This window comes from Podarcis erhardii, assembly GCF_964252035.2.
Source record: "Podarcis erhardii genome assembly, chromosome: 5".
NCBI lineage: Eukaryota > Metazoa > Chordata > Lepidosauria > Squamata > Lacertidae > Podarcis > Podarcis erhardii.
Genome location: NC_138509.1, coordinates 82,883,763 through 83,027,941, shown reverse-complemented (window position 1 = coordinate 83,027,941; position 144,179 = coordinate 82,883,763). Strand labels below are relative to the sequence as shown.

Below are 144,179 nucleotides of genomic sequence, written 5' to 3'. Positions count from 1 at the left end.
GCCCAGGCTTGCACCCCAGGAAGGTCACTTCAGTGCTGCTAACACAGTGGTTTGACTTCACTCCCAGAGGCGTCCTCCATTGTCTCCTGATACAGATGGATGCCAATGATGACAACCACTGAGTCTTGTCTCTCCCTTTGGAAACTAGATGGCCCATTGGCCTGACAGTGCCTCTGAGTCCTGCCTGATGCCCGAACTAGTAAAAGCCTTGGGGTCATCAGTGCAATCCAACCCAACCTGGAGTGAACAGGGAATGTCTCTGGCCCAAAGCAGTCCAAGCTTTGGCTGAATCTGTTGCACAGCCCTAATTCATATGACCCTCTACTAGTGAGCTCAAGGCCTTCCTTCTGTTCTGACTCCACAGTACATATCCTGGTCTCTACCTCCTTGCTCAGCCCTGAACACAGTTTTGTGTTTAGAGAGAGAAGAAAAGACACTGTTCAGTCTTTTTTCTTTTTTCTTTTTGGATTGACACAAGGGTAGCATTGCTGTAGCTTTGGGTCTGACTTTGCTCTGAATCTGGCACTGCCTGCTGTGGACTTGTTTTTGTATCCTTCTAATACTTCCGGCAATGGTAAACAAGCAGAATATTGCAAAACACTGTAAGACTCTGATTGTAATTTCTTCAAAAGGAAAACTGACCCCATAAAGTAAAGCTACACTGACTTCCCACAGCTCAGGGAAGTGGGGACTACATCACACAGTTTTCACAGGGGCATAAAGAGATGCCGTAATGTCTGAGGCCACCAAACCTAGTGTGGCTGTTGAAAAGCTACTTTTCAATATTTGATTGCTTTAGTCATTATTTACAAGACCCATGTTTAGACTCTGATAGTTCGCTACTCCACCATCCAGCATCTCGCGTTTCTTCATAATCCTTCAGGACTGGCAGAAAGTGTTTAAGTAGCCTGTGTGCAGCTGTTGCCAATGACAGATGTTCCCACAAGAATGGAGAGTAACACAGACTGCTGGTCTAACATCCCCAAAGGGACTGAAGGACACAAAAAAAAAAAAAAAAAAAAAATCACTGGTGGAACAAGTTCCAGAGTATAAAACTAGGCTACGAATGGAAAGACTCGCTTAATGCAATTCCATCTCTTCAATTTGCAAGGGCTTCTTTTGCCGCTAAGGAAAATGGGGTGAACAAAATTGACAGCCTCCAAAGCATATTCTGACATTGTAAGGATGGAAGGAACTGTCCATTTCTTGTTGCTTATTGCGCCCTATGTTCCCTCCAAATACCTTTGCATTGCTTGACATTTTTTATTTTTTTTAAAGTATTCATTGAAACCCTCAGTTCCACATTTCGCCACAGACAAATTGCATGGAGAATTTCAGAATGCCATTTTGACAGGACCCACAGAATTTCATAGATTAATTTTAAAGAGTAGGCAAAATCCCACTCTGGAGGTGTCAAAACCTGCTCGTAATTTTAAAAGCACCATACGCACTATATATTTAAAGCGGTATCATTCCGCATGAAACAGTGGTGGCTCCCTGCCCCCAAAGAACCCTAGGAACTATGCTTTGTTAGGGATGTTGAATTGGTAGGAGGCCTGTGTTCCCTTCACAGAACTACAATTCCCAGAGTGCCCTGTGAGGATGGATTGACTGTGAAACCTACCTGGAAATTGTAGTTCTGTGAAAGGAGAAGGGGTCTCCTAACAACTCTCAGCACACATAACAGACTACAGTTTTAAATTTAGATACTGTTTTAAATGTATAGTGTCTAGTGGGTCCTTCATGAGCAAGATTATCTGCCATGGGAGTGGGAAAAATACAGCAGGTTGTTGGATAGAAGTATAATGTGTGTGTACTTCAGACTTTCCCTACTGCTTTCCCCTAAATACCAAGTAATAGAAAAGTGCCCCAAACTGACCTTTTCAAAGTGCAGTAGATCTCACCACTTCATCTTCCTGAGGGTTTCATACATGCCAAGCAGATTGCTGTTCAATTTACAGTTTCCTATTAACATTAAGCAGTGTATGTGCTTGCAAACAATGTTGTACGACTTTGCTGTGCTGCTTCCTATGTCCACCCAGCTTTGCAGAGGGTGATAGTATATTATATGGTAAAAAAATAAATAAATGCATTATTTATTCAATGAGTGGTGGGGGAAGACACTCCATTCCTTGCTTAAGCCATTAGCTGAATTTAATTGTGCAGGGGACAAACTCTGGATGTAGTGCTGTGCGTGCAGGTTTTGCCTCAGCTTCCAGTTTCTTCAGTTCATTTGTGTCTGTTCTTCCCTTTGTATCAGTGATGTGCATGCCCACATGAAGAATTGCAGGATAAAAAATCCTGGTATTATTACAGTCTTGATGTGATCACACATATATACTTGCATCAAGATCCTCTTGTGTGTAATTCTGCACAGGTGTGCAGCAGCAGGCAATATGTTCACATTGGTAAGCGTAGGATGAAAAAAAACATTTATGCAGTCATACACCCCACGACTTCCAGATCCTGTATGGGGCACATCTAGTTCTAACTGGCTCAAGATAAAGGAGGGTGGATTTTGGTTGTATATTAGGATAAATGTCTTGATGGTGATACAAATTTGACAATGGAAATAATTACCTAGAGGGGTGGTAGGCTTTCCTTTGTTGGAGGCCTTCAAGAAGGAGCATAGGAAGCTGCCTTATACTGAGTTAGCCATTGGTCCATGCTAACTTGAAGGGATTTCAAGCAAAGAGCCTTTCTGAAGATGCTGGGAATTGAACCTGCAAAGCTGTCACTCTGCCACTGAGCTGTGCCTCTTCCCATAAGGGGTTCATTCATAGTTGCCTAGTAACATCAGGCAGATGGACAGTCATCTGTTGGAGATGCACTTGTTTTAGATTATTGTGTTTAGCGTGGCTCAGGAAGTTGGACTGGATTGCCTAAAAGACCCCCTGCAATTCTGCAATTACTGTCTTGTTGTGTTTTATTAGTGCATGCACACACATTGGAAACATAGGGGGTTGAGATTCCAATGAACTGGACTTGATGACAGTCTGTACAGGTTCCCATTCCAGAATCAGTTTTAGAAATCCTAATTAACCCACAGTTTAGGAGGTGTGGAATGCACAGTAGAGTATACTCCTAGACTGTTTTTTGTTGTTGTTGTTGTTTTTTAATGAATCAGGGGAGATCTCATCCCTGATTAATGCTATTATTGGAAAGCTATGAAGATAGAAGGCCCAGATTTCTAAGGCGCTGAACATATTGGGTGGAAGGTTTCTATAAAAGAAGTCTATGCCGATGCTTAGAAGCTGCTCATGTGGAACAAATCCCATTTCTAGAAGGGCAAGATAAACAAAGTTCCGGGAACATTGTGTATGTTCCCAATTTCCTTCTTAAATTAACAACCAGCTGAACAGTAATAAGAGGATGAGAATCTTGACTTGTATGTAATTTAGCAGGAAGCAGAATCACTCTCATGACACCACTTCACCTAAGAATGACATCAAGATCAGAATATATTGTCCTCATAACTCACATTGTGCCTTCCTTCACTTTACTGACAATAATTTGTTTCATTTGAAGTTATTCTGAGAAACTCGTTACCTTGCAATCATAGAGTGTGTTGCTACTTATACTAGAGAGAAGCAGGGGGTGGAGAGAGAGAGATGGAGAGAGAGAGAGAGAGAGATGGAGAGAGAGAGAGATTTTCATTGCTCTGGTTTCTGAAAATTTGCCAGAAAAAAAACTACTATGTGTGGTCGACAACTTCACAAGCATATTTGTAAAGAAAAGGAACAGTAGTAGATAACCCATTAAAACATTCTCAAGATCATTAAACTATGTATGCACATGTTATAGTTTTAGTCACTGTACGCAAACTCCTCCCTCCGTCTCTTACTCAGTGTCTCCATAGTGCCTGGCTTACAATTCCATATCCCAACTGACATGGGAGGGGATGCCCTGCCCCTGCGACTCCCTGAAGTGTCAACCAAAAGCTGTGATCCCCTTTGGTGTCGACCTCACCACCCACACAGGGCCTGTTGCTATTACAAGGCAGGGTCTGGGTCGTACCACAGCTCTTTACTGAGATAGTGCTCCACATTGCAATCAGCACAACACTGTTGCTGATATCTCACTGAACAAGCAAACAGATGCAAACAATAAACATGAACATACTCTCGCAGAAAGCAGACCAGATATGGGCCAGAATGGTGCCAAGCGGCCCAATCTTGCTTAGTTCTATGTGGGTCTGCTCCCAAGCAATATGTGAGAAGAGGCCTGAGGGACAGATCCCACACAAAAGAGCTGTCCAGCAGTTCCAGGAGTAAGGGACTTGTGCTACCAGTTCAAAAGATCTCTAGGCTTAGAGAATGTCCATGGAAGCTCTTTCAGCTTCAGCTTCCAGGCAGCACCTGAGGGTTTAAGTATCCATCCAGGCTTTTCCCACTTCCTGGAATACTATTGGGGCAAGAAGACCTAATAATGTTGCCATGTGGGTTACAGTGTAATCATAGAGTAATGACCTACTTGGGGATGAATTTATAAAACAATCTGGACTAACACAGATGAAACGGTGATTGCCATAAAGAAACCATGCAATGATCTGAAGAACGTTTTATCCCAGAGTAGAGACGTGGCTCACTGAAGGTTAATGCATTGAAACATTTGCATAAGAAAATGAAGTTAATAATTTTGAGGCTCATTAATAATGTAATCTTGCATTTAAAGTAAGGATACTTCCTTATTGATTAGGCTGAATGATCCATTTACTGGAAGTTACTAAAGCCATTTTAGCTCTACTAATGTTTTCCAATCATTCTAAACCTGCTGTCCATTAACTACTGGTTCTTTAAGAATCAGATGATTCCCCACCACCACGTTTTGCTTATTGCACTGAATGATTTTACCAAAAGCAACAACATCTCCACCCAAGTAGTTTCTTTAAATAAAACAGTTATACCGGGAACCTAGCAAACGTGACTACATTTGTTAATAGTTCAATGACATTCTGTCCATCTGATATTTGTCTTCCAAGCTCATCCCTGCTGTGAAGCTGCTTCCCTTTCCTGCAGAACAAGTCCCACCTCTCTACATGTTTCAACTTGCCCTAAGACCATTCCAGCTGTGTTTCCTTCCATCTGCTTCTGCTGTGATGGCAGTTCACCCAAGATGACAATTCGGCCTTTCTAAAAGCATCGTTTCCTGCCTGTGATTGATAGGTGGGCCTGCACCTGCTTTCACAGGGTGCAGTGAGCTGACAGCATTTGTAATACCAAGGAGCAGTTTTGACCTGTTTTGTCAATGGGAGTCCAAAAATAGTCATTGGACATCAGACAGATTGCCTGGCTTGGGTTAACCACTGAGGTACATTTAATGAAAATATGGAGCTAGCAGGATGAATTGCTTGAAAACTAATCTTTCAGATAGCTAGTTCAATGACAGTTGATGTGCTTCACGGATGCCATAATCCATATGTCCTCTGTTCTGACCACTTGCATAAAGGTCAAATTCAGCTATTTGTCATATCATTTCCCCCTCTTAAAAAACCAAGGATACTGAAGAAGTGTGGATTTCTTCAGAGCAACATAGAATGTCACTCGGGTGAGATGTGAGCTTCTTAGAGCTCACAAAGGAAAAGCCATATTTCATAATAAAAGGTGATTTTCCTGGCTACTGTATGTGATCTTAGCCTACAGTGTTATAGAGGTTTCAGGTAAGAGAAATTGAGAGCTTTCAGATAGAAAGGTGTGAGTCTGTTCCATGCAAATTGCAATCCACCTAATTTATTTCAGTTCAGTTAAAATTAAGCCCACTTCACTATTTAAGGAATAAGCAGGGTAGCTTACAGTGAGATATCATTATACACACACACACGAAGATTGCACATTCAAATTAAAACCAAGAAACAACAAGAATTAAAGCAGCAAGCAGTGAGAACTTCAGCAGAAACAGGTATTGCTCTCCCTGCATCATCTTTCCTGAGGCCACTGTTTTATTTTCATTGTGAGAATGAAAGTAGACAATTAAGTTATATGGAAGAAAGTAAAGATGAACTGAGCTCACTGAGTCCATTGGAGAAAGGACTTATGGTAACATGCTCCATGGACACCTAAGCCATTATTCATTGAAGATTCCGCCTGCTGCAGTCTTCATAACCCTGCATTTTTTATCCATACCATGAAGCTATTTAACATCACCCACCAGCCCCATCTTTCTCCTTATTGCAGTGCTGCATTGTGAGGAAAGACTTCCCATTCCCCTTCAAGTTAACAGATAAATTTGTGGGAGGGAGAGAAGGGTGCACCTCTAGAAATGGCCCCAAATCTCACCCTGTTACCAAGAAGCCTGTTACCCCAATGGTCCCTTGTTGGTTGGGTCTTCTCAATCACCAATTTCAGGGCTAAAGCCTCTTTCCCTCCCAATGCAAGTTAATTGGGAGATTACTATGGTCATTAACTTGCATGTTGTGGGATGGGGGGAAATGCCCCCATTGCAATCCTGGACTTGGTGTAAAGGTTTTATGTGTGAGTGAGAGGGAGTGTCTTCTGTGTGTATGTTTGTGTGTGGTCTGCATATGTGTCCTGGGAAGGCATTCTGTGTTTGTATGGATTTGTGTGTACGTGTCCTCTTTATTTGTGGTGAATGTGTGCAAGAAGAAGCGCATAGTAGCCACTTTGGCCATGAGCACCGCTGGCATGCAGCTTTTGAAGCAGAGCCCAACCGTGAATCCTCAGGCTGAAAAAACTTGCCCAACCCTTATTTACACAATCTTAGCCTAGGTTATGGTTCTTGATCACTCTAGAGTGTGGTGGTGAAGATGTTGGCTGGAATTCAGTGTGCAATGGAACACACAGTCTGATCTTATCTATGCTTACCCAAAAGTCCCTCTGCATCTAAGGGAGCTTCTTCCATTTGAGTTTGAGCCTTAGATGTGCTTAACTTTGCCTGGCTCATGCCCATTGTTTTTATCTTGCAGTACACAAAAACAAAACAAAACTGTGTCCTTTATTAACTGTAGTCAGCAATGTAGATAATTAGAATCCCTTTTTAAAAAAAACCAACACTTTGGAGCAGATTTTAAAATCCTTAGTAGGGTCAAATTAAACGGAAGAGTCTTTTCTGATTCTTGCCAACGTAATGAAGCAATAACCATTTTCTGTTTTATTATGGGTGGCGTAAGGTGCTATATTTAGCAGAGAACCACAAAATAGATGCTATTCCTATTTTAATCACCCTTTTGGCTTTGAAGGAGCCCAAACATTTCTAATCAAGTTTGATTTATACATTCTATATCTCTATATATTGTACCCTGGGGTGAGAGAGTTGTCACTGCCAAGTTCCAATATATTGCAGTCTCCCCAATCCCTGAGCCCAAGTTATTAACCCATACAAATGTGGCTTTAAATGGAAATTCTGGCAAAAGTTCTGCCATCTCAGCAACTTCTCTCTCTGTAACAAAACTGTTGATTCAGGAGGCTACAGTCTTGCTCTCCGCTCATAATGAGTGTGTCTACAAGGCCTGGATTTGTGTTCGCTGTGGGTAAATAAATAAAATAAAGCAGTTACTTATTTGTACCTTCAGTGGATTGTATAAACCCGAAAAGCTGTGTGGAAACCCAAGACACAAGCCACCCCAATTTAAGCACCTTGAAGTATTGTCCATTTCAATGATAGGGTTAAGTAAAATTGATGTGACTCACCCATGCTTAACTTCAGATAAATTACCATAGGCCCTCCATAGTTTATGCAACATGAAGTCTGGCAAAACAAGTTTATGTAGAAAAAGTGGCATCCCCAAGTGCTAAGTTCCTCCTATAAAAGGGAGTCTTAACATTGATTTGTATAAAAGTATCATAGCATAAATGGGTTGTGACAGCTACTCAAGGCACTGAAGGTCAGCATCATTGGCAGTTGGTGGGAATAAGCCCTTGTCCTATCACAGTAGAACTTACTTTTCTTGTTAATCCCACTGATTTTAATTGACCTTCACAATGTCAAACTCTCTTTGATTTGTGTTCAGTGTGATTACCCTGTTTTTCTTTTTCTTTCCAACACATTGGCAGATTGAGAAGGCATAATAAACCAACAGTAAGTGGACAGGCTCACATGGAAAGGACTTCGGCTCTCTAGCCTGAGGTAATATATGTTCATGACTAATAGAGACTGGAGGCAATCAAAGTGCGGGTGTTTCATTTGACCAGGGAGAGGACATTGTTACATAAGGAGACCAAACTAATGGTTTATTCTGGACCCTGTCACAACAAGAGCCCTGTTGGTGCTTCCATAGTAGCACAGCCAATTAAAGTTAATGTGTAGGCAGCAATGACAACAAATAACATTAACAACAGTGTTTTGTCTGGTCAAGAACCTGGCTGAAAATAATAATGAAGGTGTATTCAAGATAATGTATTGGGATCAGAATAGAGGCTACATTCAAATAGCTCCAGTTCTGGGAATAAGATGTCAGTACTTCCAGGCAATATTAACAAGATGTGCAATGTGTTGCAACCTACATGCTTCTTTTTCTGACCTACACAGTTAACAGAAATAGATAGTCATGCAACTCAAACACCAACTGACTGGTGAAAGGCTGTAGCCCAGTGATAGAGCTTCTACTTTCATGCAGAAGGTTCAAAGTTAAATCCCAGGTAGGGCTTGGAATTTCCCCTGCCTGAAATCCTGGAAATCCAATGTCAGTCAATACTAATCAGGATGGGCCACTATAAGGCAGCATCATATGTTCTTTATTTATAGTCAGCCCCAAAGAGGCATGAAATTATTTGAGAATATCCAGGCAAGAGAACAAATTAAACAGCAATAACAAGCAATCGGCAGAAGTGGCTGATAAACCCGACTATTAGAGGGCAGGAAATTAAGCAACATTAAAGCCCCCCCCCCCTTAACCAACATCTTTACTAATCTTTAAAAGGTTAAGAGAATATAGGAACAAGAGAAGAACCCTGCTAGATGAGGTGAAAAGTCAATCTTGTGCAGCATCCTTTTCTTACATTCTGCTGCAACTGGATGCCTATGAGAAGTTCTCAAGCTGAACATGAGTGCAATCATCGTCTCCCACTTGTGTTCCCCATCATAGTTGTCAACTTTTCCCCTTTTTAAAGGGGAATTCCCTTATTCCGAATAGGTTTCCTCAAAAGAAAAGGGAAAAGTTGACAGCTATGTTCCCCATACAGCCTCTGAGACTGGAGTAATATATAGCCATCATGACTAGAAGCCATGATTGAAGAGAGTAGATGGCAGGGTGGAATTCTAGACCCTGAGTATCCAAACCAAACAGCCCCCTCTTTTTCATACTTGTGAACAACACTTCAGGTGGTAGTATGACAGAGAGCAGAGCATCTGTGGGTAGACAGGATTATTTGGGAGCAGGAGATCCCTCACTTAATCCTTCAGTCCCAGACTATTTAGGACTTTATGGTGATAACCAGCATTTTGACTTTGCTTCAGCAGCACACTAATGCAGGTAAACTATTAAGTGATCCACTTGCACCAGGTAACAAGCCTATAACAGCAATGTGACCACAGAATTTGGCATCAAAGATGTAAGCACTACACAGCTCCATACAAGGCCAGGTAAGCCAACTTGGAACCCTCCAGATGGTTTTGGACTACAACGTCCATCGGCCCCTGGCAACATGGCCAATGACAAAGGACAATGGGTGTTGTAGTTCAGTAAAATCTGGAGGGAACCACAATGACTTCCCCTGGTATTAGGGTTAACTAGACTGTGAATTGTATAGAAGAACATTCAATATGCCACTTCATTCCTATGTGAAATGGTGAAATTTGGGGAACTCTTTCTACCATGTGATGATTTATGTGAATATATAGGTTAGCTCTTAGAACATTCTTATGAGTTTTGGAGGGGTAGGCTGTTGAGTGATGTGAGCTAGAAAGGAGAATTGAAAGAGCAACCAGGCTGTTTGAATCCAAGGCTGCAGCTGTCGAAGAAGCAAGGCCTTCTTGGGGTTTTAATGCTGAGAGTCCCTCCATCGTATGCTCAGGTTGCATATACATATGTGTAAATAAACCATATATCATAAAGACACCATAGTCTCTGTTGTGCCTCATTCCGAAGGAAATACAAACCCCAGTAAGTGCCTGCAATCTTGCACCACTCAAAGATTGCAATAATATTGTTGTATTTATGTATTTGGCCACTATACTGAAATTTTACAACTGTGAGCTGTGCAATCCGTATACAACAGACAGCAGAAAGTGACTTATGAACATTTGTGATTCCTGAAATTCACTTACTTATTGATTTCTTCTTTTTTAATAAATAAATAAATCTGCGCATCTTTGTAGCTGCACATAGGTATCTGCAGCGAAAAAGAAATCTGCAGTACTAAGCTCTGGAGATCTCAGTTAATCTAGATTTTAATTACTGCCATTATTGATGATCTGAAATACAGATGGGAAGAGTGATATTCAAAGGTAATGCTCAATTGGAAGCAATAGGTCAGAGTTATAATGATAAAAAGAAGCTTCGAAAATTAAAGCAATAGATCAGACACCTCCCTCCCCCCCCCCAAATAGTCCTGCTAATTGAACTGTAGTTGAAAGAAGGAATGATAAACTAGCACAGAATAATGAGGATATGGTGAACAGATTATTCTTGTCTCCTACATTGGGTACTTCACACAAAACTGTGACTCTTGATTTGTCATATGACCAGAGGAAGAGTGGGATTTTATTTTTTAAAAAGAAGACCTTATTGTTGAGGCTTTCTTCTGGGAAGAGATGATGTATATGTTTTACATGTCTAAGGTGTTAGGTTCAATCCCTTCCATTAAAGAATGGTCAGTTGGCTTTAGAAGACTTCTTCCCAAGACTTGGAAAGAGCAGCTGCCAAAGTCACCCTGAGTGAGGAGGTGATGCAGGAGATTTGGGGGGGGGGGCAAGGCAGGGTGGGGGTGGCATCCCAGGATGATTTTTGGGGCAAGCCTCCTCTGACCTGGATCCAATCCTCTCTCAGGTAGTAGCACTCACTGGAAGAATCTAGTCACTGTCCAGTGAACCCCCTCTCAAGCCACCATTGCTTACGACTGACACCTTATTTATACCTTACATTTTTAGGTCTACACATTTTCTCAGCTGTATACCTAACAACCAATGTAAGGTGTAGAAAAAACAAGTGCCCAGAAATAGGTATGCAATGCAGGCATGCAGGTCGGAGTGCAGGAATTTGTTGCAGATCGCTGACAAGTATGTGGTCAGTAGCAAACCCATCTTGCTTGGTATGCACTGAATATGAAATATCTCTAGCAGTCCCATTGATTTTAATGGGACTGAAACATGAGGCGATAGACCCATTGAAATCAATGGACTTGGTTGACTTTGGTGGCTATCACCCATAGTTAAACTTATTTGGATCAGGGTGTCTGATAGGGAGGCTTCCTAAATAAATTTGCTCTACCTGTTGGTTTGGAGCAGGCATAGGCAAACTCGGCTCTCCAGATGTTTTGGGACTACAATTCCCATCATCCCTGACCACTGGTCCTGTTAGCTAGGGATGATGGGAGTTGTAGTCCTGGAGGGCCAAGTTTGCCTATGCCTGGTTTGAAGTATCTGCTGAAAGAATACATGACATAGCAAGTGTAAATTCACTGAGTTTGTGTGTGTGTGGAGGGAGTCGCTGCACCACTATGGATGTGTTTTTATTTTATTCCAGTAGACATAATTGTATTTCTTTTGTCAAAGTTGCTGGCAACGGTGATTATCCAAAGTGACTGTGGAAACGTGTCTGCTGACATGGAACTTGATAGATTGGTGGAAGCAATAATCCAGGAGGCAGATTATTTATTGGGTTTGAAGGGTAAAGGACTGAGCCACGCTGATAAAAACAAATGTGGATTGTATTCACTGCTTCACTAACTGCATCATCTTGATTGAAGGCAGAGCTCTGAAGGAATCTAAAGGAGATGAGCATGGGCAAAAATAAAGGAAGTCACTGTTGCAGTTTCGCCGCCTGCAAGGATGCTGTGCAAACTTCGGAAAGTGTTCTTCTGTCTGGAATCCATGTAAATAAAAGAAAATGTTTGTATAAATTCTCAGAGTGATTGATGCATGATTCAGCACTGTGTTTTTGTTTGCTTTGGTTTTAAATCAATGCTAGACCAAAAGAACCTCCCAGACTCCACAGCCCCATTCTCTGCAAAAGTTGGGAGGCACTTTTGACATTTTCCAGGGCTGGTTAGTTCTTCAAAGCTTTCTCCTCCAAAGACGTTTCACTGCAGCACCAAACAGTTTAGACAGGCCTCCACAATATTAATTTCTCTTTTTCACAAACCAATATCTATTGATGTTTTACTTACGTTTTCAGTTTTGTTGTTTATGGATTTTATTATATTCTATATGCTGTATAACACCTTGATATAGCCTATGAAAGAGCAGTTTATCACACACACACACACACACACACACACACACACGCACAGAGAGAGAGAGAGAGAGAGAGAGAGAGAGAGAGAGTTCTTTTCTCCTAAAAAAAGTTTAGGGGTACAGTGGTACCTTGGGTTACATACGCTTCAGGTTACACACTCCGCTAACCCAGAAATAGTGCTTCAGGTTAAGAACTTTGCTTCAGGATAAAAACAAAAACCGGGCTCCAGCGGTGTGGCAGCAGCAGGAGGCCCCATTAGCTAAAGTGGTGCTTCAGGTTAAGAACAGTTTCAGGTTAAGAACGGACCTCTGGAATGAATTAAGTACTTAGCCTGAGGTACCACTCTACTCTCATTTTGACTCAAGAAAATCACCATTTTATAGTTTAAACCAGGAAAAATAAATACAGTAAATGGACAAAAGTACAAAGAATCACAAAATGTTTAGGGGTATGCGTATCCCTGTGCCCCCCCCCCCGAGAAAAGCATTTTGTGTGTGTGTGTGTGTGTGTGTGTGTGTGTGTAAATGCTCTACAGACCTTACCTACTCCTCAAACATCATCAGATTGAACATCTTTGCTCTTCCAGTATATGTTTTCAAAAGTTTGCCTGTGTTAGTTTACATGCTTTCCTTTACTTTTTTTTTTTTTTATTAAGGATTTTCTTGTTTTACAGAAGTGTAGTGCCTCGTATTTTTTTTTTTTTCCTTCTTCTTCCATGTAACATTTTTACAAATCCGTTTCATTTGTTGAGGCATTAGGGGAAGAAGAAAACAGAAAGAAAAAAGAAAGGGGGGGTGGGGAGAGGGAGGATGGATGGGGGTGGGAACACAAGTGAACAACACAAGCAACGCTGACACCAAACTACATACATTAAGTTTACATGCTTTCCAAAATTCAGTAGATTTGGGTAAGCAGCTGACTCAAGATCATAAAATGGATAAAATCAATGCTACAAACAAGCCTTTTGGTAAATTATGAATAAACATTGACTCATTAGCACAGCTGGAAGCCACCATCTTCAGTCCTAACATTAGTATTGCAAATGTTTAAATAGTAGGTCATTATCATTCATATAGCATGAAACTTGCACGGAAAGTAGCTTAAATCATTATCTCATTAATCCTCAAAACAGACCAGTGAGTCAGGTCACTAAATAATTCTCCCCCACCTATTCAAAGAAATGAACCGGAAAGGCAGTAACCTGCAGAAAGACTCTCACAGTGATGAAAATTCATCTCCTAAATTCTGGGCTTCCACGTCACCCATTGCTTCACATCAGTTCTTATGAATATAAATAAATATTTGTCCTCTCCTCTCCAGGGCAATTTTATTCTTCACAATTTCATTGGAGAAATTAAACCACATATTTGCTTTGTTGAAATTCTGAATACCTGGGCACATGGGATCAAATGTCATTCACAGTGATGAGGGATTGGACCAGGATCGCTGCTATTATGATTTTGGGTGGCCCTCGTGGCATGTGAATTATGTTCCCAAGCAGTGTGGGGAAGGCAGCTCCCCTTAAAGCAGGGCTGGGGAACTTCAGGCCCATGGGCCCAAATGCCACCCTCTGTTCCTCTTTGCCTGGCCCTCAGGATATTTCACAAACCACACCTTCTCCCTCCAAGCTCCTTGCCCCTACAGCTTTTTGGCTGAAATGTCCCCAGAATGTGACAATTCCTCTTGCTTGGGTGCAGAGATGTGAGCATGTGTAAAAACCCGACTTTTCTGTGGGTGTAATGAAGCATGCCTGTTGTTTTTGTCCTTGGAGTTTTCTTGGTAGGGATACTGGAATGGCTTGCCGGTTCCTGCTCCAGGTGGATCACATTTAGTCAAAATGAAGCAAATAAGTGCTCGCGAAGTGTTTAAAATATAGATCAGCCAGACAGCAACTGGAGAATAAGAAGGTGAGGTTTATTGCCAGGCAATAAGGACCCAGTTGGAATATTTTCCAAAGAACTGGGACCCCGATTGACAGAAATCCAGAGGTCTTTATACCTGAGCAGAACACAGCAAATCTTTGATCATGAGACAATCATGAGGGATTCACAATATTGTCAGCGAGAATCAGCCAATCAGCAAGCGGTTGTCACGCTACTTGACCCCCGGTCAAACCTTGGTCAGCACCGGATTCTAGTTCTGCTTTCCGATGCTTGTAGTGACGCTCTGTCTAACCTTTCCCCCAATTATGACTGGACAGGGAGCTTGGACATTCTGTGGTTTTGCTCTTCCTGTTCTGTAGATTAATTTAGCCTGTATCTGAGGGGAATTTGTATCAGAATCTCTGATTCATGTCTTTCCCCCTTGTCCGGGGTGCACAGATGTTTAGGGGAAAGGTCGGTTCCTAACTTTTTGCCGTTTCAAGCAGTTTGCAGCACAGCTTCCCTTTTGATTCAAAATGGATTATAAAGTACTGTAATCCTTGATTTGTATAAGCATATTTGGATATATATTGAATATATTGGTTTCTGATAACTGATTATGTGGATAGCATAGGGGTAGCCCTTCTCCCTTAGCTTCTCTGAGTCATTCAAGCCCCTTCGCAATGACAAGATAGTGATCCATGAAGGAGGAGATGAGAAGAGAAGACTCCCTGGAAAAGACCCTGATGTTGGGAAAGATGGAGGGCACAAGGAAAAGGGGACGAGAGAGGACGAGATGGCTGGACAGTGTTCTCAAAGCTACTAACGTGAGTTTGACCAAACTGCGGGAGGCAGTGGAAGACAGGAGTGCCTGGTGTGCTCTGGTCCATGGGGTCATGAAGAGTCAGACACGACTAAACTAAACAACAACAACAACAAATGAAGCGTACACTACAATGCTAAAAGTCAAATCCATTGTTCTATCAACTTTTGCCTCTGGCCTCATCCACCACTAGCAAATGTCTTCAGAATCAATGTGGCCCTTGGGAGGAAAAAAATATTTTCTGTCCATGCCCTAGAAGCAGGGCAGCAATTCCACTAGCTCAAAAATGGAAGCAACAGGACATATCAATGATACAAGAATGGCAGTTGAAGATGATTGAATATGCTGAACTGGCAAAGCTGACAGGGAAACTCCGAAACCAGTGTGATCAAAGTTTTCAAAAATACTGGGGCAAATTTATATAATACATGAAAGCCAATTGTACACAATTGACAACACTGGCAGAACTTGTATAATAAGACTTGTCGTGTTTAGATATATACCTCTTTACATATTAAGTAGACTTGTAAGATTTAGATATATATCTTTTTACTTATTTCAAAAATAGATGAGATATAAAGTAAGGAGGAGGATATATAAATGCTATGATAGAAAAAAGTATTTAAGGTAACCATGAGGTGGGAGGGAAGGAAGTCGATATTTTATTTGAACATTGTGAAAAATGTGATTGCATTCTATCAATATAAAATGGAAACTTAACAAATATTACTTTAAAATACAGTGGTGCCTCGCAAGACGAAATTAATCCGTTCCGCGATTCTCTTTGTCTAGCGGTTTTTTCGTCTTGCAAAGCAAGCCCATTGACGGCTTAGCGGATTAGTGCTATTAGCGGCTTAGCGGCTTTTAACGGCTTAGCGGCTTAGCGGACCAGCTGATAAGCGGCTTAGCGGCTTAGAAAAAGGGGGGCGGAGGGAAAAAAACCCGCAGGAACTCGCAAGACATTTTCGTCTTGCGAAGCAAGTCCATAGGGAAATTCATTTTGTGAACCACCTCCAAAACGGAAAACCCTTTCGTCTAGCGGGTTTTCTGTCTTGCGAGGCGTTCGTCTTGTGGGGCACCACTGTAAATAGAAGTAGGGCAGCAGGTCCTCCTATTTTGTCCTGGCTATTTCTTTGTTTTGTGTGATGGTAACAGAAGAAAGAGCATAGTTTGCAGCCTTCTTATGTTGGCAATCCAGACTCCATTGTCTCCCCCACTCCCTCCAGTCTGCTCTGGGTCTCGACTTAGTGTCATTCTGGGGAGATAAGGAGCAGGTAAAAAGGTGAAACCATGGAAAATGTATGACCTTCCCACAAAAGCAAGCACACCATCACACAACATGCTTGTGGAATCCATTGTACCAACATGTGAATGCAGCTGCTGACTTATACGTCTTTAAAAAGAAATTACGGTTGACCACCATATTAGGCCTGCAAACCTCAGCAGAGCAGCTGGATCTAGGTAGGGTTCCTACCACATCTGCATACCAAGTTTGTAGAAACACCTTTTGGGTACCTCAGAGCCCCACATGTACCTGAAGGGTAGGAAGACCATATGAGACTGCCTGAAAGGAAGACCAGTTCTGGGGTGCTTCATGAAGCAAGTAAGTCTTCTCCTCTGGTCTTCTTGTGTGTGAGTTGCTTCTCCCAGGAAAGATGGCTTTGCTGGCTTAGGGACTAGTAAATTCCAAGACTGCTCCACAGATGAACATAGGAGGGGGAAATGAGTCTTTGTATAAGTGAGGTGGAGGCAAGCAAGAGGTAATCTTTTACAGCAAATGTATTGCAGAAGGTGACAGCAGCTGTCTCTTTGTGTACCTTTTTATTCACCAGAATGAGTTCCATGCTACACTTCTTATCAGTATTCAGATGAATGCTGTTTGGTGGACAGGAAAGTTTCTTGCTGTCTTTTCACAGCCAGTGCTTACAAACAGGTAACAACCCTCGATATTAACAGGCTGGGGTTTTCTTAGTGGAGCAAGAGATAAGGATGCCAGCACCATATGTTTCCAGTGCACTTAAGCTATTATTAAGTTGAATCATTCCTCCAGTTGTTGAATTAAGCAACAAATACTTGGTGGGGTTTTTGTTTTTGTTTTGTTTTGTAAACCCTGATGTCATTTCAGTGGGGGGGGGGAGTGGTTTGTGTAGGAAAGATTTAAAGCTCTATTCTTGGACATATCCAATATACTTTTTTAAATAAAAAAAACCTATCATTTTTATTAGAATTTATTATGGTTATTATATGCCTTATGTTCATATTCATCACACCTTGCTAGGGATGGATGAGAAATTCAGTTCAGTTTGTATTTGAAGGCTCACTTGCCTAAATCACATTTTTGAAACAATATGTGAACCAAAGCACAGCCATCCTTTGAAATTTCTCCTTCTCCAAATTTTACAACTGACCAATCAATGTGTGGAAAATTGCAAATATGATTGGACAGTGAGCATAAAAATGCCTATATTAGCGAAAATAGCAGACAAAATTACATTGGGGTGAATTGCCTTGCAAAAATGTGCATACACAATCGTTTGTATTAGGATAAATTTGCATGAAAATGCTGCTGCAGTTTCTGAAGGACTATATATATATATATATATCTCATAAACTTAGTGCAAATGTCGAGAACTGAAGTTAAGAATGGAAAAACGAGAATCTGAAAATGATAGATTTGCCCATCCCAGCACAGTGCATTGTTCATCATTGTGAACCATTCTTAGCTACTTCAAGACATGGTGATGCTGACCAACACAGATGCTTTAAAAGAGTTTATACAAATTCATGTACGATGAGGCTCTCAGTGACAACAACTAGTAGTCAAGATGGCGGTTATATGCTGCCTCCAGGGTGGGGGGCAACATGCTTCTGAATACCACTTGCCAGGAGCAACAGCAGAATAAGGCTATTTCCCTCGTGTTCTGCTCTACACAAGATCCCCCCAACCACAATGTTTTGTTTTGAAGTGTCGTTCCAGCTCAGTCTCGGTTATATGTTGTCTTGTGATGCCATCTGTAGAAAAGTGGCAAAATGATTAGCTCTCTCTGTGTGTCTGCTGCTTTACTAGCTAATGTGCCTGCATTTAAAGAAATGCTTATCAGCTGAATCACTCTCCCCCAAAACAAAAATCCTGTTGACTGTTAACATGCAACGTACTGTGTCTGCCTGCCTGCCTGCCTGCCTTCCAGCCTTGTCCTACAGACCTTCACAGCTTTTGCAATTCAGTCCATCAGGCACCCTAATGAACTGCTGCTCTCACAGAACTGAATCCACTGCAGCCAATGCAGCCGCTGCCATTAATCTTAATGGATCTGGATTGCACCCATGGAGAAGGCAGACAACGTTATATGAATCTGCTGTCCTGTAAAGCTTAGTGACTTCTATTTTATTATCATCATTATTATTTCGTACTTCAGTGGCAACTATATGTAGTCCAGCGATATATTGCAGAGCTGTAATGACTAAAATAGTGACGGATAATATCAATTTCAGAGCAGCATTGCTACTGCCGTCTCCCAGAGCTGCACTAGGCGTTCTCAAAAAGGATTTCCCACTTGTGCAGTGATTATACTAATAATGATGAAATTGTTTTGAAAGTATTTCTAAAAGAAGACTGCTCTCCCAGCTGAAAGTAGCTGCTGGAGCCAATACACTTCATTCTCAAGTCGCCGAGCCAGCATTGGGCTCTAAGAAAGCATGCCTATGATTTTACGGGAAATTCCACAAAAGCAGATATAATTTTCACAATGGAAAATTATATGTGTTGTCAACTTAGCATAAGCTACTCTTGCATTCAGAGTGCTGGCTTATGCTGTTAATCATGATGTCTGAGGTGTTTGATCATTGCTCATTCGACAAATTCATGGAGGATAAGACGATCAATAGCTACTAGCTATGTAAAGCCATGGAGAGGGTGCGCGTGGCGTTGTGATCTAAACCACTGAGCCTCTTGGGCTTGCCAATCGAAAGGTTGGTGGTTCGAATCCCCACAACAGGGTCAGCTCCTGTTGCTCTGTCCCAGCTCCTGCCTGCCTAGGAGTTTGAAAGCACACTGGTGCAAGTAGATAATTAGGTAACGCTGTGGTGGGAAGCTAAACGGCATTTCTGTGCACTCTGGTTTCCGTCATGGTGTCCCGTTGCGCAAGAAGCGGTTTAGTCCTGCTGGCTGCATGACCCAGAAAGCTGACTGTGGACAAACACTGGCTCCCTCTGCCTGAAAAGCAAGATGAGCACCGCAACCCCACAGTCACCTTTGACTGGACTTAACCGTCCAGGAGTCCTTTACCTTTACTAGCCATGATGGTTATGTTCTACCCTCCACAGATGGCTGTTGCACTCAGGTGCTGCCTGCAGGTTTCCCACAGACTTGGCCACTGTTGGAACACAATGGTGGACTAGATGGGCCTTTGGCTAGCAAGACTTGGATTGTGTTCTTATGCTCCCTTTTAAGAGCTGCCCACTAAGCTACTTCCCACAGTGTTGGGCTGCTACTTATCATTCTATCCCATTATATGTTCCTTGAGAAACTACTTATCATGGTGCTGCTTTGTCACCTATCCTTGTTTCCCAAGCATTAGTAACCTCAGGGATGGATTACCGCACTGCACTCCGTGTCACACTTCCCTTGAGGATGGTCTGGAGGCTGCAGCTAGTACAGAACACAGCAACTAGGCTGCTTTGGGGGTGAAGCAAACTACTTGGAGAATATAACACCAAGGTTTGCATTGACTGCCAATCTGCTACCAAAGGCTTCAGTGCTATCGTGTAGGGTCCTATTCAGCTCAGGACCATGTTGCTTAAGAGCCTACTGTATCACTGATGCTTTCTATAGAAGAGTTTCTCCTTAATGTCCTAAAAAATACCAGAAGCCCACCTCCACAAGCCCTCAGAGCAGGGCTTTCAGTGTGGTTGTGTAGCCTTATTAGACTATACCGATGGTAGGGTGAGCGTTGCTCCCAGAATAGGGAGGAAGGAGTCAAATGACACCAAGGTTGATTCAGAGAAAGAGTTTATTCTGCTCTCCGGATAGCAGAAGGCACTTGCGTGGTCAGTTCACAGCAAGTCCAAAGAAATGAGAAATTTCATGCAGTATATATATCCTCCAGGCACCCTCTCCCCCCTTCCCCAGGAATCCAACCACGTCAGCTCATACACGCAAGTTGACATACATGACCATAAATAGATATTCCTGTTCTGGTACTCTTGACCATAAAAGGTTGTTCCTGTTCCTATACTTTTATCTTGGGGCAGGAGGTCACCAACTCTGAGAACACTCCTGGCACCGTTCCCAGGTCTCTTGTCAGACTTGACAAGGTCTGTGTGTTTTTTTGTGGTCAGGATGTAAGATAAGACCCAGACGTGGAGCAGGAACTGGCAAGGCCATCCATTGCCGTCATGGACTGATAAAGGAGAGGGCTTTGAGCACTTGTTTATACAGCTGGCTTTCTGTTTATACATTGATTCAAGAGCTCAAGTTAATGCATTTTAGAAATGCTCCCTTCGAGGAGGAAAAATCTGGATTTTGGGTCCCATTTCAGACTGACTGCACAGAAACCCATTCCTTCAGTTGCCCCTGCTCTAGGGATCAGCTTCCCTGTTGAGATATAACAGGTGCCCACTAATCTATACTTTGGCCCATAGCCCTGAACTGCTTCTTACGCTTGCTCTCCATTCTTTGTTGCTCAGCATACTATGTGCCATGTTACTGTCAGTTTGCATTACTTAGAACAGAAAGTATTGATCTGATCCTATTCGACTTAATTCAAGAGGGTTCCAGAAGCTTCTGTGTGTGAAAGAAGCAAGCAGAAGGTTCATGATGTTTGGGTTATTCCTTCAGAGAAGCTGAGTACAGTTAGCTTAAACTGGTTCTGTTATCTCTTCAGTCCAAGTCATGCTGACTCTAAAAGTAAGGCCAGAAAGGTTTCACTTTCTCTTTCTATCTTTTCCTTCTGGGGTGGTGTTCTGTATATAGTGCTAAAGTTTAGACTTATAAGTTATTGTAAGTTTAAGTTACGTCTACTGCAACTGGATTTCTTATGGATAGTGCCAATCCTGAATGTATTGGATTTGTGACCATTATGCTCATTTGCCTTCAACAGCAGTAAAGCTCTGCTGGGTGAAATATTAATTGCCTCTGGTCTATTTTTTGGGAATCCTGCAATGTGTTTAAGTTTTTACTTTGCTAAAACGACTAAACAACAACAACTATACATTGGAGTTCTGCTCTGGATCAATATTGAGTAGAATTCCATGACAGTTACTTGGTTGCCTCAAAAGTTGATCCCATGTGTCAAAGTATTCCATGGACATAGATCACAAAGCCCTTGCTGTTTTTTCTTTCTTTTTTTTTAAGAGTCTCAAAACTTGGGAATATATTGCAAATTGTAGGCAAGGTGCAGTGTTTGTGAGGTGTGTGTGTCATTTTGCTCCTTTCCTTCGGTCAGCTTTAAACCACAACATTTTGCAACGGGAAATAGAGAGGGATTCGCAGAATTAAAAAAAAGGAAGCGCACTAGTAATAAACCTGCAGTTCTCTGTGGAACTCTGACCCTCAACAGCAAATAAGATCAATATGTTATTACTCTTGCCAGGTCAGCGTACCTGGCCCTTTGGAAAGAGGATACAGCTCTTTGAATTGTTTTGTCCTCCCATATTGAATTGTTCTGTCTTCCCATATATGTCAAAATAGATCAGGGACATCCTTTGGGATAAAGGCCACAGATATTTATTTCCGAGGCACTTTCTGGATGTGTGAGACACAATGTCTTTGTGTAGGTTCAAAGATTTTTATTTGTGGCTTTTTCCTTTTCCTTGTGTGTGTGTGTTGTTGTTGTTTTTTTGTTACCTCGTTTTGGTTTCCTGGTTTGTCTCCTTTACTTTCATTTCTCATTTTGCTGTTAATGTGCTTGAGCAACCGGGGACCATGAAACAAATGCTGCTGGAGCCTGTATCTTCATCTCCATCTTCTTTCTTAAATCACCAGCAGAGTAAAAATAAAATAAAATAAGGATCCCATGAGCAATTATTTCGCAAACATTCAATATGATTGGAGCATAAGGGTGCAGTCTGGACATATCTAATACTTGAGAGGCTATAACTGGTTGGATATTCTAAGTGTGCCCAGCTGAACACATGTATAATTTTCCCTGTGATGGAGAAACTTGCACTCTTTGCGTGTTCAGACCCAGAAACCTGCCCCCTAAATAAATTCACACAAGACTCAAATTTTTGGTTTCGGTTTTTGGCAGAATTTAAGCCACAACTTTATTGATTACAGAAAGTGACTGGTTGCATAGGCTCTGGTTCGACTAGCTCCCTGCCATGCAGGTAGTGCTGACCCAGGGTTCCAGCATAGGACAGCCAAGTGTGAACACTGGGATAAGTGGAAAGCCAGGAATGGGCTAACTTTGCCACCCAAATGTCCCCCTGTACTTGGGCACGGGCACAACCCCTTCTCAGGGGTTGACCAAACCATCGAGTCCCTGGATTCCTTTAACGGAATACCCTTCACATAGGGATGGTGAGAGCGTTCTTCCATCCCTATCACCTGAACCAGAGCTTATCTGCAACCTTACAAGTTGTGACGATTTGCTATGTGGCAGGCAAAACCCAAATGGCAACAGCCAATCAGCCAAGTGGGGAAAATTCCTGTTGTGCCCCTATCCCAACGACAGACAACACACGACGGCATAGCAAGGTCAAGCACAAACCTCTAAAAGTAGGGAGAGGTGGGTGGGTGTTCCAAATGCATGCACCAAAAGAGGAAGCTCTGGGTCACTTGCATGGGCATAAATAGGTCCCTCGAACTGTTTAGACTGTGTCCCATTGGCCAGATTGCATCCAGCTTTGAGGGACCTACCAATTGGGTGTTGTGACTGTCCAAACGTACCCACCCACAACACAGGGTGTTGGTTGTCCAGGTCTCACCGCAACACGTGCCCTCCTTAAGGGAGGACCCGATCTCTCCCTCCTCTCTTTAAACCCATGCAAGTTTCTCCCAAATGCTCAAAGAGGACTTAAGGAAAATGTAAGAAGTCTGTGGTGTATTGTGGAAGTGGACGAAGCTGCCATCCCTGGATGAGGCCTACAGGTGAACCAAACTGTGTGCTGCTGACAGGAAATGTGAAGGTAAGAAAGTATTGGAGGTTTTCAGATTGCTAGCCATGGAGCTAAGGGAGCAATATAGTCTGATACATGATAGGAGCGGGATGGGAGATAAATTTCAGTTCATTCCCTATTTAAAGGTAAAGACACCTAATTCATACTTCTTTCTATGCAAACTGAAACACAGCCATTCTTCAAAATACGCACTTTTTCACTGTTGCTGGCAGTTTTTCTCTTAAAAAAGTTTTTTCCCATGGTTACTTCCCAACTTAAAACAAACAAACCTGGAGATGATTGGGATTTAACTTGGAATCTTCTGTGTGCAACTCATGTGCACTGCTTCTGAACTGTGGCCATTGCTGAAGAACCTGCTGAATCAAGGCAATGGCCCTTCTGGTAAAAAGGTAAAGGTAAAGGATCCCTGGATGGTTACGTCCAGTCAAAGGCGACCATGGGGTTGTGGCGCTCATCTTGCTTTCAGGCTGAGGGAGCCAGCGTTTGTCCACAGGCAGCTTTCTGGGTCATATGGCCAGCATGAGTAAACCACTTCTGGCACAACGGGACACCGTGATGGAAACCAGAGCACACGGAAACACTGTTTATCTTCCTGCTGCTGTGGTACCTATTGATCTACTTGCACTGGTGTGCTTCTGAGCTGCTAGGTTGGCAGGAGCTGGGACAGAGCAACGGGAGCTCCCTCCGTCACAGGGATTTGAACCTCCGACCTTCCAATCGGCAAGCCCGAGAGGCTGAGTGGTTTAGACCACAGTGCCCATTTGGTACAGCATCGTGTTCTCATGGTGGCCAACCAGATGCCTGTGGGAATCCAGCAAACAGGACCCAAAAACTGGAGCACTCTCCAAACATATGGTTTCTAACAATGGGTATTCAGAAACATTACTGCCTCTGACTGTGGCAGCACAGTGTAATAGCCACTGATAGCCTTATTTGTCTAGTTTTCTCTTAAAGCCATCTAAGTTAATGGCTATCCCTGTCTCTTGTGGGAGAGAGTTCCAAAGTTTAACTAGGCACTGCATGAAGAAGTCTTTTATCTGCCAGTTAACTTAAACACTGGGGTTTGGTAAGAGGCCCTTACACATCCAAGCAATCATTTGGGCATTTGGTTTTGAGGGATGAGTCTGACCACATGATTTGACCAGAAAGATTTTGTGTGATTTCTTAACCATACATTTAATGGTTGATGTCTGAAGCCTCCCTCTTCTGATATAAAACACAAACACTCCACCCACTAGCATTGGCTAGCTGAGCCTAACTGATTGAGCTAATGTCCCCAAAAGGACCAGGGGACATTTATTCTAATTTTTAGTACTTCATGAGCAATATTGAACATATGCTTATACTTCTTGCATAAGAATTAATGGAACTTCAATGTACTTAACTGCGTCTGCTGTTGTTAACAATTCTCATGCAAGCAGCAGTAACTCTTGTAATGCTTTGCCATTGACGTCAATATGGTCAAAATCACCCTTCAGCGCCAGATTCTTATATTCTATAGCAAATTCTGATTTCTGCATCTGTTGTGGTGATGGAGAAAATGATTTAATGCCACTGTTCTTGTTTGATGCTGAGAAAGCATTGATCCCTCTCCAGTACTCAGAATTTACTTCTGGACAATACCCCACTTGTAGTGATATATCATTTACGAAAGCTGCTCTAATAATGTATTACTGCAAAAGAATGAGCTGTCTGAAAGTAATGGGTCCAGACTATATTAAAGCAGCACCAGCATTCACAGCTCCATACCTATGGGACTGTCAGAATTTTCTATTATAAATCCCTATTTTCCACAGTTTATAACTTAGCTTATGGGGGAAGGGGGGAAAATCTTCACTGAAATTGGACTTTTGCAATCTCAGCAGAACAAATTGGTCTGCATTTAGGGTAAAAAAAAATAATCAGAAGAACAACCACCAACAATTGATTTGGCTTAAGCTAAGGAGACTGCCTGGAAAGTAAAAACATTCTGGAATGATGTTCTTTCTATCTTTTCCATAACTAGTGAGAAACTAAGAATGATGTTTTGGCATTGTGTCGATTTCCATTGAGAACTGGCTAAAGCATGTAATGGGAGTCACAAAATCCCAGAGGACAATGTCAATTTTAATTTTAATTCCTCAGGGAATTATATTTTGAAATGAAGTTTAAAACACAGGAATTATGAGAGGAGAACATACATAACCATACGGCAAGATCACTAAACCCACTAGGGATGGACCTACACACATGAGGGAAAGCACTAAAAATAAGTCAGAAATTAAATCATTATATCAAAAGGGGGGGGGGGAACACTATGGAAAATCGTAAAGAAATAGTTTTTGCTCTCTAGTGCCATCTGGTGTTGCATGTTTATAATGTATTCAAAACGCTGTTGTTGTTTTTACTAAAGTAGCTGAGTCCTAGTAAAACAAAGAAATAAAAATGGTGCTCTTAGTCTATGAGTACTTTGTTTTTTTAAAAAGCACATTTACCCAAACATCTGGATGCCATTACAGCCAGCAAACCATATTTCCTGAAAGTCATAGAATTGTAGAGTTGGAAGGAACCCCAAGAGTCACCTAGTCAAACGCCCTACAATGTAGGAATCTCACGCCTCCAACTTCACTTACGGTGCTCATGACAAGAAACACATCCCTGGTGCTGCCATCACAGAAGGTGTAAAGCCCAATTGTTCCCTTTGCTACCACCAGCCAGCACACCATCTTTCCCCCTTAATTAAGTTCTTAGTCTAAGTCTGATTTTGCATTAGCATAGTGGTGTTTGCAAACAGCAGCAAATGGATCTGCTGGCATCCAACATTATAATGTAGTGTAGGCTCAGCTCCAGGTTGGCAGTATTCCCATGGAATCCCAAATCCTTTGTTTTCTCTCTTTAGATACCTAAGTGCTGATTTCAACAAAGAGAGGAGGAGAGAAAATGAAAGGTACTAAATGTTTCGCTTCCCAAAAGTCTTATGCAGCAGGCTCCTGGAGGGTTGGTTAAAGTTAGCGGTGGCAAGGCAGTGCTTACCAAATACACATTTTGAGCCCGGGATCTGCCACTTCCAAACAACATGAGCTTGGGAATAAATTTGTATAGACTTTGCTTTCCCTCTGTTGCTATTCTTCCTGGAATGCATTTTCAAGCCACGGAATTTTTGCATAGCTGGTCTTTCCTATTTTGCAGCCCTGCAGAACCTCTAGCCACCTACATGAGGATGAAGGGTTCTCAGAGTAACTTTCTGGGCTTCAGAATAACTGGCAATTCAGCCCTGTATCCTTGAAGGAGTGACACCACCCTGCTTCTTCAGCCCAGACACTGAGATCCAGTTCTGAGGACCTTCTAGCGGTTCTCTCACTGCGAGAAGTGAGGTTACAGAGAACCAGCCAGAGGACCTCTTCAGTAGTCACACCCGCCCTGTGGAACGCCCTCCCATCAAATGTCAAGGAAATAAACAACTGACTTTTAGAAGACATCTGAAGGCAGCCCCGTATAAGGAAGTTTTTTATATTTGATGTTTTACTGTGGTTTTATGAATTGTTGGAAGCCACCCAGAGTGGCCGGGGCAACCCAGGTGGCATATAATTTTGTTGTTGTTATAGCTCTGTTTTGAATAATGTATGTGTCAGAGCTGCCCGAGGTCCCAGCTCACAAAGGACCAACGCCAGTTCGTTGTTATATACAAAAGTCTTTATTGAAGTTCAGTTTCGATTTCAAAGCCACGGCGTGCAGCTCTACGTCTCAAACTCTAGACCGCCGAAGCTCCGTCTGAATCTCCTCCCCCCAGACACCAGTTTAAGACTCTAGCCCTGCTCCACCTCTTCCTTTGCTCTTTCCTCCTCTGGGTCCGCCTGTCCGCTGGAGTCTTGCCCTTTCTGGACTCTTCTGACGCTGAGTCCCCTGAGTCTTCCCCCTGCCTCCGGCGTGCTTTAGGACCTGGTTCCCAATCCGGGTTTTCTGCTGTCCTGCGCGCCTGTACATTCAAACTTGGCGCCCGCGCCCAGCCGGCAACCTTCCTCCTGACCGTTACACTGCTCCTGTCACTGCTTCCCCCTTCGGGGGGGCTAGCTGGACCTGACCTCCCCTCCGTTCCCTCACTCTCCAACAGAGGCGTGGTCAGCCCTGACTCATCTTCTCTCCCTGCAGGAGGAGACGCTGGCCCTGATGCATGGGACTCTTCCCCCCCACTACGCTCTGGTGGGGGAACTGGTCCTGATCTTCCGCTGCTGCTGCTTTGGGAGTCCCCGCTGGCCCCTTGCTTCTGGTGCGTCCTCCCTGGGACCCCCCTTGCCCTGGCCATCGGCGCCCCCCTCTGGGAATCTTCTGAATCGCTGGAGAAACTCATGGAATCTCTCGGGCCACTGTCATACTCCCCTACGCTGCCCTCAGATTCTTCCCCTTCGCTCTCCGTTTCCTCTCTCCCCTGTGCCTCTGCTCCTGAACCCCTGAAAGTATGTCAATGAACAATTATGCTATGGGGTTCCACACTAAAAAGATGAATAGTAGCAGACAAGGTTCTCTGAAGGACAGTCTGCCCGTCACTGTCTTCTCCTGTGCTGTAATATACCACAGGGAAGAGTCAAATGGAACAATGATGATATTCCAAGAGGCCTGGGCAGTTCATTACTTGAAATGGGCTATGTGGCCTAGAACACACTCGGAAGCCTTTGCATTGCACTGGAGTTCTGCAGCTGACTTTCTTGGCAAACAAATCAACTATCTGTTCCCTGAGAGCAGAAAGTTTTAAAGACTTTATATGATGGGAATAAAGTGTTCCACAGCCTCAGAACAGCAAGTTTGCTGAATATACGTATACAATGTCAGGAAGCTCAGGACATTATAATAAGTTCTACTCATTTGTTTGCAATAGCATTTCTGTCGACAAATGACAAACACCCAATAGCTGTGCTTCCTGGAGACAACTGAATGTATTTTGTTGTTGTTGCTGTCCTGATTGGCTTTGCCACTGGGACAAATGGGCCTTTTATTTATTTATTTTATATATTTAAATTGTTGGTATGCTTCGTTTTAAATTGTTTTCATATTTATTCATTTATTATAATCTTGTAAACCTCTTCAAGAGTCTACGTACTGAGAAGGGTGGTCCGAAAAGAAAAATAATAATAATTGAATGGGGAAAAAATAGATAAATAAAAGAAATCTGTAATTCATGCATAACTGAACTTCATGACTTCAGGTTTCCCAACTGGTTTGGCACATAAGATCGTCTTGTTCCTTCACAGTTGCCAAGAGGAAGCACAAAGAGTATGACTCATCACGTCACAGCCCATCTCTGAAGACTTTGCCTCATCAGCTTTGCCTCATCAACATTGCTGTAGCAATGTTGTGCCACACGATGGCAGTGTTTCAGAAGGTTGCTTGCCTATACAGAACTGCATGGTAACAAAATGCCAGAGGGCAAAGGTCAGTGGACTCCACGGAAATGGACACTCAAGCAAGTGAACTATGAAATAGTGTTGGAAGTGTTCTGCAGTAATGTTATGTAAGGCTAATTTGCTTGGAGAATAATTTGCTGCGTTTGGCCTGTGCAGTTCGCATCCTGTAAAGAAAGATGGAGAGCATTCTGGTGATGTTGCTTATGCACTTGGGCCGATTTTTTTCCTTCTGTTTTAAAACCGAGCAAAGCAAATCTGGAAATGCAAGCAGATTCTACAGTTCGATTCATAGCACTCTCCAGTGTCTCATTATGGAATCTATATTAGAGGCAGGAGCAGAGGCACAACTCCCCTGGCCTCTCATATCTGCTTCCCTGCCATCTTATCCCACATATGTGGCGTGTGAGGAGGGTGCCAGACACACTTCTGCTGGCATTGCCAAGTGCCTCTGGGAGAAGGGACCTGCCACTGCAGGCAGAACTGGGAAGCCTGTTGCCCTCTAGTTGTTGTCATTGGACTCTTACCTCCCATCAACCCTAGCCAGCCTGGCCATGTAGTCCAGCAATGTCTGGAGAGCTGCAGGTTCTCCAACCTTGCATTAAGACATTGCTTGGCAATGGAAGTAACGATCCAGGGCAGGCCAGAGATGCTGAGTGCAAACCTGGGAGTTGCTAAAACACCGGTAACCACAACCACCACCACCACCATCATCATTTATTATTTATACCCCGCCCATCTGGCTGGGTTTCCCCAGCCACTCCGGGCAGCTTCCAACAAAACAATAACCTATTAAACATTAAAAGCTTCCCTAAACAGGGCTGCCTTCAGATGTCTTCTAAATGTTTGGTAGTTATTTTTCTCTCTGACATCTGGTGGGAGGGCATTCCACAGGGCGGGTGCCACTACCGAGAAGGCTCTCTGCCTGGTTCCCTGTAACTTGGCTTCTCGCAGCGAGGGAACCGCCAGAAGGCCCTCAGCGCTGGACCTCAGTGTCCAGGCAGAAAGATGGAGGTGGAGACGCTCCTTCAGGTACACTGGACCGAGGCCGTTTAGGGCTTTAAAGGTCAGCACCAGCACTTTGAAGTGGGCTCGGAAACGTACTGAGAGCCAGTGTAGGTCTTTCAAGAGTGGTGTTATATGGTCTCAGTGGCCACTCTCAGTCACAAGTCTAGCTGCCGCATTCTGGATTAGTTGTAGTTTCTGGGTCACGTTCAAAGGTAGCCCCACATAGAGTGCATTGCAGTAGTCCAAGCGAGAGATAACTAGAGACAGTCTGTGGGCAGGTAGGGTCTCAGCCTGCATTCCAGGTGGAGCTGTTAAACAGCTGCCCTGGACACAGAACTGATCTGCACCTCCATGGACAGCTGTGAGTCCAGAATGACTCCCAGGCTGCCCCCTGATCCTTCAGGGGCACAGTTACCCCATTCAGGACCAGGGAGTCCTCCACACCAGCCCCCCCATGTCCCCCCAAAACAGTACTTCTGTCTTGTCAGGATTCATCCTCAATCTGTTAGCCGCCATCCATTCTCCAACCGCCTCCAGACACTCACACAGGACCTTCACCGCCTTCACTGGTTCTGATTTGAAAGAGAGGTAGTTCATCATTGAGTTTCTGCCATGCAGAGCAGTGCTAGCCACTCTCCAGGGGCAGAGTTTGTCCCATGCAACCCCCCATCCTGCTCCCAGCCTCTGCTGCCAAACAACACATCCTGGTGATAACAAGGCTGTCTTTAGTCACCACTCAGCATCTGCACTGGGCAGTTAATGCAGACAGGATTAACTCACCCTCAGCCGAATAACAATAGGTTGTCCTTATTCTCCTGCAGTTCCTGTGTTGTCTGAAGCCATTGTAAATGGTATCTACAAGTAAACAGTCGATACATTAAACAAGTCCTTTGGCTGTAGCTCTCCCACAATTGTGGTTCAAGCACATCCGCACGTTTTCCAGACCAGCCAATACAATCCAAAACACATTTTGATTGCATTGGTTGGTCCGGTGAATGTGTTTGACTACACCAGGGAGAACTATAACTTTGCTGGACTACAGCTCCAATCAACCCCAGCCAGCATGCATAGTGGTCAGTAATGATGTTTTTTTTTTGGTGTTCCAGCAATATCTGGAGAGGCTGACTGCAAAGTATTTTTGTTTCCTTTGCGTACTTATGCTGGAGCATCTTGGTATGATAAGAATGCAAAAAAATTGCATCCAGAATTATATTATTATAATTCCCACTTAAATTATCTATGCATAAACAAATTTATCTGTCTATTTACCTGTATTTAACCTCAGCTGATCATGCCGCCTTGATCCTTCAAAAGGGCAGTGAAGCATTTCTTCAGAGAGGCTCATTACCATTCTCCACCTGTCTTACAGTAAACAGGTCTCTCTAATCAGCAGTCGCTCAATATATCGTCAGGACGCAATCTGCTGTGGAAGATGTGATGGAACCAGTAGAGATCAATAGCAAAAAAAGTTTTTACAAATTCAGTCTGGCAAGGTTACCATGAATAATATTAAGGCGTGATAAGATCAAACTAGATAAAGCATGACAAGTGAAAGAGGAAGGCGTTTAATGGGAGGAAAAATACTTGTGCCCCAATCCACCTCTAGCCATGTGCAATTTACGTGGAAATAATTTTGCCCGACTGTGGATGGCAATGGACAATGGAATGCATATTGGTATGTGCATCTCATTCTGCAGTGTAGAAAGTTGACATTATTGCAGATATTAATATTGTACAGTTTGAAGTGACTCGGGACTCAGCTATGCAGCTGCAAATAAAATGTTTTAAGTGTGTTTTAAGTGCAATATACAATACGACACTAGATGGCAATGGTGAGCTTTATGGAAAATTCAATGTATTTCTTAAAATGCTTTAAAAGAAAGCATTTTCAGAGCGGTTTTTATATGTCTAGATTCCACTTCGCTGCATGAAAACTGACTCCTTTTGGAAAGGAAGCATTGTCAAGGACCTTAAGTTTAATTCTTTTTTTTTTTACTTGCAGAACTTTCTTTTAAAACATAACAAAAAACAGTAAATGATACATCCAACATAAGCTCAGCATCTTAGAAAATATGAAATAATCCAAACATACTTAGAAGCAGAGCTCTGTCCCTCCCCACAGCATGCATTCTGCCTTAGGCTGTTTTCCTGGAGAACTTCATTTACATCTTTACTCCACTATAGCCTGGGAACAAAGAGCCGAAGGCATCTCCCTTCGAAATAGCAATTTGTAATTCAATACCTTAATCACCTAAGTTTACTCACTCATGTGTTAGCTGCTAGAGAAAACAACAGTTAGCTAATTATCAACCCATTAAGGAGCTCAGAAAATTACCATGGAAAACCCCAATGTTAGGAATACACATTTGGCCATTTTCCACTTTAAACCTTCATTAATACACAGGCATTTTCCATATCTGTGTGAATTAAACCAATTACCATTAAAAGACACACAGATTCAAATACAGTTCTGATTAATGTTGGCACTGCTCTCTGTAATGCCATAGAATCATAGAATCATAGAGTTGGAAGAGACCACAAGGGCCATTGAGTCCAACCCCCTGCCATGCAGGAAACACCATCAGAGCACTCCTGACATATGGTTGTCAAGCCTCTGCTTAAAGACCTCCAAAGAAGGAGACTCCACCACACTCCTTGGCAGCAAATTCCACTGTCGAACAGCTCTTACTGTCAGGAAGTTCTTCCTAATGTTTAGGTGGAATCTTCTTTCTTGTAGTTTGGAACCATTGCTCCGTGTCCGCTTCTCTGGAGCAGCAGAAAACTACTCTCCCTGGTTGCACGAGGGATTGTGGTTGTTTGCACATTTACACGCAACAGGTGTATAACAATAACAATAACAACAACAATAATAACAATTTATTATTTATACCCCGCCCATCTGGCTGAGTTTCCTCAGCCACGCTGGGCGGCTTCCAATCGAGTGTTAAAAACAATACAGCATCAAATATTAAAAACTTCCCTAAACCGGGCTGCCTTAAGATGTCTTTTAAAGATAAGATAGCTGCTTATTTCCTTCGTTCCACGGGACGGGTGCCACTACCGAGAAGGCCTTCTGCCTGGTTCCCTGTAACCTTACTTCTCTCAATGAGGGAACCGCCAGAAGGCCCTCGGTGCTAGATCTCAGTGTCCTGGCTGAACAATGGAGGTGGAGACGCTCCTTCAGGTATATAGGACCAAAGCCATTTAGGGCTTTAAAGGTCAGCACCAACACTTTGAATTGTGCTCAGAAACGTACTGGGAGCCAATGCAGATCTCTCAGGACCGGTGTTATGTGTTCCTGGCGGCCACTCCCAGTCACCAGTCTAGCTGCCACATTCTGGATTAATAGTAGTTTCCAGGTCACCTTCAAAGGTAGCCCCACGTAGAGCGCATTGCAGTAGTCCAAGCGGGAGATAATATGTGTACCTGCATATGCAACAGTTGTGCTGCATGAACACTTTTGCAGAAACTCTTGCAAATGTGCGAGAGATAGCTTCTACCTGTGCTTAGTGTAATTGGAACCCTGTGTACAATACTTGCTGCCTCACCTCAAAATGGATATTGCAAAGTCAGAAAAGGGCAGCTGAAGTGATCAGGGCAATAGGGTAAGAAATGAAGAAAGTGTGCAGCATTGGGACTTTTTTGTTAGAGAAAGGGTGAGTAAGAGGTGTCATGATAGGAGTTTATAGAACTATCCATGGCATGGATGAAGGAATGGGTTTCCCAAACCCAAAACTGACAGAGCAGGCAGTTTGAAAATGCACCCAAATCCCTATTTTTCCTTAGCTAAAATCCATTAACTTGAGCTCTAAGTCAATGTATAAACAAAAACCCGGCTGTGCTCAGAGCCCTCTCCTTTATCAGTTTGTGACGGCAAGGGATGACCCTGACAGTACCAGTAGAACAGAGAAGACACGTCTTATCTTATGTCCTTATCTTATGTCCTGACCACAAAGGAAGCACAGACCTAAGTCCGGGAACAACGCTAGAGCATGTTCTCGGAGATGATTACCTCTTCCTCCAAGATAAGAGTAGGAAGAGGAAGATCCTTTTTATGGTCAGAAGTTTAGGCAGGAATACCCTTTTATGGTTAAGAGTGCCGGAGCAGGAACATCTGTGAGTCAACCTGCGTGTACAAGCTGATGTGGCTGGACTCCTGGGGAAGGGGGGAAAGGGTGCCTGGAGGATATATATCTCTGATTTCTTTGGACTTGCTGTGGACTCACCATGCAAGTGCCTTCTGCTATCCGGAGAACAGAATAAACTCTTTCTTTGAACCAACCTCAGTGTCATTTGACTTCCTTCCTCCTGTCCCGGAGCAACGCAGACTCAATCGGTGAACTCCAATAAGGCTACATGGAGAAAGTAAATAAAGAAAAGTTTCCTTCCTCTCTCGCAACACGAGAACTCCAATAAAGCTAAAGATTGGAAGACTCAGGGCAAATGAAAGTGTTGTAAACAAAATCTGCCCTTACTGCCTTATGGGGGACACGAGAGCCCTTACAGAGTCCTTTGTAGGTTCTCCATCGGTAGGAGAAAATAACAGAGGCCAACCAGAGAATATTGAGAAGCAAAGCAGCTAGTAAGCCTGATCTTTATTAAACTGTTGCAACAGGGTCCTCACTCACCATATGCAGGAGAGAGGAGGAGGACCCAGAACAAAGGTGTACAAGCCCGTATACAGACTTTTGGAATTGCCCACCCTCAAACTCCAGACCACCCCCAGAAATATCATACATACATCACAGAATGGATGTAGTAGCCCAGGACTACTCCCCCCAATACATCATACATACATCACAGGCGGTGTTCTAAGCAGAATCCTGAGTGTGTTGTTTATCTCCTGTCTGCCAAGTTACCTGCTTACATTATCTGGGTTTTGGCCACTCTTTTGTTATTATAACTACTTAATTCCTGAATCCAGGTGACAGGCTCATCCCATTCACACCTTAAATATGCCATTAAGGCAGGATTTGTGAGCACAGAGCCAATGGGGAGGTTTTTTTTTTATTATTTCCTCTCTTCTTGCAGAGAAACATTTGGTCAGTTTGGGAGAGTCAAAATGGTTTCAGGACTGTCTTCCTGTACTGTTTCAGACATGTGCTTTATGTATTTATGTACGTGTTTGCCTATTTAATTTATATATTTGAGACCTTAAATTCTTATAACAAAAGAAAGCACTTCTTTATACAGTGCAGTATACTGTATTGGCCTGAATATAAGTTTCACTTTTTTTCCAAATTCTGACTGTGAAAAGTTAAAGTGTGGCTTAAATTCACAACCTTGCAAGAATTGGCTTCTACAATATTGCTGCTGAAACAGACATACAGTAAAACGGAATAGGTGTGAGTGCCTGCGGAATTTTAAGGGAGCAGCTTATATTCGGGTATTGTCTTCCCCTCCCCTCCCAAATTTTGAAGGTGTGGCTTATATTCAGGTGCGGCTTATATTCGGGCCAATATGGTAATTTGTTCCAGAGCTATTAAGGAATGAAGTTCAAGTCATTCACAGCAAAGAGATGATATTATTTTGGAAAGCCCTGGTGGACAACAGGTGATACTGATTTGACCACACGGGGGGCACTGTGGTCTTAACCACTGAGCCTCTCGGGTTTGCTGATCAGAAGGTCGTGGTTTGAATCCCTGTGAAAGAGTGAGTGCCCGTTGCTTTGTCCCAGCTCCTGCCAACCTAGCAGTTTGAAAGCACACCAGTGCAAGTAGATAAATAGGTACCACTGCGGCAGGAAGGTAACCGTCCAGGGGTCCTTTATCATACCTTTTTACCTATCTTTTGAAGCAGCTAATTTTTCTCGTGTTTCCTCCTTCCTCCTAGCCCAGATGATATAAAAATCACAACATTGACAATGTCAGTTTCGCAGGTGGGCAGAGTCCTGTTGTCTTCATGCCCAGCTTGCAGGCTTCCCACAAGCAACTGGTTGGCCATTGTGAGAACAAGATACTGGACTAAATGAACCATTGGCTTGCATGATCCAGAAGGCTCTTCTGATGATGATTATTTATGTCAAGACAGGGCAGCTGTTGGGAAGAACTGGGCAGACACTACTTCACTGAACCTGACATTTCCCTTAGATTGAACAAGTCTTTCTCTATCCGTCTCGGGGATAGGGAAATTTTTCAGCCCAAGGGCCACACTTCCTTCCAGGGGTCACATTCCAGTGTTGGGCATTTCCAGAGACCAAAGTGGGCAGAGCAAGAAATGTTTGTACACTACTTTCTATATGCATGCTTGTCTCTTTCCTCTATCCAGGCAAGCAAGAAGCAATTCTAGACTTCAAGGACACAGTCCAGCTAGCAAAAAAAGCACGCAAGGAGACTGCAAAGCAATACAGGTGTGCGTTGTTAAGTATAGCAATTTAATTCGCTGAAATTGTAAATGCTTGTGTGCATTACTATGTGCTTAAATCTGATTGGTTGGTAACTGAATTCTAGAGAGTTCTCTAGTAGTTCTCATATGACTTGGCTAATGTTGGTCACATGGGAGGTATCGGGTGAGGAAGAGATTCCATTTTATGTAAAGCAAGATGACTGTGTTTTGAAATCCACTGTGAACACTGCTAATTTGAATCGAGTGTTGGAATGTTTCTTCTGTGCTTTGAAAGAAAGTGAGCCAAGCTGCAGGAGGTGAGAGTGGGACTCTCTCATAGGAGCTGCAAGACATGGCCTAATTGAGATACAGAAGGCTGAAAGTGCTGAGCTCTGGAAAGAAAGGAAAATACAGTTGTTTGGAAATTAGAAGATACTGTAAGCCCTTGCTTGGATAATAATACTAATACTAATACTAATACTAATACTAATACTAATACTAATACTACTACTACTACTAATAATAATAATAATAATAATATTTATATCCCGCCCTCCCCAGCCGAAGCCGGGCTCAGAGCGGCTAACAACAGTAAAATAATACAACATTCTAAAATCATTTCATTATAATATCAGGATAAGCATGTGAATTTTATGTTCTAATTCATCTATAAGTTTCTGCAAGTAAAGTTTTTGGACATTGGACATTGGCTTAATTTCCAAAGAAGTGTGTCAGTCAGATATATGATTTGAACTTCTTAGCTGCGATTTTGCTACTCTTACTTCAACATGTGTGTGACTAGGGAAGTGTTCCAAGGACCAGGTAGGGAGGCCTGAAGGGATCTGTCAATATAGATTTATCAATCAATCTAAATATACACAGGCACATATAGTCATGCGAATTGACAGTTACATGTCGTTAGCATTTGTGATGTGCCTCCTCAATCAGCTGATCTAACCCCCCCAAATGTTTGCATGCCATTAAGTTTATTTCTCCGTCTGCTACATAAACAGTGCTGCAGTCACATGAAATCAGGTTTGCATTAGGGTTGTTTAGTTATTTAGTGCATGGAGGAGATAGCAGTCTGTCTCATTACTAGGGATGCATGGCCAGTGCATTCAGCCGAAGAGCTGTCAGTATTTTCTTTATGGGGCTGATTTATACTGTCAGAATCTCAAGTGTTTAAAAATGTGTGTTTCTCTGCTGCTTCCCAAGGCAGGTGATAGCATCCAGGCTTATTGCAGATTTGTCATCCTGGAGGTTTATGGAGTGAAAACGTATCTCTTTATTGGAGAGCAGCATTTGCTAAATATCTTTTTTTTTAAAAAAGTGCATCAAGTAAAATTGCAGCTGTAAAACATCCCTGGCAAAAAGGGGGGCTCAAATGAAATGGTCACTGTCAGATGCTTTTCAAAGTGGTTAATCTGCATTCTTTCTTCTTCACATTGTAATGTACTCCACCGAGATTTAAGATATTATTTTTTCATAACAGCTTGTTCATTTCTGATTTGTCAGCTGCAAAAGTGTGCAGTGGTAGCTCATAAAACCTTCCTGACTAACCAGGACATTGGTAGAATTACACCTTGCTCCGCAAGAGCTAAGCTCAGGTGGAGACAGCGGACATGGGCTATACGACTGAAACCTGCTTACAATACATGCAGGGAAGTCTATTTCCAATTAGGGCTGATTCTAGGTGATGATTTTTTAGTACAGAAATGGTGTAGGTGAAATGGTGGGGAGAAATTTGGTTCTGTTTGCATTTCCCAAAAGGATACATGAACTGAAACTCAGACATTTTTTGAAATGCACACTTTTCTAAATTTTGCAGTGCAGTTCTCCAGATAAGTAATGTATACAAAAATGCATATACCGGGATAAAGTGTGCATAATAAATGTACCTATTAGTGAAGATAAGCTACACAGGGTAAATTTGGATTGCAAAAAAATGTGTATGTCAGGCAAAACTGCAAAAGAAAAATGGGTATACTAGGATAAATTCACATTAAAATGCTGCTGAGTTTTCATTCTCAGTGGTTACTAGCCATGCTGGCTAAGTTCTGCCTACCCTGTCAGAGCCATTATACCTCCGAATTCCAGTTGCTGGAAGCTGCAGGAGGGGAGACTGCTGTTGCCCTCAGGTCTTGTTTAGCAGTGTGGTGTAGTGGTTAAGAGCGGTAGTCTCGTAATCTGGTGAACCGGGTTCGCGTCTCCGCTTCTCCACATGCAGCTGCTGGGTGACCTTGTGCCAGCCACACTTCTTTGAGGTCTCTCAGCCCCACTCACCTCACAGAGTGTTTGTTGTGGGGAAGGAAGGGAAAGGAGAATGTTAGCCGCTTTGAGACTCCTTAAAGGGAGTGAAAGGCGGGATATCAAATCCAAACTCTTCTTCTTGTTGTTGTTTATGAGCTTCCCTTAGGCGTCTGGTTTGCCACTGTGAGAACAAGATGCTGTTCTCTGATTGGACGGGCCTTTGCTCAGATCCAACAGAACTCTTCTAATGTTCTTACATTTCTTGAATTAAATATATACAGATCCTGCCCCTGTGGAAGCTCAATAGTTACTGGAACATTGTGGTTTTCCCTAGCGTCCTAAGGTGCTTTGCCTGACTAGGAACTTACAAATTCACTGCAAAAGTTCACTCCAGCCCAGTTTGCTGGTGACACAATGGATCATGCAACAACTGTAACTGAATAGTAGGGACCCATACTGCCATTTTGAGTTTGAGACCCAGGGCAGCGTATTCTCGCCCAGCAGCATTTTTTTCTTCCTGTAATGTTTCCCCAGTTGACACGGGAAAATGGAAAGCTGCACATCCATTGGTAAGGAGATCTCAGGTGCTCTGACATCTGGATTCTTTAGTCCTTTAAAAGAAAAAGGCTTCTGATCAAGTATATGTTATACTTCATTTGTTTGGTACTAAATAGCCATTCATTTCCTCTTTGACCTTCATCTCAATTCTCACAGTCATGTGGTGATCTCTTGGGCGACTCCATGTCTTCCCATGTGGTTTTCATGTCATCGGGGAAGATCTCTTTGGCCAATCCTTCCAGCACATGCTTTATTTATATACTCGACTCATTTTAACATAAAACTCTGCCCAGAGTACCATGTCATTAAATGGAAATCAAACATGGAGACTAACACACAATGAAATAAATTTATGCAGTTGAGCAGAGCTGTTATCAGCTGCAGAACATGGGGATGAAAATTCAGGGCCCAGCCCAAAGACTAACTCATGGATTCAAGGGAGTTTCAATCTGGAAAAAGCTTGGGATCTCTTTTGATGTCAGCTCTGAACTTGCTGAAAAGAAAAGTAGGAGGGAAAAGATGAGATGACTTTAAAAAAATATTCTGAATATAGTTTGTCAGTGTGTGTAAACAGTTTCATAAAATATTAACATCCTGATGTCAAAAATATCCTTCCCACCCCCAGCTGGGGAAAATAATGACACTGACCACCAGATACAGTGAGAAGACAGTGGTGGGGAGGGGCATCAAATGAACTGGGATGAGCCCAGTTGAACCAGAAATCATAGTTGGAGATAAATTGCATCCTAAGCTACTCCTTCCAAGGGGCCCTTGCCACAGGATTGTCCCCTGGGTGGATCTAATGATTTATTATGTGTTTCGTACTGATTTATAAATGAAATTTTATGTTCATTCATAATTTCTTAATGTTGGTGATACAGATTTTTTTAAAAAAACAGATAAATAAAACAGCAAGTTGTCCCTGATGTATTTGTTTGACAATCTTGCTGGATCATTGACTGGATTGCCATCAAGATTCTTAAGTATCCGAGACCTGGGATTAAGAAGAATCCGAGACCTGGGAGAAGAAGCGGTGGAAGAGGACTGGAAGAAGTTTAAGATTTATCTGCAGAAATACTGAAAAGTTTATGAATGCTAAAATGATGTTGGATATAAAAATAATATGGCATTAGTGATACAGTGTTAAAAAGTATGCAAAAACGTAATAGAAAAGGGGCGAAAGATTAAAGTTATATTATGTCAAAAGTAAACAATATGTTAAAGGTGTTTAAATATAAGGAGGAAAGATCGGAGACATAATAGAAGTGATTTTAATAATTAGAAACGAGTTTTGAAAGAGGGTAAGGATTTGCTGTATCTGATTGGACAAAGAGGAACACAAAAAAGGGAGGCGTGAGGAAGTCAAGAAAGTAAATTTTGTAAACATGAATTTAAAAATTGGAGTTTTTACTTTTAATTTGTTTTTTATTTTGATGTATGTCTGTGATTGGTTATGTTGTTATGTATTTCTTTGACCTTTCTTCTTTTTTTCTGTAAAAATAAATAAATATACTTTTTTTAAAAAAAAAATCTTAAGTAAAGAAATATATCCTTGTCCTCAAGGGCTCAGGAATGAAAGCTTCAAATCTGTTCTCCTCACCCCCATCTTTTATATTTCCTCTGCCTTGCCAGTGTATTAAGTCCACTGGACTGTTTCAGCTCATCGCAATGTGTGCAGAAGTTTCCACTTTCGCTCTTTCATTATAGGCTTTGACAGTTGCTTTATACCCTCTTTTGAGTGTTCCTGCTTTACTTCCCTTTACAGCTTGGTTCGAAGCGAGTGTAAATATACCGTCTGATCAGACAGAGAGAGCTTCACTGACATCCTACAGCTTCAAGGTTATAAAATAAAGTAGCAGCACAGATTTGAAGCCTGCGACATGTTTTTTTCAAGCGGGGGGAGGAGAACAGGGGGAAAGAATTGTCCCCTACAACGAAGAGTTATTTGAATGTGCAATAACTGTTCCCCAGAACATTTGTTCTAAATACTTTTACAATGGTGTGCTTACTGAAGCTTCCAGCTCAATACTTCAATTACAGAAACAATATAAGAGAATGACGCCTTGAGTATATTCTGATCTATGCTATTATGCTCCAAAGGGTGCTATTATTGTTAGCTTGCTTGGAGAGATCAGTAATCATGGAAACAGATGAATATCCTTAGCCACTCTTTCCTCATTACAGCAAAGCAATTGTTGACTGAGCCTGGTAAGGAGGATAGATTTGTTCAGGAACCTTTGGACTCTTGCTGACCCAGGTTCAGATGGGAAAGGAAAAACAATACCAGTGATAGAAGTGGCTCTTGTTTATTGTAAATAGGTGCTGCTGCACTGCAATCTGAAGAAGAGAAATCGAAATAATGGGATGCTGCTGTTCCCCCTTTGGAAATACGATGGAAGAGGTGCAGACATCTCTTTTATTGCTACCAAGAAATGAAAAATGAAATTGTATTTAGCTCTGGAGTGAAATGATGAGAGACTCCTTATAGTCATATGTGGGTGTCCTGCTGGTGCTTATAACCTAAATGTGAGTAGGGAGAGAAGGGATGGGTGTATTATTATTATTAATTCACTTAATGCCAAAATACGGTTATAAACAGTTTGCAAAATATAAAAACCACTTACACAAATATTAAAATGAACGCCATCTTTAAAAATACAATAAGATGATCTCATTAAAATGTCATTGACGTTTGAAGTTAAATTGCTTTACAGAAGCTGAACTTAACACAGTATCCTTCTTAGAGGAGCTCATGTTACATAGGGTAAAATCATACTGAATTAAAGAAAACAAGAAAGCTATGTTTATTACAGGAAATATATGCTCGATGGCAAAGATCCTAGATCTACCTAAGTAAGGTGGCGATGCCTTCAGCCATGCTTGCTCTTGCATCTGGGGAAGAGAGGTACAAAAGGTGTCTCCTTCCACCAAGGCAAGGATGAAGGTCAACTCAGGTTAGTTCAGAAAAAGAGACTTTGAGAAACTTGGATGCTCCTCTCTCCATCTACTCTTTCTCATGCAGACACATCAGTGTCTAGTGCAAGCTGACTACACACCAGTACTTCCCCAAAATGTAAACATCCATAATAAAACATGCAATAAAAATAATCCAATTAAAACAGGTTGAGAGAGCAGTGAAATGTCAGACCAAAGCAGCTGTGACGTTAACATATGAGAGTGCTGGAGATGAAATAGTTAAACAGGTTACCCAATCAGGACCCAGGGGGTGGAGTCAGAGGGATTATAAAACCAGCCCTGGGAGGGGCAAAGGGAGGAGTTCATTGAGAGTTGGGTGGTTGGTTGGAGTGGGAGTGAATTGGGATAGAGTTTGTGGGTAGGTTGAGTTAGTGTAGCGAAATAAGCTGAGTCAAGAATAGTTAAGGGCTAGGAAGACAAGTCCCTGGGAAAGACCCTGATGTTGGGAAAGGTTGAGGGCACAAGGAGAAGGGGACGATAGAGGACGAGATGGTTGGACAGTGTTCTCGAAGCTACAAACATGAGTCTGACCAAACTGCGTGAGGCAGTGGAAGACAGGAGTGCCTGGCGTGCTCTGGTCCATGGGGTCACGAAGAGTCAGACACGACTAAATGACTAAACAACAACAACAGGAAGACAAGTAAATATCTGAGAGGTGGTTTAGTGAGTGAGAGCAGGTAGCGGAAGTTATAGGTCTGGATAGACACCCCATGATTGTAATTGACCGATACCATTTATTTATTGCAGCTTAACAAGCATGTGGTTTCATAAACAAAAGTTTATGTTCCAATTTAACCCTGACTGGACTCAGTATTGTACCAGGTAGGGCCTGGGTGGTGGCACAGAGATCAATATACGGTGAAACTTCCGGGGACCCTGTGTGATCGCCACAGCGGCTTCTCATATTTCGGCCAAATTCTGCCCCCTATGTCCAATCAGCCTCCAAATCGGGGCGGGTGAAGTCTTGATGACCAGAGGATGCTTGTCACTTAAGACCTATTGATGAGGAGGGGAGGGATGATGATAAGAGGAGCTCAGTGCTCTTGTTCCCCCTGCTTGCACGTTTACACATGAGTGGAACGCCTCTGCCCTCCTCTTTGTCATATTGCCTCTCTCAGACCCTGCATCCCCCCCCCAAAAAAAAGTTCCCCTGACCCTGTGGAATGGTGTGGGGTTGCACTGTGGAGGAATAGCAGCTTTCTGAAAGCATATAAAAGGAAGTGCCTTTTGCACTCATGCAAGACACCATCATATCTGAGATGATAATAATAATACAAAACAGTGTATTGCACTAACTAAATATGGATAGGATGAGGCAGAGGAGGGAAGTCTAATCCCCAGTTCCACATTTTAGTTGGGAGCAAGCCACAATTCTGAGCTGCTTTTTTGTTTGTTTTTTAAGAAACAATTTTCTTTTGGGAACAATATTCAAATGTTCACTGACACATGAACAGCAACCGATAGACAGCAAAGGCTATCAGTTTGCCTCCATCCATCAAATTGATCTGGAAAGCATGAAGAATTTTCACTCTGGAGTGGTGTACATTTCTCAGCATATAACAACATTGGTCAGGGTCTAGTCAAACAGCTGAACGAGACTGTCACCCTCACACTTGTCTGAAAGGCAGGAGGGAGGAAAACAACATTTGCTCCGGCGAGTAGAATACTTCACCGTGGTGCTGTTATTGCGGTGCCAGTCATTTCCACTGCCACCCCCCCCTTTTTTTCAAAAGTGCAATGCAATCACCATTTAACTTATCTCAAAGGACCGTTTTAGGCTGACAGTCCTGCGCTTCCATACTGAAAGCGTGAGAGTAAAAAAATAACATTCCATTCCGTGTAATGGCGTTCCAGGGACATGCCAGATGGACAGCACAAGAGACAGAGGGCCGGAACAGGTCACTGAATGGGCAAAAGGTCCAATGGAAGAATGTATGGAGCAGAGGCACACAGGGACGCTCAACTCATCAACTCCAGCCAGCATGAATATTGGTCAGGTATTTAGACTAAGAATAATAATAATAATATTTTTTTCTTTATACCCCGCCCTTCCCAGTTCAGAAAACAGGGCTCAGGGTGGCTAACAACAAATTTAAAACAATTGATGCAACAAAAAACAGCATAAAATACAGTATAAAACGTGAATAACAATAAATTCAGAATTCAAAAATCAATTTAAGGGGGGAAATCCATCCAATAAACATTAGATGATCACCAGGACTAGCTGGCTAAATTAGTCCTATTTGGGCCAGCAAGGAGACCAGGGGAGAATTAGCTGTGGGATCCCAGAGCAGGTAATCTTCATAAAAAGGGGAGGGGGAGGGAAGGAAGGGGAATAAAAGATCAGGCTAAGTTCAAATTGAAGGCCAGGCAGAATAGCTCTGTCTGACAGGCCTTGCCTAAGAAAGTTAAATCCCTGGTCTCATGGGACAGAGCATTCCACCAGGTCGGAGCCATCACTAAGAAGGCCCTGGCCCTGTTGGAGGATAATCTCACTTCCTTAGGACCTGGGACCTCTAAACTATGATTATTCATTGACCTTAAGGTCCTCTGCGGGGCATACCAGGAGAGGCGGTCCTGTAAATACGAGGGCCCTAAGCTACAAAGGGACTAGGTTGGTACCCATCACTGAGGGAGCAAATTCCATAGTTTAACTATGTGCTGCATAAACCAACAAGTCCCAAACACTCCAACCTTTCTTCATAGGGGAGTTGGTATGAAGATTTGGTTCTGGGTGTATATGCCTAACTAAATTGCAATGACAGATAGGTAGCCGTGTTGGTCTGCCATGGTCAAAACAAAATAAAAAAATTTCTTCCAGTAGCACCTTAAAGACCAACTGAGTTAGTTCTAGGTATGAGCTTTCGTGTGCATGCACACTTCTTCAGATACACTGAAACAGAAGTCACCGGACCTTTCTATATAGTGAGAAGGTGGGGAGGGGTATTACTCAGAAGGGTGGTGGGAATGGGTGATTGGCAGATAGCTGCGATGAGCCTGTTGACGACTCTTAACGACTGCAATAGGTCTGACAGGAAAAAGCAAGGGGTGAGAAGGTGAAAAATGGCTTTGTCATGTATAATGAGATAAGAATCCAATGTCTTTGTTCAAACCAGGTCTCTCCATAGTTTTAAGTTTGGTGATAAGTTGCAATTCAGCAGCTTCTCTTTCCAGTCTATTTCTGAAATTCCTTTGTAATAGAACAGCTACTTTGAGATCTTGTATAGAATGTCCTGGGAGATTGAAGTGTTCTCCTACTGGTTTTTCTGTCTTGTGGTTCCTGATGTCGGATTTATGTCCGTTTATTCTTTGGCGTAAGGTCTGGCCTGTTTGTCCAATATAGAGAGCTGAAGGACACTGTTGGCATTTTATGGCATACACAATGTTAGACGATGAGCAATTAAATAGTCCCGAGATGGTATGTGTGATGTTGTTGGGGCCAGTAATGGTGTTGTCCGGGTGTATGTGGCAGCAAAGTTGGCATCTGGGTTTATTGCAGGCTCTGGTGCCAGTGTCTGTGTTAAGTCTGGTTATAGTATTATTGTGGGTTAGGAGTTGTTTAAGATTGGAATGCTTATTTATTGCAAGTTGTTTAAATTGCAATGCTTATCCAAGCCCTTTCGAACTAGCTAGATGCAGCTTTCTGTGCAGCTAAGGGTCACCAGTTGTTTCCTGACTACAGCTAAATTGGGACCATTAGACTGAACTGATTAGCAGGATAGACAGGCTTTTCATTTGATGTGTTAATAAATAACCATATCCCTGCAGTGTCTGTGTGATGTCAGGCTTCCCAACGTTGTGCTAATGCAACATTGGGTGCACCCCACTCCCAAATTAAACTTCTATTTGCTAGCACAGCAACTGTTTGAAACAGGCCATTAATGTCACAGAGGCCTGAGGTTAGCCCAGAGATGCTTATCTGCTATAGATATTATGGCATACACTTGATGGTTTCTGCACTGAACAGTAAAGCTCTTAAATGACTTATATGTTAGGCATGGTACATAAGGGTACTATTAAAACCCAGAAGATTTTTGAATAATAAATGTAAAAGAATGGTAGCTTTATTAATTATGTGGTTTTAAAAATTTAATCCCATACTGAGCAAAATCAAAAGGTTGATGACCCGCCTACGCAGCTCCCACCTTCCCAAGCCTATTATTTGCGCTATATTTGCTGCAAGTTCTCATTTTTGCTGTTTTAAAAACTCCACCTCTGTAAATATTTAACATGGTTTTATGTCAATGCAATACATAGCAATGAGTACTGCTCTTTGATAGCTGATCACCATGATAAAAACCCCAAACAAACCATAAACTGGATTAAGTAATTTTTATTGATATTATTGAAACTTGCAACTAGGCATTCAGCAGTTTTAAATTTTAATTTCCACATTAAAACCAAAGTGCTGTCTCTCTCTCTTTATAAGTGAAAAAAATATATATAAACCACTCTTTTATACCATGAACACCACCCAGCTTAAACATTGCTACCAAACATTTGTTTGTTTCTTATTAAATTGACACCTCTCCATTCTTCCGAAAGGATCCCGGTATATTGGGAAGTAATTGCCATGTTGGACTAGCAATTAGTCATCTTTGCTAATCATAATAAACTGCTTTAGACCATTAGTCCATGTAATTCAGTACTATTTACACTGACTGGTAGCAGCCCTCTAGGGCATTCTTTCCCAAATCTGGTTCTCCAGCTGTTTTTGAACTGCAACTCCCATCAGCCCTAGCTAGGAAGACCAATGTTCAGGGATGATGGGAGTCCAAAAACAGCTGGAGACCCAGGTTAGGGAAACAACGCTCTAGGGTTTCAAGCAGGTATACATTCCCAGATCTACCTGGAGATGCTGGGGATCAAACCTGAGACCTTCTGCATGCAAGACGGATGCTCTCCTACTGAGCCACAGTACTTTACAACCTGGACCACAGCAAAATTGGATCATAGGAAAAGAGGAATATTGAAGGTGACTTTGGCACGGTTATTTCTGCTTAATCAGGAAAGAAATTCTGTCGCATCAGTTGCCACAGCATATTATTGACATTTTGATTTTAAACATGTCATCTGTGAAAAGTATATATAAAGCTTTGCTGTTGCTTTGTTGCTTGTTTTCCATCAGCCTTAAGATAGAATGGTGTCCTTTTATGAACACCTTGAAAGGTGTGAAAATATGAAAACATAATTATGTCAGAACACTTTGCTTCAGTCTCCTGCGTTAATTTGTTCCTGCCATTCAATAATAATTACAGTCTGGCTTACCACACAAAAGAAGAGGAGAAAAGCAGAATTCAAAATATGTTCATATTGCTGCTTACTCCACATCCAATGTGTTCCTACTAATATTCACACAACGTTAGCCGCAATCCACGTTGATCCTATAGTGTCTTAATAAATACTGCTGCTTCTTTTTTCTTTTGCATTTTCAAATTTATTATGAAGAAAACAGAAAACACATCAAAGGTAACGTCCAAAGAAACAGAGACTAGAACAATTTCTTGCATTTAATTGCAAAGCTTTAATTATATCGAGTTTTTCAAGGCAACCATTGTTTGCAACATGAGGGAGACAAAGTGTTTAGTAGATCTGAATCAGAAGTATATGAAATGAAGACCCATCAGGTGGCATAGAAATACCAACAAATACCACAAATTTGATGCATTCCCACCACCTTCAGTCCAACTTGGAAATTGGATGCACATTAAGCAGTAATGTAAACATATACCTTAACAGCCATCATGCATGTGAGTAGGAATTCCAGGGAGCAGGGGTGCCAAATTGAATAAAACATGGGGGGGGCAGGTAAGTCCCACCCTACACAATTACAAGATGTGGTGTACACACCATTTGAATTGCAATGTCCATCAACTTGTGGGAGGGGCAGCCCCCTCAACTATTTTATGGGGGGGGGGGCAAAGGGACCTTGGCTCCTGGGACTTGGCTCCTATGCCAGGGAGCTTGCAGAGGTGGGGAAACAAACAGGGTCGTGTGTTGGGTGAAGGCATCCCCACCTCTTTTCTGATGGGAACAAGCCCACACAAATGCAGTAAAAATGCTGCTTCATTTTGGGTGGGTGCGTAGGGTTAACCCTTGCAAATTGAAACGTGGCCAACTGAGCTTAAGACTGGAACCACCTGAAACTGTGAGAAACTAAAACTGATGGATTCATCCATTGCTTTCCTTAAAGCACTACACTATAAATAGGAAATTCCCCAGGCCATTAACGTCTGGATCTAACCCTAGGACTGTAGTAAAACACCATCCATGTTTATGAATTATTCTGCTTTGCTCACTTCGTCTGATACTGCCAGCTGTCAATTCACAGACCAGACTGGCTGGCAAAACCAGCTAATAAGCAAGGAGGACATGGCAATGTCAAGGCTGTTATCTTACTCTGGTTACATGTCCTATACATGCTTCCCTAGGAGCAGGTTTCAGTGAACTCAATAGGCTTTATCTGTAAGGAGATGTGCCAATGATTGAACTGTGTGTGGCACTGCATAGTCTCACATTAAGACCGACTGAGAAAAATTCAGCACGCTGCAAGCCTATTTTTGTGTCACAATCAATCAATCAATCAATCAATCAATAAATTGCTGACCATATTTGGAAATTGCTCAGTGGTGATAGTCTATTCCCTGAGCCATTCTTAGAAGAGGCCATCTGTACTTCCATATGTCCAAACTTGCTTTGTGATCTAGATACCTTGTTGGGGATGCAGTACCAATGGGATGGGATGAGATACCTCATGTAACTGACATTCTCTTGGATTTCTGATACACTTGAGATCACTGGTTGTTGATGGGGGTATTCACCAAGACAAGCAACATGCACTTTGTCAATTACATTTACATATAGGGTGAATTTCGAGCTTGCCATTGAAGTGGGTCTGTCCCCTACACAAACACAAGTGAAAGGAGGTCACACTGGACTTAAGCCTTGCCTAAGAGGTGTCGGAATCGGGGGTCAAAAAGCCAGCTGGCTTGGGCCCAGCTGGAGCATCTCCCTGCCTCAGATTTGCCGCTGTGGAGATCCTTCGACCTCTGTTCCTCCAACGTTTATCAGCGACTCAAGCTTGCAGGCTTGAGCACGCATTACTCAGCAGTGTAAACTGTGCAACAGAAGAGGCTTGAGGCTGTAGATACAATACTAAGGCTACGCATTTATTATACATAAATCAGGACAAAGAAAAGATGGCATCTCTCCTTGCCGTCTTCTTGGAGACTAAAAACAAAAGCAATACAGAGTGGAAGTTCCGTTCATGCCAGCAATCTGTGCTGGAATGTAAACAGACATGTGACATGCAACAATCCCATATCTGCAGCAAAGGGTGGAATGGAATTCCCAACAAGAGGTTGGTGTTGCCAGTGACACAGGTGAGCGTTTCTTAAAGGGTGACTCTCCTCCCTTGCTTTTTCATTCTCATGATCAGGAATGACTGAGGTTGGTGGAAGTTGGAGCCAAACCATATCTGGAGGGCCGCAGCTTCCTCATTCATGTTACAGGCCAACCCAGCAACTGAGCGGAGCAGAACATAGTATGCCATATTTATGTACAGTAAACCTCAGAGTACTGGAAATCCTCAGATATAAGTCTGAAAGGTCTTTCAAATCTCCATTCATGAACATCTTCACAGTCCCCTGCCCCCCAAAGGTATCTCCACTGATTAAGGGGTCAAAGGGGCCTTTTCCAGTTTCTATTATTTTGCTAATTAGTGAACCAAAGGTCCCCAAGGCTTGGAAGAAGATTCTGCTGTATTGTATGCACACGTTAATTGAACATCAGTAATTAGCCAGGGAATCAGAGACACCTTGGCATTCAACCTCCTGATTTAAATAGGTGCCCTATCCTGCCTCCAGACCAAAGTAGAAATTAGTGTTCCTTGTTACTTAAACCTAAAACTCAGCAACAACTGAATGGAAACTTAGTCTGGATAGCAATTAAAAATGAATGGAAATTACTGCTTTCTTTTTTAAAAGATACAGAGTCAATTAGTATTATAATCCTGTGAGGTTCATAAGGAGCCAAGATTCCAGTTCGTTGGCGGTGAGCCATAATGAATGGCTTTTATTCCATTTTTATTTATTTTTTGGCTTGTGGACTTAAGACTCTATAGAACTGCCCGAGCTGATTCAGCAAAGGGTCTTATGCCGTAAGCTTAGAATTATGCATGTTAAAAAATTGGGGATTTTTTGATATGCAGTTCTAGAAATTATGGGTAGGATCCCATGGTGGTTTTGCATTCATGGAAATTCTTCCACTGGCGTAAGGAGAAGCACCCCCATTTTCACCAATCTCCCCTCTATGCTCTATTCCAGAGTATTCCAGAGACTCTTCCAACTTCAAGAGATGTGGGTGGCATGGGTCTGTATTGCAGAGGAGAGATCAACATAAATCAGGTGCCTTCTCCTGGGGAAGTGGAAGTACTTCTGTTAGCTCAAGTCAGCACTGAATATAATCAGGAGTAGCCGATGTGGTGTCCTTCAGACTTTGTTGGACTCCAGTTCGCATCATTTCTCACCACTGACCACGCTGACTGTTGTAATCCTGTCCCAAGTCCCATTGCCGAGCAACAGAGTGCAGAGTTGGGTGGAATGTGAGGCCAAACAGACAAGAATCTCTGAGAAATGCTTGCCACAAAGCTGAATCCACATGCAAGGTCCAGTCCATTCTGAGCAAACAGCAATCCACATAGTCAGACAATCCAGGACTCACAGAATCTAAGTGGTTAGAAAACCAAGGGTCCAGACGGAGATCAGGAAGCAGCAAGGGAGAATCGGGAACCACAGGATTGTTTCCAGCATCTGACTGCTGCCAAAGCCCAATTTAAGATGGCTGAAGCCAGCTGGTTCTCATTGGTGCTTTCTCCTCCTGTACTTGAAGGCTGACCAGCTGCAGGTGGAGTCACTTTGCCTTCTCTCCCTTCAGGCTGCTGTTCAGCAGGGGAAGCTGACTCCTGGCCCAGGACACTGGCTGGTGCTGATGGGAGTAGTAGTCCAACAACATGTGTGTTATATGATTTAGAAATCACTGGCCGTCTGTGGTAGATCACTGATAGATCACTGGCTCCCTCCAAAGAAGCTCAACAACTTTGGTCCCTAAAAAAGCTCAACATCTTTGCCCTGCACCCCCAAAATGGGGGTAGATCACTGCCAGTTTTTAACTCTGTGAGTAGATCGCAGACTCTTGGGAGTTGGCGACCCCTGATCTAAACCACTGCCTCAAAGCAATTTTCACATAAGATAATGTAAGCAATGTTGTTGTTGTTGTTGTTGTTGTTGTTATCCTGACCACAAATACAACAAATACATTTAAAATGAGACTAGGCTTCCTAGAAAAAAAAGTGTCTTCAATCATTTCTGGAAAGTGCAGGTCGGGGGTACCTGTTGTATCTCAATAGGAAAGCTGTTCCACAGAAAAAGGGCAGCCACACTGAAAGCTCTGCTCTGAGTTACTACAGCTTCCTAGATCTTTGGAACTTGCAGGAGAAACTCTGTAGACTGCAGTGATCTACTAGGTGTATAAGGTATAAGTAACCTAGTCCCAAGATGTATATGGACATATCTTTGTACCAACCCCTTGATCTTGCCCTGGTAGTAAATTAGCAGCCAGTGAAAATCCTGCAAAGACTCTCCTCCTGCAAGAGGGGAGGGGTTGTGGGCGGGATCCGATCCCCGCCTCAAGCAGGGGGCGTTAGCCCCCTGATACCCACTCACCTGGCTGGCGCACCACACCCACAGGTAAGTGCCCAATCGGGCGGCTTGGAGGGGCGTGGTTTGCAGTTTAACTTACTGCTGCACCAGCCATTCTGCCTCATTTTCCGCCTTCCCATTGTGAGTCACCCACCCTCCACTCCCTTAGAGCTTAGGGTTTAGTTCTCTCTCTTGGCCTTGCTATGGACCTTGGGTTGGTCACCCAGGTTGTCCAGGGGGCCTGGTAGGAGTTTTTCCATCTGGCATTAGGCCTTGTGGTTTCTTCGCCTACCTCGTAGCAATCGTCACAACTTTCTCGGTATTGGTGGGTAGGTTAGGCATTGGAATGTGTTTGTGGTGTGTGAAAGGGCTAGGTGCGGCCATCGCCTACACCTTCAATTTTTGGGTATTCCGTTAAAGGAATCCGGCGGTCGTGGATCCTGTCTGATGCCTGTGTGGTGGGGGGCCATGGCACGACCCTCGGTGACATCAGGGGAGAGCTTATAGTTGGATTAGCATCAACAGGCTCCACCTACTGGTGAATAAACCCCCCTTTTAGACTCACCCCTCTCCGAGTGGGTGGAGTCAACTGACGTGATCCAATGCCTAAGCCAATACCTTTTCACTTGCTGTAATCAATAAAGTTGTGGCCTTTTCTTGCCCATTAACCTTATATTACGTGTTCGTGTGTCTTCATTCCACTAAGCGGGAATCGGGTCCTCGAACCACAAGTAGGGTGTTATATGCTAGCAGTAGTTTGCCCCTGCATGCAACCTAGCCATCATATCTAGAGCTATCTAAACACACACACACACACACTGTAATATATTTATAGTATAAAGCTTCAAAATAGTTTGACTTACACCACCCTTTTTGCCAGTGTAAAATGTAGGTGTCTCCTCCATTCAAAATACTGAATTATTCAAAATAGTCTGGCAGACTTACCCCACTTTAGAAAGGATTATGTTCCTGTAAATTTCATTCACTTTGGCCTCAAAGGGAAATCATAGCAATTTTTAGGTTCTCCATTATAGTGAATGGGAACTGACTGAAGCAGAATGTGCAAAGAACAGTTTACCAGCAGTTGTGTTTTGTTGTTTTGTTTTAATACACTAGGTGAGCTTTGGGGTCCATGCACTCTTGTAATAAATGGTCCATGTTCAGCCTGAAGGCATATACATTGATGAGCTCTTAGGTGACTTGCAACACCTGGAAGGTAGTGGGGTTTTCAAGCATGGCAAAGCAAAAATTCATCAGAATATACATAATAGTAAGTTGAATGCCTTGAGTTCCTTTCTACTATTGGCAGTCATAAGCCTGATGGTTACTTTATAATGTCTGCTTTCTTACAAAACCAGTAAATGTAGGTGAAATATCGAAGCATCTTAATCAAAATCTAATAGGAAAAAAGAAAGAAAAGACCTGATCCTTATGCATTACTTGGCTTGGTACAATATCAATATTGATACAAATCGATCAGAGTTATTCTAAGCTTACATACTAATTTTGTAAAATGAATCTGCAGCAATTATTTATTCATTATAATGGAATGCCCCAGTATGGGGGGGGGGGGATCTGTAGACGCTTCCTATAGAAGAGTAAATTACTTTCTTGGAACCACTACAAAGATCTGAATTAATTGCCACTGAGATGCACATTAGTGGATTAACATGAACTTTTCATTCCACCTTCTGAGTTAATTGACTTTCAAACTCAAGCAATGACCTTATTTTAATGAGCATGTTAGAAGCCTGTAAACTGTTAAAATGCAAGACATACATAACTTTCGATTTTAGGATAGTGCTTAGATCAGTAGTGTTCAACAAGAAATCACTTGTAAGCATTGCCTTTCCTTGGGAATTCATGCTTTATCTGAAAATGGGAAGGGTTACATTCATCCCAGTATGAAGGAACAGGCCAAGTAGGCAAAATAGCCTGATTCTAGCATTCTAAAATAGGTGGAGGGGCCTGAGAGTTTTGGTGTGTTTTTTTTACATAGAGCCCACACCCCCATTATGGCCTTCTTTCAAAATCATAAGGGAGGCAAGCGTGTTCAGCTGAACATTGTTGCAGTCCTTTGTGCGACTGGAAGTCTTGTGTGATTAGGGTTCAATTTGATTGACTCAATCAACTCTCTAGGGGATCCTTTGCCTGAAAATTTCATCTGCTTCTGCCAAAAGGGAGGAGAAACCCTACAGTTATTTTTAGATTCCCTTTAAGAAAGTTTGCAGACTTTCATGTTATACAGTGTCTCAGAAACCCAAATCACAGAAGCGGAGAGAGGCTTGAGCGACTCAAAAACAGTTGTGGGGGTTTTTTTTGTGTGTGTGGATTTTTTGGGGGGAAGACCGCAGATACAAGGCAAATAGTGACATTCTGCAGGCATACTTCAATGATGGTCTTCCTTTTGGACCTGCAACTTAATCCCCTTGGGGGGGGGGGCAACATATTCTTTTTTTAAAACCCCACTGTGAATCTAAATTTGTAAAATTCTTATACCCTTCAGTGTTTCATAATCCTTCCAGAGCACCCAAACCAAGTGGTGGTTTTCTTTATTTCTTCCTTTTGAAAAAAACATACTTTGGTAAGCTTCGATTGCAATAAATATATTATTCATTAGCCTCTTGTTTGTGCATTTGGCCTAGCAGCAGTATATGCACTAATTAGATCATCTACCCAGCCAGTGGTCAAAAATATCATAATGTTCCTAAAGCACAGAACAATAAGGAGACAATAAGCTATGTTTTCCATAGCATAATGTAACCTAAGCCAGGACCAGGTTTTTGATGTTTCCTAATCAACCTAAATCCATAAAAGGAAGTTGGGGAAATTGTGGACTACAGCTGAGACAGACTGCAAAGAAGATTCAGTCACTATATAGCTAACTGAAGTACAGATCAAATTTTAATGCATCTTTCACCCCTAAATGTCATTCCCTAATTGACGCTATTGGAAAGGTGCTGTTTTCCTTATCAGGTTCTTTCTCAAATGCTTTCAAATGCTAACCACTTGGTGCTTGATAAGCTATCAAACAAGTCCACTTCCCAGACAGATTAAAAGGCAAGACAAGAGCAGCTGGCAGATCAATTTTGTTACAGCACTGTGCAGAGAAGCTTGTGACAGTTCAACACTTTTCTTTTTTGGCCTTAGTTTCAAGATCATGATAATATCCATTTGGCATTGGTATGAATATTATGGGGAAGGTGACAATACTCAGTCTCCAGGAATATTTCCAGCAGTATAAAAGTAACTTTCTTCTTCTTCTTCTTCTTCTTCTTCTTCTTCTTCTTCTTCTTCTTCTTCTTCTTCTTCCAAGTTCTTTAAAAGTGTTAGTTTATTCATTTGTATTGCTTTCTTTGGCTTTCTTTCTGAAAGTTGCCCTTCAGTGAATCTGATTAGCTGAACATTACTATGGTGCTAGTATCTGTGTGACTTCCCTGAGAAGTTTTGCTCTCAGTCTGTACTGACTGGATTTTGCTCTGGCAGAGAGCTGGGGGTACAAAGAGAGTTGCTGTGCAGCCATGGAATAAACCACTATAAACCCTGCGTGCCATTGTAATGGATTGCTTTTGTCATTTCTACACCAGGTAAAGTTAATTTTTAGCCCCCCCCCCCATTTCTCCCCACCTGTTCAATTTTTTCCCTGAGCAAAGGTGGCAACCCTACTATAGACCCAACAACCAGAAATAATTCTTTAAAATGGACAGCAACACTATTTTACAGAACTGTTCTACACACCACAACAGGGGTGATGGAACTGGCAGGGAAACAACTGGAAGGGCCAGATCATTCTGAAATTTCAGAAAATTCTCAGGAAAAACCCAAGCTTTTCCTATGAAGTCTCTAAAAAGACTCAGAAAGAAGAGGTTGTTTGCAATCAACTTGTGAAGAGTTAGCCCAGTTCTTCTACTCATTTGTCTCATACTGGTTACAGAACATTTATATCATGTTCTAAACCAATAACAACTAAGGAGGCATTGCAATAAAATCTAATTTAGTCCTGCCCATTGTTGTCAGCCAATTCAGAATGTGTAAAACTGTAAATCTGCATGGACTGATGATGCTCATTAAACTGCTTGTAACTGGAACCACAATTTAACAAAATGAGAAGCAGTCATAATGGTAGACCCTCCAAGCATCTACTTTCCAGGGACGTCTCAGTTTCTGATTTGATCCCAGAATGTCCCACTTTTCTTCAGGATGTCCCTATTTTCATTGGACAGTATGGGGTTATCTGACCCTTGAGCCATCAGAAAATAATCCTGTATAGGGAAGTGTTTTTTTAATGTTTTAGTACAGGGGTCAGCAAGGTTTATCTTGCCTAGACTGGATAAGTCCCATGGAGATCCCTCTGTGGGCTGAATTGCATGGTTTCCAGTGTCTGCTCGTGCTCAGACACAATTTCCAGTGCCATGGAAGTGAGTCCCTGCGGCGGTTTTGCGCAGTGCGTGAGTGAGCAGCTCAATTCGGGGGCAGCTCATGGGCCGGTCAAATGACCTCTGCGGAAAGCTTCAGGACCATGGGCCTTAGGTTGGTGACTCCTGTTTTAGTATGTTTTAATACATGTTGGAAGCTGCCCAGAGTGACTGACTGGGGCAACCCAGTAAGATGTGTGGGGTATAAATAGTAAAATTATCATTATGGAATGGGACGTCCATATTTCCATTGGAAACATGTTGGAGGGTATGTTAGGCGCGAGTGATCATGCTCTTCTGAAGTTTACTATACAGCGGAAAGGAGCAGCCAAGCATACTAGGACTCAATTTCTTGACTTTAAGAAAGCCTTTGTAATTTAAGAAAGACTTTGTAATTCAGCAGCTTCTCTTTCCAGTCTATTTCTGAAATTCCTTTGTAGTAAAACAGCTACTTTGAGATCTTGTATAGAATGTCCTGGGAGATTGAAATGTTCTCCTACTGGTTTCTCTGTCTTGTGATTCCTGATGTCCGATTTATGTCCGTTTATTCTTTGGCGTAAGGTCTGGCCTGTTTGTCCAATATAGAGAGCTGAAGGACACTGTTGGCATTTTATGGCATACACAATAGACTGGAAATAGACTGGAAAGAGAAGCTGCTGAATTACAACTTATCACCAAACTCAAAACCATGGAGAAACCTGGTCTGAACAAAGACCTTGGATTCTTATCTCATTATACATGACAAAGCCATTTTTCCCCTTTTCACCCCTTGCTTTTTCCTGTAAGACCTATTGCAGTCGTTAAGAGTCGTCAACAGGCTCATCACAGCTATCTGCCAATCACCCATTCCCACCACCCTTCTGAGTAATACCCCTCCCCACCTTCTCACTATATAGAAGGGTCTGGAAACTTCTGTTTCAGTGTATCTGAAGAAGTGTGCATGCACACGAAAGCTCATACCAAGAACTGACTTAGTTGGTCTTTAAGGTGCTACTGGAAGGAATTTGTTTTGTTTTGACTATGGCAGACCAACACGGCTACCTATCTGTAAATGTTCAAATATATAAAAGGATGTCACATAGAGGAGGGAGAAAGGTTGTTTTCTGCTGCTCCAGAGAAGCGGACACGGAGCAATGGTTCCAAACTACAAGAAAGAAGATTCCACCTAAACATTAGGAAGAACTTCCTGATAGTAAGAGCTGTTTGACAGTGGAATTTGCTGCCAAGGAGTGTGGTGGAGTCTCCTTCTTTGGAGGTCTTTAAGCAGAGGCTTGACAACCATATGTCAGGAGTGCTCTGATGGTGTTTCCTGCTTGGCAGGGGGTTGGACTCGATGGCCCTTGTGGTCTCTTCCAACTCTATGATTCTATGATTCTATGATTCTATTCTATGATTCTAATGGAGTGTCATTTTGAGATTTTTTTCTGGCAGAAAAAGTGAAATGACCAAGTTAATACAATAGTTTTCAAAGAGATGTGGCAACCAGCAGACGGAATAATACGGCCTTAAGAAAGCGTTCAGAGTAGTAAGGAGAACTGCAGTAGCTCTGGATGTTTCATGATGGTCTATTTAGAAGGAAAGGACAAAGGCTACATCAGTACCTGGTGAGACAGGCCCTTTAAATGGGGGAAGCACACATTTAACCAATCAAAAATAAAGAAAGCATGCAGTTATCCCATAATCTTTTATTGTGATGCTGGAGGGTAATTTTCACATTTGGTACGCCCTCTCAGATTGCCCAGCATGTTACCCAGGATCTTTTGGGTAGCATGTTCCCGACTACTTTCAGTACTATTATTATATGCTGATGTGCCACAATGAGCAAAGCAGCTTAAAACAAACATATACTTACCATTAAATAAAAAGTAAAAATTTCACAACAAATAGGACAAAGGCAACTATGAATAAATTCAGTATTGCAAAGAAATAATCTAAAGCATAATACATAAGTATGGAGCACAATGGAAGTTAACATACAATGAATCAATACAGTTCAAAGGGGTGGAGTCTTCTCATCAGGCGAGATTGTTCACAGCAGGCTATGGCTGGGCAATTCTGTTTCTCATATTTTCCAATTTTAACTTTAGTTCTCTACAGTTCCACAGCATTTTGCATGTTTTGAAAATCCTTATGAAAATTCACCAACACTTTAGGGCTAATTTCTCCTATATACGTGTTAGCAGTCATTTTTGCCCAATATACACTATGCATTTCTATATGATCTTTTCACTAGCATGCATTTTATACACATTTTGCCCTAGTTGATGCATTTGTTGTACACATTTCTTGGTTGGAGAACCAAATTACAGAATTCATAGATGTGGGCTTCAGAATTTGCACCCTCGTCCCCTCTGCTTGGAAAGTCCCCTAACCAAAGTTCTGTGCACATAAAGTCTGGATGCCACCCAATCTGTGGATTTTGTTAATTCCATTCAACTGAAATATGCAGATACGTTGTAACTCCTGAATGAAGGGCAAGTATTGCGAAAGCGTGTTCTCCTTCATGGAGAGCACATGTTGCGGTGGGGTCTGCTGAGCCACCCCTCTGTTACCAGGCAGGGTCTCTAAAGATGGCCTGGGGCAGTGATTGGTTCACTGGGTTGCTGGGGTAAAAGTTATGTTGCGATTTTGGGGGGGGGGTAAAATGTTTAAATACTCTGCACGCAGCCTGGAGCTTTCTCTTTGCTGCGTGCAATGGATCACCCGCCCACCCACCCTTGAGTAAGGGGTTGTTGCATTGACCTTGCTATGCCTGTCATGGGGTCATCTGCCGTTGGGGCAGGGGCCTGGTAGGAATTTTGTCCATCTGGCTGATTGGCTGGGTCATTTGGTTTTTGCCTACTGCGTAGCAAATCGTCATAACTTGTAAGGTTGCGGTTAGGCATTGGTTATAAATTGGTGGAGGAGGGGTTAGGATAGGCTGGGCCTGCCCCTCCATGGTTGCTGCAGAAAGGGAATTCCGTTAAAGGAATCCTGGGGCATGCCATCTTTTCGTCCAATCCCTGGAATGGGACTAGGGCCAGCAAGCCTTCGGGGAGCATGCAGATGAGAATTGAGGGTCTGTGACTCAACTCCATTTCTCCCCGACTTGCTTTCCCCCGCACTGTCTTTTGGTGGTGCCCGGAAGTCAGTTCTGTCCCCAGGCAGGGGGACAGATAGTCTTAACCAATGCCTAAACAACCACTCACGGTTTTGTATTTAAATAAAGTTGTGGCCAAAATTATGCCAAAAACCTTAAACAAAAATTAAGTGTGCGTTGTGAGTTATTTGGGGGGGTGGCTTGGGGACCTCGACACGCAACTAGCAACTCAGTTTATTTTGCCACTTGTAATATGGCGTACTGCTTTTCACTTTAAGTTATCTGGTTCTACTTTTATTCCATTTTCCTCCCTGTTGATCAGTTAATTTTCCACCCAGCCTCAGAAGATGGAAATAGAACTTCTAATATCTTTCTTTATTTCCATGTATTGAACAGTGGGGCAGAATTGTGCTGGAGTATTCAGTTTTAAGCCCATGGCACTTCCCTTTTCTTGTTTAAAAGGAAATCAATACAGCGCAGCTTTGTGCTAAGAGCTTCCCCTTTAGCAGAGGTATGTGTGCATATATATAAAATATTTGACTGATTATACTTTACATTTTTAGGCTGCTGCTGGGGGAGGGGAGAAACTCCTTTAATGGTTTTAATTATCATTTTTTGTGTGGAAAAAATAATAACCTTGGGAATTTCCTTCATAGATTATATAACTTTTGGCTAACTTAGTTTTACTGTTATATGATAATGGATTGATCTAGCTAAATCAAGGCAATTGATTTATCTCCACCATATTCTCCCATCCCTACACCAAGTAAAAAACAGCAGCACCTCATATTTCATGGAAATCAATAGCCTGGGGTTTTTTGGAAATACTGGTTCCCACAATTGCCATGTAATTTATTGTGAAGTAGGATGATGTTCCTCACCAGCACACATACACTCAAAACTTTTCCATACAAGTCTCATAGAATCATAGACTCATGGAAGGGACCGTGATGATCATCTAGTCCAACCCCTACAATGCAAGAATCTCATTTGAAGCATCAATGGTAGATGACCATCCAACCTCTGCTTAAAAACCTATAGTGAAGGAAGCAGCTAGGTTGCCTGCAGCTTGTAAAGCCATGTGAAGGGCAATAAAGCAAAGCACAATAGAAGCCAGTGTGGTGTAGTGGTTAAGAGCGGTGGACTCGTAATCTGGTGAACTGGGTTCGCGTCTCCGCTCCTCCACATGCAGCTGCTGGGTGACCTTGGGCCAGTCACACTTCTCTGAAGTCTCTCAGCCCCACTCACCTCACAGAGTGTTTGTTGTGGGGGAGGAAGGGAAAGGAGAATGTGAGCCGCTTTGAGACTCCTTCGGATAGTGATAAAGCGGGATATCAAAATCCAAACTCTTCTTCAATAAACAAGATATGCTTGTATATTTCAAAATGAATCTGTGGGTGGCTACTTTGTGCTCACGGCTGCATTTGAAATAATCACAGAACCCTCTTTGCTCACTTGTGAAGGTGTGCATTACTCTCCAGTGGCATTGCTTCCTTCTATTAATTTGTGGTTTGGAGTGGGGATAAAGTTCCCCCTCTTCTGGCCACAGGAGTGGAGCTGGCTGGGTCTGGAGCTGGAGCTGAGTTTCCCCTATCTTGCCCCTTAAGCCACGTGGGGAGTGGGGCTGGCTTAATAGACTGTAGTAAAGAAATCCCCCAACAACTTTAGAGTTACTTTTTAAAGGCATGATTGATTGTGATATTAGCTTTCTTGTGGTGGTCTGGAACTGAACCCGCAATATCTCCGAGGTATGCCTGTAGTGGTTAGAGAGTCCCAGGTTGAAATCTCCACTGCCATGAAGCTGACTAGGCCATGGGCCAATCATTACCTCTCAGCCTTGCCAACTTACAGGTTCTTATGAAATAACATTGGAGAAAAGAGGGCAAAGTAATAAATACTTAATCCTTAATAATTCTTAAATTGTTTCTTGAACCATATTGGCAGTTTTCTTGCGACACTGTAGTTTGGGAATTACTAGCATAAACAATAGCAGATCTGTTGTGCTGACTGTTTGGAGGTTCCAGACCCATAATGTCAAGGGTGAAATGCCCTTCAGATTCATTCTTCTTGTTGAAACCAGTGCTTTCAGTAGGAATTGACCTGATAAATATTTCCAAACAGAACTCTAGAGCATAGGTAGGCAAACTAAGGCTCATGGGCCAGATCAGGCACAATTGCCTTCTGGATCCGGCCCGTGGACAATCCAGGAATCACCACGTGGATCGCCAGTGCACGTGTTCTTTCCCTCTCCCTCACACAGCGGCGGCAGCGCCTCCTCCCTCCCTCCTCCTGGTTTCTCCCTGCCCTGCCTAGAGGAGGAAGATGGCTGGGCTTTGTTGGTGCCAGCAGCAGCAGAGCTCAAGCGGCCGCCATTTAAAGCAGCTGCTCTCCGGAGCCCTTTCGTGCACCGTTCACCGTTCCTCCGCTACCGCCAACCCCTGCCACTCACAAGACAAAGGTAAGTAGCCAACGGTGCTCTTGCATCATTTCCCCCCAAAAAATATAGTCCAGCCCCCAACAAGGTCTGAGGGACAGTGGACCAGCCCCCTGCTGAAAAGGTTTGCTGACCCCTGCTCTAGAGTGAGTGTGCTTCCAAACTGTTGCTATTTCTTTTTCTTTTTCCTTTCTCCTTCTGTTATGAGGCTGCATTTTAATATTTTAATGTTTCAATATTTTAATGTTGTATTTTAATCTTGTTTTTAAGTTGTGTTCATTCAACTTGTTTTTATTATTGCTTGTTAACCACCCTGAGCCCAGCCTTGGCTGGGGAGGGCGGGGTATAAATAAAAATTGTTGTTGTTGTTGTTGTTGTTTCCAGGTGCAGTTAAATCACACACTAGCAAATTCAGCTTGTACAACTAAAACTGATAGAGCACTCTTGGACAACAAACCTGCTTTCCCCCAAACAACATGCTTTCTGTGATCTAGAAAGTGTTGGGAAAATGCACTGGAAAATGCACTTTGAAGTGTGAAATAACAATTGTTCACTGTAACATTCTATAATCTCCCCACAAACAATTCAGAATGAATGTTCAGTAACTAACCAAAGTGGTTTCTGCAAAGGAATCAGGCTGAATGCTGAATAAGCAAGTTTTCTGTAAGCAACTTGAGTAAGTGTTCATATTTGTAGCTTCTGATCACTACCATTGTATCCTTTACCAGTTGCTGCTGCTGTTCTTCAAGCCAATGCTTTTAAAAAAAAAATTATCAAATGATCTTATTGCTGGAATAATCCCATGAACAATCTCAACCAATCAGATATCTTGAAGTGAACAGGATCATATCATTTTGCTACACTGCCAATCAAATTTGATCATATGTCAATGGAACTGAGAGCCAATGAATCCAATTCATAGTGAGGACAATGTGTCCTGAATACGCATCCCCCCCCCCAATTCCTTTTTGGCAATGCCAAAGTTTTGGACTTTTGGCCCATTTCTAACAAAGTTCTCAGATAGTCGGTAGCTGTGTGGCTGAAATACAAAGGATTTCTGAATTTGTGTGAACATACCGTATAGTATTATCTCTCTATAGCCACAGCAAGTACTGCAACACTCCAACAGTTTGACATCAGCCCTGAAGGCACACTCTTCCACAGATGAATGCCAACAACAAAATCTCAGGATAACTTCTACGAGGCAATAACCCCAGCAGATTGAATGTATGACTGAGACTACTCAGGCACATGTCCCCCTGAGTTCAATCAGAATTTATCCCAGACACAATTACAGTGGTGCCTCGCAAGACGAAATTAATCCATTCCACGAGTCTCTTCGTCTTGCGGTTTTTTTGTCTTGCGAAGCACGGCTATTAGCGGATTAGCGGCTTAGTGGCTTAGAAAAAGGGGGGTAAAGGAAAAAACTTGCAAGAACTCGCAAGACGTTTCGTCTTGCGAAGCAAGCCCATAGGGAAATTCGTCTTGCGAAGCACATCAAAAGACAGAAAACTCTTTCGTCTAGCGAGCTTTTCGTCTTGCGAGGCATTCGTCTTGCGGGGCACCACTGTACTAGAGAATGAGTCCCACTGAACTCAGAGTTACTTTTGCATAAATATGCTAAAAAAATACAACGCCACTCTCACAAAGCCATATTTTCTTGTAGATTGCTGGAAGCCATCTTTGGAAAGACTTGTGCCTATGGGTTCATTCATAAATCCTAAAGTTTGTTTAGCAAAAGTTAACTTTGGTCATTTCTCTTATTTGAAACCCTACAATAATAACATCACCCACTAGATTCCCTTGACTTCTGTACTCTCTCACACATTCAAAAATAGCACACAAACTCCATTTTATTTTCTAATAGAATTGAAGTCCTTGCAGTTTCTAGAATTGGTTCTTGCAGATAGCTATGCATCATTTCAGCAATTAATTGCTTATTAAATTCTTGCTTGGGAGTGGGATGCGAGGATAGTATGTGGCAGACCCAAGAAGTCTGACATTTGTGTTATTAATGGACTGCATATTGCTCAAGAGTGGAGAGCAGTGATTTTGAACTGGAATCACATTTGCTAATTCAGGCATGTCCTGAAATGAGGTAAGAGACCAATCTTAAAGCACAGCTTTCAGACAGATTTTTTGCAATTAGGACAGGACACAGATATCTTTTAGGAAGCTGCCATCATCTAAAATTGTTGCAGTTCACCTTCACATAAACTATCTGGGGAATTTCAGTGGAATCAATAAATTCCTTTATTTGTCCCACAGCCAAAGTGAAGACTCAACAAGAGTTGGATGGAGATTATATGAAGGCAGCCCTGTTTAGGGAAGCTTTTAATGTTTAATAGATTATTGTATTTTAATATTCTGTTGGAAGCCGCCCAGATTGGCTGGGGAAACCCAGCCAGTTGGGTGGGGTATAAATAATAAATTATTATTATATTATTATTATAAAACATAACAAAAAATGAACTTATGCCAATTAGACAAAACAAGTACGGGCAGGTGTAACCTGCACAGGCAATGAGGAATTATCTCCTGACGGCAGAAAAAGGCAAAACCAAGCCCAGATCAGATTCTATCACCCAAACTGCCATGATGGGAGGCAAAATTTTGATCTCCCTTAAATGGAAATAATAATAATAATAATAATAATAATAATAATAATAATAATAATAATAATTTATACCCCGCCCTCCCCAGCCAAGACCGGGCTCAGGGCAGCTAACAACGAATAATAAAAACAAGTTGATTAAAATACAATTTAAAAAACAAGATTAAAATACAACATTATAACATTAAGCTGCAGCCTCTTCACAGGAGGAGAAAGGAAAAAGAAAGAGAGGGAGGGAATCAAACTGATTCTAAGCCAAAGGCCAGATGGAACAGCTCTGTCTTACAGGCCCTGCGGAAAGAAATCAGATCCCGCAGGGCCCTGGTCTCATGAGGCAGAGCGTTCCACCAGGCCAGTGTTGAAAAGGCCCTGGCTCTGGTTGAGGATAATCTAACTTCCTTAGGGCCGGGACCTCTAAGGTTTTGCTATTTATGGACCTTAAGGTCCTCCGCGGGGCATACCGGGAGAGGCGGTCCCGTAGGTAAGAGGGTCGTAGGCCATGAAGGGCTTTAAAGGTCAAAACCAGCACCTTAAATCTGACCCTGTACTCCACCGGAAGCCAGTGCAGCTGGAAAAGCACTGGGTGAATATGCTCCCATGGCAGAGACCCCGTGAGGAGCCTCGCTGCAGCATTCTGCACCCACTGGAGTTTCTGGGACAGCTTCAAGGGCAGCCCCACATAGAGCGAATTACAGTAGTCAAGCCTGGTAGTGACTGTCGCATGGATCACTGTGGCCAGGCCAGGGCGGGAAATGTGCTTGGCATGACCAGTGCCAGCCACCCCCATGCTTCACCATTCAGCAGGTGACACCAGTTAGGCTATAAGACCACCACAGCAAGTAGCTCCTGAAGGCAGATGACACTAGGAAGTGGCTCTCCACCCAAACACGCCTTCGTGTGCCTACCAATGCTCAATTCAGCTTTCTTGAATACCCTGAATGCCAATAAAATTAAACAGCCAAATCAAAACCCTCTATATGGCAAGTAGGGGGGTGGGGATCCTTGCCGGATCTCTCAGCCAACCCCCACCCTCTTTTTATGCATTGCTGCGACAGCGAACTTGGTATGGACATATGTCGGCCGCAATATTGATGGGGCTGGGTAACAATGTGACTGATATAACATCTATGGCAGCGTTCGAATGACCCTTGTGTAAAATAAATATTAAGAAATAAGGAAAAATGGTACGACATGTTGTAAGAATGCATTAGAAAATATATTAAGAGGAAGGTAATAATTATAACTACATTCAAAATTACAAACGTTAATTACATTGGGAAATGATGAGAAGTCTATTTTATTTTATTTTATTTACTTTATCTTAGTTTAGTTAGAAAATATGTGGAAAGAGTAATTTAATATTTAACGGTAAATTTATGTAAGGTTATTTTTTTCTTTGTATGTGTAGATTTAAGATACTGTATGATATCTATGAACTTCAATGAAGGATTTTTTTTAAAAAAAGAATACATTTTAAAAAAAAAGATGGGGCTGTGTAGGAATTTTTCCACTTGACAAATTGGCACCAGCCATTTGGTTTTTGTCTACCTTGTAGCAATCGCCACAACTTTGTAATGTTAGGCACTGGGTAAGCCTTTGTTTATGGGAGGGCAGATTTTAGACTCCACCTGCTCCTCCTCAATAAGGGTATCCTGTTAAAGGAATCCAGGGCTGTGGATTGATGTCCGTAGCTTGGGTGTGGGCTAGGGCCATGCCATAACTCCATAGGGGACCCTGGGGTGCCCTGATTTGGCGTATGTCATAGGGTTCCCCCTACTGCTGGTTTACCCTTAGTGAGACTCCCTGCAGATGGGCAGGAGTTGGGATATAGTCTGGTTTTACCCAATGCCTAAACCAGTGGTGTCCAAACTTTTTTCAAAGGGGGCCAGATTTGATGAAGTGAAGGACTGTGAGGGCTGACCAAAGGGCCGACCAAAGTTGTTGAGCTTTTTTTAAAAAAATAATATTTATTGAAGTTTCGAAAAGGTTACAAAAATATAAAAGAGAAAAAGAAAAAAGGAACAAAAAATAGAAAATACACACAAAAAGAAGTAAAAATAATATAAAAACAGTTTTAAAAAACAACAACACGTCATCCTTTCCATATCTTAACTTTCCTTTACTTGTTTCCCTGACCTCCTCACACCTCCCTTTTTTGTATTCTAGTTCAATTAGTAATTTCAGCAAATCCTTTCCATTTTTTCTTTTATCTTGATAATTCATCTAAATATATTATAACTTTGCATTTTCACCTAATAACACTCAATTTTCAATTAAATAATTTATCTTTAAAAACCTAGCCTGTTTATTAAGCCAGCAAATGCTTCCATCTTTCACTACTATATTCTGTCATTCAATTTGCCTTAATTTATTTTAACCTTATCTTACCATAAAATACCTTAAAACTTAACACTTAATACTTATTTGTACATAACTCCATATTATTTCTACTAAAGCCAAATAGTTTCCTTCCAACGTTTTTCCTAATATTCATTAATTTTACAATAATTTCCAAAATAAAACTTTAAAGATTTTCTTCCAATCTTCATCCAGCGGCTCTTTTTCCTGGTCTCGGGTTATGTCCGTCCTTATTGTCCTTTTCTTCGGGTCCATCAACCTGGTAATCTTATGTCCAAAGCTCTTAAGTCTCTTCCATGTCCCTTCTGCAGATCTTCTTCTTGTTTATACTTGCAGGTTTTTTTTAGGATTTTACCCTAGGAAATAAACTGCCACAGGGGCCAGATTAAACCGACCGACAGGCCGGATTAGGCTCCCAAAATGGACTTTGGACATGCCTGGTCCAAGCCAAACCACTCACATCTCTACTCAATAAAGTTGTGGCCTATTTTATCCCATTAGCCTAAAATTTTTGTATCCGTGTGTTTATTATATAACGGAACTGTGGGGCCTGGGGCCTTGGCTTGCAATCAAATTAAGAATAGTGTAAAGTAGGAAGGAAGGTGCACTAAAGATCTATTGAGGTGCACCCAAAATTCAAGTGCCAAGCATACTGCTGTAAGAGTTTGAGAAGGGATGTTGCAAAAAACCCAAGAAGGGTAGAAGCTTGGGTGGGGCCACCTTATATGGCTGTCCAGCACCAACAAGCTATTGTATCTAGTCACTAGACTATCACAAAACAATAGAATAATAATAATAATAATAATTTATTATTTGTACCCCGCCCATCTGGCTGGGTTTCCCCAGCCACTCTGGGCGGCTTCCAACAGAGATAAAAAATACACTAAAATATCACATATTAAAAACTTCCCTGAACAGGGCTGCCTTCAGATGTCTTCTGAATGTCAGGTAGTTGTCCATCGCCTTGACATCCGATGGGAGGGCATTCCACAGGGCGGGCGCCACCACCGAGAAGGCCCTCTGCCTGGTTCCCTGCAACTTGGCCTCTCGCAGTGAGGGAACCGCCAGAAGGCCCTCGGAGCTGGACCTCAGTGTCCGGGCAGAACGATGGGGGAGGAGACGCTCCTTCAGATATACTGGACCGAGGCCATTTAGGGCTTTAAAGGTCAGCACCAACACTTTGAATTGTGCTCGGAAACGTACTGGGAGCCAATGTAGGTCTTTCAAGACCGGTGTTATATGGTCTCGGCGGCCGCTCCCAGTCACCAGTCTAGCTGCCGCATTCTGTATTAGTTGTAGTTTCCGGGTCACCTTCAAAGGTAGCCCCACATAGAGCGCATTGCAGTAGTCCAAGCGGGAGATAACCAGAGCATGTACCACTCTGGCGAGACAGTCCGCAGGCAGATAGGGTCTCAGCCTACGTACCAGATGGAGCTGGTAAACAGCTGCCCTGGATACAGATTTGACCTGTGCCTCCATGGACAGCTGTGAGTCCAAAATGACTCCCAGGCTGCGCACCTGGTCCTTCAGGGGCACAGTTACCGCATTCAGGACCAGGGAATCCTCCACACCTGCCCGCCTCCTGTCCCCCAAAAACAGTACTTCTGTCTTGTCAGGATTCAACCTCAATCTGTTAGCCGCCATCCATCCTCCAACCGCCTCCAGACACTCACATAGGACCTTTACTGCCTTCACTGGTTCTGATTTAAAAGAGAGGTAGAGCTGGGTATCATCTGCATACTGATGAACACCCAGCCCAAACCTCCTGATGATCGCTCCCAGCGGCTGCATGTAGATGTTGAAAAGCATGGGGGAGAGGACAGAACCCTGAGGCACCCCACAAGTGAGCGGCCAGGGGTCTGAACACTCATCCCCCACCACCACTTTCTGAACACGGCCCAGGAGGAAGGAGCGGAACCACTGTATGACAGTGCCCCCAGCTCCCAGCCCCTCAAGACGGTCCAGAAGGATGTCATGGTCGATGGTATCAAACGCCGCTGAGAGATCCAGCAGAACTAGGAAACAGCTCTCACCTTTGTCCCTAGCCCGCCGGAGATCATCAACCAGTGCGACCAAGGCAGTTTCAGTCCCATGATGAGGCCTGAATCCCGACTGGAAGGGATCCAAATGGTCCGCTTCTTCCAGGCGTGCCTGGAGTTGTTCAGCAACCACTCGCTCAATCACCTTGCCCAAGAATGGGAGGTTTGAGACTGGGCGATAATTGGCCATCGTGGCCGCATCTAAAGATGGTTTTTTAAGAAGCGGTTTAATAACCGCCTCTTTCAGCGGGTCTGGGAAGGCTCCCTCACGGAGGGAAGCATTCACCACCCCACGAAGCCCATCGCCCAGTCCTTCCCGGCTAGCTTTTATAAGCCAGGATGGGCAAGGATCCAGGAGACAGGTGGTTGGCTTCACTCGTCCAAGCAGCCTGTCCACATCCTCGGAGGTAACAGATTGAAATTGATCCCACACAACTTGACCAGACAGGACTCTAGCACTCTCCCGCCCCGGCCCTGCTCCCACGGTGGAGTCTACTTCTTCCCGAATCTGAGCGATTTTATCTGCAAAAAAATTTGCAAAATCATTGCAGGAGAACATGTGGCCCGTACTGGGCCCCGATGTTACAGGTGGTTCCGCTAAATTGCGAACCACCTGAAAGAGTCTCCTGCTGCTGTTTTCTGCAGATGCAATAGAGGCGGTGAAGAAAGTCTTCTTCGCCGTCGCTATCGCCACTTGGTAGGCTCGACGTTGAGCTCTAACCCGTGTCCGGTCAGATTCAGAATGAGTTATCCGCCACCGGCGCTCTAGCCGTCTCAATGATTGTTTCATTGCCCTCAGATCCGTGGAAAACCACGGGGCTCTCCGGGCTTCATGCAATCGGAGAGGGCGCTTCGGAGCCAAACAGTCAATAGCCCTGGTTAACTCCACATTCCAGCGGGCCACCAGGGAATCGGCTGAAAGGCCATCAACATGGGATAAAGCATCCCCAACCACTCTCTGGAAACCATTTGGATCCATTAAGTGGCGGGGGCGGACCATCCGAATCGGTCCCACCTCCCTGCAGAGGGGATGGGTCACGGAGAAGTCCAGTTGCACCAGGAAGTGATCTGACCATGGCACTTCTTTCGTTTCGCTTTTGCTTAGTGTCAGATCACCAACATCCGTAGAGGTAAACACCAGGTCCAAGGCATGTCCGCGGCTATGGGTTGGGCCAGACTTATTCAGGGACAGCCCCATGGAGGCCATGCTTTCCACGAAGTCCCGAGCGGCCCCTTGTAAGGTCGTGTCGGCATGGATGTTAAAATCCCCTAGGACGACCAAACTAGGTGTCTCCAGGAGAACATCCGCCACGACCTGAAGCAGCTCGGGCAGGGAATCCTTGGTGCAGCGGGGAGGTCGGTACACCAAAAGGAATCCTGTACTGCCCCTATTGCCCAACTTCCAGAACATGCACTCAGAAAACTGGGTCTTCCCAATAGGACGCCTGGTGCAAACTAATGACTTCCTAAAAATCACTGCAACCCCCCCTCCCCGCCCACATGACCTGGGTTGCTGTGCGTAAGAGAAACCTGGTGGACAAGCAGCGGCAAGGACAGGCCCATCTGCTTCATCCAACCAAGTCTCTGTTACACATGCCAGGTCAAGTCCTCCATCCGATCAAGTCATGGATGGCAGTGGTCTTATGAATCATTGACCTGGCATTGCACAGCAACACTTTCAGGTCATGTGGGTATCCCTTGCTGATTCTAGTATTCGTCCGGTCAGGACCAGACCCAGAGGCAGGGATAGTCCTCAGACAACGACTAAACCTGCCTCCTCTGTAATGACATGGTCTGGTCTTAGCGTAACTCCTCCTCCTACCCATGATCACTGAGATCGGTTGTCCCAGTGCATTCCCCCCTGTGAAGCATATCCCAGCCATTTTATGGGCTGGGGCCCATTCCCCGGCAGCCCTGACCCCTCCCCTTAAGAACAAAATAACCCCTTTAAGAAACAAACAAACAAAAAAAAAAAACAAAACACAAATAAGACAATATAAACAAAAAACAATAGAAATTACAAAAATTACAAAAACATTACAAAAAAAAGTAACACCAAGTAACATCAGTAGAAGACAATTTTGACCCAAATAAATTGTAACATAAGCAAACATAAAATGGTATATTTCCATGACAGATCACAGTATGCCACTTTAAAAAGGAAATATTCTTCCTCTTTCAACACATGTTAAAACAAAATTTTCTAATAAAACAAAGTAGGATGAACTAAGATTAATTTATGCAGAATGGAATAAAATAATGTAAAAAACAAAATGAATAAAAGCATAAAACAAATGCAAATATTTTTGACATAAATCACAAGATCTAAGATAAAGATACAAAAAACAACAACATTCAGCATATAAATTGCAGACTCATTTTCAGTCCTCTCCCTAAAACCCATACCAGATATTGCTCTCTTGATGCATTTATAAAGGACAATATATAATAGTGTGTACAAGATCTTCATCCTGGTTTGAAGCACAAGGACAGGCACATTCAGAGTCTGGCATATTTCTGAACCTTCCTTCTAAAATAACTGAAGGAATCAGATTCAACCAGGCTTCGGTAAAGGCCATCCTATCTCTCAGCTCCCACAAATCCTTAAAATAACAAAGTAGTATAAAACAGCGGCGTAGCATGGGTTGTCAGCACGGACATAAGATTACCAGGTTGATGGACCCGAAGAAAAGGACAATAAGGACGGACATAACCCGAGACCAGGAAAAAGAGCCGCTGGATGAAGATTGGAAGAAAATCTTTAAAGTTTTATTTTGGAAATTATTGTAAAATTAATGAATATTAGGAAAAACGTTGGAAGGAAACTATTTGGCTTTAGTAGAAATAATATGGAGTTATGTACAAATAAGTATTAAGTGTTAAGTTTTAAGGTATTTTATGGTAAGATAAGGTTAAAATAAATTAAGGCAAATTGAATGACAGAATATAGTAGTGAAAGATGGAAGCATTTGCTGGCTTAATAAACAGGCTAGGTTTTTAAAGATAAATTATTTAATTGAAAATTGAGTGTTATTAGGTGAAAATGCAAAGTTATAATATATTTAGATGAATTATCAAGATAAAAGAAAAAATGGAAAGGATTTGCTGAAATTACTAATTGAACTAGAATACAAAAAAGGGAGGTGTGAGGAGGTCAGGGAAACAAGTAAAGGAAAGTTAAGATATGGAAAGGATGACGTGTTGTTGTTTTTTAAAACTGTTTTTATATTATTTTTACTTCTTTTTGTGTGTATTTTCTATTTTTTGTTCCTTTTTTCTTTTTCTCTTTTATATTTTTGTAACCTTTTCGAAACTTCAATAAATATTATTTTTTTAAAAAAAGCTCAACAACTTTGGTCGGCCCTTTGGTCAGCCCTCACGGTCCTTCACTTCATCAAATCTGGCCCCCTTTGAAAAAAGTTTGGACACCACTGGTTTAGGCATTGGGTAAAACCAGACTATATGTGTTGCTTCCATTTCTGGGCTAAGAGTATTCTTGCTGCCGTCGTGACGTAAAGGAATAAATTGTGGTCCTTTGGGGGGATTTCATCCCCAATAATACCTAATAAGAAGGCCTCTGATTTTTTCAGAAATGTATTTTTAAGGATTTTTTTTAGTTCATTATATATCATGCCCCAATAAGCTTTAACTTTGGTGCAAGTCCACCACATATGGTAGAAAAACTCCTCATGTTCCTTACATTTCCAACATAGTCTGTCACTTGTCCTGTACATTTTGGCCAGTTTAGATGGTGTCAAATACCATCTATATATCATTTTCATTATATTTGTAATATTTCCTGCTCACTTTGCAAAGCTTCTATTGAAAAGTGTACTTTTGACTCGGGCTATATTTTCGTCCAAAAAGTTTCACTTGACAGAATTTATTTCATTTATTGATACCATGACAATCGTCTACCAGATGTCGGAAAGACTCAAAGATCTTCAGCTGAAGAGCTAAATCAGTAACTAGGCTATACATCAGCAATACATCTTTTCATTAATGTGTCTCGAACCTTCATTAATCTGTTTCAAGTCTATTTTTCTTTGGAATAGATCACTACTATCACATAGCACTCTGAATTAGGATGGAGTGAAAAATGTTAGGGATGGAGGACAACCAATTATATCATCTAATCTCTTTCCTACAGTTCAATTTTTTCCTATTTGTTGCCCAATCTTTGTTCAAAGTAAATATACACTATTGGCTGCCCCTCTGTCTGTGATGATACAACATTAAATGACTCAGTTCTGCATCTCTTAACTATAGGTTGTTGTTGTTGTTGTTTAGTCATTTAGTCGTGTCCAACTCTTCGTGACCCCATGGACCAGAGCAGCGGTAGTCTCGTAATCTGGGGAACCGGGTTCGCGTCTCCGCTCCTCCACATGCAGCTGCTGGGTGACCTTGGGCCAGTCACACTTCTTTGAAGTCTCTCAGCCCCACTCACCTCACAGAGTGTTTGTTGTGGGGGAGGAAGGGAAAGGAGGATGTTAGCCGCTTTGAGACTCCTTAAAGGGAGTGAAAGGCGGGATATCAAATCCAAACTCCTCCTCCTCCTCCTGTCTTCCACTGCCTCCCGCAGTTTGGTCAGACTCATGTTTGTAGCTTCGAAGACACTATCCAACCATCTCGTCCTCTGTTGTCCCCTTCTCCTTGTGCCCTCCATCTTTCCCAACATCAGGGTCTTTTCCAGGGAGTCTTCTCTTCTCATGAGGTGGCCAAAGTATTGGAGCCTCAGCTTCAGGATCTGTCCTTCCAGTGAGCACTCAGGGCTGATTTCCTTAAGAATGGATAGGTTTGATCTTCTTGCAGTCCATGGGACACTCAAGAGTCTCTTCCAGCACCATAATTCAAAAGCATCAATTCTTCGGCGATCAGCCTTCTTTATGGTCCAGCTCTCACTTCCATACATCACTACTGGGAAAACCCGTGGCTTTAACTATAATATATTAACTATATTATATTAACTATAGGTTAATATACCAGTAAATTTATTTTTTTAAAAAAATTGGCAGGGTTTTCATTTGCCTGGCTAGAAAGAAGTTATTGAAGACTCTTTCTTGATCTGCCATAACTCTGTTATTTATTTTTTTTAGGGGGGATGAGGGTGGCACTGTGGTCTGAACCACTGAGCCACTTGGGCTTTTGCTGATCAGAAAGTCGGCTGTTTGAATCCCCATTACGGAATGAGCTCCTGTTGCTCTGTCCCAGCTTCTGCCAACCTAGCAGTTCAAAAGCATGCCAGTGCAAGTAGATAAATACTGTAGTTACCACTGCAGCGGGAGGGTAAACGTCGTTTCTGTTCGCTCTGGCTTCTGTCACGGTGTTCCACTGTGCCGGAAGTGGTTTTGTCCTGCTGGTCACATGACCTGGAAAGCTGTCTGTGGACAAATGCTGGCTCCCTCAGCATGAAAAGTGAGATGAGCGCCGCAACCCCATGGTCACCTTTGACTGGACTTCACTGTCTAGGGGCCCTTTAACTTTTTTACCTTACCTAATGTTTTTAGATGTTTTAGTTTATTGTTGTGATCTCAATTATTAAGCCACCTTGAGAAATATATGTGCATAGAAAGCTGGGGTAATGTATGTGTGTGTGATATACATACATATATGGCTCACCCTATGCCATAGTTGTCAACGTTTCCCCTTTTTAAAGGGAAATTCCCTTATTCCGAATAGGATTCCTCGCAAGAAAAGGGAAAAGTTGACAGCTATGCCCTATGCCTGTTACTGTAAAGGTAAAGGGACCCCTGACCATTAGGTCCAGTCATGGACAACTCTGGGGTTGCGGCGCTCATCTCGCTTTACTGCCGAGGGAGCCGGCGTACAGCTTCTGGGTCATGTGGCCAGCATGACTAAGCCACTTCTGGCGAACTAGAGCAGCGCACAGAAACACTGTTTACCTTCCCGCCAGAGTAGTACCTATTTATCTACTTGCACTTTGATGTGCTTTCAAACTGCTAGGTTGACAGGAACAGGGACTGAGCAGCAGGAGCTCACCCCGTCGCGGGGATTTGAACCGCCGACCTTCCGATCGGCAAGCCCTAGGCTCTGTGGTTTGTTTTTAATTCTTAATTTTGAATTGTAGCATTCTGTTAGGTGGCCTAATAAAGGCCTAGCAGTGAAGCAGGTTGTGTCCCAAGACTGCAATGCTCCGCTGTGCCCTCCTGTTATTGCTATATGTCCCTGACTTCAGTGAAGCTTATTTCTGAATAAATAGGTTTGCATAGGTACCAAACCTCTTTTTGGATCATTTCCTTTGTCAGCTGAGACTGGGGATAGCGCCAACTCTGAATTTCACTTTATGGTCAACGTAAGATGTCATTTCTGATTTCCCCGAATTCAGGCAATGTTACCCAACTGAGATGCCATCAAATCCTAATTAACTTCAGCATGACGGCATTAAATTAGCAAACTCTGGCAAGCTTGAAAGACAGAAGTGAGGTGATAATACATGGCTCAAATCAAAGGTGGTGCCAATTAATGAATGCAAGCTCTGGAAGACATGGCCTTGCTTGGCAGCCAGTCCACTCATTCTCTGGGTTTCCTATTAATTGAGAGATCCTTACTGTAACTTCTCTTCAGCAATAATTAGGGAGGAGACTGTTAGAATGCTGTGGAGAGGAGAGAAAGTACAACTAGGAATACAGTGGCATCATTTCCAGGCATCCTTTTTGAATATATAATTTGCTCATTTTCACTGGAACTCTTCAATTGTTCTTTATGGAAATAGGTTTCAGGAAATTCAATTAAGAAATGCTGTACCATTCCCAAGGTCAATATTATTATTATTATTATTATTATTATTATTATTATACTCTGCCTATCTGACTGGGTTGCCCCAGCTACTCTGGGTGGTTTCCATTATATATAAAAACATAATAAAACAGCCTCTGTCAATTTTGCATCATTCATTTCTACATATTATTTTTAAAAAACAAACAAACAAACCTAACAACAATGCAAGAACTTACAAATTCATATTAAAATATGCATTAAAATATGTATTATAATGTCACATTCTACATGCATTTTTACCTTCAAATGCATTTTAAATGGATTTCCAAAAGCTTTTTCGGATGGGAAGTGGATTACAAAATTCAGAGACATGTGAAATCTGAAGAATAATCACAAGAATAATCTGTGTATTAATTTGGGAGGTGCACATTAGGTCAGTTTCCTTTAAAAAAAAGTGAAATGAAATGAAATTCACCTCCATCCCTAGGATAAACCTATGTGTACTGATAGGTGCAATCAGTCTAATCTTATGTGCAATTGATAGACTAGATTGGAAGCCCCATCTGTGTGACACATTTCAAGCACTATGAGGCAACAGTTATGGCTTCTGCCAAAGAATGCTGGAAAGTGCATTGAGTTAAGGGTGTTGAGAATAGTTAGGAGACCCTCTTCAATTCCCCACCACCACCATATACCTACAATTCCCAGAGTTCCCAGGAAACCACTCTTGAAAATTCAGCTCTGTGAGGAGAGCAGACATCTTTTAACAACTCTCAACACCCTTAACAGTTCTCAAGAATTGGAGAGGGAGCTAGGGGCTACTAGGGGCGCATCGGAAGATGGCTGACAATAACATCTCTCCGACCCACAGGGGGTAATTAGGAGGCTGTGATGGGAGTAAATAGCCTCCCTACCCCCCTAGGATTGTGGGGGTGTGTGCCCGTGCCTGCTGTGCCCTATACCACCCCCGAATTTGAGGGGATGGGGGCGCTAGGCAGAATGCCCCCCTGTGGATCTTGGCACTCCTGGACGCCGTCTCTGATCCGCGCCACTAGCTGCAAGAACTTCAAAAGGAACAATTAGGAAGAAGCGAATGCACATATTTCAAGGAAGGAGGGGGAGTAAACACTGCTAACTGAAGAGTTCTCTGATAAACAAGAAGAGTCGGAGGAACAAGAATCAATCATGAGAAGACAGCTAAGACTCGGTATGGCAAAGGGACTGATGGGGGAGGGGAAAAAACCTTTCTTTCTTTCCTTTATGTGATAAAACAAGACACCCCCCCTCACAAGTCAGAAATGCCGCTTTAATGACTTAAGCTGTGGATTTACGTCTGTGTGGAGATAATTTTTCTAACCAAAGCATATTTTAAGAAGAGCGTGGAAAGTTTAAGAGCTCTGGAATGACGCAGTTAAAAATACCGTCGCCATATTGGTAAGCTCTGTCAGAGGACTCGAGTCTGGGAGGAGGAAAAGAACTGTTTTTATACTGTGGGTGAGACTCCTCAGTGGGACTCAAAAACGACACATCCTGAGATTAATGATGGAAAGAGCGATGTTATTTATGAAAGTGATGATATATGGAAACCATCACGATATGAGGATTGGTCGAACGGAAAAATCCACGCAGGATATAATTGGTGTTTATCTGCTTAAGGAGATTATCAGAAGAGATCATAAAGGAAAAGAAAAAATGTACGAATAAGATGAGATGGGAAAACAGCAAGATAAGACTGGATAGAATTATGAACTTTATTTGGACTGATTTGGATATGAACGCAGTAGCAAGAAGATGATCGGAATCCCCCTTCGAAACTTGAAATATGGGTCCCTTCAACAAAAAATTAAAATTCGGCTTTGTAATTTGGAATTTATGTGATGTGATGTGATTTGATTTGATTTGAATGGTCGGTTAATAAAAATTATTTAAAAAAAACGAATTGGGGAGGGAGCTATGGCAGTTTGTGGCAATAGTGATTACATGAGTACATGAGATTACATGAGTACATGTAAAGTACATGCAAAGTACAGACAAGCAACTAATGCCACCCAAAAATTTCCAGGAAATCCCTAGAAAATTACTGCCCTGGCTCCATTTTCACAGAGGAAGAATATTTTTACCCATGAAACTAGGTTGGGAGATTTTAGCCCAGCCTTAACATTTGAAGTCAGCTTCCCTAGCTGCAGGTGCATAACTGACTGTCTCAAGGTTCATAGATTTTTGTCTTTAGCATTCTGTTTACAACGGAATAAATTTCCCCCCCAAAACCATGTATGCATTCCTGGAGTTGTATCAGAACTGACATGCTTTTTGAGCAGCCGGCAAATCTGAAAGCACAGTTTCCTAAAAAAACATGTTATTTTGCTTCGGAACGGGAAGTAATAGACTGCAACCATCCCCGTGACAAGAAAACAACAAACCACCAGATCTTTCACCTGGTTTTACAAAGTGATGCTTCACACAAAATTTACATTGAAATGAGGAAATTGAGAAGACCCGTCATACAGAAATGGAAAAGAGGCTCCAAGGTGGTTGGTATAAACGCTGGGCTCTGCGTTAGGTTTTCATAAAGTGCTGCATCCATGTTGTGGGTTTGGGGAGTTGGTTCAGCTCAGCAGTATGGCGCTTCCTTTTCATGCAAAAGTGGAACCCTTTGTGGAATTTTACTCTGGTTTTATATATTTTCAAAAACAGAGCTCCTTATTCAGATCTCTGGAAAGACTCAAAACAAAGGCTGAGTGCAAAGGCAAATATGTAAAACAGCAATATCCTGTCTTGTTCATATACTAAGTCACATAATTTCTGAGTAGGGATCCATCTATTCCATGGGTAGGCAAACGAAGGCCCGGGGCCCAGATCTGGCCCAATCGCCTTCTAAATCCGGCCCGTGGACGGTCCAGGAACCAGCATGTTTTTACATTAGAATGTGTGCTTTGATTTTAAAAGCATCTCTGAGTTATTTGTGGGGCCTGCCTGGTGTTTTTACATGAGTAGAATGTGTGCTTTTATTTAAAATGCATCTCCAGGTTTTTTGTGGGGGATAGGAATTTGTTTATTTCCTCCCCCCCAAAAAAAAAATATAGTCTGGCCCCCCACAAGTTCTGAGGGACAGTGGACCGCCCCCTGCTGAAAAAGTTTGCTGACCCTGATTTTCTATTGCAACGCCCTGCAGTGCAGTAATCATAGCTACAGAATCCCTGACAGATGGCCATCTAACCTTTGTTTGAAAACTTCCAATGATCCTGAGATTAAGAGTCTCTTGGGATGAATCTACACACCCGGGGGGGGGGGGGAATGCTATAAAGTCATAAATTGTTATAACAAAAGGGGGGAAAGCTCTATGTAAAACTGCAAAGGTTTTTTTTTTTTTGCTCTCCATCGCCATCTGGTGTTGCATCTTTATAACACATCCAAAACACTGTTTGTTTTGGGGTTGTTTTTTCTAATGCAGCTGAGTCCTTACTCTAGTGACTGAACTATCCCAGTGTTTGGGTGGCAGTTACCTTAGGAGGTCTGGTCTCTTAACACATTAACCATTACACCACACTGTCTCTCTCACCAGTGTGAAATTCTTATATATGCATTGGGCTACAATTCTAACTCGGTTTGCCTGTAAGTAAGCACCAAGGAATTGCATAAGAAGTACCTTCTGAGTAGTTGTGGTTAAGGCTGCAGCCTAAGATGCTATTTTTGTAAAGTAAAAAGAAAAAGAAAAAAAGGGCGGTGTTGGGGACTTAAGCAACGTTAATATTTGACAAATCCACCCAAAATCAGTGAAACTCACAAGCAAGGCTGGAAATCTCATCTGACAACCCAAACTTCCTCACACTGCTTAAAAGCTGCTTTTCTGCATTGAAGTCAGGTTAAAAAACGCTGTATATTTTTGTAGCTAAATTATAGTAACAAGTGCTCCAGTTTTTGATAAAACCCACTACGCACAAGATTTAGGATTACTAAAATGTAACCTTAATCCTTTCTCTTGCTGCTGTGTGCAATTGAAGATAAGTGTTAGGGTGAATAGGCTAATAATGTCCTGGAATCTCCTATGGATAATTGAACACATCTCTAATTTTATTGCAACTTTTTTTTTCCTGGTTCAGTTGACATAAAACAGTAAGAAAGGCATTTGCTGCCACTGTGTTTAATTGTTTTATGATATGATGCCACAACTTCGCCTTTCTGCAAGAGAAAATTAATCAATATTAGGCCATACTCACCCTGTGTGGGTGATCTTGTTTTTAATAGATTGTCGCTGAAGAAATTTCCCCCATAATGTTCAGAATCAGTGGAATTAGCAATGGAAATGACCTAATTGGGTCACTGAACTCATTTTGTTGTCAGCGGCAGATTATTCCCTGGTGTATATTCCCTCATGCCCTTTCCTAATTATAATGGGATTTCTACAATTCTAGAAATATAATTAAATGAGTGCAAATATTAACAGCCAGCTTTCTTAATGTTATTAATCTTCATGATCACAAGCAGGACAAAATGCCTCATCATTCCCACCACTGAAATAAGTGGAAAGCACACAATGGATGTGATTAAAGTTAGGATTATAGGGTGGCAAGATGGGGTTGAGGATAGAAAATTCAGAACCATCATTTTGGAGCTTCCATTCAAAGGGATTTTTTTTTTTTTAATGTGTTTACAAATCCTTTTATCTGTGTCCTTGAGCAAAAAATAAACCACACTTCAAAAGTGATGGTGTACTTCTTTAATTGATTTTTGTTTTGCTCAAATGGTTTCCGTGTTTTCTTGCACTGTATGATTTTATAAAAATAATAATAAAGTTTTCTGATATAACAGCAAACATACATTGGGATTGTGCATGCTTTGCAGGCTTCTTGCATCTGGAAAATGGCCAATAAATTTTGCTAATTTTATCAACCTATGATAACTATGGAAGGGCTATTAATAACTAAGGCCCCAAATATCTGAAAGACTGCTTCCTTCCCTACAGACCATCTCAGATGTTAAGAGCAGTAGAGGGGACCTTCTTGGTAGTTCCACCACCCTCAGAAGTTTGGGAAGAGGTTGCTCAGGAGAGGCCATTCTCAGTGGCAGCTCTAAGCTCTGAAACACCCGCTTTGCAGAGCTATATCTGGCTCCTTCCTTACATATTTTTTTTTGCTGCATGTATCTATTTTAAGATCCTCTCTATTGCTTTAATATTATGTACCTAAAACGAAAACGAGATGAAATAAATATCGTCACCTCATTTAAGACTTAAGGTAAGTAGAACTCTACCCCAAAACTGAAAGTTTCAAAGAAGTTTTTCTTGTCCCACTCTGAAACTGACCTCCCTAATTATGGATTGTTATTGTTTTTCTTGTTCTGGGAAAAAAAAACTCCAGGCAGCCCAATTGTTATTCTGTTTTCCTTACATATTCACCATTTTGTGTGTAACGGAATACAGGTTTTCCACCCAAGGTTATCGCTTGCTATTCAAGCCATCATCGGGACTTTAACAGCACAAGTGACATTGCAAGGAACACAATACATAAAGGTTGTTAACTGGCGTGCGGTAGTCATTAAATCTCTGCTGGAAAGAAAAATAGGGACCTAAATCGAAGATCAAACATGTTCAGGAGTCACAGAAGGAAAAATGATGGCAAAGTCTAAGGACACTTTTTGTGGCCGCTGTGCTTCATCACACAAAGGATTTTCAATAAGCTTCTAACAACAGGTTTAAGCTAATATATTGCACTTATTGTGAATGGGTGACAATAACAGCAACCTTCTTCCCATTCTCTTGTGTTGTCATACATTAAAGGAAGTTTGGAGCAGCATATGGACTAGGCAATCTATAAAGCTATAAAGCATTGTTTCACTCCTCTGTTTTCCTAAAACAGTAAGGTTGGCAAACTTGAAGGCTCTACATTTTCTCTGGGTATAATTACGACTTGATAAGTGCTGGAGAGTCCAGGGACTTGGGGAGCAACATGAAATGTAGTGTCCCTGGGTGCTGCTGCAAATGCTCAGAGGATTCTGGGATTGTGCTGTCTATAATTCCCCATGTTTTCTGGATGCTTTAATAAGCATTTGAAGCCTTAGGACCTAGTGCTTAGGGATGGGCAAATCTCACTCCACCCCAAAAAAGTTCAGATCTAGACATGTCCTTATCAGTTTGCATTTTTTTTAAAGTCCTCATGAAAATTCACCAGCATATACTGTATTTTTCTGCGTATAACACACCCACGTGTATAAGACACCTCCTATTTTGGGGAACTCAAAATTAATAAAATGGGGGGAGATTGCCCCCATGTATAAGACTACCCCCCTTTAAACATTTTTTTTAGTAAAAAAAAAAAACCCTAGTCTTATACACGGAAAAGTACGGTAAATGTGAATTTCTTCTAATATATATATTTTATGCAATTTCCCCTAATATACATATTTTTGTACATTTGCAGACTGTAATGTATTTTCATGCAAACTTGAGCTGGAGAACGATACTGCAAAATTTGGAGAAATGCAAATGGCAAGCTTTTGGTCCATGTATTGCTTTGGAAAGCACACATTAGGTAGGCCTGCCTTTAAATGAAAGCTGAATTGAATTTCTCCCTCAACCCTGGTAGTGCAATGTTAAATATGATGTTGGCTATCTGCCCCCATCAGCAATCTAGTCACTACATTAGATACACTACCTGGAACTTCATGACCAGGACAGCCCCACATACAGCTCATTGCAGTAATCCATGGGTAGGCAAACTAAGGCCTGGGGGCTGGATCCGGCCCAATCGCCTTCTAAATCCGGCCCACGGATGGTCCGGGAATCAGCATGTTGTGGTTCGAGGACCCGACCCCGCGAAGTGAAATGAAGACACAAGGACACGTGATATAAGGTTAATGGGCTAGAAAAGGCCACAACTTTATTGATTACAGCAATGAAAAGGTATTGGCTTAGGCATTGGATCGAAACAAGTGGGTTTTTTCACCAGTAGGTGGAGCCTGTTGATGCTGATCCAACTATAGGCTCACCTCCTGCTGTCACCGAGGGTCGTGCCATGGCCTCCCGCCAAGCAGGCATCGGACAGAATACACGACCGCCAGATTCCTTTAACGGAATACCCCAAAACATTGAAGGCATAGGTGATGGCCACACCTAGCACTTCGACACACCACAACACATTATTCCAATGCCTAACCTACCCACCAATACCACAAAAGTTGTGACGATTGCTACGAGGTAGGCGAAAAAACCAAAAAGCCTAATGCCAAATGGAAAAACTCCTACCAGGCCCCCCAGACAACCAGGGCGACCAACCTAAGGTCCATAGCAAGGCCAATGACCTAGGCCCTAACTAAAAGGGAGTGGAGGGTGGGTGACTCGCAACGGGACGACGAGGAATGAGGCCAGGGAAAGGCTGGCGCTGCAGCAAAAGGCTGCTGAACACGCCCCCTCCGTGGCACCTGGTTGGATGGCCACAGGGGGGGGGGCGTGAGCGCCAGCCAGGTGAGCTGGAGGCAGGGGGCAAATGCCCCCTGCTGGGCGGTGCTCGGGCTCCCGCCCACAACCACTCCCCTCTCTTTCAGGGAGGAGAGTCTTTTTTACATGAGTAGAATGTGTCCTTTTATTTAAAATGCTTCTCTGGGTTATTTGTGGGGCAGAGGAATTCGTTTATTTCCCTCCCCCAAAAAATATAGTCCGCCCCCCCCCACAAGGTCTGAGGGACAGTGGACTGGCCCCCTGCTGAAAAAGTTTGCTGACCTCAGCCGGGTAATCCATTCTCCGGTTTACCAATGCAGGGACTAGAGTGGCCAGATTGTCTTGATTCAAATATGGCATATGAGACACATACTGTCAAACAGCAGTCAAGGGTGCATGTGGTGTGTTCTGGATTAAACAGTGAGGTGCTGGCAGGCACATATTGAAAAATGACAAAATGGCTGCCAGTGGCATGAAAAATATGAACCAGTTGCTACTGTCACACATAAAAAAGCCACACACACACAAATCCAATTTAGTTAACTGTTATAGTCACTAGTGCAATTGCATAATATTGCATACCCTCCAACATTTCTTCGATGACAATAGGGACATCCCATTCCATAATGATAATGACCGCTCCCCACTTAAAACGGGGGGCGCCTTTTGCGTGGACGCGTGCAGCCCTGGATCTGGAGTGGCCCCATCAGCATAGGCTTTGCCTTCCCCCAGGTGGGATACCTGGAGGTCCCCGCCTACCCCAGCGAGTTGTCCAATCCCACCTGGGGGAAGTGTTGCCAGGGAAACCAGGCCAGGTAAGGGGAGGGATTACCTGCCCACACAATAGAGGGTGGATCTTAATTGTTAATCCTCACTTGGCTCCAGAGCTTCTCCTGGAAGGACGTCGCTGGACTTCCTTGCTCCAAAAGGTAAGCCTGGGGCCTTTGGCCTCCCCCCCCCCCCGCGATTGGGTTCCAAGGGCTAGCGGGGGGGGGGGGGTAATGGATTCCAGGATCCCCCTTTTTAAAAGGGGATCCTTTTCCCTAGGCGGGCCCTGATGCCCTGGGGTGCTGGGTGATGGCATGGGGCCCCCTCTGGCTGCCCCCCCATGCCTGCGGGGGCGTGTGGGCCGCGGGGGGGGGGCAATGCCACACGCGGCCCCTTCCCCTTTCCCTGCCAGGCCTGGCGCCCCTGGGGTGCGGTGGGTGGTGGCGGAGGGGTCCCCGGCCACCCCCCAGGGCCTTTGTGGCCTCCAGGCGGCCTTTTTTAGGCCGCAGGGAGGCCTGCCGCGTTTTGGGGGCCTTACTAGGCCTCGGGGGGGCTCCGCGGCCTAGTAATATTGCATACCCTCCAACATTTCTTCGATGACAATAGGGACATCCCATTCCATAATGATAATTTTACTTTTTATACACTACACATCTTATTGGGTTGCCCCAGCATTCTGGGCAGTAAAAGCATAACAAAACATTAAACATTAAAAAAAAACCCTTTCCTATACAGGATTGCCTGCAGACGGCTCGGGGTTGGATAACTCCATAGCCTCCAACATTTCTCCAATGAAAATAGGGAAATTCTGAGGCAAATCGGGACATTCTGGGATCAAATCAGAAACTGGGATGGCTCCTTTAAATCAGGGATGTCCCTAGAGACACTTGGAGGGTATGCTATTGTATTAGTAATTTTGTACTATTGTCACAATTAGTATTTATGCAAACATATGTGAACAACATTTGAGAAACTGAACAGTTCTTCTAGACCTAAACATTGAATGCCAGTGATTGCCAAAATAAATTCCTTTTACAGTGAAACTGAACAGATAACACATATATATCAGCTGATAGATTTTTTTTTAAAAAAACAACAACATCGTTCAAGGCAGTTGTGGTTATAGTACTGCAGGTCATAGTGTAGGTGCCTGCTTCTAAGTGAGGTTTTTATGTGTTTAAACACACCAACTACATAAGTTATTTTTGGTTTCAGAGAATATCCCAGTGTGGTCAAATAGTTGCTAGTATTTTACATGCAAATCAACCAGCCTCCCAACTCTAGCTCAGAAAACCTCCAGTTTGTTTGCTTGCTTAATAAAGGTTGTTTTAACCTTTTCACTTTGTGAGCCACTGCCAAACTCCTAAAAATCAAAGGCACTGTGGGAGTTCTAGTTTCAATGAAATATTAACAGGCAGGTTCAGCTGTAATGCCATAATAACATGGATATTTCTAATCCAAAGGCTGCTGAATAAAAGTTGAATTAGATCAAGTACATTTTGGGAAAGTTAGCTAATTTGGAGCTTTTCATGAGATTGGCTAGGGTAGTCTGGGTTAAGAAATACATAAACTTTGTCAAATAAACCCAGCCAGTTTTGAAAGCTGTGCTCTGCAATATCGAAGAAAGGCACATTGATAGTGTCTGTGATGTATCCAAATGTCAAAAAATGCATAATTTATGAATCTATCTTTTATTATGCCTTCCTCCCCATCTCAGATATACTGAAATGACCACATCCTTTGTAGTAGTATTCTCTCTCTAGAGTGTAAACAGGTGATTTTCAATATGTATTGGCATCTAGTCACAGACAGAGATGAGAACTTTTGTTTTGCACCGCAAAAGCCCAACCTAAAACTAGATGCAATAGTCAGCCAAAGGTTGACTTAATGTATTTTAGAAAACCAATTGACCTGAAGTCTATGTTCTGTTCAATGAATACAGGTAATGATGATGACAGGAGTTGCAACGCAACTGAGATGAAAGGCCCAAGGCTAAGCCTCCGCTTCTTTTAAATCTTACAAATTTAATAAATTTGCCCAGAAACCAATTATTGATGTATAAAATGCCCTTCATCCCAAATGGGATTTCATGGCAGCACACAAGCAAATTTCAATCACAAGAATGTTGAAACACAAACCAACAATACAATAAAATTAGGAGAAATGGGAGTAAGCCGGATATGTCTCAAGCACCCAGTCCCTTACTTTAAATGCACAAATGACCTGGATAAATGAATTCCATTTTTGCCTATTCATCCTTTACCTGAGTCGCTAAATGTAAAAAGAATGAAATTGCCCCATCATTTTATCAGCTAAGGATGCTGTTTTCTTTGAGTTACAGTAGCTCCCGGCAGCGCAATACTGGTGGGGTGCCATCGCGGCTGCCCCCCCCCCCCGCCTGCGCTGGGCTCCACGCCCCCGCAGGTGACATGTCACAGCCCCAGGATGCACACCACGCCCCTGCGGGTGGTGCACCACACCCCCAGGACGCGTGCCAGCCATGCCCCGCCTGCTCTCCTCCCCCAACCCCAGTGCCGGAGCATGAAGCTCCGCCACTGGGGATGGGTTAACCTCCCCTAGTGCTTTGTGGACAATGGTCTGGAGAATGTGCCCCTGGATAAGTGGGCAATGAAAGTTGTTGTTGTCAGCATCCATCTGTCTTGGGAAACAATGGAAGAGTGCACCTTTAGGGATGTAGTCAAACCATTGGAGCACCTGCTGTGGCTGTAGAGACCAATACAGGAGAGACATGCTTCATTGCAGCTGGGGCAGATGTAGGCATCCAGTTGTGCTGATGCAGGTGTGCCATTGTGCTTCGTCTTTCTGTGCTGCTCCCAGGATGATAATAGGCTGGCAATGAACACAACTGGGAGTTTCCTTAATGGACAAGCAGACCCTCGGAGCTGTTTGCACAAACCTAAGAAAAAAATAAACAGAATGATAAACAGTTAAAGTAGGTGTTACTTATTGAAAACGAGAAAGGAGTTAGAATAAAAACAAACAAAGGAGTCATGTGAAAATTCCTACAACTGAATCGAGGGAGGGGGGAAGTGAGCTCTGTTGGAAGCTTGCAAAGATCCGTCCCAGAAAACACTGTGATTGGAGTACCCTGGGAACATAATTTGTTGTAACCAAATGCTCGACCTGTCCACCGAAACAAAAGAGCCTCTATTTCTCCATCTCTCCTATTCCTCCCCAGTTTTGCTCAGGGTATTTGCCTAGTCAGCTCTGTTTTGCTGTTTAAAAAAGGCAATTGCCATTTTGCTTCAGATGACAAAATTCAGTGGGGCTTTTGCACAGAGCGACTTGCCATTTCAGGGAGTCCCTGGTATGACTCGAGACACCTGATTAATGGTGCAATTTGACTCAGGTATATGAACACCTCACCCAAAGCACCCTTCACCTCACAATTCAGGCAGAAAACATTGCAAATGCACAGCTCTTGCAAATCTATATATATAGAACAATCCTGTAAAGCAAGTGAGTATTATTATCCCCACGTTGCAGATGGTGGGCTGAGGCTGAGAGTGAGTGGGCTGTCTAAGAACTGCACCTGGATTTGTTGCAGAAGCAAGGCTTAACCCACAGACGTCTTGATTTGTAAATGAGTCTCTTAGCCACAATGCCACTCCAACTCTCTGTTTCTTTCAAGCACAGTAACGACATTTTAAGGAAAACTGTTAGCGATTTACAGGAGCTGCACCCAGCACTGAGGTTTTAAAATGAACTCTTTCCATCAGTACAAAGTGAATACTTTTCCAAAAGCAGGTGTACATTGCTAGATCCATGCTATTTTGAATTTGTAGTGAACAGCAGGAAGCACAAGACACCATTTTCTTCAGAAAACATATTAAAATACATGAGCTCATCTGATTTTCACAGGGTTAAACATTGTTGGTTTGCAACAAGAAGCTGATTAACAACCCTAGTGGATCATCCCATCTTTGAAATCAAGTTGTATACACATGTGATTCCTCTTTTTATCTAAATACATCCAACTATTCTACGAGCTCAGAAGGATTTCTTTCTTATGGTTTCTTTATTACTTGGTAACACAACATGCCCCTAGGAGTACAATCCAATTTTTTATTTTTGGATGAGTCCCTGTGCTATGTGCTCATTGATAGAAGGATTCCCTTACATTCAGATTCAAAATTTGCAGTGTTCCAAACTGGACATTTGGATAGAAGTGCGGTCCGGGTTGGGGGAAGGAGCTGGACAAAATGTGGATAATTTGGGAATATGAATATTTCTGTAGTGCCTAATGGAAATACCCTGTATGAAGTGACTAGAGTTTGATGGGGACATAGAAATTATTGAGTCTCTCTAATAGGGATGCTTGAATAATTTGTTCCTTGCAAATTCTGATGGGAGCTGACTTGTTCCACACCTCCTGAACTAATGTGCAAATCAGAATGAAATTAGTCTTCCGATTTGGCACTTTTCTGAACTTTGTGAAAAGCTCACAGCTCAAAAATGTACCCAAATACACCAGAAAGGTTTTGTTTTTTTAAAAAAAGGATATAATACATTTTGAAATGAGAGAATCTATGTTCAAAGACATGCATTTAAATGCCAATATTTAAATACCAATGTTCACATGGTGTTCTTTTTTAATAAGGGAACGGGGCAGAACGGATTATATTGAACTAAGTTATGTCCAGGTTAGACATGTTGAAAATAATGGTTCTAAGTTAGTCATTCCCATTGATTTCAGCGGGTCTCTTTTAAGGAGGGTTCACTTTCGATCAACTCAAATGATTTATGAACAAACACATGCAAAGCCTACATGAACCCGGAGTAGACTGATCTCTCCATCCTTCCTAATTACTGAGGTGCTGTCCTTCACCTCAGAGACACCGGTCATAAAGGATCTTCATTGGCTCCCAGAGCGTTTCTGAGCACAATTCAAAGTGTTGGTGCTGACCTTTAAAGCCCTAAATGGCCTCTGCCCAGTATACCTGAAGGAGTGTCTCCACCCGCATCTTTCAGCCCTGACACTGAGGTCCAGCTCCGAGGGCCTTCTAGCAGTTCCCTCATTGAGAGAAGTGAAGCTACAGGGAACCAGGCAGAGAGCCTTCTTGGTAGTGGCATCCACCCTGTGGAATGCCCTCCCATCAAATGTTAAGGAGATGAGTAATTATATAACATTTAGGAAACATCTGAAGGCAGCCCTTCTTAGGGAAGTTTTTAATGTTTGATGTTTTATCGTGTTTTTTACTATTCTGCTGGGAGCTGCCCAAAGTGAATTCCCCCACCCAGCCAGATGGGTAGGGGAATAAATAATAAAAGTATTATTATTATTATTATTATTATTATTATTATTATTATTATTATTATTACAATGCCATCTGCCATTTACATTCCTCCATCATCTCATTTACTTTCTGGATACAACATTAATCAATTTGTTTGGATACAAACCCTCCTCCTCTCTCTACGTCCCAAAACTCATAAGCAAATGTTTTCACTGTCAGCACAAAATGCAGTTCAACTTTTCTAATAAATGTGCTGCACCTGGAGGCAACAATATCCTTGTGTATAAATCTGGGGAATCACAATTTTCCAAAGTTTCATTTCTGCCTTGATCTCCTTGAAAGTATCCCCACCCCACCCCCCCCAAAATGACATCATTTACTAATGCTTTGCTAGATTTCTGAAAACTACTATCTGAAGAGTGAACATACTGTTACAGAGCCTTTCTTATATTCTGCTGTTAAAAAAATTAAGGGAAACTTTTTTTTATCCCACATGATTGCAGAACTGAGCTTGAAAATGTGTGGGACAGTGGGTGGTGTAAAGGACCACAACATGTCAATATGATACGGTATTGGACTGATTATTGTGAATTAATTGCATATACATTGTTCCTTTTCACCTTCAGTCACCCTCCCTATATGTTGACTTTTAGGATGTCAATATGGCATAGGATAGCAGCAAAAGTCAGAATACTGCTGTTACCTCTATGTATGCATGCTTGTATATTTGTTGGGTATGGCTGACTGTCTATGCTGCATGTCTGTATTTACGATACGCTGGTAATTATTATGGTGTGCATATGTTAGTTGGTTGCATTTATATTGCTCTTTAAGAGGATATCTAATTCTTAACTGTGCTGCTCTAAACTACAGAATGTATTTAGTGTTTTTTTTATTATTTACTGTATTTTTTTCTTGCATTTGACTTTCATTTGCAGTAAACAGCTTAGATTTCACCCAAATATGAAGTGGTATATGAATCACCTGGGTGAGACCAGAGGCAAAAACAGCTGGGGGAGTGGATGTAAAGTTTACCTTTGTACAGTGGGCTAGTTTCTACTCATATTTACACACACCCTTAATCTTCATCCAGAAAAACAAGAGTTCAAGGACCCAGTTCAGTCCTCACCCTGGAAAAAAACAACAACACCCAAGTACAAAGATAGGTGTGACCTGAAGTGTGATCTGGAGTTTTGAGGTCCAGATATATCTGAGGTTCCCAATGCCTGCTCTAAACGGTTGAACAGTTCGATGCAATATTCATACCTCCTGTGTTTTGGAACAAAACAGACTTAAGGATGGATTATTCAAGAAAGGAATCTGAACGGAAAGGGCACGGGCACTCCTATGTTTAGCAGTTAAGCTCCCTGTCCCTTAGCCTGCCTTTTAATCAATCACCACCATGCCGTCAGAACCCCAAAGTGCCTGGTCATCAGCAATCATCTTGGTTAGCACGATTGCGCTGATGAGCCTGAAAGACTCCTCAAAGGATGGCTTGTCTTTTGACCGTTGACAGCTATCAGCAACCGAAAAGAGAAGAGTGCATTTATTTAGAATTTGAAATCTGTATGCATTGGTTAAGATCAAAGATGGAAGCTTGTCACCTGTCTGTCTAAAAAGGATAAACTCTGTATTTTTCCGCTCACGGGGCCATAATCATTTATATTAGATCTCTTCCCCTCCCAGTGTGGGGGGAGAAGGGAGAAAAGCCTTTAGAAATGAATGACAAGCAGATGGCATATCATTTTCCGAACTGGAGATTTTTGGATACTATTTGTCACTCACTGAACGGCGACAGCATGCCCCTTTTATTTATAGCACACTGAATAGCCTGCACAGTTTGCTATCATGCCTGATACTCATAGGTTTATTGAATCTGGAACACATAAATTAGGACTGCTTGTGCTGCTGTGGGTTTTGGCTCAGAGCTTTCTAAACCTGCTCCCATTGCAAGTTTGGAGTTCTCTGGGCACCAGCTGCTGCCAGCTGCCTCTCCTACCATTTGTGATGCCTGCCAGTTGACATCAGCACTGAGGTTTTGATGTTAATGTGAGAACACACAGGTGTACATGTGGCCTCTCTAAGACACCCCATTGTAGTTTATGAACCTGCTTTCATGGTCTGTGGTTGCTTCAACATACCACAATCTGGAGTTGTTCCAGTGTAACAATTGCTCAACCAGTGGATTTGGCTGGGCAGCAGGGACAACTCCCGAGAGACTTCAGTTTACATTGCCAATCAGTAGTGGATCCGTTGGCATGAACTACCTCTCTGCCCTTTCCTGGCCCTATATAAAATACATGAACACCATAAAGCAATGTTCTGTTTGCTGGGGTGCTTGATAAGATGATGCCATCATATCCTACCAAACTCAAGAGCCCATGGCAATGAGTAAGTGACAGGAACAAGGTAGGGCTGGGGCAACAGAAAGGGTGGTGAACAGGGTCCCTCAGCTTGGCTGTCCTATTCACATACCACAAACCACTCCTCTTTTGTAATTTGGTGGAAATGAAGCCATGAACAAATAAGAACTGGTACTGAATATCACTTGTGTTGCTTATACTGACGTTACTCACAATGGTGAACATTCTTAGCACCCCTGTCATCATGAAACCGAATCACACTGCCCACCTGCCATTGTCATGAAGTCAATTTTAAGTGAGGACTGGAAACATTGGGAACCAATTTCCTGTGGAATGATTTCAACACCACTTGTGGGTGTACATAAATATGACCTCAGCAGCATTAGTATATGTGAAAGGAAGGGAAGTCATTTTCTCCATGTTCATTGCTCCAGTAAGAGTTAAATATTAGTGTCCATCGACCCTACAGATGTTAAGGTTATGTGATTTACTTGCATTCCAGAAACAATGATATATTTTGATAGAAGCATAGATTTGTAGGGTCGGAAGGGGCCCAAGGGTCATCTAGTCCAACCCCCTGCGATGCAGGAATCTGAACTAAAGCATCCATGACAGATGGCCATCTGACCTCTGCTTAAAAACCTCCAGTGGAGGAGAGCCTACCACCTTTCGAGGGAGTCTGTTGCGCTGTCAAACAGCTTTTACTGCCAGAACGTTCTTCCTGATGTTTAGTCAGAATCTCCTTTCTTGTTTTTTTTTACTTTCAGTTGCACATTAGAACTAATCAGAACATGCTAACAACATTCTCAGTAAATTCATAGGATCCTCATCCATGCAGTAATGGGTGAGTGAGGCAATAAGGTCTCATTGGTCAGACCAGCAAGGAACCCTGGATGTCTTTATATAACACATGGAAAATTAACTGGCCTACTCTGGCATTTTTGTGCCAGACCTTGAATGATATGACTCCTTTCCTTGAATGCCTGCCATTTGGCTAGGGGTGGATGGTTACACACAGGCTAAATCCCACCCTGGCTAACTAAACTGCATCCTCCAGGCATCCAGTCAGCGACCTACTCCAGTCTGAATTCCTAACTGTCACGCAAACATATTTTCCTGTGGGAAACTCCAGTCTATCCCCATAAACCTGCAGCCTTTTGTTTGCTGTAAGTTCCCTTTATGGGAAGACTTAAAATTGATCACAGCTATTAGATGGATTGCAATGGCAAAATGTCTGTGAGAGAGTTCTCATTCTCATCCTTAATCCTCGCCACATGAAATTAGGACCTGTGGGGAGCAGAGTTTGCCAAATGAATCAAAAAATGGTGTGGTGTGTTCTTTATGCTCTTGTTGAAAGGGGACGAGGTGTGGGAAGACAAGCAAACTGTGATGTGTGACAGCAGTGATCTATATTAACAGGCTCTCTGCGCACATTGTAGACTGTAAATCTGCTATATGGCATCTTTTCTGCAGCTCAATATGGTTTACATTTAATCTGTATTATTCAATATGCTTTCTATCACAGATGGGGATCTGATTTACTCAGCTTAATATGGTTTAGGAACCAATTTGCTACTTCTTCAAAGTGTGTGTGTACATGCAGATGTACACACATTTATGAAATTAATTAGACCCAGACATTTACAATGTCTTCTGAATTATATTAAGGTTTCCTGCAACTGTAATAAGGACAGAGTTGGCTTGGCACTTAAATTTAAACACACACACACACGGCTAATGCCATGGACTTGCTGGATGCAGAGGAGTGGTAGGAGGCAGCAGCTGGGGAACCCCCAAGGGAACCTGGCTCAGAGCCAGGAGATTGGTGGAGGGGTGATGTTTGTGATCAGAGGGAGAAGAGGGAGCAGACTGGGAGGAGGAGGTGTTGGAAGCTGAAGAGTCAACAGGGATTCGTGAGCAGGAAGAGGGTGTGGCAGAGAGCTGTCTAAACTCAGAGGCAGGAGTGGAGGTGGGTGAGGAGGCAAGAGTGTAGGCAGGCTGCTGAAGAATCCAGGGAATCTCCCTCTCCTGCTGTGGCCAGCTCCCCTTCCCCCTGATCTCCCCAAACACATAGATAAATGAAATGGGAGGAGCAAAGAGAGACAAGACATCAAAGCCTTAGGCTGCTGGGGAAGGAAGTGGTGGGAAGGCTTTGGTGGGGCAAGAGTTGCTGGGATCACTAGGCCTGCACTGTTTTGGTTTCTTTGAATAAAGAGCTAATTTCATTGACACCACTGTCCTTTATTCCTGACTCCAGCAGCTGACAGCTAATGGAGAAGAATAAACTTCTGAAGAATACTTACTGAATTAATGCTTACAGGCACCTGCCTAGATGGGCCATGCATTGGTTAAACAACTGGTATAATGGATTGAAGAAAGTTTTTGTGGCTGCTTAAGTAATGTGCACTTTTTTGTTTATTTGGTTGCAATGTGTGACAAAACTCCCTGGAGATGGTATAATAACTGCAAAAAGAACAATATGTGTTCTTTCTCAGCTAGTGTTAAAAGAAAAACAATGGCTGTGTTTAACGTGATTGCTGTAACTTTAAACATCTATCATCCGAGACATTTGGAAATAAATGTAGTCTGCAATTCACAGTGAACATTCGGCTGCACTTAGTTAAGTTAATCAGGTACGTGTATAATCACGAAAGCTGATGCTGAAATTACTCAGTCGTTCTGTGAACATTTTTGGCAGTGCTGAATAACACTTTCCCAACTCCTCCTGAAAAGGTATGCTCTGCTCATTGACATTGCCCTGAATAAGGTCATTGTGTAGCTCAAGGGTAGGGAAACATTTTCAGCCTGAGGGCTTCATTCATTGCTGGCCAAACTTCTGAGGTTCAGCTGCCAATGGTGGTCAGAAGCACAAGTGGACAAAACAACAAATCTACATTTTAATAATAATAATAATAATAATAATAATAATAATAATAATAATAATAATTTATTATTTATACCCCGCCCATCTGGCTGGGCCTCCCCAGCCACTCTGGGCAGCTTCCAAAAGAATATTAAAATACTATGATACATCAAACATTAAAAGCATCCCTAAACAGGGCTGCCTTCAGATGTCTTCTAAAAGTCTGGTAGTTGTTGTTCTCTTTGACATCTGGTGGGAGGGCATTCCACAGGGAGGGCGCCACTACCGAGAAGGCCCTCTGCCTTGTTCCCTGTAACTTGGCTTCTCGCAGTGAGGGAACCGCCAGAAGGCCCTCGGTGCTGGACCTCAGTGTCCGGGTAGAACGATGGGGGAGGAGACGCTCCTTCAGATATACTGGACCGAGGCCGTTTAGGGCTTTAAAGGTCAGCACCAACACTTTGAATTGTGCTCGGAAACGTACTGGGAACCAATGTAGGTCTTTCAAGACTGGTGTTATATGGTCTCGGCGGCCGCTCCCTGTCACCAGTCTGGCTGCTGCGTTCTGGATTAGTTGTAGTTTCCGGGTCACCTTCAAAGGTAGCCCCACGTAGAGTGCATTGCAGTAGTCCAAGCGGGAGATAACCAGAGCATGCACCACTCTGGTGAGGCAGTCCACAGGCAGATAGGGTCTCAGCCTGCGTACCAGATGGAGCTGGTACACAGCTGCCCTGGACACGGATTTAACCTGTGCCTCCATGGACAGCTGTGAGTCCAAAATGACTCCCAGGCTGCGCACCTGGTCCTTCAGGGGCACAGGTACCCCATTCAGGACCAGGGAGTCCTCCACACCTGCCCGCCTCCTGTCCCCCAGAAACAGTACTTCTGTCTTGTCAGGATTCAATCTCAATCTGTTAGCCGCCATCCATCCTCCAACCGCCTCCAGACACTCACACAGGACCGTCACCGCCTTCACTGGTTCTGATTTGAAAGAGAGGTAGAGCTGGGTATCATCTGCATACTGATGAACACCCAGCCCCAACCCCCTGATGATCTCTCCCAGCGGCTGCACGTAGATGTTGAAAAGCATGGGGGAGAGGACAGAACCCTGAGGCACCCCACAAGTGAGAGCCCAGGGGTCTGAACACTCTTCCCCCCCCCACCACTTTCTGAACACGGCCCAGGAGGAAGGAGCGGAACCACTGTATGACAGTGCCCCCAGCTCCCAGCCCCTCAAGACGGTCCAGAAGGATGTTATGGTCGATGGTATCAAACGCTGCTGAGAGATCCAGCAGAACTAGGAAACAGCTCTCACCTTTGTCCCTAGCCCGCCGGAGATCATCAACCAGTGCGACCAAGGCAGTTTCAGTCCCATGATGAGGCCTGAATCCCGACTGGAAGGGATCCAAATGGTCCGCTTCTTCCAGGCATGCCTGGAGTTGTTCAGCAACCACTCGCTCAATCACCTTGCCCAAGAATGGAAGATTTGAGACTGGGCGATAGTTGGCCATCGTGGCCGCATCTAAAGATGGTTTTTTAAGAAGTGGTTTGATAACCGCCTCTTTCAGCGGGTCTGGGAAGGCTCCCTCACGGAGGGAAGCATTCACCACCCCACGAAGCCCATCGCCCAGTCCTACCCGGCTAGCTTTTATAAGCCAAGATGGGCAAGGATCAAGGAGACAGGTGGTTGGTTTCACTCGTCCAAGCAGCCTGTCCACATCCTCGGAGGTAACAGATTGGAATTGATCCCATGCAATTTGACTAGACAGGACTCTAGCACTCTCCCGCCCCGGCCCTGCTCCCACGGTGGCGTCTACCTCTTCCCGAATCTGAGCGACTTTATTTTTTACCTTTGTACAACAGGTTAGCTTCTGCATACCCTTCCACACACCTCTCTGTTTTCTATCTAGGTAAGGAAGAGATGTTGTTAAGAATTCAAGGATACGTTTCAGCCAGGCATAAAGCACTCAAGGGGCAAAGAGGGGCCACTGAGGGATGTGAACTCTTGGAAGTGTTCTGAGGGCCAGCGAGAGAGTCCTGGAAGGCTGCATACAGCTCCTGGGCCTGAATTTCCCTAAGTCCACTGAGCCTTTGGCGCTTGCTGATCAGAAAGTTAGCGGTTCAAAGCCCCGTGACGGGACGGAGTAAGCTCCTGTTGCTCTGTACCAGCTCCTGCCAACCTAGCAGTTCAAAAGCACACCAGTGCAAGAAGATAAATAGGTACCGCTGTGGCAGGAAGGTAAACAGCATTTCTGTGCACTCTGGCTTCCGTCACGGTGTTACGTTGCGTCGGAAGCGGTTTAGTCATGCTGGCCACATGACCCGGAAAGCTGTCTGCGGACAAATGCTGACTCCCTCGGCCTGAAAGCGAGATGAGTGCTTCAACCCCATAGTCGCCTTCGACTGGATTTAACCATCCAAGGGTCCTTTACATTTACCTTTATCTTTTACCTTTCTGCTTAATGCAGGAAGCTTAGAACAGGTGACTCAGGAGCATAAAGTCCCATATCCTCACACATTCTGCCCTTACACATTCAGCCAAAAGCTTGAACAGAGCTTTAGACATGCACAACTCTAAGCTGCAAAGGCTCATCAGTGTGTGATTGCACATCATGCAACATATAAACATCCTTCCCAGATGTGCGCGTTCCACAGTTTTTAGCAATAGTCTTCCTCTATATCAACATGAATAAGGTTTTTTAGTTTTGGTTTTTTTTAAAAAAGGCTTTCTTACAATGACATTTGAAGCACAGTTTGGCAGAAGCCTGCAGAACTTGCATCGTGAGGTCAAGTTCAAACGTGCTTCCTGTCTCACATATTGCCCGCTTGACTTGCTGCATTGAAGAGGGTAACAAGTTCAAATGGAAGGATTATGTTATCTCACCATTTCTGCACAAGATGTCGTTACAGCAGTTCAAGAGAGGCTAGAGAACCAAGTGTGGACTGAAGGGTTCAGAATTCAGGACCTTTTGTGCATTGAGGTGTGATGGATGAGTGCTTGCATTTCAAAGCCCATTGGAATTCAGATTCAGCCGAAATGTTGCTGAAATTGCACTTTGGATCAAGAACAGGCTATACAGCTGTACAGGCTTCGGATGCAGCCAAAGTCCCTGATCTCTGGTCCCACCTCCACCATGCCTTGTTTTGGGGGACTTACACTGGTCCTGGCTCAGCCAGCTTTGGCTGAGCTGGCGTGAACAAGTTACATATGTCAGTGTATCTCTGGCTGAAACATGGTTGAGCCCAGCTGAGCTGAGTCAGAGATCTGCTGCATCCTAAGCTGCTTGTCCCAGCAGGTCTTGCCCAAGGATTGCCTTCCAAGTCTCCTTTGTTGGGTCAGTTTCCTACCACTACCAAAAGGAACAGAACCAAGTTTTTATATGATATCTAATTTACTTCCTCTGCAAAATGGAGAGTAAGGCTAAAAAAGGACTTGGTGGAATTATTTGGCATACAATTTTAATGATTGTTTTATTGGTTTTAATACCTGCAGACCACTTAAATGCCTGTTTTGGGAATTAAATGGTATAGCAATGGTTGTTGTTGCTGCTGCTGTCATTATTTAGAATAAAGAACCAGGGAAACAACAGGTGTACACTTCAAAATATGTTGTGATTGGTTTTAGCTGACTGTTGTTTTTGATGTTTGTCTGTCTTATGTTTCTACTTTTATTGTAATCTTATATTTTATTATATTTGTATTATTGTCATTAGCTGCCTTCAGCACCATGGGGCAGAAAGCCAGAATACAAATACAGTAAGTAAAAATTAGATTAAATTCAATGACACTCAGTTTGATGCTGCATAATAATGTAATGTTGCTCCAGGGCCATGTAGTTTGGTTTCGCTTCTTTAAAAAATGCTGCTGCTAACCCAGAGGGGAAGGCGTGGGGCAGTGGTGAGGTTGGTGGGGGTGATAATGCAGCAGTAGAGTCAATCCAGCACTCCTGTCAGTGTGTTTGGATGGTACTAACCTTGCTTCCAGTAGTGACTTACCTACTCGGAGGTCAGGTTTTTACAATTTCAGGCTTCCCCCCCCCCCTGCTCAAGTAAGCATCTCCACCCTACCACACTATCTTTTATTACACATGCTCACGACACAATTAGTGAGTAAGACAGCAAGTATTTAAAATGCAAATCTAAAAATCTTCTGTTGTAGAACTTATTCAAATGGATCATCCATTATATTTCACTCAGCTAAATTTATATCTACAACATAAGCTGAAAGACAACTTTAAAAGCTACAGTTTTACAATTCTGCTTCCTGAGCAACCATCAGCTTTTTATTTGGGGACAAAGAGTCAACCCACCCAATTTCCAACAGAGGGCAAAAAAAAGTTCACTTGAGGGGGGAATGCAGACTTTGTTCCCCAATGCCAAGCATACACAGATGTAGTCCATCTGCCACTGTAATATTTGTTCATCTTCTATCGAGGACAGCAGAAATAAAAAAGCCTGAAATCATAAAAACAGAATATAATCTTTCCAAATGCTTCGAAGTCAGCCTTGCTTCTACAGAGGGGAAATTGCTAAAGTGGAGATATGCTCAACCCAACCAAAACCATCATGGGTGAAACAGATGTTCCAGTTTTCTGAACAGAAAAGAAGTATTAAAGTTCTCCTTATATGGATACAATCCTAAGCACACTGGAAGCAAATTTCCCTGAAATAAACCCCCATAACAACTGCTATGCTAGATCAGATTGCTCTCTTGTGCCTTAGTCCAAGACTTTAAACACTACATGGGCTGCTGAATTACTGTGCTCAGACAAAGGCTTATAGAATGCAATGTAAGTCTCCTAGAATCAGTTTAAGTGATCAATTCATCCCCTTAAACCAGTGCTGGAATCCAAACATAGTCTTGTTGCTGAGTGATACTCAGCATTTTCCTCTTACAATGTACATGTTTATGCCCACAACATCCAAGCTACCCTAAGCTCAATAAAGCACCTTAGTATTTGCATTTTTAGAAAACAACGCTGATTATCCTTTTACCTGAACTCATGGGAATGAGTCCAGTGGCTAATTCAACCACATTTCTCATGACTTCTAAAGTAGAAATGAATGGAGATACCCAGTATTTCCATTCAGAAAAAAGGTTCAGGAGGCATGGCGTGATATTCAATGTTAGTCAATACTCAAAGCAGATCCATGAAAATCAATGTTATAGGCGTATTTTATAACCCTTAAATAAAGCCCCCCGCCCCACTATTCTGAAATTTGCTATGAATTCCATATCCACCCATTTCACTGACAAATTTCCCAGACAGGAGATTTTCTGGATTTTGTAGGCCACGCAAATAGGTTTTTTGTGTTCGACATGACATGGTTCCATTGTCCTACAGGTCAATGCTTTTTGGACCTGCAATCTAATTTGCCAGATTCTGGTAAATGTGGTTTGTGGTTAATGGTTTTGTGGTGTGCGGTGCCTCAAATCAGTCAAATTCCCCTTTGAGCAGAATTAAGAACATAAGAAGATCCCTGCTGGTTTGGACCACAGATCCATCTAGTCCATTTTCTTTCTACAGTAGCCAAACAGAAGCCAATGAGGTGCCCACCAAGATAACATAGAGAAACAGCATTGTTTCTCTAAAATTTTGATTTATCAGAATCTTCTACCCAAAATTTTGATTTATCAGGTCTTCTGAAAACCTGTTCAAAGTACTGAGCCAAACAATGTTTTGGGAGAAGTTTCTGAAGACCCCACAGGCACACTAAAAAAGGTTATCTGATATCATTGTGACATTAGGTGATTGACAGACGGGTAGCTCTGCCCACCTATCAAGCCTTGACCACAAAAGGTAGGGAGATAACAATCTGGCCCCCAGGGTTGGAATCTTTCCCCAACACTACTCCAAATGAATCAGGATTCACTTGCAGAGTTATATGAGGCTCTCTAATAACAGACACCCAAGAAAAATGGGGGTGTGAAGTGCATAAGCATTACGCACAGGGACCAAGAAGGAATTTGTTATAATTTATTATTCCATGCACATAGTGGACTGAAAAACAGAGCAAAACTATATTTTGACCCTTGAGTTACAAAAGTGCTAACACACACATTGTTTTGGATAAATGAGCAGGTAACGTGCCCACTTTTTAAAATTAGTTTTGATCTTACATCCATCTAAATGTCACCAGGAGTTAAAAGAACAACAAGAAGAAGCAAAAATGCCTTAAATTGAACAACAGGAAAGGACAACTATCTTTAAAGAAAGCCTTTTTATTTTAATTCTCTGGAATGAAGTTTTTTCCTTCTTTTTTCTGTTAGGCTTTTTGTGCTTACACTAATCAATAGCTTATTATCTTTGGTCAAGATCAGTGTGCTCCTGCTGCTTGTACCACACACAAATAAATATAGCACCATGAACATAGTCATACTGACCTTCACAAAGGTTTGCCTGCTGTCCCATTTATTTAATGGATAGCCTGATGCACTTAGGAAAATGGTTGTGTGCTGGCCAGAGCTGTTGACAGCAGTGTCCACTGAGACATTTCTAGTCCTGCCCTGTCTCACCTCTTCCCTGCTTAGTTTTATCTCATGTAATGAATGGGATGCTGGGCACTGCAGCGTAATTCAGCTGGCTGTTTCTAGCACCATAGCCTCTAAAATTGCTGTGGCACTTGCCCAGTGTGGCCCCCCACGATTCCACAAAGTGGGTGGTGTTGTTGTTGTTTCAGCATTGATGCAGTTATGGGTGACCCTAGGTCAAGACTGTGGAACCTATCATTGGCTCCACTTCCCATCAGCCCCAGCCAACATGGTCAATGGACAGAGATGGTGGTCATCCAGTAATATCTAGAATATGCCTGCCCTACCTCCGACATTGGAAGAAGTATGCCTCTGAAAACCAGTAGCTGAGAATCTTGAGTAGTGTGCTGTTGTGCTCAGGTCCTGCTCATGGGCTTCACTGAAACATCTTGTTGGTCACTGTGAGAACATCATGCCAGATTAGATGGTCCATCGGTCTGGTTCATCAGGCCATTTGTATGTTCTAGATGTTTAGGGAGCCCTTGAATAAAACTTCCCACAGCTCTTTAACATTACTTCATACAACAGACATTCCAAAAAATGTGATTTGTTTTCTTTTGCAAGTGTTGAAACAATATTTTGCCTAAAGGTAATTTGAGGCAAGTCTTTCTGCTGAGGTAAAACTTCTGTAGGAATCCTTCAGGAAGTCAAAAAAATGTTCAGTGCCACAAAATGCAGCATATCTCAAGAGGCTTTGACAGATCTCTAGATTGTGTTCTCTTAAAAATATTGTACCCATAATTTCTCATGTGGAAAAAGCCATGTTCTCAGGAGGAGGGGTCTGAGTGTTCCTCTGTGATAAAATGTACAACAGTTCTTTACACAAAGCAGAAAAATGATGATTCAAATAATGCTCATTATGTAACCAGATTTCCAAAAATATTCAAAAGAAGAATTTTAAATGAAAATAGCTGCTTCGTACATAACATGCAAGTTTATTAGTACTGTTATTGTTGTGACATTCCGCCCTTCCTCCCAAAGGAGCCCATCACAGCAAGCACATCAATAATATACATTCTTTTAAAAAGCTATTCTAAATACAGTTAAGAACTTCTAAAATATTGGGTGGTTTTACTTAGAGTGGAACTATTGAAATGAATGAACTTGATGATGTTAGGTCTATTAATTTCAGTGAGTCTACTTAGTGTTTAACCTTAGGCCATGTGATTAAGGTATTCAATTGCAAATTTGCCATCATGCAGGAAGTTGCCTGTTAATCTTTCTTTGGACACCACAGAGACAACGAAGGATTTGATAAGGAAGCTTTTCCTGGAGTTGCACAGCCTTAGGCTGGATGCACACAAGAGATGGAAGGGACAGAAATTTGATTTTTACTCTGATCATAATTATGTGAAATATATTTAAGAAGAACCTATGCTTGGATAAGCATAAGCTTTATACAAATTTCTGGGAGTATCTTGATTGTTTTGTACCTGTATTTTTGAAGAAATTCTAGTTAGTAAAGCTTTGAATAATATTTATGGATCGGGACAATTTTTATTCTAAAAGAAGCCATTTTCAATGCATCAATTGCTTTAAGCTGCACAATATTCCTATAGGCAGTTTCCTATAATCTTTATATTGAAAAGAAAAAACCACTCCCCCAGAAAATTGTAAATAATCTGCCTGCCCTGAAAGTTTCAGAATGTCCCCTAACCCCTGTTACTCCTACAGAAAATAGGGGAGCATTTCAGCCCAGCTTGACTCTGATAGGGCTATCCTTTGCACTCTGTGAGGGTTTTTTCCTGCTTGGTCCTGTGTTTAGGGCAAGGCTAGCCAACCTTGTGTCCTCCAGATATTGTTGTCCTACATCTACCATCATTCTTGATCATTTGCCATGCTGGCTGGGGCTGATGGGAGTGCTACACCAGCTAGACCAGGCTTAGGGACTACATTCATCACATTGTTAAAATTGCTAGAAGGACCAGGCACTTTTTGCATCATTTCTCAAGGCTACTTCAATTTGCCCCCTTTGTGGATGAGCAAGCATGCCTCTGTTCCCCCTTCTCCTCCAAAGCATCTCGCCGCTTCACTTGGAGCATTTCTTAAAGACTTTAAGCAGATGCTGAGCCTCATTCTTTTGCTTCCCAGACACATGATTTCTCCAAGGCATACATTAAATACATTAGGTTTCTAGCCGCTGATCAATAAAGAGAGCAGCTGAAGAGCTTTCCCTCCTCCCTCCCTCTGCAAAGAGGCTCCTCCGTATAAGGGAGTCATTACTTGAGCTCATTTGTCTCTTCCCACAGCAAAGAAATATATATGAAATAAATAAACAAATTAGAACCCATGATGGATGTTGATAGGAAGGACTTGATTTAAAGGGCCTTCAGGAAGGAAATCCGGATTGTTAGGGTTTCTGCCTCGAACATAACTCTTTCCGTTGTGCTCAGTGGTTGCAGAACTGCGGGTAATCTTATATTTTGTATGTATTGTGAAATCCAATAAATTGGCGCAGTGGTGTAATTGTAAGTGCAACGGCATCTGTTACTGGATGCAAGCTGTGTACATTATACACCCCTGAATAGTTATAGGCTTCCCAATGTAGGGTTCCTCTGTATTTGGATTACTTTTTCTTGTCTTCCTTCCTTCCTTTTTGGTTCTTTGCTCTTTCATAAATATAAATCACGGCTGCTATCCCTGGAGGTGCAGCTGATTCCTGCTTACTGTAGAGAGAGCATTCTCAAAGAAGAATTGGGACTGTTTGATTATCTTTGTGTCCAAGGGAAGTAGACAAGAAACCTTTGCTTTTTATCATGCACAAACAAGGTGGGGGGAGGGGACATATTTCTACAGCTGCTTTCTGGTGGAAAGTTTGGTCTGCAAGCTATGATGTTGTTTTATTGTATATGTTATTTATTTATTGACAATATTGTGTGTCAATATTGGTTGCAAAACCAGTACAGAGATAAAGGTCTTCCAGACCCTGGTAGTGTGTGTGTGTGTGGAGAGAGAGAGAGAGAGAGAGAGAGAGAGAGAGAGAGAGAGAGAGAAATTTTATTTGGGTTGAATTTGATGAGATGATGAGATACTAAGCTCAGATACCCTGTACACCTGTGGGTGTTGTAATAGTCAGTGCATCTAGGGCAGGTATAGTTTAAGTATTTAAAAGCATTTATAAACCACTTAATATATATTTTTAAAAAATCTAAGTGGCATATAATCTAAAATAAACAAGCAATTCCTAAAACCAATTACACAGTAACAGAGAAAAACAGAGAAAAGTATATGTAAGTGGATAAAAATGGAAAACCAGAGGATTCAAACATGTAAAGTGTGGTCCAGTCTGATGACTGCTGCTTCACATAGGTTAGAGGGAAGGGAAGCCCAAGGTACAGGGGCAACAGCAGAAATTGCTGTGACACTAGGAATTCAACTTATGCTTCTCCATATTTGGGTCACCAAATGTTGTTGCTCAATAACCTCCATCACCTCCAGCCTGCATGGCTCAGCGATGGGAGTTGAATCCCAGTAATGTCTGGAGAGCCAAGGTTGAAGAAGGTTGAAGAATTATGGTTTAATGATTTAAGTACATAAGAAGGTGGGCCTTCTGGATCAGGCCAATGGCCCATCTAGTCCAGCATCCTATTCTTACAAATGTCTGTCGGGTATTATTTATACCCTGCCCATCTGGCTGGGTTTTCCCAGCCACTGGATATGCGTGCAACAGCAGTCTGCTCACCTGTGATTCCCAGTTACTCATAGACCAGGCATGGCCAAACTTGGCTCTCCAGGTGTTTTGGGACTACAATTCCCATAATCCCTGACCACTGGTCCTGTTAGCTAGGGATGATGGGAGTTGTAGTCTCAAAACACCTGGAGGGCCAAGTTTGCCTATGCCTGTCATAGACAGTGAAAGTAGAACTCTCATGCATGGCCTTACCTTAGCATTACCCCTACCCTGGAGCTGTTCTTTGACCTGTGGAGCAAACCCTCCAGGTACCGTACAGTTTTCTTTCATATCACCTCAGTGCACCCTTTATTTGAGCTTGCCTATCAAAAACATTTGGGCCGAAACTTCTAGTTAATAAAGCCAATAGGATACTTGGTATAAAATTTACCTTCCCTGCAACAGTCATATTATCTTTAGTGACAATTTCATAAAATTTTGAACATAATTCCCCTCATTTTCTTTCTTTCTTTCTTTCTTTCTTTCTTTCTTTCTTTCTTTCTTTCTTTGACTTGTGAACCACCCTTCATCATAAGGTCTCAGGGCAGTTCACAGTTATAGCATATTACTTTCAAAATAACTTTTCCCTTGATAGTCTTGTCTTCTTGATCTTGCTCACTGCCTCAGTGGCATGGCCACTGTTCCAGTTTCTCTCTCCCCCCTCCCTCCCCCCTCCCTCTCTCTTCATGCTGCAAATGACAGGGTTAGACATGCCTCAACAGATCTCTCTGCCTTTGCTATATTTTTCAACTAAGAACATTTACTTGCATTTTTTTGTTGCTATTAAGGGCAATGTAAGGAAAGTATATTTTAAATGTACTTCAGCGTGTGGCCTGTTTCTCTGCATTAGAGGAAAAGGGGGCCAGTTGCTTTAAGTAGCTGGAAAATGTTAAAAGAAGGTTTAAAGGCCTATTCCTATGCTTCACTAAATCTGCCTAACAATGGGATTTAAACTCTGCTACTGGGGCTCTTTATGTGCAAGCCATGGTTTTCAAAAACAGGCACCAGTCATTTTTCTTTTGTTCACTAACCCACACATGTGGGTCCATAGTGGACTAAATATACTTAATATATCCTCTTACCAATACCCGTAATCATCCATCCCTTTTTAGGAACAATATTGCATCACTTTTTGATATTTCAGATTAGGAGCTTGCTCCATATTTCAGCTGTTCTATTTTATTATCATGAGCAATTATAAGTTAGAGGAAATTCTGAGCCTCCCAGAAGGACAAGGTAACCTTAAGGCATCTATTGAATTGCTTGAAAAGGCAAAGAAAATCATTAAATTTATGGATGACATATATAAATGAGTTTCACATTTCATTGTATATAAGCTTTTATGAGTAATAATGCCTCTCCCACCAAAGAAAATGCATATTTGCAAAATACTTGAAAACAGAAAATTCAACCAATTATTAATTCACAACTTTTGGCGAGACGCGGATAGAAATGTAGATAAAGTTGTGTCTTTGCATAATGCATTTAATGCTGAGGGTGGTGGCCTGTTGAGTCTAATCATTTAAGTCAATTAATCATATTAGATCTAGTTGATTGATGAACCGAACAGTATTAATTGAAACCAAAATTATAAGGACAGTTCTCTGAATGGAGAGATATAGAAAGTGGAATTCCCCAAGTACCGTATACCCACCAAGCAACAGAGATTTCTTACCTGTTCCCATCCAGCAAGGTGTAGGGATGAACCGTGAGAGTGATATGAAGGAAGATGGGGCACATGTGCCAATTTGCTTGGGCAAAATCTATAGTTTAAAGATATTTTAACTATTTAAAATCTATAGTTTAAAGATATTTAAACACTGACTCCTATGTGGAATGGGAGGGGTCTTGCTTACAACCCTTTGATAACGCTCCCACCCACCGCCAGTGCATCTTACAAAGATAAGGTTGAAGTGAAAGAGCAAGATTCTACTTTGGGAGGAAAACAAGTCTTATCGCTGTTGTTCCCAAATTTATCCAAAAAATGAGCATCATTGTTCTGTTTGGAGTCAAAGTTTCTCTTCAGGAAACTGATAAAGAGACCTTTCCTTTCAAGTCAGCAAAATTATTGCTGTGGCTCTCTCTACTTTTGTTGGAGACAGGATGTCAGCTATTCTCTCACGTTATGAGCAAGGTAGGACAGAAACATACAAATTTAATTCCACCCATCTCATTTGTTTTCGTGAGTCTCTAACAGCCACCAGAATCTGCCTCTCCCCCAACCCTACCCATCAGCTGGATTCCCTGGAAAACACATTTAAGGAACTGAATTATATTTTAGTGGTGCCACTAAGTTAGCAATCATGTGCACGGAAAGCTGGTATAAAGGATGCTCTTGTATGTTAAGCCAGCGTACAGTTAAACCAGATTGAAAACCTGTTCAGTGGTGGAGCTAACTGCTGCTAGGCTGCGTAAACCTGGCAGAGAGAGAACAAGCCTTTAAAATAGGGTTCTATGTCAGATTGGAAGGTTGCATGACTGAACTGAATGGGTTAAGGATTCAGCATAACCCCACACCCTCTTTTCCCACCTCTGCCACACCCCAGAACCCCCACCACCACCTTTTGGTACTAACACAGACCTCAACTTAGCCAGCTTCAGTTCATTAGGCTGAGCCCAAGCTGAGCCAGGATGAGCAAATTACACCAGCATATTTTTTTGGCTGAGCCAGTGTTGGGGACTCAGTGCTGGCTGAGCCGGGAATCAGCTGTCTGAGCCAGAGCTCTGCTGCATCCTGAGCAGCTCACCCTGGTGGATCTTGCCATAGGATTGCTGCCTTTATTACACTATGTTAAAAATGACATTTGGATGAAGAAATTTGTACAGCCTGCCATTACGCTCCCCGAGCAATCATTTTATGTACTGTTCCCACACTTCCTTTTTGTCAGAAACTTTGATCATAGTTCTTAGCAATGCAATTTTGCCCACTAATCTCCCAGTCTCCTGTAATTTTCTTGATTTTACTCTCAGTCCCCTTGACCCTGTAAAATCTCATTTCACATGACCTGTGCTGTGAATACTTAGATAAAATAATGACCTAATCTAAACGGAATATGTATTTCTGTCACCTTCTATTGTCATTCCATTGGCATTACAAGTCTACCAGTGGACACAAAATAGAACATATCTGATTATTTCCATCTTCAATTTAAATCTGAGATGAGTAACTTGATTTGTGCATATCAAGAGTAACATGACCTTCTTAGAGCAATGGACAAGCTTATTAGCATTATTTATCAGTGTGTTCCCCCCTCCCAAGCCTCTCTTCTGCTGCTCTCTAGCTAAACTGAGCCTCCAGATTATTAAATTAGCAGAAGAGAATGTTACCTGATGTTTCCATTTTGAAATTGAGAAGGCATAAATTCAATGGTGTTCAGGACTCTGACAAGCTTTCTCTTCTAACTAGCATCTTCATACTATTCCAAATCTCTCGTGCTGAACCATCAGCAGTGTAATATGTTATCATTTTTGCACCCAATTGTTTGCATTCTTACACCGTTTTAATGGAGGTAGATCACTGCAGATGGTGATAGCAGCCAAGAAATTAAAAGACGCCTGCTTCTTGGGAGAAAAGAAATGACAAACCTAGACAGCATCTTAAAAAGTAGAGACATCATCTTGCCAACAAAGGTTCGTATAGTAAAAGCTATGGTTTTCCCAGTAGTGATGTATGGAAGTGAAAGCTGGACCATAAAGTAGGCTGATCGCCAAAGAATTGATGCTTTTGAATTATGGTGCTGGATGAGACTCTTGAGAGTCCCATGGACTGCAAGAAGATCAAACCTCTCCATTCTTAAGGAAATCAGCCCTGAGTGCTCACTGGAAGGACAGATCCTGAAGCTGAGGCTCCAATACTTTGGCCACCTCATGAGAAGAGAAGACTCCCTGGAAAAGACCCTGATGTTGGGAAAGATGGAGGGCACAAGGAGAAGGGGATGACAGAGGACAAAATGGTTGGATAGTGTTCTCGAAGCTACCAGCATGAGTTTGACCAAACTGCGGGAGGCAGTGGAAGACAGACGTGCCTGGCGTGCTCTGGTCCATGGGGTCATGAAGAGTCGGACACGACTAAACGACTAAACAACAATAGATAAGGTTTGTCATTCTTCACGTGGTGTCATTTAGGGGAAGCAAACTTATTTTCCTACCCCCCCCCCACTTGGGACCAGAAAGGAGGAGCTGGGTGTCTGGAAGGGGTCCACTTTGGCCCAGGCCATTCTGGTGAGCCCCCACTCACAACTTGGGTATAATGCCACCGGCCTTAGTCCCTTGAGATGGAGCCAAGGCCTTGGGGCATCCTTGCCTCTGGCCTTTATGGATTCTGCCCAATTCCATTCCCTGCCAACTCCTGAAGCTGCGATAGAACTTGACATAGGAACAATTCCAGCAGAATTATGCATGCCGCTTTGAGAAAGGCAAAAACCTTACCACGTGTTTGACAGTTATCATGGTTTAAAAAAATTATCCATCCCTGTGAACCAGAAGCTGTCCATTGCCCACTGCAAGGATGTTTCTAACAGAGGGAGGAGGAAGGGAAGTCACAGCAAACACTGAGGCTGCACCGTGGCTTCGCTTGAAATTTATGTATGCCCATAGAACAGTCTAGAGGAGGAGAGTTCCAGACCTGGGCACCACCCTGTCACCTGTTGCTGGTACAGCCAGTTCATGATGCAGCAACACTGATCCTGCAGCTCTCGTTGCCTTCCTCCTGTCTGCCACACTGGCAGCACAACGTAGCCCACCATGGAGGGTGGCGAACAGAGTTGTGTTTTATTCTGTAGCATCTCTGATGGTAATCCTTTCATATTAACCCATGTCAAACACACTAAGCAAAAACTGTACCCAAAAGGTGTTTTGTTAACCTTATACCTATGCAACTCATGCAGTGCAGCAGAACCATGGGGACCCATTTGTGAAACAATCAGAGGTGAAAACATTTATTGGAAACTGGCTAAAATTGAAGTAAGTGGGCAGATTTATCATGGAAACCTGCTAATTAGGGTGCGGAAACTGGGATTTTGTCTCATATTCTCACAGATGCTTATACAGTGGTACCTTGGGTTACAAACACCTCGGGTTACAAACACTTTGGGTTAGTAGTACCTTGGGTTAAGAACTTTACCTCAGGATGAGAACAGAAATCGCGTGGCGGCGGTGCGACAGCAGCAGGAGGCCCCATTAGCTAAAGTGGTACCTCAGGTTAAGAACGGTTTCAGGTTAAGAACGGACCTCTGGAACGAATTAAGTTCGTAACCAGAGGTACCACTGTAGTATCATATCAAGTTAGAATAGCCTGAATTCAGATGAGGCATTCTTTAAATTTGGCAGCTATGATTCAACTGAATGTGAATGAAACATCCAGGATTTTGCGTTTGAAAAGTGCAAACCTGACCACACAAATCCCCAGTTTTGAACCCACAAGATAGAGTGACAGCCACAAACTTGGATGACTTTAAAAGAGGAACATGGAAAATCATGGAGTATAGGCCTATCCATGGTTACTAGCCCTAGGGTTATACTCTCCTTCCACTGTTGTGGACAGTATGTATACCACATGACCATTTTCACAAGGAACTGTAAATTGCCCAATTTGCAGAAATATCATATCATCATATGATAGAAGAAGCCCTCTGGTGTGACTTAGTTGACCTCCCATGGCAGCTATGGTTGAGAGCAATGAAGAAATAAGTGAGATGCATTTCTGAACTTACAAAAGCGATCCTGCCACTAAAAACACCCCCAGTGTGTTTTGTTCTCCTTCTTGGATCAGAAGAACTTAGAATGACCCTATTCTGGTCTTTCCTGCTGTACTGTACAGAAAATGATCAAAGTTCTGTGTACACTGAGCTAATTTGTCACAGTCTTGCAAACGTCCAACTTTGCAATGAACTAAGACAGCCATTACAAAGCAAAGCTCTGCCGAGATGTCAGACACCAAATCCCTCTGAAGACCATTAAAAACAAGAACCTCTTTTCTCCTGATAGGATTAACTGTCTGTTTTGCTCACAATGGGAAGGATGAACTCTAGCCATCCATTTTGAATTCCATGCTGAATCCTTGTGGAAAGGTAAAAGCTCAGACAGCACCCGAGAAAAAACCCTTGTCAGCTACCATTTGTATAATTTCTCTGCTAAGAGACAGCTGCTGTATCTTCTTAAGGACTGGGGAAGGAGCATCTCTACACACACAGCCCACAGGAGATTTGAAACTTTGATTGAGGACTCATTGTGACAGCAGATGGTGCTATAGAGCTGAAATGGGATCTCTATGAAATTTTCCATTGTGAGCTTTACAACGTTTGTTTTCAGAGAGTTTTCTTCTAGCTGTGTAGATGCAGCCAGAGCATGTAACCATGCAGAGGAGGGGGAGAACTTTGGGAAATTTGCCACCACCACCCCCCACCTCACATCCCCAAATCACCCTGGCCAGTCAAACACGACCAGGGAAAACCAAGAGATGTCACAACGCAACTCAAAACTCAGGCCCCAATTTAGCTTGTCATTTTTAACTCATTAACCATGCTGATTAACCATGCTGGCATCCTCTTGACCCTTGTGGTATTTTTTTTTTTTCTGATCTGTGGTACACACAGCTGTTGAGCTTCCAATATTTTTTATTCCACCAACTTACAAGCCTTTTGGAATGAGTTGACTCTCTTGACATTGCCTTTTAACTTCCTTTTAATCAATCCCCTTATTTGGAGGACGTTTCCAATGATAATTATTATTGGAAACTTCCTACAAATAATGATGATGACTTTGAAACAGCCTCACCACTTTGCCTATTGGTGGGTCCAGCTCCACTTCTCACTGTCAGAATTTCCAAAATTAATTTTGAGCTCCCTGCTTGCGAGAATGACTAAGAAGAAGAAGAGTTTGAATTTGACATCCCATTTTATCACTACCCTAAGGAGTCTCAAAGCGGCTAACAATCTCCTTTCCTTTCCTTCCCCACAAAAAACACTCTGTGAGGAGAGTGGGGCTGAGAGACTTCAGAGAAGTGTGACTAGCTCAAGGTCACCCAGCAGCTGCATGTGGAGGAGCGGAGACGCGAACCCGGTTCACCAGATTACAAGTCTACCGCTCTTAACCACTACACCACACTGGCCGGGGGTGAGGGACCTTCACCAAGGCTAACAGAATGTCTCCAGTAGAAGACAGCTCTACACATCCATCCAACCATCCTTACAGGCAAGCCTGACATACAACCATCTTCTCATGCTATTTTCTTCATACCATGAGTTTTGCTTACATGGTCAGATGTCCAAATACCTGCCATCAGTCTTGGGATTAGTATCAGTCTATGCATTTTTATTCTTTATGAAATTAGACACTAGTCCAAAATGATACATCATCTTGCCACAGGCATAATAAATACTTATCTCTGTATAAGCTTTTCAAGGCACTGTTGTTCTCCTGCTAAGCATTTCTCCTTCTTTTAGAAATTGCTTCCCTTAGCAAAAAGAAAAAGAAGCAAATGTAAAGCTGCAGAAAATATATTTCTTGAGGGTATTTTAAAATGAATGGATTAGCTTCTGGTCATTGTTCTTTTTGTGTGCTATTTTTAAAGGAAAAATAAGCAATGTTAAGTGTGCTGTAGAAGGGATGAAAATAAACGCCTAAATTCCGAAATCGAGTTTCTCTTATTTCAGTTGGTATCTCTGTTTTAGTGTTTCTACCCATTGCCTTACTCTCTTCTTTTCTTCCTCCTTTCTCCCATCCCATCTCTCATTCTTGTACATCTCAAATAAGGGTGGAAAGATCTATCAATTTTAATTATATTAGTTTCTCATTTTTCCAATCCTAAATCCAGTTTGTCACATTTTGCAACCAGAAATGCAGTTTTCACCTTCTTACATTAGCATACCTTCCAACATGTTGAGTCCCAAAACTGGGATGCACATTTTCCTCACCATGCTCCCACATATGTCACATGACCCATGCAAGATCACAGAGCCCTGAAGATGTGTTTTTGGGGAGGGCATTCTCTAACAGCACCCCTAAATGTGTGTTTGTGGGAACTGTGAGATTGTGGCCTTGGGGGGGGAAACACTTTTTTCCAGGGCAAGTTCTTGGCATGAAATTGCACAATATCCCAGCATCCCCAATGGCTGCCGTGCTTTTGTGGGGGAAAACGGGATGTCTCTGGTTTTACCAGGACACTTGTCAGGTATGCATTAGACCATGGGTAGGCAAACTAAGGCCCAGGGCCCGGGGCCTGGATCCGGCCCAATCGCCTTCTAAATCCAGCCCACGGATGGTCCAGGAATCAGCATGTTTTTACATGAGTAGAATGTGTCCTTTTATTTAAAATGCATTTCTGGGTTATTTGTGGGCCATAGGAATTCATTTTTTGTTGTTGTTGTTTTCAAAAAATAGTCCGCCCCCCAAAAAAATGTCTGAGGGACAGTGGAACGGCCCCCAGCTGAAAAAGTTTGCTGACCCCTGCATGATTAGATAATAGTCCACCCACCCCAATGTCAAGGCTTTCTATACTCCCCCTCCACACCTCTCTGTCCTTCATCTAGGAATCGAAGATGCATTACCACACCACAAGGACACATTCTAGCCAGATAACATCACTCAGAAAGATCCCACAGCTGTTCACCGAGAGTCGTGACCTGGGGAGAGTCCTAAGAACCAGACAGAAATGCTTTGAGGGCCTCATTCTGCTCACAGGTTGGAGGTTGCACACTCCTCCATTAGCATGTGTTAATGTGTTATACTTGTGGGAAGCAGATGACTTGGGCTGTGATGTTATGTACACTTTTCTTGAAGGAAGCCTCACTGAATTCTGTGGATATTACTTCTGAGTCAACATGTCTAAGATAGCACTTTTAGTTTTTCCTTTAGAAGTTTTCTGACAGAAATAATTTGTTAATCTTCACTATAGCACAGTGAAGCATTGTGTATAGCACTATACACAATGAAGGCATCTAGGAAATCTGGTAGGCAAAGTGCTCATTTGTCATGTGCTGAATTGGATTCCAAGCCCTTCCTCGATCATCACTGGTTGGTCATGCATTAATGATAACCCCAACCCACAAAGAATTCAGGACACAAATTGGTATCATCAGCAGAACAGTTCACAAAGATTCTAAGACAAGTGGTGTCTGAAGCAATGCAATGCATCATTCAGAAAAGACAGAGACGTTTTAATGGAAGAGCCATTATACAATGGTGTGTGGAGTTTTGCTGTAATTGCATATTATGGCAGGTCAATTATTCATTAACATATATTGGCCTAAAGCATATACCGGTATATTGCCATCACTGCCATGCTGTCCCTCTTTTTCATATGGTGTTCAGAAACCTAGAATGCAACACAAGGAGGATTTAAACAGTTCAGTTTAAAGTTTTGATTTTATCCTGACAACTGTGCTGTGCTTCAAACAGGGCCACAAAATGCAGGGCTACTTAACTTCAGGACTAGCAAAATCCTCTACTTTATCTAATTGCCCTCCTGGTATATATGGAGTTCAATATTTGTATGGGACCATTTGGGGCTGCAACAAAATGTTGCAGCACAGAATGCTTCTGTTCAGGATTTTAGCCATTTTAGTCCCCTGCTGATTTCTGATTCTGCCCACCAACAGATGATCAGCATTCCATGGCTAGATAGGTTGCTGAAATCAAACTGGACTGTTGTTTTTTGGCTCTTCCCTTCTTATGCCCCGCCCCAATATTTTATTTATTTATTTATTTATTTAGCATATTCTGTACCATCTTTAAAGGTAAAAAGCTTCTCATTTTGTACTGTGCAAATGAAAGTGAATTATTTTCCAAGTGGCCTCTCCAGTCACAGTGATTTTGGGAAAGTTTTAAAATTTGAGTTTGTTTTTCATGGTGTTCTATGCTGTTTTTCTCCCACTACTGCTCTTTCTCCTGTGCAAGTCAATTGAGGAGGAGGAAAAATACCTCCAAAATATCTGTAGTGGGGAGAAGAAGCCCCACCCCACGACTCTTGAGGTATTGGGTCCTTGCTGGCAGAATGGCATGTTCCACATTCCCAGTCTTTCCCAGATATCTATAGCTTAAATGCTCCCTATGAATCCTATTATATCTACCCTGCCTCAGAATGGTAATGTCTGTTGTTGCCAAAGAACTACTACTATCATCCTGAAATTTAGCAGTTTTCATGCCCTCACATGGAGACAACTACAAATACACATTGTAAACTGTCTGGAAGAAAATAAATCAGAATAAGAATGTGTGGAAGCATCGGCCTATAGTTTGGAGAGCTTATTCAACTCTGGTGATACTCAAATGCCTTCAAATTTCATTCACTTCTGTGAAAAGGAGAAAAATGTCACATTTTTTAGATTTCCTTTTACAGTGAAGGGTTTCTATGTGAAGGAGGGAGATTTACATTAAACCTACCTAATTTGGTCCCAAATAATGAGACAAACTGGAAAGAAACAAAGCAGCTCCAAAACACAATGAGCTCCCTCTCAAAGCCCACAGACACAAGTCAAATCTTGTGACTGGTACACATCCCTTATACAGACAAAGGGAAATACCTTTGCTGATTTGTACAGGTTTTATCTAGTACTGAATCCTCACTGCAAACTGCTAAGACAGCAGTCCTTGTGAATCAAAGCTCACATAGAAGGATGAACATTTACATAAAACTTGGAGACCGAAAGACCCTCAGACTATCTGAGGCTTCTTTCGGACACTGGATATTTTTGGCATCAGTACTATTGTTTTGAATATATATATAAAGCACTGACCTAGATCTTTTGGCATAATTTTTCAGCTTCTAATACCGATAATATTGCTTTTAGACAGTGTTTCAGGGTTCCTTTTGAGATGAGTTCTTCAAAGCTGTAGCTTAATCCAGCCTTTATTAGCTTTTGTAAAGTGATTGGGGGGGGGGGGAGAGGGAGAGTTGGATGTGAGTTCTTAAAAGAAATAAGCATTCTGTTAGCAATAACTACACTGTTCCACTTCCAAAGTATTTGCAGGAATTCTCCTTCCTGGGTCTGGGCATTCAGTTATGTGGGTGGTAGTCAGCTGTGTTTTACTCAGCATAGACCTATTGAAATTGTTGATTTTCACCTTTGCTATCTTGAAAAAACCATTGTTGTTTTTTAAATATATATAGGAAAGAAATCACAAATAATTTTAAGGGGTAATACAATGTCTTGAGGTGATGGGAAATGGTCCTCCACATATCTCTAGATTATCTGATTTGGGAAATATGAAGTAATTAGGAGAGAAGCCAAGTTTCAATGAGTTTAAAGGTATTTCTTGTGTGTGTGGAACAGAAATTAATTTGAGGAAGAATCAAATTTGCCTGCAGAAAAAAATCAAATCTATGCCATTTTGCACACATGACAGTTGCACATCTAAAAAGTAGTGACTAAGTGGATGTAGTGACATAGAATCTCTGTGCACATTCAAACTGCTCTGGGATCAAAGCTAGAGAAATGTTCACAGTACAGATTCTGCAGGGTTTAAATATGCTAATACTTGCTAAGATCTAAGGAGAAACAGCCATCCAACTGTGTCAGACGTGAGGCCAAGAATCCTTTTTTGGTCTCATCCATCAAAAAATGTGAGGCGAGCAATTCAGACTCCACACAAAATATGTTCTAAAAACTTCTACATGAGTTTGTGGTCAGGGCATCCAAACCTTCCTTTAAATTGCCTTGCATGTTCCTAAATGCAGTGTTTTGCTTTGATTCAACACCACTTATGCTGGATTGAGAAAGGAAGTATGCCTGGTTGCTGATAGCATTCACATTTGATTGCTCAACCACAATCTAAAGAGAAAAGTCTATAGGCTTTGCAGATACTCAACTATACTGAGCATGGAGCAATTGTTTGTGCAATTTTTCTGAACTGCTTCCAAATGTAAAACCTTTCAGTTTGCAGATGGAATTCTATTTACATCCTATTCAATAACTCTTATCTGTTCAGTGTAAACAACATGAAATGAGTTCTACTGTTCTGAACTTGAAATACCTATATCTAGAAGAATATAGGTGAGTTAAATCTGTTGCAGAAATAGACTTGCGGCACCTTAAAAACACATTCATTGTGGCATTGCGAGCTTTTGTGTGCATCAAAAGAAAGAGACACTATGCGTTTTCAATATGGGTAGGGACAACTATACTGAATCAGACCCGTGTAGTCTGGCAACACACTTCTCAAGTGGCTAGTCACATGACTCTAGGAAGGTCACATGCAGGTATTAAAGACAGAATACTGTCCCTGAAGATGGAGGTTTCATAGAGCCAGTGCTTGTTGGTAAAAACTGACATGTCACTGATCAACTTGATAAAACTGCAATGGATGCCAGCACAAAATGGCTACCATAGGCAAAAAACTAGTGACAGCACATTGTACATTACAACAAAGCAATGGCCATAGTTATCGATAAACTTATCAACCATGAATTTTGTCCAATCTTTTTAAGCTGTCTCAGATACTGTGCATCACTACATCTTGCGATAGCAAATTTGATTTATCTTTCTGCATAAACGGGAGCCATTTTTGTTGTTATAGAAAGAGGCTTTAAAGAAACTATTGTTAGCATTACTATTACTAAATGCACATGCGGATTAATGGCTGAAGTGGCTTCTAAGTGGTTTACAAGTAAAGGAAAGGAACTTATGGGGTTTTAAAAAATGGATTTACAAATGAACTGGCAGTCTCAACCTGCCTAGTCTTAATGATATAACTTAAAACAATACCTGGACTAGCCAGTTCTGGTCTTATGACATGTAAAATAATGGAGCCCACAGTGAAGGGCGATATGGGATAGAGTAGTGATAATGTAATTTGAAACCATTTAAATTGGAGGAAGAGCATACCTGGCTAACCTCCTTGACATTTTGAGGAGGTTATGGATAAGTGTGATAATGACAGTTCACATGATGTAATTTATCTGAATTGTCAGAAAGCTATTAATAAAGTTCTACACGAAGGGAGCCTGCATAATTCACTGGATAAACCTCAGGGACTGAGAACAATTCACAGAGATGGATAGCGTGCTTTGGCTTGGAAGTATTCGGATGGGCAGGTTTTGCAGCGAGATGTTTGGTGGGGGCCGGGATTATGCTGTTGGTTCCTTTCTTCCTCTAATAGCAAAGGTCTGTGCTTAGGAAACACATGCTGGAGGCAGGAGGCAGTGTTGTTATAAATAGCCCTGCCACAGGCAAGATTTCCTCGGAGTCCCGAGGAGCAAGTGCATCTAATTGTTGGCAAACGTCTATCCTGCCGTTCTTCCAATGAGCTCAAGTTGGTGCCCAGCCCCACCCGCCGCCGCCCATTTTTTATCCTCACATTGAGGCACATTAAGCTAAGAGATAGTGACAGGCCCAAGGTCACCCAGTCAGGTTCATGCCTGGGTGGGTGTTTGTAGCCTGTTTTCCCAGGGCCTAGCATGACACTCTAAGCACTGCACCACACTGCCTTTTAAGAAAGACAATGGGGAACTGCAACAAAATGGTGCAGTGCAGAGTTCTGCAGTTCCGGATTTCAGCTACACTATTCCATTCTCCCCTATCCAGTTTTCCATGCTAATACCTCCCTCATGTGTGTTCCTGGCACTGTTTGGCTACATAAGCAAAGGCCCTCCTAGCCTGCACATCAGAAACAGAAATAAAGATTGTTTCACACTCGGGGGGTGGGGGTGGGATTTGGGGTTCCTGTCCCAGTCACCAAAATGTCTCAGGCCCTTTCCATAAAAGTTAGAAAAGTGTGTTTGTGAACACATGGAAATCTTCTGCATGAGAAATATTCTGCTTGACTGTGGTTCCTACACATAAGATTATTACATGCTTATCAACACACTTTGAGAGCCAGTGTGGTGTAGTGGTTAAGAGTGGTAGTCACGTAATCTGGGGAACCGGGTTCGCGTCTCCGCTCCTCCACATGCAGCTGCTGGGTGACCTTGGGCCAGTCACACTTCTTTGAAGTCTCTCAGCCCCACTCACCTCACAGAGTGTTTGTTGTGGGGGAGGAAGGGAAAGGAGAATGTTAGCCGTTTTGAGACTCCTTAAAGGGAGTGAAAGGCGGGATATCAAATCCAAACTCTTCTTCTTCTTCTTTTCTACTTCACCCTTTGTGTTGTTTGCAGCTTCTAACATTTGTGCATACGCAACAAACACCTTTCTACAGTGTGAACTGATTTTTACTTTGGTTGCAGATAAATGTTACAGTAGCCAAAAGCAAAAAAGAAACCTTGAGCTTTTATAGATGTGAGAGATTTCGTGTACCGACAAATGAAACAAGGGAACTTCGGAACAGGCGTTTGATTCATACTTATTTTATCCAAACAGAACGCTGTTCATTCCTAATTTGCTTTTTATTATATATAACATATGCATTTGGGGTTACATAATATTCAATTTTATTATTAGTTACACCCTGGAAATTCCTATGTGCCCCAGATGAATTCAGGGTGTTTGGTCGTTTGCATCAGAAACACAACATTTGCATTAGAAAGCTATTAGAAACTTTTATACCAGAAGCTGTGATGAATTTCCCTCACAGTATATGATATTTCACACACTTTGGGGCATAAACAATACACAAGAGATTTCTTTAGATACATAGTCAACAAGGGACCTGTGGGTTTACTAGTAAGTTACAGCCAACCAAGAAATCTGAATGTATAATCTAGTTCTTCCATCACTAGATGGATTTGCAGAGCAGTTTAGGGGACAAAGAATAGATTAATAACACAAAGGTAATTAATGAAACAGGGATGCTGTGAACTGGATAGGAAAGCGATTGTGCAGCTTAACTGACAAGCCTCATTCTGGGCCAAATTAAGCCCTTTGACACATTTACCTGGTGGTGCATGGGCCAATGAGAAGCAAACGGCGACAGAGTTCTGCACACCTCATGATCCCTGCATAGGCCCATGGGAGAAAACTTTCCCATGGGTCACCACAGGAGGAGGAAGGTGCAGAAACCTTTATAAGGCTTCCCCCTTTGGGGAAGGCAAAGCTGGCTGAGGGGAGATGGGGGCATGGATGGGGCAAGACAAGGCTACGTTTCCAAGCACAATTCAAAGTGTTGGTGCTGACCTTTAAAGCCCTAAACGGCCTCGGTCCAGTATATCTGAAGGAGCTTCTCCACCCCCATCGTTCTGCCCGGACACTGAGGTTCAGCACCGAGGGCCTTGTGGTGGTTCCCTCACTGCGAGAAGCCAAGTTACAGGGAACCAGGCAGAGGGCCTTCTCGGTAGTGGCGCCCTCCCACCAGATGTCAAAGAGAACAACAACTACCGGACTTTTAGAAGACATCTGAAGGCAGCCCTCTTTAGGGAGGCTTTTAATGTTTGATGTAGTACAGTATTTTAATATTGTTTTTGGAAGCTGCCCAGAGTGGCTGGGGAAGCCCAGCCAGATGGGCAGGGTGTAAATAAATTATTATTATTATTATTATTATTATTCAGTTTGGTCACCCGACCTGGCAATCCGGCATAGAACCATAGAATCGTAGAAACATAGAATTGTAGAATTGGAAGGGATCCCAAGTCCAACCCCCTGCTATGCAGAAATTTCAGCTAAAGCATCCATGAGAGATGACCATCCAAGCTCTGTTTAAAAGCCTCCAAGGCTTATGTTTCCTCTGCTAGGCTTGGACAGAGCAGCAACAGCCTTACTGCTGAATGGGGATTGAATCTGCTGTAACTTCACACCGGCTTAACTTACATCAAGTTGCTTTACACCAGCTTCTTGTGCCTAAGATTGCTACATTTTGGGACACTTTTGTTGGGGAGCATTTTTTAGAAAAGCCCCAAAGTTGTTGAGTTTTTTTAAACACCCAAAGAGTGCGATTTTTCAATTGACTTGCCTGAGATCCAGGACAAAGCACCACTTTTCAGAAATTCCCTCCAGATGTCAATTTCGCCTTTGAAATCCTGGTAACATCTGGGAAAATCTGGACATATGGCAGCGCTAGTCAATGGGTACCTTTGAAAGTTAGGGGCATCCATTGGATACTGAAGGAGGCCCATAAGATGGTCCTTTGCCAGAGGCCTCCTGAAACCTGGAGGAGATCCAGCTGCCATCCATTCTCTTCTGATAACATTTGAACAAAGAGAACATGGAAGGGGGTTATGGCATACAGAAGCAGCAGCTGTGTAGAACCAGTCCTATATGCATTTGAATGTTGGCTTGTACTCAAATCATAACGTGTGGGCATGCTTCTTTCCAGGCCCTCCAATCATTAAGATTATAGTGGACATGGCAAAAGTATAATAAATTTAAAGCTGGCATGCCTCCAACTGTTTCAGCACTGCAATAGCAGAATGCATTATAATTTAGATCATATCGATCCAAAACGTACAGCTAAGTAAGTACTGCTTCTGCCCTTTGATAGGCACCTTCGGTGTCCTTGCAGACGACAAGAACTTGGAAAAGAAACAAAAATGCGTGCTACAAAATACTGAAATGAGCCCACTTTATTTAAAATAAAAAAAAATCAACAAACTCTATGGAACTTAGTAAAAGAACATCAGTGTTTGGTCTCCTCTCCCTGTGCTTTCAATTATTACACTGATTGAAAACTGTGCCAGTAAAACAGCAGTGGTTCAGTGATGTAAGAAATCTACTAAAGATTTCTACTGAGCATTTGGTTTGGTTAAGGCCAGCCCCAAAGGTAGCAAAGAGACCTTTGGATGCGATCCATCTTGTACGTGTTTATAAAAAACCCTTGAGCTGGCCTTGGGCGAAAATGTAACAAGACTGGTGTCAAGAAAATAAGGGTGTGTTTTTTCCAAATCAGTGACAGGATGCATATCAGATGCAAGAAGTAGAAACTGGAAACAGATGGCTCTTTTGAGGAGAGTGGTCTACCTTGGCACCGAAATGAAATTGCATTACCAGTTGCTTTTACAGTCAGCAACTGAAAAATGAAAAAGTATATTCTATGTAGATCCCAAAGAGAAGATTCTTGATGGGTCAGTGGCACAGCAATATAAAGTCTAGAGCAAATGTCTAACATTCAAATGCAGTCAAAGACAGACATGCAGAAGGTAGTTACCGTAACCATAGTTCTAACCATAAGCCAGTGGCAATCTCATTTTCTCCCCACACTTCTTAACAAAAACAGGAATGGAATGTAAATGTCAAGAAATAGTCCTCATTAGCTAAGCTCCTTGTATACATTGTTCCAATGAGCCAATGCTCCATATTCTCAATTACCATGATATATTTCTGTTTTTCCATTGCTGGCTGATCTCCATCCTCACTGCTGCTGGGAGGCATCACACTAAATTAATAGACCTTTCTTGTCCATGTTCTGGAGGGATTGCAACATGAGGGGCATATTGCTGCTTGTGGGATGGGACTGTGAGCATCCAGACTTTGGGGGCCAGAGTCCTTGCACAATTTACCCACATATTCATCCAAGCAATTCCTTTTGTCCCAGTGTTGTTGCCATTCCTTGATATTGCAAGAAATTGCATCAGACTATAATCAATAATTACATCCACAACTGTGCTGATAGACGACAAAAACTTGCCAGATTATATCTATTTACGCCTTTCACCCATTGGGTACTGCAGGATTGCAGCATTCATTATGTATCATATGGCCCACAGGCAGACATGGAGCTTCTTGGGTTGGGTCACCAAAGGAAGACACAGCCTCCTCAGCCCTAGATCAGGCCCTCCATTGTCTCTATGACCAGGTAAAGACTATAAGGACTGCACAGAATGTTCTAGGTGCTGCAAGAGGTTGATGGTCTTATCATCCTGTATCAGCTCTTAGTGGTTTTTTTCTTTTAGTGTTTGGGCTTCTGATTGGTTAGCAGTTTCAAGATTCTCCCCTCCCATCCTGTCAATTTCCCTTCTTTTAAACTGAGCCCCTGTCATAGTCTGACAACTGATTCATGCATCACTTGATGTTTTGATGATTGATTACGTTCAACCATTGTAAAGAGTTTTATCTGAATTGAGCTTGAGTGACCTACACATTCCATGTTGGTTGACCATGCAGATGATCACTTGATGCCACATATACAGGAGCATGAATGTGTGCCCTAACTCATACTCTTAGGTTTTACCTCTTTCACTTGTGCCAAGAAGCCTAACATGTCCCAGTCCTGGTGACATTCTGTACTCCATTGTCAGCCTTGGAGAATCCAGTAAAATCGGTTCTCTGTTAGGGCAGCCTCCTCGTGTCTTGCTGCACTTCATTTCTGGAACAATGTTCAGATCAGTAATAGGGCTAACTGTTACATTCTGTTGCTTGACTTATGGGAAAAGAATCTACCCTCCCTCTGAAAAGGTATATATAAGAAGTCACCAAACCCTTATATATAGTGGGAGGGTAGAGTGGGGTTTTTCTCAGGAGGGTAGTAGGAGACGGGTGATTGACTCAATGGGTATGGTAAACCTGTTGATGACTGTTAATAACTGCAATTAGTCCTACAGAAAAAAGCAAGGGATAGTATGTAGATGATTAGCATATGTAATGAGACAGGAATCCAATATCTCTATTAAGACCAGGTCTCTCCATAGTTTTCAATTTAGTGATAAGTTGTAATTCAGCAACTTCTCTTTCAAGTCTGTTTCTGAAATTCTTTTGTAATAAGACAGCTGCTTTGAGAGCTGTATTGAAGGCCCTGGGAGACTGAAGTGTTCTCCTACTGGCTTCTCTGTCTTGTGATTCCTGGTGTCAGATTTATGTCCATTTATCCTTTGGTGTAGGGTTTGGCCTGTTTGTCCAATATAGAGAGCTGAAGGGCACTGCTGGCATTTGATAATACATTATGAAGTGGCAGTTGCTAAACCATAAGCATGTATTTGACATACAGCCCTGATAAAGTTATTCTTTTCTGAAAGAGAAAAGTGTGTGTGTGTGTGTGTGTGTGTGTGTGTGTGTGTATGTATATATATATATATATATATATATATATATATATATGCTTTCGTAGATTTTCACGGGTACAGGAATGCAGGTTTTGGTGTCCTCGGGTGTCTTCCCGTGTAAAAGTTGGGGTGTCTAGGCGACGTTTCGACGAGGTCTCACTCGTCATCTTCAGGCTGGTGCTTTCGGCTTCTTGTTACTGGAACAGAGCAGGATCTCAGTGTTTGAGTTCCTATAAATACTGTAGAGGGGGTGTGGTGTATAGCCTCCAATGTTCTGGGCAGAGAGGAAGTTCCCAGGCTAGTGTGCCTTTTCTTCTTTTGTTCCTTAATTACTTGAGAGATATCTTGAGTGATTTCTTGAGTGATATCCTGAGTACCACTTAGGTGGGTCATTAGGTGTGGATTAGTTGTTAAAGTCTTTGTGTCTTGACCTCTTGAACTTTGTGAAGAGTTTTCCTGAGAAGATGGCTGTACTGTACTTAGTTGTGCTCTGGCTTGGCTTCGTGTATAGGGGCGAGCTGTGGTTTTGTGGCTTGTGTCAGCCAGATCTGTGTAGGGATTGCAGGGGGGTGCAGCATCCGGAGGTGCCACCATGGATTGGCTACTGGATGGTGTCTGTAATTCATCTGTGGAGAGGGTCTGGGTTTGGGTCTGGTGTGGTTGATTGGTGTTGGCGTTCTGTGTGCCTCTGGATCTGGTGTCAGTTTTTGTGGGGAGGGCTAATTTCCAGATGTCTGGCAAGCGGGATGTGTCGTCACGCTTGTTCATGTTGTGAGGGAGAATAATCATGGAAGCCATCGAGATAGAGAAACACCCGAGACTTCCGGGTCGGCGCCATCGCCGAATGGCGGACTCCCTCCGAGCTCCGGAGGGAGCCTGCACGGCAGGGGCTGGGTCCTACCGCACCGGCGATGCGGGGACCCTTAAAAACCACGGCCACGGGGGCCGTGGACATGGAGACTCGGCTGACACCGTCAGCGCCCTCCCGACTCGTGAAGGAGCCTTTTTAAAGGCTACGGATCGGGTGCCGGGGAGAAGCGTGGTGTTTTGAGTCCTCTGCTATCCCTGCCGTGCGAAGCCGCATGCCATTCGGCGGAGAGCGCTGGCTTCTTCCTTTGAAAATTCGGACCTAAAAGAACAACCTGTAAGTAATTGGAACTTGGACTAAAAAGAGGGATAAAAATTTTAAAAATTTCGGAGCGAGCGGGGGAGGCGCAAAAAAGGAAGTCAGCCACCCCCTCCATTGTAGAAGGATCAAAGCAAAGGATCTGATAACTAAGATCGGAGTAACATCATTTTGGCAAGTTTTTAACCTCACGAGTGAAGAATATGAGATTGAGCTGGAGGAGGAAAGTAGAATTCGGACTTAAAAACAACCCCCCCTGGAACCCCGGGAGCGATCGATGACGGAGTTTGGAGAGGAGAAAGGCAAGTTTTGACAGCTGTCAAAGAGCTGTCAAAGCGGAAAATAAGATAGAGACTATGTTACAAGGACTTTGCTGGTTATATTTGTTATAAATTGGATACAAATTGTTTTAAATAAGGATTACAAAGTTACTAGGGCTAATGGATGCGATCTGGAAGAGAACTCAGTTTTTGCAATCCACCTAGAGGAGCCGAGGGATATTACAAGTTTTAGCTGGAAATTGGAACTGAACTGTTTATCTCCTGGGAAACTGCAGAAATGGAACATTATTATGACTACAGAGGCCACTACACCGAAGAAGACAATGGAATCATCTGTTGTGGAATGAAAGGAACTTGACGTAATGTTTTGTTTCTGAATAACAAGCCTCTGTAAAGGAACTAACTTTTGGAATTAGGACATTTGTGCAGGAAAACAGGGACAGAAAGAAATAGAAAGAGGAGTCTGATCAATAAGAACAACAAAATAACAAGAATTGGACCAAGTCAAAAGTGGGGACATTTGGGACATCCAGATTTGACAAGCTTAAGGATTATAATTTGGAGTTTTTCACTCCTGGATATAAAAATCTGGATGGAAAAAATGGGCCTCTCTTTGAGACAGAATCCTTCCATGATTGGACATTCGAAATTAAAGAGGACTGGCAAAGGACTATGATTTAGAGAGACGTGGAAATATCGGACATTGAGGAACATTGGGAACGCAACCGGGAAAAGGGGGGGTGGGAAATGTGGAATCCTTAAAGGCGTAAACTATGTTTTATTTAGGCTATATACATTTATATGGTATTCTAAAGTGGGGAACTCGTGGTGGGAATAAGCCGATTTTAGGGGAATGGAAAATAATGTTGTTGTTTTTTTTAAAAAAAAAAATTGGGTTAAGGATAACAAGTTTGAATTGAGGAGAAGAACTTGTTGAGATCATTTGAGAGATTTGGAATACAAGGGGGGGAGGGAAGGGGAAGTCCTGAAAGGATGTAATTGGAAAAAGATTTGAAATTGGATGTTTTATTAATTTGTAATTAATTGGAAAATTTTAATAAATATTATTAAAAAAAAAAAAGAGATAGAGAAACACCCTCACAACATGAACAAGCGTGACGACACATCCCGCTTGCCAGACATCTGGAAATTAGCCCTCCCCACAAAAACTGACACCAGATCCAGAGGCACACAGAACGCCAACACCAATCAACCACACCAGACCCAAACCCAGACCCTCTCCACAGATGAATTACAGACACCATCCAGTAGCCAATCCATGGTGGCACCTCCGGATGCTGCACCCCCCTGCAATCCCTACACAGATCTGGCTGACACAAGCCACAAAACCACAGCTCGCCCCTATACACGAAGCCAAGCCAGAGCACAACTAAGTACAGTACAGCCATCTTCTCAGGAAAACTCTTCACAAAGTTCAAGAGGTCAAGACACAAAGACTTTAACAACTAATCCACACCTAATGACCCACCTAAGTGGTACTCAGGATATCACTCAAGAAATCACTCAAGATATCTCTCAAGTAATTAAGGAACAAAAGAAGAAAAGGCACACTAGCCTGGGAACTTCCTCTCTGCCCAGAACATTGGAGGCTATACACCACACCCCCTCTACAGTATTTATAGGAACTCAAACACTGAGATCCTGCTCTGTTCCAGTAACAAGAAGCCGAAAGCACCAGCCTGAAGATGACGAGTGAGACCTCGTCGAAACGTCGCCTAGACACCCCAACTTTTACACGGGAAGACACCCGAGGACACCAAAACCTGCATATATATATATATATATATATATATATATATATATATATTAGAGGACAAAGGGAGAAAAAAAAAACATCTTAATAAAATACTTGTTTCAATCATTCTTAATTTTCCATGCTCCAGGGATATCATCCTTTACTTTCCTCTTCAGATGTTCAAATGATCAAAGCTCACAGAGTAGCATCTCCTGAGAAAGACTTAGGGATTGCTGAAATCACCACTCTTTTGGTGGTGGTGGAGAGTGCACTGCATGTATTAGTGCTTACCATCCATGAAGGCTGCCTTTCAACTTTTTTTGAACAAATTCAAGGTGACAAAGTTTCCTCTTTCTGATCCACTTTTCTCCATTTTAATGAGAAACATGGATGACTTTTCTTCTTTCCCCACTTCCTTAAATTAGATGTTTTGGATTATGCAATTATTTATAGTCATCTAAACCAACTTGGGGTCGCCTTCATTTGCCATATACCCATAAAGGTTTGCATAAAAAAGAATCCTTTGACATGCTAAAGGACCATTCTGCTCATGAATGGGGTGCTGAATGCTGCATGAATGAATATATATATATACAACTTAGGTCCAAGTTATATGAAAGACTATTCCTCATACAAGTCTGCCCAGATTCTGAGATCTTTGGCCCTTCTCTTGGTCTTGTCACCCTCACAGGCATGCTTGGTAGGGACATGAAAGGAGGCCTTTCCAGTGGCTGCTCCAAGATCTTGGAACCACCTCCCTGGGGAAGTTCTTTTTTCTATGCTAGGGGAAGAGGGAAACTTTAGAAGGAACTCAGAAGGGCATGTTTTAAAGGTCTAACAGTCTATATTTGTATATTATGTTTTGCTGCATATTTTGTGATTTTAAATCTCAGCTAGGGGTCTCTCACCAAATTTTTGCACCCAGGAATTATTATTTTTTATACTTATTTTTTTCCCTTGCCACCAATACCATTGCTTGTTTGTAGAGTCCATGCTTTGTAAGCAAAATTTCCAGGTTCAATGTCTGGTTTAGTGATTTTTTCTTCTCTCACTTTCTCATCTTTCCTGTCTGAAATCCATGAGTAGTAGCCATTGATAGACTTAACTTTCAATTCTCTGCTGAGAGTAATTCTCCCAGTTATCTAAATTTAGTCTATTTTGCCCATTCAAAACAATTGGACTTGAAACTAATATTAAGTCCTATTACAGATGGGTAGCCGTGTTGGTCTGCCATAGTCAAAATAAAATAAAATAGAATGTCCTGGGAGATTGAAGTGTTCTCCTACTGGTTTCTCTGTCTTGTGATTCCTGATGTCAGATTTATGTCCGTTTATCCTTTGGCGTAAGGTTTGGCCTGTTTGTCCAATATAGAGAGCTGAAGGACACTGTTGGCATTTGATGGCATACACATACATACATCAGGAATCACAAGACAGAGAAACCAATAGGAGAACACTTCAATCTCCCAGGACATTCTATACAAGATCTCAAAGTAGCTGTTCTATTACAAAGGAATTTCAGAAATAGACTGGAAAGAGAAGCTGCTGAATTGCAACTTATTACCAAACTTAAAACCATGGAGAGACCTGGTCTGAACAAAGACATTGGATTCTTATCTCATTATACATGACAAAGCCATTTTTCACCTTCTCACCCCTTGCTTTTTCCTGTAAGACCTATTGCAGTCGTTAAGAGTCATCAACAGGCTCATCACAGCTATCTGCCAATCACCCATTCCCACCACCCTTCTGAGTAATACCCCTCCCCACCTTCTCACTATATAGAAGGGTCTGGTGACTTCTGTTTCAGTGTATCTGAAGAAGTGTGCATGCACACGAAAGCTCATACCTAGAACTAACTTAGTTGGTCTTTAAGGTGCTACTGGAAGGAATTTTTTTATTTTGTTTTTATTAAGTCCTATTGTTTTTAATGGGGCCTAGTCACAGATAATGTTTAATTGACTGGAACCATGAATTGCAAGTGTAACCTGCTCTGTCATGGAGGAGAGGACTGGACAAAGTTGCCACTCTTGCCCTTGATGCTAGTGCACAAAACTGGTATTTTTTCATAGATAAAAATAATAATGGGACAACATTGCAGAATGATAACTATCTATTTTGCTGGATGGGAGATCTCTAGAGGCTATGATTTACTCACTCCTGAATACAAAAGACAACATGCTGTCATTAGCATGTAAATGGATCTCATCTCACCTACAAGACTTTGACAATAATGTCCTTAAATCAATATAATATTTTACACAACTGTGTTCTTTTCTGGAGCATAATCTATACTACTGACAGCCTCAATCTTTTACTTCATCTGTTCCTGACCTTCCAGATAATGCTGGTTGTTATCTACCTGTATTTGTTCCAGGATGATGATAGAAACAGTGTCCCGAAGAACTGCTTCGACACTCTTGATGGGGTGAACATTGAATACCAGCTGGTGAGGCATTTTTTTTGCTTGAAAATCACTGGGCTCTGTAATTTTGTCCCTGTTTTGTTCTGAAATACAAGTTCTGCAAAATTAATTAAAATGTGAATGCAATAGAAAATAAGGTATTACTTCAGATATTCGAATATGGTCACTAAGTACATTTTTTCTGCTGTGTGCATCTGACTCTCTACACACAAAGTGACGAAGAGAGAGCACTGAATATTCCAACCCAGCAAAGGGTTTAGGATTTCTCTGTAATAGCTAATACCAAGTGACCTGATCTATAGCTCCTAGACTGATGTGAAGATCAGAACATCATTACCCACTGGCTTTCACACTTCCTAAATGTTCTGCTTTAGTTCTTGGATTACATAAACATGTTTTAAAATGCTGGTGTAGAGCTCCCTCTTCCACACACTGAAGGTTAGAGCAGGGGTCAGCAAACTTTTTCAGCAGGGGGCTGGTCCACTGTCCCTCAGACTTTGTAGGGGGCTGGACTATTTTTTTTTGGGGGGGGATGAACGAATTCCTGTGCCCCACAAATAACCCAGAGATGCATTTTAAATAAAAGGACACATTCCTGAGAGCCAGTATGGTGTAGTGGTTAAGAGCGATAGACTCGTAATCTGGTGAACCGGGTTCGCGTCCCCGCTCCTCTCCATGCAGCTGCTGGCTGACCTTGGGCCAGTCACACTTCTCTGAAGTCTCTCAGCCCCACTCACCTCACAGAGTGTTTGCTGTGCGGGAGGAAGGGAAAAGAGATTGGTAGCGGGATATCAAATCCAAATTCCTCCTCCTCCTCCTCCTCCTCCTCCTCCTCCTCCTCCTCCTCCGCTGCTTCTTCTTCTTCTTCTCCTCATGCAAGAACACACTGATTCCCGGACCATCCACAGACCGGATTTAGAAGGTGATTGGGCTGGATCCAGCCCCCAGGCATTAGTTTGCCTACCCATGGATTAGAGGATTCAGGACAGACAAGAGAAAGCAAAACTATGGAGTTTGCTCCCAATGAAGACAGTGATGGCCATCAGGGTGGATGGCTTTGAAAGGGGATTAGACTAACTTATGGAGGTAAACGTTATCAGTGGCTAGTAGCCATCATAGCTATGTTCTGCCTCCATTGTCTAAGGCAGAAATGCTTCTGAATTCCAATTGCTGGATGACACAGGAAGGGAGAGTGCTGAGAGGAGAGCGCTCTTGTGAGAACAGAATGGTCAATTGACCTGATCCAGCAGCTCTTCATAAATTCTTATGTCCTGAATGTGCAGGCTGTTGTCATCAATGGAACCCCAGCCAGAGGCATCCACCTTCCAAATGGAGCTTTCTGGGAGCAGGGAAGGGGCATGGCTGAGCCAGCTTGTGGGATGTGATCTACGGGTAGCAGTCAAGTACAACATTCCTTGCAATGCTAGAGTGGACATGCAAGGGAATGTTTGATCCAGCCAGTCAAAACTTCCTGTTCCTCCTGGCCTGGAGCATCCTTCCTTTTGCATGTGACCAGAGGTGGGCATGACCTTACCTGTCCAGGTAACCAAAGGACGAGTCATGCAGCACTTTCTCCTTTCGTCTGCTTCCAGCTAGGACTGCTCTGTTGGCTTGCACAGGAAATATCGCCCATATGGGGTAAAGCCACATGTTGCTATTTGTAACTTTAAGTCTTTAAGCCTGCCTTCAGGATTGATACCATGTACTGCCTGAACATGAGAAAACTTACATTTTGTTGACAATGAATAGGATTGTGGTATCTTTATTCTTTTAAGAGGGATTCAAGGGAATTTACCATCTGAGGCAGATTGAATTGCATAATAGTAAGAGGTTCTAACGAGCCTGCAGCCAGCTTTCTGCTGTGCTTGAGAAGGGGAACGTAACTCTGCTACATAAGGAACTTGCTAGTGCAAGTTAGGAAAGATGTTAATAAACAATATATCCTCTCCTGACACCCTGAACATTCCCACACATCTTGGGATCCATCAGATCCTAAGTCAGCCAATCTGCCATCACATGACAGCACAGGGCTTCTCCAGCTCTAGCCCCCTGCCCCACCTTCCATCTTGACCATCATGCCAGTCCTGCAGATGTTGCGATGACTCCTCTGCTCCTTAAAGTGCTGCCAGGTGACAGGAGGATTTTAGCTTGAGTGATAAATAATGATGTCAGTAAATGTGTTGACAGTAACCACAAAGTCACGCTGCTTCCCCAGAACTAATTTCACTCAAAGCTATCTTCATGTATGCATGTCCAAAGCCTGTGTTTACATGCAAATGGGACTTTTATGCAGGTTTGCTAAATTAGCATGGTGGTTTCCATAAAACAGAGCTCAGCACATATATTCATGCCCTGAAAGGATTTTCTGCATGAATGAGGTTGTACCGCAAGGAGTGCAAAAGCATAAAAGCAGTGGATACCAATTCAGAAAGGAGAGAAAATCTTTGAAAAACATTTCAAAGTGCACATATTTTGCTGCAACTCTTCTTTTTCAGATCTTCATAATTCTCAGTCCATAATCACAGGATTTCATCACACACAGACACACATGAAGTGAGTAAGACTGTTAAAATGTTATAAATAAATACATTTATATTTCCTTGAGTGATCCTGGCTTTGTAGATGTCATCAAAGAGCAGGGTATCCTCATTCAAAGTTCAATTAAGTACTGGGCTTTTCATTTAAAGTGTCCTACAGGTGCTAGTAAACTTAGATGTAGAAGATTGTAAAATGTTCTCCATTGTGCACCTTTCTGCACAAATCTATCTGCAAGCCAAAACAATGTGGACTAAGCAAGCACTGTCAGGCCAGGCCTCTGAGAAGGCAAAATCAAAATAAGTTACCAGCACACAATAGCCCCTTACATTAGATAGAGAAATATATAGTTTGTGCTGTTCAGTGCTCTTTTCTTCCCTAGCTGGTGAGGAATTTAATTTATGTGCAAATAAAGGCACAGAATAATGAAAGAGGCAGACTACTCCTTGCAGAACTGTCATTCTGCTATCCCAACATTAGATTCCCTGGAGAAATCTCAAATTGGTGCCAGAGGTCACATACAATACTGGTTTTAGGGTTTGTGGGGCTTGGACAAGATGCCTTCAGTGGGGTTCCATGCTTTTTGTCAGTACCACTGCTGCCCATTTAATAGCCCTCTCCTCTGGACTCAACTGTCAAGATCAACCTTTCTCAATCTTGGGTTCCCAGATGTTGTTATACTACAACTCACATAATAATAATAATAATAATAATAATAATAATAATAATAATAATAATTTATTATTTATACCCCGCCCATCTTGCTGGGCCTCCCCAGCCACTCTGGGCGGCTTCCATAGAAACCAAAAATACACTAAAATATCACACGTTAAAAACTTCCCTAAACTGCTGTGCCTGCTGGCTGTGGATGATGGGAGATGTAGTCCAACAACAACTGGAGATCCAAGGTTAGGAAAAGCTGGTCTAGAGGGACACCAGAAAGCAAGTGAGATGTTCTGCTCCATTTTCTCACTCTTGCCAATGCTTGCATGCCCAGAGAGGACAACTGAACAGGAAGTGACAGAAAGGAGAAGAAGCAGGGCCAAGAGGCTACGGGGGTTGAGAAGGGGCTCCTTGCAATGGAAGATGCCCTGCAAAACGTACGTCTGGCCCTGGTGATTCTCAAAGTTTAGCACTTTCCCCTGTTCCAAACTGTGATCCAGCATTGTTTCAAGGAAAATTGAAAGCGATAGCTGAAGTCACAGTAATCGGATAATGAACTCACAACATTACAAAACCCAGGAAAGTACAATTAGAGCAAACTGCATTGATCCAAGAGCTAAAATTAGTCATGGAGTCTGTCAAGGGTGCTCACTGTCTCCTTTCCTGCTCTGCATTTTTATAGAAGATGCAATTAATAAAATAAAATAAGCAGCAGACTTGGACATTCAAGGAATTGAGAAGGAAATAAATAGGCTGTGTTTTACAAAAGCCAGTAGTAGATATGGCAAGAAAGTATGGCAGAACACTGGAGTTGAGAATCTGGCCATAGAAAACACAGCTTGGAGAGAGACAATTTGAAATCCAAATTTGTTGAGTCTAAGGATGGAGGAAAAATTCAATTCCATTTGCATTTAAAATGGAATCTGTCACATTCACAATTCCCCAAACAATATGTGAACCGACACACAGCTATCCTTCAGAAATCACAATTGTGGTTCGAGGACCCGACCCCGCGAAGTGAAATGAAGACACAAGGACACGTGATATAAGGTTAATGGGCTAGAAAAGGCCACAACTTTATTGATTACAGCAATGAAAAGGTATGAAAACAAGTGGGTTTATTCACCAGTAGGTGGAGCCTGTTGATGCTGATCCAACTATAGGCTCACCTCCTGCTGTCACCGAGGGTCGTGCCATGGCCTCCCGCCAAGCAGGCATCGGACAGAATACACGACCGCCAGATTCCTTTAACGGAATACCCCTAAACATTGAAGGCATAGGCGATGGCCACACCTAGCACTTCGACACACCACAACCCATTATTCCAATGCCTAACCGCCACCCGAGCCGAAAGGCTCGCCGCCAATACCTTCAAAGCTGTAACCAATCCCAGATGCTTTTGCTGACACTAGCTAACCAAATGTCGTTCCCCAGATCCGATAGGTGGACACCATCATTCCGGTATAAAGCTTGGTCACCAATCCGGATACGGTCATGATAAATGACTCGGCCATACAAAAAGTGCATCCAACGGGCTAATCCACGATTTAAGAGTTTCCTGGATTTTTCAATGGCCATACAGTTCTGCACACTGCGTCACACAATTCTCTTCAGGAAGGAGGACCAGAACACCGTTGTTCCGGGACACAAGGCAGCCACCTCATCCAAATCTCTCTTTATGTGCCACGACAAGTCCACACTTCTTCTGCTAACAAGGTCATTTCCCCCTAATTGAAGGATAAGGATGTCAGGAGGGCCAAACGTGGCAACTCTCCCTCTCAGCAATGGCATAAGCAATGCCTCGTCACGAAGACCAGGAAGCTCGCACTCCAGGTGGGTGTCAGGAGGGCCAAACGTGGCTACTCTCCCTCTCAGCAATGGCATAAGCAATGCCTCGTCACGAAGACCAGGAAATTCGCACTCCTGGTGGGTGTCAGGAGGGCCAAACGTGGCTACTCTCCCTCTCAGCAATGGCATAAGCAATGCCTCGTCACGAAAACCAGGAAACTCGCACTCCTGGTGGGTGTCAGGAGGGCCAAACGTGGCTACTCTCCCTCTCAGCAATGGCATAAGCAATGCCTCGTCACGAAAACCAGGAAACTCGCACTCCAGGTGGCTGTCAGGAGGGCCAAACGCGGCAACTCTCCCTCTCAGCAATGGCATAAGCAATGCCTTGTCTCGAAAACCAGGAAACTCGCACTCCAGGTGGCAATCCGAGGTTAGGGGTGAGGCCACAGCTAACTGACCGTACGTGGGCCAATGGACTATACCATGGCCACAAATCCAGACACTTCTGAGAACGGCTGAGAATAAAGGAAAGAGAAGAAAAAGAAAAAGAAAAAGAAAAAATAATTACGGATAAGTAGAGGTAAAGGAGCAGGGCGCATTCTAACGAATGTAACCTTTGCGGTGCTCGGGCTCCCGCCCACAACCACTCCCCTCTCTTTCAGGGAGGAGAGTCTTTATCCAAATTTTGTGGTGCTGTTCGCCAATCAATGTTTACATAAATACACATATTAATGGAAATTATTAAGAAAAATGAAGATAGTGAAAATAACATACAGAGGGCATTGTATTAGGAAAAATCACTTGCAAAAATGTGTACATTGATCAAAGTGCAGATGAATGTTCTTGAGGATTTTTTGGAAAAAAATTAAACTGAATGTGTGGATTATTAATGTATGTAATGGTTGGGCTTTGTCTTATGTGTGAATACATTATCACAAAGGTGCTGCAATGAAGCAAACTTAGGAGGGCACAGGGCATGTTGCATTATCCGTATTGTTTGTGATGATGGGACAGTCTAATTGAATACTGCCACTCATTCTAATGGGTCTCCTCTGAACATGATTTAGATAGATATCACCCTATAGCTATACCCCTACATTGTCTTCCCCAACTAGTGCCCACCAGATGTTTCAAACTGCAGCCCATGCTGGTTGGAGAAGATGGGTATTATAATCAAAATCAACTTGAATGCACCAGGTTGGGCAAGGCTGCCTTTTAAAAAAAGTCTTGCATTCATGTGAAAATTCTTGTGCATGATCCAGCCAACCAGAAATACTTCAATGTCCCATTTATTTCAATCTGAAAATTAAGCAGGTCCCATTTTCTCCTCTTTGCAATCATTTCCAGCCTATATCAGTAGTTGTTACCACTGATTGTTTCATATGGAATATGCCTACTTGGAATAAACGGATTATTGCTGCTCAGTGGTCTGGAAAATGTGAAGAGCTTTAAGACACTTGCTGATATGACAAATTGAGGAAAATGCCTTGAAGACTTAATCATTTATATTTGCTCCTATCAGAATCTGTCAGCTATTTCAAAGGTGTAGAGGTTTAAAATAATTTCTGAGCATGTTGTGCATGGCATTAGCGTAATGATCACAATCAAAGCTGCTGCATATGCAGAAACAGGCTTTCGTACATGAAAGAAGTCTGTGGCATATTCCATACAGTGGGGACACGCTAAATATTAGTTATATATCCAAGGCTTGTAGAGATGACCCAGTTTAGAGTATGGATCTGGCACTGTCCTTATATATGCCTATAGTCTGAACTAGGTGGGTGGGTGGGGGAATAATTTTTGATTAGGTTTGCAATTAACGGTGAACCTACCTCCTTTGCACTTTCTGAAACATGCAAGCCAAAAGAGAGACATGCTTTGGAATTTGCACTTCTCCTAATTCTGCAATGCAGTTCTCCAGCAAAGTAATGTGTACAAAAATGCACATATTAGGCTAAAATGTGCATAAATATGCATATATAAGTAGTGAACATAAGCTACACAATGCATTGTATTGAGGAAAATACATATATTAAGGAAAACTGCACCCATAAATGTGTGTTAGGAGAAATTGGTATAAAATGCTGATGATATGGAAATGCAAAAAACTGGATTTAAGGTTGGGAAAATGAGAAACTGAGAAAACTGTATAGCTGTTCCAACAGAGCCCTAGGAGCTCTCCAGGGTCCTGCAGGTGTTCAGTTTGTCTTGGCCTCTTCCTTGGGATTCCTGCTGTCCATCTTTGCTTCTTCTCTTGCTTTCTTGCTTTGAATGCCTCATACTACAGACTTTGCTTGCTGATTTGGTCTGTAGACAGGACACTGCTGAAATTCCATTTGATCCTTGAGCTATCGCGGAGCAAGATGACAGTTCCCCTAGCAGTGAAAGATGATTTACTGCTGGGACTGTTTGGATAAGTGTAGGGACTGAGTAAGTGACTGCTATTTTGTTTTCCTGGAGAGGGGCAGCTGCTTAACCCCAGGGTTTCCTGGCCTTCACCTCCTACCTGTGAAATGGGATTAAATAATATCAATCCCTTTTAGGAGTTAAGGGGGCTCACCTTCTTTGCTGCTCTTTGTCTGGCCCAGGTCTCAGTTTAGGCTAAACTTGGGTTCCCCCCCTCCTCATGTTAGTAATTCCTTCTCCTTTGAAGGCTGGCTCTATCCTACCATCTCTGCATTGCACGCTTCCCTTCCCTTGCAGAGTGGGACCTGCCCCAATTGACTATTGTATCTGTGGGGTGTTAGGAGCAGTTGCTAGGACTCACTGCCACCTCGGTATCATCACTATCCCCTCTGGACTTCTTTGGGATGAAGGGCAGGACATAAATGTAATAAATGAGAAATAAATACATGATAATCATTGCTGTATGGTATTTTTCCATGGTAAACTGTTACCAAAGCAGCTCACTGCATCAAAGGGTTTTCATAAGATAACTCACTAAGAATTGTAAGACACAACAGAATTTGAATAGTCATATAAACAACAAGGTAATCAACTTATTTCATACTTGTAAATGTGCAATAAATGTAAACAACCCACTGATTATTCATAAAAAGGTTTAAGAATACAAAGACAAGAATATCATCCAGACAACAGTATATCTTCACCAATACTTCTGCATAGGGGTGGGTGAATCAGTCAGTTTTAGATTTTATCAGTTTATTTTTCAGTCTTAAATTCAGTTCTCCACATTTCCACTACAGTTTTCATTTTAGTATTTTCAGTATTTTAGTGTGATATTCTCATATGCATACTTTTGCATGCAATTTTGCCTAATACATACATAACCCAGTTAGATGAGCAGGGTGCAAATAGTAACAACAACAACAACAATAATTTTTATTTGTATCCTGCCCTTCCCAGCCAAGGCCAGGCTCAGAGCAGTTAATATCATAACACTAATAAGTTGTTGTTGTTGTTGCTGCTGCTGCTGCATATTTCCCTAATATAATTAATTTGTGTATATTAATTTCACTAATATATGTATTCTAATGCAATTTTACCCTAATACAGTGGTACCTCGGGTTACAAACGCTTCGGGTTACAAACTCAGCTAACCTGGAAGTAGTACATTGGCTTGAGAACTTTGCCCAGGATGAGAACGGAAATTGCGTGGCAGCTCTGTGGCAGTGGGAGGCCCCATTAGCGAAAGCGCGGCTTAGGTTAAGAACAGTTTTGGGTTAAGAACGGACCTCCGGAGCAAATTAAGTTTGTAACCCAAATGAAGAGTGACTAGTGGGGTGCCACAGGGTTCTGTCTTGGGCCCTGTCTTATTCAACATCTTTATCAACGACTTGGATGATGGACTCAAGGGCATCCTGATCAAATTTGCAGATGACACCAAACTGGGAGGGGTGGCTAACACCCCAGAGGACAGGATCACACTTCAAAACGACCTTGACAGATTAGAGAACTGGGCCAAAACAAACAAGATGAATTTTAATAGGGAGAAATGTAAAGTATTGCACTTGGGCAAAAAAAAATGAGAGGCACAAATACAAGATGGGTGACACCTGGCTTGAGAGCAGTACATGTGAAAAGGATCTAGGAGTCTTGGTTGACCACAAACTTGACATGAGCCAACAGTGTGATGCGGCAGCTAAAAAAGCCAATGCAATTCTGGGCTGCATCAATAGGAGTATTGCATCTAGATCAAGGGAAGTAATAGTGCCACTGTATTCTGCTCTGGTCAGACCTCACCTGGAGTACTGTGTCCAGTTCTGGGCACCACAGTTCAAGAAGGACACTGACAAACTGGAATGTGTCCAGAGGAGGGCAACCAAAATGGTCAAAGGCCTGGAAACGATGCCTTATGAAGAACGGCTAAGGGAGCTGGGTATGTTTAGCCTGGAGAAGAGGAGGTTAAGGGGTGATATGATAGCCATGTTCAAATATATAAAAGGATGTCACATAGAAGAGGGAGAAAGGTTGTTTTCTGCTGCTCCAGAGAAGCGGACACGGAGCAATGGTTCCAAACTACAAGAAAAAAGATTCCACCTAAACATTAGGAAGAACTTCCTGACAGTAAGAGCTGTTCGACAGTGGAATTTGCTGCCAAGGAGTGTGGTGGAGTCTCCTTCTTTGGAGGTCTTTAAGCAGAGGCTTGACAACCATATGTCAGGAGTGCTCTGATGGTGTTTCCTGCTTGGCAGGGGGTTGGACTCGATGGCCCTTGTGGTCTCTTCCAACTCTATGATTCTATGATTCTATGAAATGCACTGTATATGCATTTTTGTACATATTACATGGCCGGATTACTGTATTGTAAAATTCAGATATGTGAGAATATAAAAGGATGTCTACATTTCAGTATATGTATCATTTCAGGACATGCAAATTAGGTATGTTCATCTTTAAATGCCCACCTCCATAACCTTTTCAAATACTCCAAAACAGTACCTCACCTTGATAGTCACTAAGCACCCTGAGCAGCAGAAGCAGCCATTTTACCTGGGGCCAGTCTGTGCCTCACCCTCCCAGCTCTGGTGCAAATGGATTGGATAGAGAGCGGGAACATGGTCTTGCAGGAGTTGGCTTGCCCAACCAGTAAGGCAGAAGGCAGGGAGGCCAGCAATAGGTGGAGCCAGAGCCAATGGCAGGCAGATGTCAGGAAGGTGGGTTCTAACTAATGGCAGACTAAGGTTGGTTGAGCAGAGCCCCATTTACCCCAATAGACCAGATCCTACTGCCCCTAGCATTTGGGGAGACAAGGGAAAGATCCAGTGGTACCCATCTACATAGGCCTGCAATGTTTTTCTTCTTCTGTGGTCCATGCAAACTGTTTTGAAACAAGTTCACGGACATTTCTCTGAAGTGTAATTCTTATTGCTCAGTACTACAAAATATAACAATGCCATATTCTGCAACATTCTATTTTGTGATCATTCACACATGCACATATTCACGTAGAAAGACAAGACAAGAAAACCCCCAAAGTGATTTCTTTTAATTAGGGGGGGGGGGAAGAAACATTGAAATATATTTTGCCAGCCTCCCCCCTCCTCATAAAAGCAATTTAGTTGTTTTACTTGTCATCTATGATTCACTGAATAATTCTGTGCTCATGTTCCCTTGGTTTTTCATTATACTTTATGGGCCAATGCTCAGGACCACAAACTTGAAACCGTCAGCATTTCCTTTCACTTTATTGGTTAGCAACCGCACACACCACAGGCACGTAGACATGGGTCTCTTGAGCTTACTAAAGGAAACATTGTTTTCTAAGTTCCCCAGGGAAAGTGTGACCTTTATGGCTACTTTACAAGTATAGTTTATTGATGTTTTCTTTTTGCACATTGCAGAGCTTACTCATTTAATGCAAGTGATTACTTTTTAAAAGAAACCAAAGCAACTTGCTGCCATTTAAACGGGAACCAAAATGGAAATGATCAGTGAAGAGAGTGGTGCTAGGTCCACAGGGACAGTACCCCCATTTCTCCCAGCATCCTTGTCCACCGCCCCCAGCTTAGTATAGGCACCAAAGAGAGAGGGTGTCTATAGCAAGCATAGGCAAACTTGGCCCTCCAGATGTTTTGTGACTACAACTCCCATCACCCCTGGCCACTGGTTCTGTTAGCTAGGGATGATGGGAGTTGTAGTCCCAAAACATCTGGAGGGCCAAGTTTGCCTATGCCTGGTCTATGGCATTTAAAAGAATGTCCACAGATGGTCAGATCTCTGTTTATCCATTTCCTCCTGAGAAAGGTTTTGAGGTGGCTGCTTTTCAAACACATGTGAAGCTGAATGTTGGAAAATTCAAGGCATACAAAAGAAGAAAACTTCTTCAGACAGAGCAAATAATATGTAGCAATGGCCATCAACGTGGATGACTTTAAAAATGGATTCAACACATTCTTGGAGGCTAACACCCTCAATGTCTGCTAGTCATGAAGGCTATCTACCAACTCCAGTGTTGTAGACAATATGTATCCCAGTTTCTGGGAATTACAACTGCAATCCCCAAACCAATGGTGCATTTCATCTCCCCAGTAGAATGTCCAGTAAAGTGTTCCTCCATTCCATCTTCACCTACAAATTGGATGGAGAATTTTAGGCACAAACTTTAGATCCAATGTTCAGTTGTTAATATTTAACAATTCAGCTAGATCATCTTGCTTAATAATGGTAGATTTAAAAATAAAGGAAGAAATGACTTGCAACAAGTGAGTAAACTTGTAAAATAACCATAAAGGTCACATCTTTCCTGAGGCAGTTAGAAAATAATGTTTTCTTTAGTGTGCTCAGGACCATATTGTGCAACCAATAACATGAAAGGAATACTGATGGTTTATAGTGTACTGAGCAATGTGTATGAGATGAAAAATTAAGAGCCCAAGATTCTGATCCACCACAGACTGTGCATGTTCTTAGAAGCTGCAGCTGAGAGCCACATCACTCCTTACCCCAAATAGACACATGCTCAAGCTTAAAGGGACCCATCTAAACTACATGTGCTACTCACATTGGCTTGATTCAGGCAGATGGGCATGATCAAAATGGTGCACTGCCAACCTGATTCACACAAAGTTCAGTATTTATTGAAAGAAGCATGTGGCCATGGTTGCATGGCTGATAAGTCAACCCACATTGACCACATTATCAGGGAGAAATTGTCTTAAATGGATTGCTTTTGGGCATGATAAATATAAGTAAAATGTGCAAGTAATTCAAGGATAAACTCATGTATACCAAAAACGTGGATATATTGTATGTAGCAGACATTTGTTTTTTCTCCTTGGTATTTTGTACAATATGCTTCAGGGATGAAAGGATGAATCCCGGGTGTACAAGTGACTGATCTTTTTTTTGTTTTGTTTTTACAGGCTGTATCTTACTTTGAAGGTATATTGGTATGACTTTGTGTCACTTCTAGTGACTGGTTCACATATGAATGCACATCTCCTGATTTCTCAGAGCTGGTTCACAGTAGGGATGCTTGGAAAAAAGTCAGTCTTTGCAAATTCCAATATGAACTGACCCAATCGGCACCTCCTGAACTCAAGTGCAGATCAGCGCACAGCTATCTTACACCACTCTGAATTTTGTGATGTGGTTGTTCACTGATATGTGCATTTTGAAATGCATGGCTTAAATTTGATTTTATCAGTGTTTTTGATGAATATTTTATATCGCTTTATGTGAACAGCTTAGAGGGGTTTTTTGTTGATTAATAGTATCTAAATTTTATAAAGTGAATGAATAAATAAATATTTCACGATAAAATGCATCTAGATATGCATATTTTATAGCAATATGTTCAACAATACATATTTATGCACAATTTGGGGGGAGGTACTTTTATTTTTATTTTGTAAAAAGAAAAGAAAAAGCAGATTAATGAAAAATCAGGATGGAATGGATTTAGGACTGAACATATGGAGAACTTTATGCAGACCAGAAGAACAGGCTGATCATCCATGCACACATACATTTCCAGTGCTTGATGACTGCAACATGGGGTGATAGTTGAGTGCATGAACCTATCACAAAGATAAGACCACAGAGACAATAGTCTCATTTCTTCAAATGCAATGTTTTTCAGTCAGCTCAGCTGAGTGCTACTCAGGCTTTATACCTAAGCAGGAAATCTCCACACATGTAGAGGGTTTGCACCACACTGATGTAACCATGACATTGCCCCTACCACCTCTGTCCTTGAATGCAGCAGTGATGCAGATGACTGGAGGTCAAGTGAGCACTACCACCCCATACTGCCTTCTGTTATTGTTAATGCATGAAATTGAGATAACCCCAGTCCAAGACAGAGAATAAAAGAGCAGTCCAATGCAAGAAAACTGGAGTCCAGATTTACATCCATTTGCTTCCATCCCACTCACTTTCAACAGGGCAGAAAAACAACTGAACCATGTTTATTCTGAAGAAAGGGATTTGCCTTAATTGTCTTCTGTGGGCTTCAGCCCCTTTATAGAAGCTGTGTCAATGCAAGCAGACAAAAGTTAATTTCGCAGAATGCTCCTCAGGTTTAGGGTTTCTGAAGTGCCCTTAAGTAAGAAAACTGACTTTCAAATTCTGATTTACAGGTAGAAGGTGTCCTGTTAAGATTGCTATAATGATCATTGCAATTAAAAATAGCCAAGAAGAATTTCCCTGTAGTTTGATCAAGTGGATATCATGTTATTTCTTTGAAATAAAGTAACGCCTTCCAGAAAGTCAATAAAAGTAATAAAACCCCTTGTTCACTTTTGAGCGCTACATTAACTTCATCTGTTTTAGATACAAAAGAAGAAGTTGCTCATCACAAACTTTAGCATGTTTACTCAGAGGTTAGGTCCACTGCTTTCAGTTTAGTGCGCTGAAGCTTGTGCCTGGGATTGAGGCCTTAGTCACACCATTCAAGGACATGTAATTAAGCAAGAACAAATAATGAGTTGTTTCCCAGAGTGAGATGGCAGCCCCTTTCCCTCCACTGCCCCATGGCTTTGGAGAGGTTTGTGTCAAAACCTGTACAGTGGTACCCCAGGTTACATACGCTTCAGGTTACAGGCTCTTCAGGTTACAGACTCCGCTAACCCAGAAATAGTGGGTGGTCGTTTGGCGTTTGTTGATGTCGCTTGGGGATACAATGATTGGCTTTAGAGCTGCGTGTGTTTGTTAGCTGTGGATTTTTCAGTGAGCGATACAGTGGTACCTCGGGTTACATACGCTTCAGGTTACATACACTTCAGGTTACAGACTCTGCTAACCCAGAAATAGTACCTCAGGTTAAGAACTTTGCTTCAGGATGAGAACAGAATTCGTGCTCCGTTGGCGCGGCGGCAGCAGGAGGCCCTATTAGCTAAAGTGGTGCTTTAGGTTAAGACCAGACCTCCAGAACGAATTAAGTATTTAACCCAAAGTACCACTGCACTCAGAGGTTTTCTTTCACTCAGAGGTTTCCATTTTGCCGCCTGCCTCATTTGCTTTAGAATTTATTTAGAATTTTGGCGGATGTGGGGTCCAACTAACCTCGTGTTCGTGAGGTGGCCATGAGTATTATCATAAAACAATACCCCTCCCCTCCACTGTTTAAAAGGCCACAGACTGCTTAATTTCCCAAACCCTTGGAAAAGAGGAATGTTTTCCCCCGGCACCTAAAGATATGTAACAAAGGTGTCAAGTGAGCCTCCTTGGAGAGAGCATTCCACAAACGGGGGGCCACCACATAAAAGGCCTGATCTCGTGAACTTCTGCTAGAGGGCTGCAGAGTTTGCTTGGTGTGCTCCAACCATACATTAAAAAGAATGAAGTCATGCTACCTTAAATATTAGTAGTGTCTGCTTTATTCCTTCTCTTTGGTCTGTATATACTTGCAAATGCACTCGTATTACCAAAAAAACCCCATGCTTTTCCAGTTCTTACTTCTCTGAAGAACTCTGTGGGAACCCTAGGAGATCACTAATGACTGTCTTGACATGAAAGAAGGTTTTTTGGAGAAATCTCGTACACGGTGTGGAATTTTTTGGCAGCAGACATTGGCTGGGTTGCACAGTAACTTTGCTGCATCCTCCAATGATTCCTCTTATTGGCTTATGAAGTTCCACAACAGACCAATACAAACCAACCAATGCAGCATCATGTCTCATTCCACTGATGGATTGCTCTGTGGTGGAACCTCAACAACTCTGTCATATTGGTGAACAAAATGATTCTTTATGTATTATTAGTGCGGTCAAAGAGAAGAATGCATTGAAATCGAGGTGATTTGATGTTTTCATCCTGTGTTTTGAGTGCAATGTATCCAGATGCACATTTTGGATGATATTGGGCCTAACCCGATGAAGAAAGCATTGGCATATGAAGATATTTATATTGGTAATATTAGGAAATGTGTTGTGCTAAATAGTTTAAGGAAAATTACTGGGTGAAGGGATTCTTTTTAAAGAATAAGAAGGCTTTTTAGTTCTCTATTGTTAGCCTGGAAATCAAGCTGTACATTTTCTTTTCATCATAGCTAATAGGTTTATACTTTCAAGGCTTTTGTCTGTAGGAAGAGGCTTACAATTCAATTTATCCACCAAAGAAAAGAAAAGTCAGAGCTTTACAATGATCAAGAGGTAGCTACATTATCCAGGATATATATCACTTGAATAGTTCCCATAAGATATATGCCTAAAGAATTCTGCTAGAGATATCGGCTTATAATTGCAGATATCACCCACATACTTTCAAGCCTATATGATGAGTCATAAGGGCTGTAGACCTGCTTCTATTTTCAGGATGGTGAATTTTGTGGCTGGCACCAAATCCCACACTTACACTGCTCACAGCCCAAGGAGCAATTTTTATTTTTATTTGAGGTTCTAGCAGGGGAGCGGAGCTATCGTATACCCTTGACCGAAGAACGGTACACTCCTTCTATCTGGGAT

General features: G+C 42.5%; 2 long non-coding RNA genes across 4 annotated transcripts; one reads left to right on the top strand and one right to left on the bottom strand.

Annotated features, from left to right (window-relative positions):
- The first annotated feature begins 43,494 nt into the window (after positions 1–43,494).
- On the top strand, positions 43,495–141,040 carry LOC309342442. Its single transcript, XR_014156819.1, has 3 exons — positions 43,495–43,640; positions 128,278–128,349; positions 140,637–141,040. It is a non-coding gene; the product is annotated as an uncharacterized lncRNA (long non-coding RNA).
- Positions 52,470–75,540, bottom strand: LOC309342436. 3 transcript variants are annotated; one of them, XR_014156812.1, is made up of 5 exons: positions 75,494–75,540; positions 75,319–75,397; positions 74,850–74,894; positions 53,121–53,213; positions 52,470–52,550 (listed from the first exon to the last, which is right to left on the bottom strand). It is a non-coding gene; the product is annotated as an uncharacterized lncRNA (long non-coding RNA). The 3 variants fall into 3 exon arrangements; XR_014156814.1 differs by lacking the exon at positions 74,850–74,894 and having other exon boundaries at positions 75,494–75,532; XR_014156813.1 differs by lacking the exons at positions 52,470–52,550; positions 53,121–53,213 and having other exon boundaries at positions 74,732–74,894.
- Positions 141,041–144,179: the final 3,139 nt, after the last annotated feature.